The sequence below is a fragment of the Lepisma saccharinum genome, chromosome 23 (assembly GCF_977018435.1).
Source record: "Lepisma saccharinum chromosome 23, izLepSacc3.1, whole genome shotgun sequence".
Taxonomy (NCBI): domain Eukaryota; kingdom Metazoa; phylum Arthropoda; class Insecta; order Zygentoma; family Lepismatidae; genus Lepisma; species Lepisma saccharinum.
Genome location: NC_139251.1, coordinates 52,594,138 through 52,738,316, shown reverse-complemented (window position 1 = coordinate 52,738,316; position 144,179 = coordinate 52,594,138). Strand labels below are relative to the sequence as shown.

At 38.0% G+C, this 144,179-nt stretch overlaps 1 protein-coding gene across 1 annotated transcript; it reads right to left on the bottom strand.

Annotated features, from left to right (window-relative positions):
- Positions 1-33,284: 33,284 nt before the first annotated feature.
- LOC146005508 (uncharacterized) lies at positions 33,285-142,104 on the bottom strand. The gene is made up of 4 exons (XM_083144753.1): positions 142,056-142,104; positions 136,527-136,948; positions 37,779-38,203; positions 33,285-33,457 (listed from the first exon to the last, which is right to left on the bottom strand). The coding sequence occupies exons 2-4, from the start codon at positions 136,916-136,918 to the stop codon at positions 33,285-33,287; spliced, it is 990 nt and encodes a 329-aa protein (XP_083000879.1). The 5' UTR covers positions 136,919-136,948; positions 142,056-142,104.
- Positions 142,105-144,179: the final 2,075 nt, after the last annotated feature.

Genomic DNA, 144,179 nt, shown 5'->3' with positions numbered 1-144,179 from the left:
TGTTATTTTATATAGAATTTCTTGAGGTGATTACAAAACTCAAAAAAATCAATCTACTGTGAATATAATTTTCAGGTATGTTATTTTATATAGAATTTTCTCAGGGCGAATACAAAACTCAAAAATCCGAGACAGTTCAGTTTTAACGTGTTCATATTTGAAAAAAAAATGCAAAATACGCCTTGGAGATTTCAACCAATCCACTTTACTAGATTGGGGAAACTCTAACTATTGTTATTTGGAACCTTTAACCTTTTTTGGTGACGTAGAGTACGCGTAGAGAGGTTGGGTTTAGTGTGTCGGTCGAGTCTCGGTGTCCTCTGTCCTCCCATACCAAAATAAACATAGGTCGTCATGGAACAAAAAAAAATGTACCGAAAATTTTCTAAGTCCAGCGTTAAAAAAATCTTAAATTGCAAATATCTCGAAAATGGTAAGTTATCGAAAAAATATATCGAAAAACACCCCCATACGGCATCGTTAGAAAGATGCCCCCTGTCGATTTTGGAGGTGTACAATACGTATACCAAGTTTTGGTGGTCCTGGGGTCAAGGGGTAAGAAGTTAGCCCACCCCATCCCAAAAACTTTGATCACTCGTAACTTTTGAACGAATAGTCGTAGAGAGGTCGGGTTTAGTGCGTCGGTCGAGTCTCGGTGTCCTTTTTGATCTTCTAACAAAAAAACATAGGTTGTCATGGAACCAAATTTGACCCCTCTGTCGAAAAATTTTCCAAGTCCAGCGTTAAATTGCTAATGTCTCGAAAAACAGTGAGAGAGAGAGATAGTGCAAAAATCCTCCCCGTTGACCCTTTTGTCGATATTGGTGATGCAGAGTACGTGTACAAAGTTTTTAGGGGTCCTGGGTCAAGGGTGGGCCAATTGCCAAAATATTTTTTTCATCGCTCGTAACTTTCGAAAGGATGATCATAGAGAGCTGGGATTTCTTGCGTTAGCATCGTCTAGGTGTCCTCTGTCCTCCCATACCAAAATAAACATAAGTCGTCACGGAACCAAAAATTTTCCGAATTTTTTTTTCCAAGTCCACAGCGTTAAAAAAATCTTAAATTGCAAATATCTCGAAAATGGTAAGAGTTATCGAAAAACACCCCCATACGGCATCGTTAGATGCCCCCTGTCGATTATGGAGGTGTAGAATACGTGTACCAAGTTTTGGTGGTCCTGGGGTCAAGGGGTAAGAAGTTAGCCCATCCCCTTTCAAAAACTTTGATCACTTGTAACTTTTGAACGAATAGTCGTAGAGAGGTCGGGTTTAGTGTGTCGGTCGAGTCTTGGTGTCCTCTGTCCACCCATACCAAAATAAACATAGGTCGTCATGGTACCAATTTTTTTCATCAATCGAAAATTTTCTAAGTCCAGCGTTAAAAAAAAATCTTAGGACAAAAAAAAACCTACAAAGACAGAGACATGGACATTACATATAGACATAGACATAGACATTAGACAACTTAACCTAACTTAACCGGGAACACGAGCCCGTGGACAGGGATAGGACCCCGGGGACAGGGTGGGGACCCCCGGGGACAGGGGGTGGTCACTCCACTCACACTCCACAGTGGTTGAACGCAGCTAATGATCGAATATTGTTTCCAATGTGCTTTGGATACATACATGAACATCATATATATATATATATATCAAGAACAACATATACATTAAACAACCCGTTCAGAATCCGTAGACTCAACACAGAGAAGTAAATATACACACTGTTAAAGACTCCTAGACACGCTGAAAAACTTTCGACCACGACCGGGTTCGAACCTATAGGCCACACGTAGAACGAACAATGACAAGAACGAGTGAACGCCTTAACACGCACGGCTACGGAGGAGAACCGAAATAGGTTGTGTATAATTGTTCTTATATACCCAACAAAACTCAGAAACTGTCATACGCGAGAGATATATTTTGCAACAACTATAATTACCCAACACTAGCAACAAGAACAAAAAAAATATATCAATTACCTGTATAATATTAATTAGTAACTTTAGATAATATTAATTATTCGTTTTCAGTTGTAATTAATTTTTAAAAAACAATTAATAACATGTTAGGTGATGATAACCAAGTGCAAAAAGCATTGCATTTTTTTTTACACACAAACAAAGCACCACTTAGTTCACAAAACCTCTAACAGATGGCAGATAGTTACATGGTTCTAGTTAGGATGATGATTTTTGGGTTGTTGGATTGGGGTTGAAGAAGACTATTTGTTGTAATGACCACAGTATTGTTTTTTTTTGTTTTCTGTTCTCTTACGAGAATTAATATAGGTTTTCATAGACCCTCCAATTCATGACTTAGGAAAAATCTGTTTGGTGATTCATCATGTACACCTATATGTGAGAAAAAGTATGAATAGAACCTATGATCGGAAATCCAAAATAGCGACCGGAAGTGGGGTTATCTTGGAAAAGGTAAGACTTAGGAAAAATCTGTTTGCAGATTCATCATGTACACCTATACGTGAGAAAAAGTATGAATAGAACCTATGTTCGGAAATCCAAAATGGCGACCGGAAGTGGGGTTATCTTGGAAACGGTAAGACTTAGGAAAAATCTGTTTGGGGATTCATCATTTACACCTATATGTGAGAAAAGTATGAATAGAACCTATGATCGGAAATCCAAAATGGGATCCGGAAGTGGGGTTATCTTGGAAACGGTAAGACTTAGGAAAAATCTGTTTGCGGATTCATCACGTACGCCTATATGTAAGTAAAATATGAATAGAACCTATGCTCCGAAATCCAAAATGGCGACCGTTAGTGGGGTTATCTTGGAAACGGTAAGACTTAGGAAAAATCTGTTTGCGGATTCATCACGTACGCCTATACGTGAGAAAAGTATGAATAGAACCTATGCTCGGAAATCCAAAATGGCGACCGGAAGTGGGGTTATCTTGGAAACGGTAAGACTTAGGAAAAATCTGTTTGCGAATTCGACGACTCCAAGATCAAAAATGTTTATCTCAAGAATGGGAGGAACGAAGTGTTCCCGCGCGAGAATTACAACCTCGACATGACCAGAGATGATTATCTAAAACTTTACGAAGCTTACACCGCTTACAAGCGCGTGACCGAGGGAAACGTCGACATGTACTACACGCCCAGCGAATTCAAAACCCACAGGCCGATGTTCGTCATCAATACCACGAAACGGAAGCAGGTGGTGGTCAACGATCGAACCAACATCAAGATCGTTTGCGAGTTCCACGACGCGCTGCCTGCCGATACTCTGTGCAGCGTCATCCTGGTCGCCGAGAAGTCCTTCATCCATGACGTGAAGAACGAGAGGGTCACGGAGCAGTTTTTAAAAAAATTCCTAAAAAAATTGCCACATACTAAAAAAATCAATACATTTTTTTAGGATATATAAAATATAATGTAAGTTAGTTCGGTGTGTAAATAAAAAAATAAATGATAGGCTAAGTTATAACACTGAAGATCGTAAAAAAAATCGTAAGATAGGTTAAGTTATATCACGTAAGATCGTGATCGAGTGAGGTGTTGGCAACACTGCGAGAAAATGAGGCTTATGCCTTACAAGAGAAAACCATTAAGTCGAGCCCCACACCGAGCCCCATTTTCGGTTTCAGAACCGGGCTTCTACCACTACTAAAAATAGGTCAAAGCACGTAGAGGCTCTCGTGTAGTTTAGCACGTAATAAAATAAATAGGTTAAGTTATATCACGTAAGATCGTGATATACCTACCAAGTGTGAGTGGGGAAAAAAAGGGAAATTTTACTAAAACATCGCTAAACGCTAAAACATCGACAAAAAAATTGTCAAAATATGTCAAAAACTGATATTCAATTGATAAAAAAAAGGCTACAAATGCATACCTACCAAGTGCGAGTGGGAAAAAAGGGAAATTGTACTAAAACATCGCTAAACGCTAAAACATCGACAAAAAATTGTCAAAATATGTCAAAAACAGATATTCAATTGATAAAAAAAAGAGGCTACAAATGCATACCTACTAAGTACTACTTAGAAACAACCAACTTACACTACTCATGTAGATACTAATTTCCCATTAAAGTGACTTTTGAATGAGTTTTGGGGACATCTACCATTTAGCATAAGTGATAGAAAGTAATTACACCTACAAGATGATGTCTTAATAATTGTATATCTTCATATTAGGAAACATAAAAAAATGAATTCAAGTTTACAACTCATGTAGTTTAGATTACTAATACATTTTTTGAATGATACATAATTTGAGTAACATGCAGGCTTCAATTAATCTGCTCTATTTGTGTTTGCATTATACTTCAATACATCCAATCAGTAAATGATTAAACATTGCTTTTCCACTTGTTTGTTTTGTTCACTTGGCTAAGGTCTTATATCTATAAAAAATGATCATGATCTACAATCTTCCTATTTCCTGTGTACCTACTATACCTTTCTATGCAGTATGTTTGTACACGTTTTGTAGACTGATTAAAACTATGAGTTCACTAGACAATAGGCCAACCTTTGCTATGTTCGTGAATGCATAAAATTATGTTAAACATGCATAACTGGAGGCAACTTATCCCAGGCGTAACTCCTGAGACTCAGATTGCAAGACTGAGGTAAACTCTAAGTAAACATATTTAGAACATATTAATGGTCCTGAAAACTGACTGGAAACTTAGGAATTTAAAATAAATTAAATTGGAATCTGTTTAAGTGGGAATGAGCCTTTCTGTGGAAATCTCTATTTTCTTTAGGCATATGATGTAGATGTTTTCAGTTTACGTAGGATTCTATTCATTCCAAATTACATCCAAATCGAAGAAAATGTAGTTTTATATTAAACTTGAAGTTTCTGAGAAGCCATATAATGTTATTAAGTTTATTTTCACCCCCAGGCTTCATTTTTCGAAGGAGAAGAAAACTTGGGAAGTCGTCTCTTTGTTCTCTGTTTATGACATAGCATCTGTATTAACTGTCACACTCTAATTTTCCACACAATAACTTTTAATGAAAAACAGCTGATTCTTCCATGGTGAGTATATGACCTTTACTCCAAACTAATTTATGAAAAAAAAGCAACTATTTTGTTTGCAAATATATGAATTACTGTCAGATTTTTCCCACAAAATCACACCTGTCACTATGGAATCTCCCTTATATATAAACTGTTCATCTCTGTACATCCAGATTTTGACCAAATTTTATATACATTCTTTTAGAAAGAATTCTTAATAATTTTCATGATTAATTTGAATACTTGAGTGAAATTCACTTGCTTGTGATCACATGTTTCAGATGTTTTTCTCTGGCCCAACACCTGCCTGGTTCACTATACTACCTATGTAAATCGTTGTTTATTGCACAACGCGTTAGCAATACGTTCTTTCTTGCACAAAGCGCAGGAAAGCACATATGGAACAGCCAGTTGCCATAACATCTTTGACACATTATACTCGTGCAACTTTTGTAAAGCACCATGGAATGCACCATTTTGTAAAGACTGTATTTTTTTAATCCCAATGGTACCTCTTTTTTTTTTTTTTTTAAAAAAAAATCACTTTTGGTATTAAACTTCTCAATCAAATAATTAAGGTAGGCATGCAAAGAAAGCATATTTTGGAAAGAAGTGCAGAAATTTTGGAAAATTTGTTCCAACCACAAAGCTTTTCTTTATTCATTGCTGCCCCGTTATTATTTAAGTGTTGGTTAAATTTTGGTGAATTGAATTTGCACATTCCTACTATGAGACAGGATCACTATTTTTTGTGTCAATTAGGAGACAGAGTCATGTACCCAATTTCCAAAATTCCAAAGTTTTTTAAAAGTATCTTCCAAAATGTGGGGACATAAGTGAAATGTCATCGGATACTAGTATTTTGTCTTGATTACCTCACAAATTGCATCCTTAAGTCCCATGCCTCAGCCCAATTTAAATTACATTTAAGACCTTCCCTTGAAAATAAATATATATACTCTTTTATAAATACTGCAGTAGCTGTATTCTCATTCGAGTACACACACACACACACACACACACACATATATATATATATATTTATTTATCCGACAACCAATGTGACTACCGTCAATTTGAAAATTCCATTTAAAGTGATGACCGGGTGTTTAGGACGACCGTATACGGTTGCCATGAAGGCAACCCTGCTTATCGTTTTCCTGATACTCGAGAGAGAGTAATGAACTGTCGTTGGAAATACGTCATTGATGCCACAATGATAGTAGAATGTCAAAATTGTGAAATTTTGAAGTAATAGTACAATAAACTGTCATCGAAAATTCGACCATGTTGCCACATTGGTAGCAGAATGTCTGGATTGTATATTTTTTTAGTTCACGGTTCCTCCGCTTGGAGCGCGACAGTCGGTCGCTGTATATGTTGATTTTATACACTTTGTTCATAGTTTCATTAAAGTGGCAACCGAAAACGAAGTTGGTAGCATTGGATAAACCACGTGAGCGTTTGTTTACATTTCTTTCAGACTACCGAGCACACGGTCCACCAACGCGAAGAAGCAGGAGTGATATTTAATGTGAATGCTTTGTCTTGCTTGCAGCGTTCCGACATGGGCTAGCTGCAAAAGGAAAACGAAGAAGTACAAACTCAAATAAAACTATGGTAAGTTGAAGTTTCAGTAACTTTATTTAAATAGCATACTATTGCACGTACGTAAGTAACTAGAATATTCTCAATTCAGACAAAATATGAGGTTATCAAGCCAAAATCGGTGTTACTTTGTGTGTATGTGTGTGGGGAGGAGGGGGAGGCCGAAATTATTAGCATAAGATTGTGGAGATTTTAATTTAAATCTACTGCAGTGAGATCGGACTTTTGTATGTTCCACGTTTAAAATTAAATCAAATCAATGATTTCATGCGCAGATTGCAAACATAGTTTTTTTTTTTTTGTTTTTTTTTTAAAAAAAAAGGAAACGAACAAATACATCAGAAAGCCAAGGTACATGTTCTGTTCCTACAAATCTGTCACTCATTGTTTGATAAGCCTTTGTTCTCATATTTTTAGGGCTGCTTTTTCTTGTCCTATTTTGTCAGCGGCTGGAAAGCTTTATTTCTGCATAAAAAATAAGAAATAGAAGAGCCGTCCATTAGTAGCCTGAATGCTCATGAAATTAATTTATTTCATGATCTGTGTACGAAGTAATCTCTAAGACCAGAGTTTGAGATACATAGTATTAGGATGGCGAAGCACTGTAAAAATAGAAGTGGCAATGATTTACATTAAATTTGTCATAAATGTTTTTAATTCAATTTTTTATTATCTTGTAACATGTTATATTTGCGATATGAATCTCTCCCATGCCGTTACAATATATTTCCAATCAATGTAAATGAGTTTTTGTACCATTTCAAAACTTTTGACTAATCGCGACGATGAGAATGAGTGACGGAGTGATGACATTTATGAAGGGACATTCACAGAGAACACTCATGCCCAGGCCAGAATTCGAACCAGGGATCCCTAATAAATTATTGAATAGCGTGTTACAGTAGAAGCATGCACACCTTTAACAACATACCATTAAAAACTTTATTATTATTTCCAGGCGTCGAGAGCGAAAAAGATCTTACAAATGGTTCGGAAGAGTAGAGGTGGTGGAAAAGACACCCTAACTGGATGGAAACCAAAATATGAAAGCACAAAAGGACTGTCAGAAGAGGAAAGAAGCTGCATTTTGCAAAATTGTAAGTTTCTTTGTTTCTGTAGGCTTTGTTTATACGATTGTTTACATGGACGTAACTTGGGACCTAATTTTAAAGGGGCAGAATCTTACTTTAAGCTTAACTTTGGGGGCCAGAATCGAAAAAAAAAATGCCATCCCATAAATATAGAGTTCACGATTATTTGCTAAATAACTGACATTTGTGAAATCACAATAAGGACTCTGTATTACTTTGCTATCCAGGTCCAAGAAGGCTAAAGAAGTTAATTTTTTACCAAGTCTGAAAATTTTGGATTTGCATAATATTTTGATTACATGCTACTATATGATATGCACTTTCGAGGATTACATTGCTATAATTGTTAGCACATTGCCTGTCAGGCTGAAACTTAAACTAAGCTGCTCCTATGTGCGAAATGGTCCTGAGATTTGGATTCTGTGTTAAACTGTAGGTTCAGTCCAAAATTACTTCTGTATGGCAGACTAAAATTTAAGTGATCAGACTAATTCATTTTCTTGTATATATGAAACCCAAACTACTCACGAAAATATGCTGTTGATGTTGAATTGCATTCTTGCCTAGTGAACAGGCGCTTGAATGTGTGTACATACAAAAAACGTTATGATGTAGTTCAAAACATGAACATTTATTTGTTTATTTTTTAAAAAAAACAGCTCTCTTTCTGTATACTTGCATTTGGTATTTCATGAAGTAATCAATGCAGACAAATCAGATGGTTGTTCCTAGAAATTGTAATTCATTGTGAGTTCATGTGTAATTTGTGTGTTTTGAAATAAAGAACACCAGTACAAATCTTCATGGCACTCTCAGAAGTTTCATTACTGCTGCCATTACTATTATTTTCAAATGAGAACCTTGAGGAAAGGAGAGTGAGGAGCCGAAAACAACATTTTGTGGATAATATTCGAATGTTGCTATGAAAAAATATTATAATGTCCTCTTTAAAAAAAATCCAGATAAGATGATATGTACTACCTCAAACAAATTGTTATGTATTATTCGATTGCTACTTTAACTACACTTGTACAAGCCAACTGGGAGGGAGGGAGGAATGGGATTGAGTCTTTAGGTCTTCATAATGGTACAATGTCTCAGTACGTAATATAATGCAAATTCAATAGTTATTGCCAACACTGTACTTACGTAGTAGTGTCAAAATATATTTATTAAGATATACATTTGAATAAAAAATAAAATGAATTATGTGGTTTCGAAATACTGTACGTCCACAGTTCTGGATATTGCAACAAAACTATTTCTGACTCCAAAACTTTATATTATAAATTGACACAATATCAGTTAAATTATTTGTACCATTTCATTAATTCTGAGAAATTTCTAATGTTCGACAATATTAATATTCTAAATTGTGAGAACCACTGAGCAATGTTTCTCTCTTGCATTAGCAATACTTTTTGTAATGCATTTTGCTTGGTTGTTAATGCTCCACCCGACCATCATCTTGCAAACATTGTGAGATGTAGGTTATATGCATTTGCTCTCAAACATACATATAATAATGGCAATAGAAGTATTCAAGCATGTGTACAATTTCTCTGGAGTTAAAAAAAATACAAGATTTTACCATCAGATATTTTAAGCACAGATGAACTCCCCCCAAATCAGCTATTATGTATGTCACACCAATTATTCATTTAAGAGAAGCTATTGTGCTTCAGCCCTGCCTGAAATGCACTGGACTTAAAATTATTATTATTTATGGCAATTAGTACATCACAAACTGAAATTTAGATTTCTTTCCTCAATGTATAGCAAAATGTGAATAGTTCATTCACATCGTTAATTAATGTATATGACAAAGTGATTGCAATCTGATTGCCTTTGAAAAACAAGCAGTGAATATAAACATGTACAAAACATGAGATATGAATTATATGTTTTTATTCATAAACAAAATAACAAAGGGTCTGTTCCGAAAGTCACACGAGTTTAACACATTAAATGAGTTATGGTAACTGGCTGTCACATAAGTGTTTCCGTGAGTTTCATTATGCTGTTCCAAAAGTCTCATTCCGTGTGTTTCATGCAAGAATGAGATTCACCAAATGCATGGATCAGGAGGCTCGTTTGTTCGGTGAGAATAGTTGCTGCTTCCAGACAACGTACGTGCTGTTGGATTCAAATTGCACTAGTTCGGAAAATGTATTATAATTTTAACAGACAGCGATATGAAGCAACATGCACAAAATGAGTATGACTATAACAGTTCTTAGAATGTGAGTAAAGTGAGTAACAGTGCCCACAGTAGAGTTTATTTTTGCAATAAGGATATTCCTTCCCCTAGACGCCATGTGGAAACTTTTTCTAAACAAAACGCTGCACCTGCGCTTTTGCCTAGAGTGTCCCATAAGTCTGTAAAATAACAGGTTTCAACAGATTCACAAGCCCAGTTATTTTCTTTGGATGCGTTTGTTTCGTTAAGACTTTCGGAATGCACCCAAAATAGTGCCTATTAATAAATCTGCTTAAATTTCATGAATACAGTTTTATGATAACTGTAATGGTCATTCACTGTAGTTCACTTAAAGATATTTAAGATAGTATTTACTATTTTTTTCTCATGTATTTATTTTTAGTTTACCAAATGCTGGATGTGAGCAACAGTGAAACAAGGTCCTGTGAAAATAAACCTCATACGGTTTCCGAACCCATGTCATGGAGTGTAAATAGTAACGTAACATGTTCAGAGACGATATGCCAAGTTTTAGAAGATGCTGGAGGTTATGGACTATTATTACACAGTGATCCAAAAGTGAAAATTGAAGAAGTTGTTCCACCTTCACCTTCCTCGACAGTGTACAGTGGTGACGAATGCAAGCAATATTTGCTTCATGATCCATTCACAGATTCCCATTCCATGCAAAGCAATTTCCTCATGTGTGTGAAAGGACTTAATTTGAGTGATAACATGATGACAGTGCAGCAATATGATTTGGGTGATGTGTGTAACACAGCAGATTCATGCATAAATAATGTCGCAGGGGATCATTTCACAAATTTTCAACCACAGAGTTTAGGTTGTTTGAAAACTCAAACTGATGATGATTTTGAATCTTCATCTTGTTCAACTGTTCATGATAGTGTAAAAGATCCAGATTACGTGCCTCAGAGTAGCACAGACTCAGAGAACCCAACTTTGGACAAAAATCTTCATGGACTACAAGACGAAGTATCACCATGTTCACTTCCATCACCTCAGACAGGCAGTGAGGACAACAACATCCATGAAAATTCTATCACTACAGTTCATGAAAATTCAGGTACAATTGAAATGCATAATACCTTTGTAGAAAAGAAAACCCGAAAGAGAGAGAGAGATTTTTGCTTCTCTTGCGAAACATTAGTCACACAATTTGCCAGACACATTGCAAGAAATCACAAATGTGAAATTGAAGTTCAAAGAATTTTGTCAAAACCATTAAAAAGTAAAGAACGGAAATATCTAATCACTGTTTTAAGAAAAAAAGGCAACTACCTTAACTGCAACCTAGGAAATATCAAACCAGTAAGGAAATCAATACTGAATGATTCTCCAAGTAATGTATTACCATGTTCTTACTGTCTTGGGTTTTATTCTCGAAAACAGGTATGGAAACATCGAAAACACTGCCTACAGAAACCTGACAATGCAAAAAAGACATCTGCACAACTGGATGCACAAGATTACCTCATTAAGGGTACACATGTTGACCTACAGCTGAAAGAAAGTGTTTTCCCAAGAATGCGGGCAGACAGTGTTTCACTTGCTGCTAAAAAGGATGCATTAATATGCTCTTTTGGTGCACGTTTCCTCAAAATACACCGGCAAAGACATCAAATAAATGTAACGTCAAGGAAAATAAGAGAGCTGGGTAAACTTTTAATAGAAATCAAGAATAGAAATCCCACAATAGAAAGCTTATTGCAGGCTCTAAAACCAAAACATTTTGATCTAATAGTTGAAGCTGTGAAATCTGTAGCAGGATATGACAGAGATGAAGACAGATATAATGCCCCTACTTATGCTATGAATATAAGTACTTCCTTAAAAGAATGTTGTGAGATAGCGATTTCTCACATTTACAAACGACAAAACAAATTCAATCAACACATGCGAAGTGAAGTCGAGGCTGACCTTCGAACAATGATTTTGCTCATAAAATCAAACTGGAAATATGAAGTGTCGCACCAGGCTGCAAACAACCTGCGCACAAGAGAAATGAATACAATTACAACAATTCCTTTGGCGAGTGATCTGAAAAAATTTAGAGACTTTCTAATAGATCAAGGGAGAACTGCATTTTCCCACTTGGAAATGAACAACGATGATGAGACTGCTTACAAAGACTTGCTTGAAACTGTGTATTGCAGAGTCATGCTGCTATGTCGAAAAAGACCTGGGGAACTTGCTAGGCTTACAGTTGACCTTTATCAAAATACTGGAAACAGTAGGGGTATGAAGAATTTTCAGATGCTGTGAAACAAACCGAAAAGATATTGATTAAGAAGTTTAAGCGAGTTGTGATAGAAGGTAAACGGAAAACGACGCCAGTCTTGTTCAGCTTGGACGTTCAGCAACATATTGACCTTCTGATCAAGTTAAGGAGCAAATTCGTTAGAGAAGATAATCCTTATCTCTTTTGCAATACCAAATCAACCAATCCGTTTGCTGGATACAAGGTATTAACCAATCATGCCAAACGAGCAGGACTCCAAAATCCTGATGCTATAACTACACGAAGATTAAGGAAACACCTTGCAACAATCAGCCAGTTGCTAGCGATGTCAGAACAAGACATTGAACAGTTGTCTACATTTATGGGACATACAGGTGGCATTCACCGGAGTGAATACAGACTACCTGATCATATCTTTCAAACAGCCAAAATTAGTAAGTTACTTCTGATGATGGAAAGTGGTGCAGCTTCTAAGTTTAGAGGTAAAAGTCTAGATGAAATAGATGTCAACATTGAAGAAAATTTGTTAGCATCAGAAGAAACCAACTTGAGTGAGAATGCGATTGCTAGTTCAGGAGATGAAAATGAAGACAATCATGAACAAGTAGCCACAGAAATGGATGAGAATGTTAGGACACTAAAAACTTATGAAAAATCTGAGGGAACTTTGATTTCAGTCAAACGGAAGGAAAGAGCTCCAGGATATGTAGAAGGCACAAAGCGAGAGGTTGTACCTTGGACCGATGAACAAAAGAAGGTGGTTTTGAAGTTTTTCAAAAACCATATTTCCAAAAAGAAGCCACCAAGGAGACTCGAATGTGAGATGTTGATTGAAGCAAATCCTGAAATACTGAACAATAAAAATTGGCTTAAAATAAAAGTGTTTGTACAGAACTGTTACACTAAAAAGTTATCCAAGAAACTTCAAACACTTATAAAGTAAACTACAATACCAGCAAAATAATCATGTACAGTGCACACAGCCTCTCTCACTTCGATTAACAAATTACTCAATTATCACTTATCTAAAGATGTAAGACTTCATTGATATTAGCCAAAGTTTAAAATATGGGAAGGCACGTTGGTTTAAAAGGTCAACATTGAAGTTATTAGATGGCAGATTGCCTTAGCAGAGTGCCCTGTCACTGCTGTTCTTCACCATCAACTTTAATCTTTTAAATGTACTTACGTTCCCAAGTTTTATTATTTGACCATTCTTGTCTTACCCCTGAAAAAGGCATGTGGTATGGTAAAAACTTGTGTAAAAAAAGTACATGGCAAAACTGGAATTCAGTTATGTGGTGTAAGTTATCCTTTATATAATTCTTTGTACGGAATGTTGTAAACATGATATCCTGGAATATCATTGAAATAAAAATTTTGTTGATCAGTTCTAATTAGAACTGTAGCAAGTAAGGGACAAATTATAGAAAATATCTGTGCAAATATGCATTATATCATTTTCATAGTACATATTGTATTGAAGAATGTGATTTTCTTGCAGAAACTATGATTAAAATTTCTACTGTGTAAGCCATTATGTATGTTGTCGACACTTGTAATGTCACCTGTTCCAATTTAAATATTTTCTGTTAATTTTGCATAATGATTGATGTTTTCCACTTGTAACAAAATTAAGAATGTTCTGAAACAAACACTGGATATGCATTCTAGCAACATTTCTCAAGTCAAGAATTGATAATTTATGTACACACAACAGTTCCTTATTTTCTCTGTAAGCAATGTTTCAACAACAATAATGTAACTGAAAATTATTACGGCCTATTGAAAATCGTTAATATATCTAAGAGAAAATATTATACTTACAAAAAAACGTTAAACATTGCAAATTTTATGCTTCGGATGCCGTGTTTGTTTAAGGATAAAATGCAATTTTATTTTACACTGAAATTGTGCTAGCTGTGCTAAAAAAGGGGGTTGCTTCTAATCCGACTTGTTTCTGGGAATAAAGGTTCTGGAACTTTTGAAGTTGTTTTCTTCTTGTGTTCATCATAAGAAATTCACAAAATATTGTGGTATCCCAACTAGCGAAAAGTAGTTGGCTCGACATTCGACCAACCATACTAAAAATGGTTTACCAAATATACGAACATAAAGCACTGGTAATTTTGGCTGTTTCCAAGGTTTGGCCAACATTTTTTTTGTTTTGTTTTTTTCACGTTGTGGTGTCGTAGTGTAAACTTAAGTATAGATAGGTTTGTGTTGTGATACATAAACTTTATTGTGAGTCAAAATATAAACTTCAATACAAATTATTTGTGTAAAATGAAAATGTTCACAACACTTTTTCACTCATATGGTATCGTTGTTTTCAAGGTAGCTCAAGGTGGTAGAACAACACACTTTGTAGAGTTTACTAAGTTTTACACATTGCAGGGAATTTAGTCTGTACATATAGTTGTTTATTATGTATATAGTTAATGAATCACTTTCACAAGAATACTTGCAAAAATGTTCTTGTTCTGATACAGGTTAACAGACAACCATAAGGAATCCCCAATGCTGAAATATCTCTCATCCATGGTGGCTGACAAAGAAGTGTTGAGTGACTGCAAGTTATGAATAGCTTCTACTTTCATTAACAAAATATTATGTTTTCAGCATGTGCTGTGGCTGAAATTTTCTGAAACAATGTACATTTATAATTTACATCATTCTTATGAAATTTGTCTTAGCAGGAGAAAGTAGTTTTTAAATCAAGGCACAGCTGTTAAGATTTTTTCAAATATTAGCGATATAATCACTATTTGTGAAATACACAAGAAGTAACAAATGCCCATCAGCAATTTAATAATTACAGGTAGGACAGAGTGACATATTTTTATGTAACTCAATGTTTTCAATAAGTGCTAAAGTTGTTTGATACCTGGCGGAGGCACAAGTGGTTTGGATCCCACCTTGGACTGTAGGTCCAGTCCCAATTAGCTGTACTATACATAGACTAGACTTAAAAACTCCAAGTGGAAAAGTTAACAAAAATTGTCATTTTTAAGTCAAGAATACCAGATAATTGCAGCTATAAAAGCAGGGTTCGCATTTTTTAATGAAGAAACAACTTTCCTTGTTTTCTTAAATTATTTTAAACCACGAAGATTGGTTGGTTGGTTGGTTGATTTGGTGCTTTAAGTCCACTTTATGCACAGTAAGGCTAATCGGGACTGGACCTACAGTTTAAAGTGGGATCTGAACCACTATGTGCTTCTAATGGGTATCGAACCCGGTACTCCTTGATTACAAGGCAATGACGCTACCACTGCGCCATCGGGGAGGCCGTTTGACCATGAAGAAAATAATGTTTAAAACATAATGCCAAGAAAACATATTCAGATAATTATCTGTTAACCCAAAGAGATAAAGCTTTATCAAAATGAAGACTAGTAAATACAAAAAGGTATCCCCCCTTCCAACTTTTCTTACCACATGATATACTTGGCACCCTCGATACTTTCAACTGACCTTAAACTCTGAAAGAGGGAGTGATACTGTCTGGGTTCAATTTCTGTCTAGTTGACAAATTATTTGATATTATTTTATGTGGGTAGTCATTGTGACGAAGCATTGGCTTTAATGTAACCAAATTTGCCATATCTATTTTTTGTTTCAACAAGGTAAAAAAAAAATTGTTTTTCAGAACAAAACTAAAAATATGTGTTTTGTTGCTTTAGACAACTCACACCACAGCATCAATGTATCAAACTTCCAAATAACCTGTGATAACCATCAAAGGAAAAGAGGGTACAACAAAAATGTATTGCAGTCTTTGTTCCAAAGCAATATGTGGAAAATACCAAACCAATTGCTGTTTTTAATGCAACTATGAACGTTAAATCATGTCAAAACTTTTTTGTTTGTTACTATCGGAAATAAATTATGTTGGTAGCCAATAAAGCCAAAGAATAAGGTCGTCAAGATGAGAATGCCTTAGCTTTAGCGTTACTGTTACTGATTTTCCACTTTAGCTGTTTAGGGTTAATCATCCAAAGAAAGACTGTGTTTCTAGTTATAATGTAAACACCCGAGTACCTTCTTAAAATACTTGCGTTATACTTTTAAGTCTTCCATGTTGGCTGTTGAGAATGTTCAACTAATCCACAGTTACCAGGATCCACTCTATCCCTGTACTAGCCACTCTGTTGCCGGAAATACCACACATTTTATTGTGAATGCAAAAAAAAAACATTAACAATAATGTACATTCCAGTTCAGATAAAGTGACACATTCATTAACTGTACAACCCTACAAAGTTTGTGTCATTTTACAGGAAGGGGAATGTACATTGAGTGCAGAACAAAACTGTTCATCCATGTATCAGTCCCACAAATGTGTTTTAAACTTTGGTAAAAGAAAAAATAGCTATGTGTTTTAAACAGAGTGCCAAGAATACATTTCTGATAAGTAATATGTTCATCATGCAAGGAAGGACTGCATTTCTAGTTACACGGAAAACATTTGAAGAACTTCTTAAAATATCTATTTACATTACTTTTAAATCTTACATGTAGGCTCAAGGTTTAGTTAATCCACGGTTGTCAGTCCCCACTCTAACTCTAGTGGCCGACACGTGTGTTGAAGTGATTAGCACATCGTGCTACGACACCAGGGGTCCCGGGTTAGAATCCCAGCTTAGGCATGGATGTTTGTGAGTGTCCCTTCATCATATCGTCACTCACCCTCATCTTCTCAAATTAGCCAGAAGTGGCATGAAAGCAATTAGAATAAAGCAAATCAATCTCTGTAGTTGTTTTACTGTTTTCCCAAATATCACATTTTATTGTGGATGCAAACAAATCACATTAACAACAATAAACAATGAGTGCGGAACAACACTATTCACGTGTTTTAAATGTAACCTACAGGTAGTCATAATGGCATGTTTCTTTGTGAAATGGATACATATTTGGCCAATGTCTGTGCACAGTAAACTAAATAACAGAGATTAAGGATAAGTAAAACAACAAAATTTCAAATATCAAGTTTCAAAATATGTTTTAAACAAGACAAAGTTGAAAAAACATGCTTACAGCAGTGTGCTTGAAATGTTTAAAGTATTTTAAAAGAAAACAAAGTTTTGTGTTTTAAATGTTTAGAACAAGTAGTTTTAAACATGCCAACCTGTATGGAAATTGATGCATGTGTCACCAACAAGAATCTGCTTGGCAGGCATACTCTGACCCTTAAAGGTGTCGCAGCATGAAGTCAAATTTGCAACCATTGTTCTAGTAACCCTGTATTGCTGACTAAATTAGTAATTGAAAGGTCGCAGAGGGGAAAAAGTCAACACTCGTCAAACTATAGAAAATTATATTTTAAATGCAAAACAGTACTGGATGTACAAATGAAAAGGTTAGGTTAGGTTTCTTTTGTTTCATTCACTGAACATTTTCATTGATCAAAGCATATGTAAGGGTTTCGTCAGTGGCATACTGGTAACACCGTCACTTTGTAATCAAGGGCTTGATATCCGTTTGAGTCTTAAATGGTTCAGATCCCACTCCCAATTAGTTTAACTGAACATAAAAGTGGACTTAAATCTCAAATTCAAAGCATATGTGTTTGGTACACTCCTGTTCACATAATGTCGCACATTTTATATAGTTCAGCAGTGGAAATGTGTGCCACTTTATGAAACAAAAGAAAGCATTTGTAAAGTACAGCACAACATGCACGTAGCATCAAATAACACTTTAACTTTACAGGTGGGGCAACATTTTTGCCTAAAATTGTTTGCATATGATGATAAATCTAATAATTATGCATTTACCAATACTCGCAAAAGTGTGGAACATTATATTGATAAAAAATATACACATAATAAATCGTTAGGCATAGACTAACAAGCTAGAGCATGGTTTCACGGCACCCTTAGTGTTTCAAGATTTTTCCGTAGCGCTCAAGTCAGAATGCATCCCTATCTAATACTTACAATGCTCATTTAGTGTGGTTAGGTTGCTTGCCTGAAGTTAAAAATAAACACACGTTTCAATTTCAGAAGCATTTTATGTGTAAAAATTACTAAAGAAGCATATATATAATGTTATAATGTTATAAACAAAGGCCTCGAATATTTTCGCCAAGTGCTGAGAAAATCATATGTGGCTATTTTCACCAGCAAAATTAATTACCTGAATCATAACAGTACATTGTATTTTACCTTATTTCATTATATTCATTAGCAATGTTGTAGAACTTACTGCTAACAAGTCACCAAGTAGCGACAGTAGCAGAAAGTACTGAAACCAGAAATTGCATCAATGGTGTTGGGAATATTTAACGAAGTAATTTTAATGCTAATAGCCCTAAACCTGACCGGCCTAACCTAACAACGAAAACATTTAAGAATGTAATGCCCCTTTATACTAATGCCTTGTGACATATTAGGAGCACCAGTATTTATCAGAACACCCTGCAGTATTTTTCCAACTCCATGGCATGCAGAAAAAAAATATTGCCAACATGAAAATAAATGCACACTGAGAACTGAAGAATACACACATGTATATAGCATGCCAGACCACAGTGTAGATCATGCACGTGCATACTTTAAAATCTGGTGAAAATAGTTCAAATTCTAGCTTCACCACCTGGTTAGGTTAGGCAGGACATGTTTGATTCTCTTTAGCATCAATATAAATTCCGTAAATGGATTCTACTGAGGTTTTAATTTACTTCTACATTATTTACCACTTGTGTACGATACTTAGTCACTTGTCAACGGAAAATACATTTTCCATGGGAAGCGTGCATACTTGCATACGGTAATTTATAAGTTGTTTTTTTTAAAACATAAATAACATATTAAAACTGTTGATGACGGCGAGCACGTTTCCCACGTTAGTTTTCTATTTTTTTCCATCGGAATTCACCTATTATGCATTGCGAAACATTCTTTAACGTGGGAATCACGTTTAATCGCGAAACAAGAATCGATTTTGTAGCCCCACAAACCACCCACGGGTAGCCCCATGCACCATTCACGGAGACGAGGTATGCTTACGAGGTTAGGTTAGGCCTGTTAGGTTTCATTAGCATAAATAGAAAGCAAATATACCGATTTTCATGTTAAACACAATACACTCTACAGGAATAACATCAAGAAACATCACAAATGGTACAGAAACTTGCTAAGTAATTTCTTCTGTAGAAATAGTGTTTGCCGTCATCAAGAATTTTACCAATAACATTTTTCGGTAAAATTATCGCAGAGTTAAAACAGTTTTCTTACGTTTTACACAAGAAACTACTTACCTTAACACATTTCTGTGGACTCTCCTATGTTTATGGAAGTGTATTCTTTTCGAATGCAAACTTTCAGAAGCAAAATAACTTAATTTAAGAGGAAAATCATGTATTTTAATGCTAATGGAACCTAACCTAACCTCGTAGGCATGCCTCGTCTCCGTGAATGGTGCGTGGGGCTATTCGTGGATGGTTTGTGGCGTTAGAAACACATCGTAATGTATTTTTATGCTGATGGAACCTAACCCAACAGGCCTAACCTAACCTCGTAGGCATACCTCGTCTCTGTGAATGGTGTGTGGGGCTATCCGTAGATGGTTTCTGGCGTTAGAAACACATCGTAATTAACTGGGAATGTGTTTCTTTCACAAGAAGAAATAGCAATGACCATTAAAAACTGTACAGAAATGTCTTTGAAAAGTGTTTTAACTTTGCGATAATTTTACCCATTTTTCGAAATCCAAACAGTGCTCACTACTTTGATGAAGGTTCAAATTTTGTGTAACAATGATTGCCAAAATTCTACAAAAATTAGTCTTCCTGCTAAGAGAATTGGTAAAAAATTTATCATGTTGGGGGAGAGAAGAGAAGGGAAAGTGGTATAAGTCCAGTGTTGGCTAAATTGAGTTCAAAGCCTTGCTTGAAAGTGCTAATACAGATAAAAGTTAATTCCAATGCTGGTCCAGTGTGCAGTTACTGGTAAAAAGGATATATCTCATCTTTTTGGGCATTTGTGTTCACACATACTATTTACATAAGCCAGCTGAGTAGTGTTGAGCATTCTTCTAGTATTTACAGAATGTAAAACTTTGAAATTGTTTACCAAAGGAATATTTTAAAATAAAAGGGTGTTGTGACATGTGCCCTTCTAAAATAAACACACAACAAAACAGGTCAACAGTATAAAATATCAAAACACCTTCATTCCATCTAATTCCATTTAAAAAAAAATCTTCCAGTTTTTCACAAATGATTTCGGTAAAATTCTGCTCCATAGGAGATGCCTGGAAATCATCGAATTTCATGTATGTTACATTTGTACTTACTTATTATGCATTGCTGAACATAGTCTGTGTGTTTTTTTCTGATTAACACGAAAATCTGTAAATTTGTTTTGTATTTATGCTAATGGAACCTAACCTAACCTCGTAGGCATACCTCGATCCCGTGAATGGTGCGTGGGGCTACCCGTGGATCATCTGTGGGGCTAACGCCAATGGTGTGTGGGGCTAGTGCCAATGTTTTTTTTTGGGGGGGGGGGGTTACGGGAATTTTTTTGTTTTGTATTTATGCTAATAGAACCTAACCTAACAGGCCTAACCTAACCTCATAGGCATACCTCATTCCTGCGAATGGTGCGTGGGGCTACCTCTAGATGATTTGTGGGGCTAATGCCAATGGTATGTGGGGTTATTGCCAATGCTGTGTGGGGCTAGTGCCAATGGTGTGTGGAGCTAGCGCCAATGGTTTGTGGTCCATCACAGACAACGGTCGTCAAAATTTGGTCGCTATGTTCTGCGTAACGTAAGTGAAAACGCATCGAAGAATACTGTCAGAAATCGAAGTTTTTGAAGTGAAAACAGCAAAAAAAAAACATGCAGACGACGTTTAGCAATGCATAATAAGTAAGTACAAATGTAACATACGCGAAATTCGATGATTTCCAGGCGTCTCCTATGGGACAGAATTTTACCATGATTTCAAAATTAAAACATCCTTGAAAGGGCACATTTCCCTTAAACGTTCAGCTACATACATGACATGAAATATAATGTTACATTTTCCCACTTGATTCCCACTTTTTTAGTGTATAATTGTCATACTTTTTGCATGAAGAAGAACTAATTACAAGAGAAAATAATGCAACTGTGGACATAATTTAATAAAACTTCATGAACAAGAGATCTTCAATAACACCGAGTACAAATACCGTTCATGAAAACCACAAGAATGAATCAACCATGATAACGAAAACTGTATAGTAGAATTATAATTGCTGCGCATAATTGTTTGCAATTAACATGCTTATCTTGTGCAAATTACTACATACCTTCTCAATTCTATAATAAATGTAAATGGTGCACTTCACTTTATTTTTCACTCGGAATATTTATTTTTCCAATTATATTGCACTTTTTCACTTTCGTGGTGCACTTCACCGTATTTTTCACTCGGAATATTTATTTCTGCAAATATATGGCACTTTTTCAGTTTCGTGGGTTGCAAACATAAGTAATTTGTAGGAACATTACAGTCTCTACATACCACACAATTACCTTTTAAGTATTGAATATGTTTGATATTGATTTCGTTGAGGTACAGTCATGTTCAAAAAATCTGTCGCATGGATTTTTTCAAAGTCCAACGTCTTACGAAATTATGTTGGTAGCTCTGAAACAAGGAAGTGTTGTGAAATATGCGATCCTCCAATCAGAGTGAAGTTCGATTCGGAGGAGCAGGAGGCGTGACTCACGGTCTTGTCCACAGGAAGTTCAACCAATGCAGCATTTCCAAATATGAGATAACGTCCCCATTGGTTAAATATTGTTTCAATAATGCGAATCGGCATAAAGATTGCGCAAAAGTTTACGCCAATAATAATGAGTGGTGACGGAAAGTAGAAAATAAATAGTATTTTTGGGGGGTATTTAATGTTATATTTATACACATACAAACCTAAGAAAATATTTATTTTGATACATGTGTGTGTGGGGGTGGGGAAGGGGGAAAAGAAAGGTACAGAAAGATATTGGGAGAAATGGGACGAAGAGGTGATTGTGGAAAATGTTTTAATTGACGTTCAGTAATAAAAACAATCAAATCAATGATAATTATCTTATAAATACCATATTTAATGTAAATTTGTTTTAAAAATGGGGGCGGGGAGCTGTTTGTTTTACGTTCAATGCAGGATAACAAGTGGAGACACATAGTGGTTCGTATCTCACTTTAAACTGTAGGTCCAGGACCCATTAGCCTATCTATGTATAACGTGGATTTAGAATTCAGTAGAAAATAACGTCGATCTAGTATTTTGGATTTTAGATGCGTTGAGACCACTAAAATTTCCAATTCTTATAATAAGAAACCTGTCCTCATATTACCATTTTGAAAGAGAGAGAGTTAATTGTATAATCTTTCGTTGTTAGTTTCAAATAATACTAATTCAAATAGTAACAATGGGAACGAATAAAGCTTACGAAAAGTTTTTGCCACCGTGGGGATTTGAACCTACGACCATTAGAGTGACAACCCAGTGCGATAACCACTGCCCCACGAGTTCGTTCCTTCTTACGGCATGATTACGAGTTAAGACCAATTCGTTCAATATGCATTAGAAATATAATCCCCACCCGCCTCTTTATAAACAACACACCCAAACGCTCCTTTGTAGCAAATGAAATAAAGGTGGTATGAATGTCACAAAACATTTAAGCAAAATCTACTATATTTACAACGCAATCGTTTTACATGGAGAGGCTACAGCTTCGAAAATTGAGGTTGTGACGTGGCTTCTTGTAGTGGTAGGGTAGATATTCGTATGGCAAGGTTCCAGCGTGCACTAGCCAGTAATTTCCGAGAAAAAAACTTCAATTTTTTTTATGATGGTAAATTGGTTCGCTGATAGGCTATCAGCATTACACGCCGAAGATTATAGGTTTGACTTCTGTTCGATTACCCCTATTATTATTATACACTATGTGGAAGAAAGTCATTGGACACCACATGTCAGCGGATACCATCAGTTTTCTTGCAATCAATAGGTCGGTCAGCCTTTTGGCAGCTATAATAGCAGCCACTCGTCGTGGTAAACTGGCCACAAGGTCATGTAGTACACCGAGTGGGATATTCCGCCATTCCTCCTGCAGTACAGTCACTAACCCTGGAAGTGTAGAAGGGCGAGGCGATCGCGACCTCAATCGGCACTCCAGTTCGACCCATAGATGTTCAGTAGGGTTGAAGTCAGGGCTCTGAGCAGGCCAATCCAGTCGGGTGACATATTTTCTGCATACCACTCCATGGTAGCCCTGGAAACATAACAAGTCGCATTATCGTCCTGGAACACACATTCTTGGTTTCCATAGAAACGCCACAACGTGGAGAGCATGGAGTTGTCGAGAATATCTCGGTAGGACGCAGACGTCATGTGGCCATACACCGGTACCAGTGGACCCACGCCAAGCCAGCTGAAACAACCCCAGAACATGATGCCGCCACCACCATATTTCACTGTGGGCACTACACACTCGGCCAACAGACATTCTTCGGGTAATCGCCATACCCACACTCTCCCATCTGATCGAAACAATGCGAAGCGTGATTCATCGCTCCATAGGACCTTCCACCTTTGCTCCACCGTCCAGTTTCTCCGCTCTTTACACCAGCGTAGTCTCTGCCGTTTATTGTTCCTTCTTATCAGGGGTTTGTGGGCAGCGGCTCGACCCTGATAACCGAGTGCATGGGCCTCCTTGCGAAGTGTCTTGGTCGAAACAGTTAAATTGGTCGCACTTTGAAACTCTTCTGCAATCGAATGCATCGGACGGGTCCTGTTTTTCCGAATCTCCCTCTTCAGCACTCTCCTCTCCCGGTCGTCCAATTTCGTGGGTCTTCCACTTCGTCATGCATTGCTGCAGTGTCCCTTTTCCTTCCACTTCTTGATGGCAAAGGCTACAGTTGATTTAGGAACCTGTCGGGCATCAGCTATGCTACGTATACTCAGGCCTCCTATGGAGCAGCCTACTATGATCCCTCTTTCAAACACGCTGAGCTCTTTCCTGTCCGTCATGTTATCAGCGAATGATCTGAGAAGCCTCCTGCTGCCGTATATATACCCGTCTGTACTCTCTTTTCCATGAGGAGTTCGTTTCAGAGTTGACACCGGGGTGTCCAATGACTTTCTTCCACGTAGTGTATATAGCAACTAAGTATTGTATTTAATTAATAATTTAAAGAAATAAAAATGTTATATATTTTTTTAAAAAAATAACACTCCTTTCTAATCATTTTTCAATGTTATTTTTGAAAATAATTTTTCAGAATATGTTTTTGAATTTCTCATCATTTTACTAGGATTTGCATAAAAATGATCCATGTGTCATATTCGACGAAATGTCATGTACAGCGAAAGTTATACATTTTTATTTTAGGGAAAATTATCAAGAAGCAAAACAAATAAATACTATTGACATCCTTTTGTGAATAGTATTTATTTTACATTATTTTTTGTTCACCATGCATAGTTGTATTCTTGTAAAAAGCATGAAAAACAATATATTTTCTACATTTCGCAAAGCAAATAATATACGAATTTTCGTAATAAGTAAAATGCAATAAATAATTTTTCGGTTTAATAAGAAATAAAAATCGCAGAGTTAACCGAACGGTGAATCGAACACAGAATTTTACAACCCATAAAATGCCTTGTAACGTTTGCAATGAAGTGATGTAGATTCAAGTAATAAAATTTCATGCAAAATCGCACGTTATAAGATTGTTCAAATATATTAAATCAATGTGTCCATCCGGTGGAGGCACATAGTGGTTCGGATCCCACTTTAAACTGTAGGTCCAGTCCCAATTAGCCTTACTGTGCATAAAGTGGACTTAAAACACCAAATCAATCCAATCCAAAATCAATGTGTCCATAAGTTATTATACTGTCAGCCATTTGGCACATCTCGTTACAAAATCTCAGCACATCACCATTCACTAATTAATCGAATTGAATGTTGATTCACTTCACAGTTCAATGTTCAACAATAGTTTCGACTCATATCACGTGAGATGTAAACTCAATTCAATTCTCTCATTGTATGTAACTTGTATGTTGAGCTCATGTAGAAATATCAATTATGAGCTCTAAGCTAAATTTGACGCTACAATCGTTTGATCAACTCTTGCGTCTCGCTGCCAGACATTCTACGTTCCTGTTTGCTCCAGGTCGCTTCTGCATTTCATTATCATTGTTTTTACCTCTGTTTCATTCTCATCGTCGTTATAAACCTACGTAATTTCTACTGTTTACAGTAGACAGAATCTACTGTTATCAATTGTAGTACTCTACTGTGTCTCTCGGAAATCTACTCAAAATCAATGATTTCCCACTGAACACTTTCAGTAGGCCTAATGTGTAATTACAGTTGAGGAACTACAAGTGAAATATTCTCTTCCGTACTACATGTAATATTGCATGTAGTGTGTTTGAATTTGAATTTGAATTCAAAATTTTGGGTGCGTCAGCACTTAGGCTATTTTGCACCTGTCACTTTATACGGGGTCCAGCCCCTTACCAGAACTAAAATAACATAACTGTAACGTCGTGTTGTAACTAACATATTAAAATATTCTGAATTCGGGTAAAAGCTGAGGCTGTAAAGAGGCACTCAGCACCCACAAGGACCAAACACAGGACAACCCTTCGAGAAGCACCCAAACTGTAAAGTGCCTTTATATGGCATACTTTGATGCTTTACTAAGATACGGGATTATAGTTTGGGGTAACAAGGACCACTCCAATGTTATTTTTATGCTTCAAAAAAGAGCTATAAGAATCATAGCTGGAGTAAAGAAAATTTAATTCATGTAGAACTCTTTTCCGTAAACTTAATGTGTTAACTCTCCCCTGCATATACATTTATGAATGCTTAATTTATGGTAAGCAAAATATTTCCAACTTTGCCACAAATGAGGAATACATGGCCTAAACACAAGAAATAAAGACAAACTTCACATAAAACACTGCCGCCTTAACTTATGTAAGAAAGGTCCCTTAAACTCTTCCATAGATCTCAACAATAAAATACCACAAGATGTGAGGAAAGAACCAAAATTGATGATATTCAAGCACAAGATAAAATCAATGCTTCTGAAGCATGTTTTTTATTCTATAGCTGAATACATGGAAGCGACTTTTACATAAGACAAATGTACATAATGTAGTATAATCACATATTATTCTTGTAAAATTAAATGTCAAATGAAAGTGGATAATTAGTATCACCTAGAAGTAGGCTGCAATGTTCTATATCTTCTCATGTTATATTTTTTTGTGATTTTGATATAATACCAGAGTAAGACCCAATTTTTTACAATTTTTGGCTATATATTTTGTATTTGTAAAATCTATTAATGTAGTTTTGTATTGTAATGTAAGTATTGACATGTCCTATATTACCATGTACTGTAATTTGTACACACTGGTAGTCCTTGGACGCAAATAAACTAAACTAAACTAAACATGCTGAAGCCAACTGCAGTGCCATTGCTAAAATTACACCCAATTACTTCAGTACCAAATAATCAAGGAAATGGTGTAGTTCTCCTATAGTTACAATTTTTTTTCAAGTATGTCATCTGTTTTATCGTCGTAAGAACAACATCGGATTTTTTTTAGTTTGTCAAACTATAGCTCTCTTTTAAATTCTATAAATTAAAAAACTGGTGTTTTTTTATTTATAGCTTATATATTTTATTTATTTATTATCCAAACTATAATATCCATAATTTATAATCCGATAGCACTCCTGTGACGTTCTGTGAGGCCCGTAGTACCTTGGAGGGCTCTTTCGACCTCTGTGGAGTTACTGTTTGCAAGCCACGTTCTACGATGCCAGGGGGTCTCGGGTTCAAATCCAATCGAGTAAGACATTGATTTGTCTGTCCATAATGAGAAAACTGAGAATTAAGTAAATGTGATATATGTGTATGTGGAAACAAAGATTGATTGATTTACTTTATTTTCCTTCACTTCTTGTTCCACTTTTGGCTAATTTGAGAAGATGAAACTGATGAATGAACACTCACAAACATCCATGCCCAGGCCAGGATTCGAACCCAGACCCTTGGCGTTGAAGCGTGATGTGATAACCACTATGCCACAAAGGCTGGCTTGTGGAAACAAAGAAATAGAACGACGGGTGCACCTTTTGTGCAAACACAAAAAGAGCAGATTAATTGAAGCCTGCATTTTACTCAAATTATGCATCATTCACAAAATGTATTATTTTATTAATCTAAACTACATGAGTTGTAAACTTGAATTCATTTTTTTATGTTTCCTAATATGAAGATATACAATTATTAAGACATCATCTTGTAGGTGTAATTAGGTTCTTTCACTTATGCTAGATGTTAGATGTCCCCAAAACTCATTCAAAAGTCACTTTAATGGGAAATTAGTATCTACATGCTGAAGTATCAATGAGGAGAGCAAATGAATTAGGGGTTCCATGCTTGAGGTGGTACAGTAGCTGTTGATCCTGGAGTGGCCCCAGCAAAACAAGGTAAGTTGCAGTCTGAGGAAAGGACCTCTTGATCAGGTGAAAGAACAAAATTTTGTGACACAAACTTCTTCACACCACATAAAAAAATCTAATTATTCATTGCACATCAAATACATGACACAACACAAAAGGTTACACAATCTATTAAATGTTGAATAGAAAATAGGCTTTAACCTGTATGAATTTTTGAATGTCGTGTAAGATCCTGTTTCCATGCAAATGACTTTTCACATGTTGAACACACATAGGCTTCTCTCTAGTATGAATTCTGAAATGTTCTCTACGATGTTCCTTCCATGCAAAAGATCTTTTGCATGTTGAACAAACATGGGTCACTCTCCAGCATGAATTATTAAATGTTTTCCAAAATTTTCCTTTCATGCAAACACACATAGAGCTTCTCTCCAGCATGAATTATTAAATGTTTTCCAAGATCTTCCTTCCATGCAAACACACACAGAGCTTCTCAACAGTATGAATTCTCAAATGTCTTTTAAGAATTTCCTTCGTGTAACCGATTTCTTACATGTTGAACACAAACAAGGTTTATCTAAAGTATGAATTACTGAATGTCGTCTGAGAACTTCTTTCTGTGTAAATGATTTGTTACATGTTGAACACACATGGGACTTATTTCCAGTATGAATTCTTAAATGTTTTTCAAGTCCTTCCTTCCGTGTAAATGATTTATTACGAGGGGCGATCAGGTTGCTCCGACCCTAACATAGAAGGAATGACGTCACGATTGATTTTTTATTTCGTTATTGTTTAGTGATCCTTTATATGCTTTCAATCTGAATTGCAAGTCTGAGTAGCGTACAGTTTTCTTTTTACAGGGGTTTAACTGAGTGAACTTGTGTCAATGTGCCAGAATGGAGAAAACTGAGGTGAGAGCGGTGATCAAATATTTTGTGAAGAAGAAGTGGACGGTATCGAAAATTCATGAGGACTTGGTGGATACACTAGGGGACACTGCTCCTTCATACAGTATGGTGAAGAGATGGTGTCGTGAGTTTCATTGTGGGAGAGAGTCGTATGAGGAGGAACATGCAGGTGGAGCACCAAAAACTGTCATGACGACCGAAAACATTAACAAAGTCCACAATATCGTGCTGAAGGATCGTCGAGTCACTGTCCTTCATGTTGCTGAGATGTGTGGCCTGTCATATGGCACTGTGCAAAACATAATTACCCAGGAATTGCAAATGAAAAAAATTGATGCAAGATGGGTCCCTCGAAACCTCGCCCCAGATCAGAAGCGCACCCGAGTGCTCATCAGTCAAGAACTTCCTGACAAGTTTCGTGCTGATATAGACGATTTCTTTGTCCGATTTGTAACTATGGATGAAACATGGATCCATCACTTCGACCCAGAAACAAAATCACAAAGCATGGAGTGGAAACACCCACATTCTCCACCAACGAAGAATTTCTAGGTGCAAACGTCAGCCTAGAAGGTAATGGCCTCAATTTTCTCGGACTGCAAGTGTGTCCTTCTTCTGAACTAGCTACAAAGAGGCCAAACCATCACTGGCACATAATACAGTGACCTAATCAAGAAATTACGTGATTCAATCACGAAAAAGAGGCGTGGGATGTTGACTCGCGGTGTGCTTCTTCACCAGGACAATGCACCTGTCCACACCTCACGCATTGCGAGGGCCGCTATCGCAGATGCATCGTTCGAATTGCTGCCCAACCCACCCTATTCCCCAGATTTGGCCCCCAGTGATTTCCATTTGTTCAAACATTTGAAGAATGACATTCGTGGGCAAAAATTTTCTGATGATTCTGACGTGATAAGGGCTGTGGACTCATGGTTGGAGGACCAGTCGGAAGAATTTTTTTTGCAAGGTATCCACGCGTTGGAGCACTGATCGGAGAAGTGCATTGGAGTTGCAGGGGAGTATGTTGAAAAATAAAATAAAAATTGAAACCCTACTGCTGCTCTTTCTATGTAAGGGTCAGAGCAACCTGATCGCCCCTCGTACATGTTGAGCACAGTTTCCAAAGATTTGACTTTAGTTTAAATGAATCATTACTAGAGTTGGAAGAGGTCGGAAAAAGCAACCCTTTTTGGAAAAAAAGAACTGAGTTCTTTCCACTGCTTTTACGGCTACTTTTCCCAAAGTGTTTCAAATCAATGGAAATTTATTGCTTGGCTGCATTTATTTTATTTCACCACTTTTATTTATCTCTCTACTGTGAAAAGATCACCATATGTAAATTTAAAGTACAACTTTCAACATGGAATTCATAGCAGACAAAAGCATTTCGCAAAAATGAAGGCTTGTTTCAATGGATAGTTTTCCCCCAATGTTATCTTCAAATGTCAGTGTTTTTTTTTAAATATATCTAAATAGTATATACACACACATAATTTGAGTAGTTTTACATATATTGTAAATAGAATCTAATAGTATAATTTTCAATGTGTGACTTGTTTGTTAAGTCCACTTTATGCACAGATAGGATCATCGGGACTGGACCTACAGTTTAAGTGGGATTCAAACTACTGTGCAATGTGGCTCCACTCGGTATCGAACCTGGTTATCGATTTTCAATATTTGGATTTGCACAAAAAGCAAAAGAAGAAGAAATGTTGCTACATATTTTAACTCACTTAATCAAATGTAACCTTGATGATACAGTTTCTTCTTGAATTATGTCTATAAACAAAAATCTACTATCAAACTCCATTACAATTGTATTTGGCATAACATATTTGTATTCTGGCTCTCATGTGTATCACATATAATTTGTCTTAATGGCCACTAAACTTGGTCATGGTACAGATGTGGTGTATTTTGGCAACCTAGTGTAGTGGTTCTCAACCATTGTGGCACCACAGCATAGTAAAATCGCCCTGCTCAAAAAATTCAAATTTCCATTTTTTTTTAACTTTATACTTTAATATGCACCCTTGAAATTAAGTATTAATAAATAATGGAATATGATATATGTCTAGGCTTGTTGACAAATATAAAATTTTGTTTAAAGTACTTGGCAACCATTCGATTTAATGAACTCTCATGGCTTAGTATATTCATGCCAAGGCCCGGTACCGGGCCACAGCCTGCCAGTTGAGAGGCACTGCCCTAGTGCATTGTGGTCCCGAAACTGAAATAGATTTGCCACGAATGATATTTTTTTTAAAAATCTGGCCTTCTAAAAGTAACGCTTTGTTTGTTTAAGCCCACTTTAAGATCATACACGTTAATTGGTGTTCGACCTACAGTTTAAAATGGGACTTGAACCACTGTGCTTTCATTGGGGATTGAACCTGGAACAAGGTGACAACATTACTTTATGCCTACCTGTACTCAGGGGAGGTGCCATACCCCTCCCCCTTCTCCTCGAGCTATGAAATATTTAAATGTGAACCTATAAAAAGCCACAAAAAAAATAACACCCATGATTTTTCAAGATTTAAAAATAAAAATATTTTGTCCTTGCATAACTTAATATGTTTTTGTGTAGAGAGACAGGTTGGAAAAGTCTGCAAAATTGGTAGCTTTAGTTTGTACAGCCATTAATGCAAGGCTACCAAACAGTCCATTCATTTTAATCCCTGACCTGGCTTTTTCAAAGCAGTCAAGAAAGAATATATTTTTCTTTCTTAATTCAAATTTAGACATGTTCTTTATTATAATAATAATTGCTAAAACATATGATTTAATTTTTTTATATATATTAGCTGATTGCCCAGTATTGCCAGGTATTTATTTGTCCCCATCTTCTATTAGACAGGAATATAATGAATTCTAACAATAGTGTAAAATGAACTTGGAGTTGAACGGCATTGGGAGTGTCATTATTAATCTCAGCAGGCCGGAAAACTATGGATTCCACACTAATATCCGTCGTTTTGCATGTCACCCCTTCCCACCACCACTCGGTTGCCAGGGGTGTTTTTGAGTTGAATGGCATTGTGAGTGTCACTATTCTGTGCATCTTAGTGAACCCGAAAACTATGGATTTCACACTAATATCTGTCATTTTACATGTCACCCTGTTCCACCCCCACCCCTAGGGGTACCAAAGGTGTCTTGGAGTTGAACGGCATTGGGAGTGTCACTATTCATATTAGAGACCCTGAAAACTATGGATTCCACACTAATATCAGATGTTTATGATCATTTTTACATGTCACCCCTTCCCACATCCACCCCCAGGGGTGCCAGGGGTGTCTTACCCCACAGTATTTATTTTGAGGTTGGAAATTATATGCACATTGAGTTTGGTTGAAATTGCTCCAGGCGTTCGAGAGTAATGCCGGAAAACACCCCCCCCACACACACACACACATATTTTTATATATTAGATCAGTGTTCTGCAACCTTTTTTTGCTCACGGCACACCCCAGATGGGCCTAGACCCAACACGGCACACCAAAATGTCTGTCCCCTCAAAATCATATGAATCTTAATATAATTACAAAATATTACGTTGTTATGTAATCAATTATTATTATTACCATTGTTGTTGTTGTTGTTATTATTATTATAAAACATTAATAGACTTATGCATTTATTAAAAATTTATTAACTATAATTCACTGTAGAAAATATACATTTCTAATACGAATCTTAAAGTAAATAACTTTACTCATACCTTCAATGTGATACTTGAGCCTGCTTAGCTGCACACAGACGACTGATTCGTGGCGGAATCGTTGACAAAGCAAGCCTCATTTCTTCATCAATTGATTTGAGTCTCTCTCTCTTTGATGTTTTAATTGCAGTCAACATCGAGAAGCCCAGTTCACACAAATAAGTAGTTGAAAATTGTAATAACATATTAACTGCCATCTCGGAGATAGCCGGGTATTCACTGCTTATTGACAACAAAAATGTATCCAAAGGCACTTCGAAAAATTTTAATTGCAACGTTCTGTCTGCTTTCAAATCTGCCAGTTCCTCTTGTAAGCGTAAATTCTTCGGAAGATATTTCGAATCCATACTGAATGGATCACGAACCCAGTCCAAATCTTCAACGCTCTCTCCAAAATATTTTTTGAAAGCCTGCCGCAAGAGTAATTAATGTTCTTTAATTAAGTCCATCAACACCTTGTTATCGTCAGCAAGGGGCCATACAGTTTGGAACATCTCACACATCCATTTTCAATTGTCTGTATCCACAAGTTCAACTTATTAATAAATCCTTGAATCTTATCCATACTAGTCAGAATATTTTCGTTTCTACCTTGCATTTTTCTGTTTAGTTCATTCAAGTGTACGAAAATATCAGAAAGATATGCCAACCTAGATACCCATTCATCATCTGCAAATAAATCTGCATACTCATGTCCCTCAATAGTCAAAAATGAAAGTACCTCCTCTTTAAGTTCAAACATTCGCGTTAACACTTTACCTCGAGATAACCACCGTACTTCTGTATGTAGCAGAAGTGTAGTGTGCTCTGACAAAACGTTAAGAAGCCGCATATTTAGGGCCCGCGATTTGATGAAGTTCACGACTTTTACTACTTCGTCCATCACAATTTTCAGATGAGATGGCAAAGACTTAGCAACGATGGCTTCGCGGTGAATGAGACAATGGTCAGTCAGTTCGTCAGTTAGGATTTACTTCGCGTACTTTACCCACAAATCCTTTCACTCGGCCTGTCATAGAAACAGCTCCGTCTGTACAAACACTAACGCAGTCCTCCCATGTTAATTCATTACGGACCACATATTCATTAGTCGTGCGAAATATTTCTTTACTGGTTGCTCGCTCGGGTAGTTCTTTGCAAAAAAAAAGAAATTACTTGCAATTACATCCCCATCAATATACCTTATGTAGGCAAGAAGTTGTGCGTGACCACCAATATCGGTGGACTAGTCGATCTGAAGTGAGAACTTTCGACTGCTCTTTATTTTCTCCTACATAATGTCTTCGATGTCACTGGACATGTCACTAACTCGGTGGCTGATTGTGTCAGCAGAGAGAGGAATTTTTGAAATTTCAGTAGCAGCTTCTGAACCCAGGACTATTTTTACCAATTCTTTACATGCAGGTATTAACAACATTTCTGCTATTGTGTGTGTTTTTTTGGCCTTTACGATAAGTTCGGCTACCTTATAGCTAGCATCCTGTACTTTTTGCGAAACACGTACCGACGTAGTCATGAGCGTCACTTGTTTTTTCATTTTGTTCCAACAACCGATGAAAATAATTCACATCTTTACTTAACAGAGAGGAATGTTTTGTTGACAAATGTCGTTTTAATTTACTGGGAACCATAGCAGCATTACTGAGTTTTTCACCACACACAACACACTCAGGGATTGGGCATGTTTTGTCACCACACCAAAAAAACCCGTAAGATGAATAGTTATCACTATATTGCCGGTGAACTACTTTCTGTTTCTTTCTTTCGGGCTCGATGGTTTCACTACTTGCACTCAAGGAAGGACCACTCCGTACAAGGAACTTATCCATATCGAAAAAAGTTAATAGTAAGACTGGTGTAGCAATCCAATATTCGCACTACTGCGAACCACAGCTATGATAGAACTGAACTGAAATACTGTAATTGTTGTCTGACAATGTGTGGGTCCTTCGGCGAAAGAAAAAAGCAATAAAGTTTTAGAAGCGCCGACAAACAGGCACAAAACAGCCAGCCGTACACAAAAGATGCAGTGTTACAAACAATGAACTCGCTTGAATAGCTCTATTGTATGATTGCTGCGGGCAGCTAAGAGGCTTGCTAAAAGTCTTATGCGGCTTTCTTTGTGGTGAACACAAAGCTTGCTGCCCGTAACCCATCAAACCAGCCCAATATTACAGGCGAGAATACATATAAGATGAGCAAACTATAACAATATTGAGTAAATAAATTACATTTAATTTCTATGAAAATATAACAGTTATCAGCAAGAATAAACAAGCACCTTCTTAATTAAAATCGACAATTAATTTCTTACAATATTACAATAGTATGTAAAAGTTCGCGTCACACCTTTCACCTTGTGGTAAAAAAAAATTAAAGGAAATTTGAAACCACTGTAAATTTGTGGAACGCAGTACTATTTGAAAATTTATGAGAATTGAATGTAAACGATAAGAACAATAAGCAGCAAACTGTACCCTGTGTGACACCCTTTGCCTGTAAGTGACCATGTGTTTCTGATTGTAGGGTCGGGAGGGGTGGACAATAATACTGCAACTCTACAATTGCATGTTTAGCTCTAGTACCTACTCCAACATCATTTTGCTGACCACTGTGGTTGCGTGGTTAGCAAAGAATGCTACGATGCCAGGGGTTCTGGGTTTGAATCCCATCCTGGGTATGGACTTTGTTTGTGAATATGTTCTTTCATCAATTTCATCATATCGTCACACTTAGCAGAAAAGTGACATAAAATAACCTAATCAATCAGCCCTACAGAATTTTGGATATTCTCTTTGTTCCACATATGTGGACCTATTCATGTAATAACAGCAATACACAATTGATTGAATTTATGCATTATGAATAGACCTATGAACTATATTAATATATTAATTTTATTTGTATAAAACATTCAATCAAAAATGTGACTATTTTCCAACAACAGTACTTACATTTATAAGTAACTTTGGGCTCTAAATCTCCCTTGTAGTAGCATACTGGTCTTAAGTATTACATGGGGTATATATGCATGTAGTTCTGCATATGTATTGTGAATTGTAAAGTTTTTAATTGCCATGAAACATCTAATAGTTTAATATTAGAATTTGTGACTTCACAGGAACACAACTCGAGTGTAACCAAATCATTTCGTTTCTAAAAGTTCAATGATAAGATGACATAAACACATGAAAGTTTGTATTAAGTTCATTTTAAGCTCAGATAAGCTAATCAGGACTGGGCCTACAGATTTAAAATGGAATCCAAATCACTAAGCAATATGTCACCACTAAGAATAAAACCTTGTATCCCCTGATTATAAGACAGTTTTACCACAATGCCATTGCATAGGTAATACACAGACTCACATACGACAAAAACAAATTAGTAGCTAGTGTCTCTTGGATGTAAGATTATTTAGGTAGTTCAAAAATATGACTTCATGAACCATTAAAACTCTTAAATGACACTGCAAGTGAAACAGGTTAGCTGTAATTAGTAAAAAGCCAAAAAAAAAAAAAAAAATTCAGTTTTCTTTCCAAAAAAGCCACGTTTTATTTGGAAAAAAAGGTCTGTTCAAAAAAGCTGGCATTTGCAACTCGAATCATTACACACTGAGCATGCAAAGTGTTTCTCTCCAGTATGAACTACTAAATGTTCTCTATGGTCATCCTTCCATGCAAATAATTTGTTACATGTTGAACACACATGGGGCTTCTCTCTAGCATGAATTCTTAAATGTATTTCAAGACCTTCCTTTCCTGCAGATGATTTGTTACACGTTGAACAAAGGAAGGGTTTCCCTGCAGTATTTACTATTAAATGTTTCCTAAGATATGACTTCAGTGTAAAGGCATTATTACACTCAACATGCAAAGGGTATCTCTCCAGTATGAATTATTAAATGTTTCCTAAGATAATTCTTATGTGCAAATGATTTGTTACAAGTTGAACACACATGGGGCTTCTCTCCAGTATGAATTATTAAATGTTTTTCAAGGCTATCCTTCCGGGCAAATGATTTGTTACATGTTGAACACACATGGGGCTTCTCTCCAGTATGAATTATTAAATGTTTTTCAAGGCAATCCTTCGTGCAAATGATTTGTTGCATGTTGAACACACATGGGGCTTCTCTCCAGTATGATTTCTTAAATGTTTCATAAGATTTGACTTTACTGTAAATGTATTGTTACACACTGAACATACAAAGGGCTTGTTTCCAGTATGAATTATTAAATGTTTTCTAAGATCTTCCTTCCATCCAAATGATTTGTTACATGTTGAACACACATAGGGCTTCTCTCCAGTATGAAATATAAGATGTTTTTCAAGGCTATCCTTCCATGCAAATGATTTGTTACATGTTGAACAAAGGTAGGGTTTATCTCCAGTATGAATTATTAAATGTTTTTCAAGGCTATCCATCCATGCAAATGATTTGTTACATGTTGAACATACATGGGGCTTCTCTCCAGTATGAATTATTAAATGTTTTTCAAGGCTATCCTTCCGTGCAAATGATTCGTTACATGTTGAACATACATGGGGCTTCTCTCCAGTATGAATTATTAAATATTTCCTAAGATAATTCTTTCCTGCAAATGATTTGTTACACGTTGAACAAAGGTAGGGTTTCTCTACAGTATGAATTATTAAATGTCTCCTAAGATCATTCTTTCGTGCAAATGATTTGTTACATGTTGAACATACATGGGGCTTCTCTCCAGTATGAATTATTAAATGTTTCCTAAGATCATTCTTTCGTGCAAATGATTTGTTACATGTTGAACACACATGGGGCTTCTCTCTAGCATGAATTCTTAACAAATGTTTTTCAAGACCTTCCTTCCGTGCAAATGATTTGTTACACGTTGAACAAAGGTAGGGTTTCTCTCCAGTATGAATTATTAAATGTTTCGTAAGATCATTCTTTCGTGCAAATGATTTGTTACATGATGAACACTCATGGGGCTTCTCTCCAGTATGAATTATTAAATGTCTTCTAAGATCTGCATTCCCTACAAATGATTTGTTACATGTTGAACACACATTAGACTTCTCTCCAGTATGAATTATTAAATGTTTTTCAAGTCTATCCTTCCATGCAATTGATTTTTTACATATTGAACACACATGGGGCTTCTCTCCAGTATGAATTATTAAATGTTTTTGAAGGCTATACTTCCGTGCAAATGATTTGTTACATGTTAAACACACATGGGGCTTCTCTCCAGTATGAATTATTAAGTGTTTTTCAAGGCTATCCTTCCGTGCAAATGATTTGTTACATGTTGAACACAGATGGGGTTTCTCTCCAGTATGAATTATTAGATGATTTCTAAGATTTGACTTCAGTTTAAATGCAATTTTACACACTGAGCATGCAAAGGGTTTCTCTCCAGTATGAATTCTTAAATGTTTCCTAAGACTTGACATCACTGTAAACGTACTGTTACACACTGAACATATAAAGGGCTTGTCTCCAATACGAGTTCTGGAATGATTTCGAAGATCTTCCTTGTTTGCAACAGTATGAGTTTTCCAATGCTTTCTAAAACTGTGTTTTAATGCTAGAGATTTGCTACAGGTTGAACACAAAAAAGAATTTTCACCACTATGACCTCCTGTATATTCCATGTGACATTTTATCCCCTTAAATGATTCCTTGCACATTGAGCACTCAAACGATTTTGTTCTATTATGATTTTGCATGTGAACAGCAAGTTCACATTTATCATTAAACAAATTAATTCCATCATTCCAAATGGCAAAACCTTCAGAGTTTGAAGATTTTGTAGATTCTCCTTCTCTTGCAGATTCCAGAGTAGTTCCACTATTCTTAGTCGCAGAGCAGAATGCTGTCTCTAGTGTAGAGCTGCAAGAAAGAAATCCAATTAGAAGTGATTTTGGTCTCAAGTTTTAAGTTGAAACATAAGTCTCTCTAAGATATGAATGTATATCATTGTTTGAAAATTTTCATTGAAGAGCACATTTAATCAATGTATATAACAGTAATAACCTGGAAGGATATATACTAGGTTGACCACTCTCACTTCCTCTTACCACCTATCCACACAATTATATTAACAATATAAAGGGTCTATGAGATTTCAATTTATCAAAAATTTTATTTCAATTCAATTAAACAGTGTGTTTTTATATATATACAATAATATTAATGCTGACTTTTGCCCGATATTAATTTATGTTGGCCTCTGTGTGTGACGGAGTAATTAGCACAATGCACTATTATGACAAGTGTGTGTGTGTGTGTGTGTGTGTAAGTGGGGGGTGTGTGCGTGTGTGGGGTGTGTGTGGGGGGTACTTGTGTGTGGGGGGTGCTTGTGTGTGTGTGTACGATTTATATTGGTTTTGGAAAATAATGATTTTCAAAGTTATTACAATTCACAAGCTAGGGAGGGCCTTTTACAGGGTTTTTCTCATTTGCAAGCAGGCTTAAATAAAATATTTGATTATTTTTAATGTTATGACTAAATGAGATTAGAGTAAATTGTTGTTTTAATGAATAAATTTTGTAATTTCTCATTATTAAATGTTGATATTTTGCCTGCCGCTTGCAAGAATCATGACTGCAAACTTAATTTCAAAGCATTAACGCTTGTATCCTACATCTCTTTTCTATATAAAATAATCAAACAACTTAATCCATGTACACAAGATTGAGATATTGGTATGGTGAATTAGTGGCTTGTTTGATGTGAACATGGGAACACATGGCATCCGCTTGGCACCCAAAACCCTAACATATCATAAAGTTGCTTCTCGGGACTAAACGTTCTGAAAGTGAAGCAATGGAATTGTACAAAACAAAGTGTCATATTACCTTACATTATCAATGTTACTTCTCTTTACACTTCTCTTAACACTGTTACATATATTGCCGGCAACATATTGTGATGAAGTTTTTAGTGAACAAATACAGAAAATCTGTTGAAATTTACAGAAGACTTCAGGTTCAGTACGGTGATGAGACACACTGTTGCAGTAAGGCATTTGAATGGTGTAAGCGCTTCGAAGATGGCCGTATCTCTATTACTGACGATCCCGGTCGTGGTGGATCACAGCCCACGGCAGTCATTCCTGGGAACATTCAGCACATGGAATGTGTCTTTTGGGATAAACAGGGGATTATTCACGTTGATTTTTTTACCCCATGGTGTCACTATCAACAGTAAGTATTACTGCTGTGTTCTGCATGATGTGCATAAGCGTTTAAGGAAGAAACGTCCAGGTTTCATCACAAAGGGTGTTCTCTTTTTGCAAGACAATGCACGACCGCATGCACGACCGCATACCGCTCAACGAACATTCCAGGAAATCAGCTAGGAGATATTACCACACACCCCTATAGTCCTGACTTAGCACCAAGTGATTTTCACCTGTTTGGACCTATGAAGGAATTCCTTGGAGGAAAATATTTCAACACTGATGATGAAGTGAAGAATGCTGTCCTACAATGGTTCCGCCGTAATGATAAATCTTTCTAAGCCGAAGCATTCCAGGCGTTAGTTAAATGCTGGGATAAGTGTATAACTGTAGCAGGAGGTTATGTGGAAAAATAAATCCAGTTACCACACTTTGAAATTTGTTCTTCTATTTTTTTTAAAAAAAAAGTCCCCGATTGACTTGAACGACCCTCGTAGTAGGGGAATCTACTCCACTGCACAGGCATCTGATTTTGCTAAGCAGACAGGATAAGATAGCGAAATGCGGTTAATAACAGCATCCAGTAAGTTTATATGAGGCACGTCCAGTAAGTAACTTCTGATATCATTGGAATGCTGCACTAGTTGTTGGAGCACCATGCGCACATACAAATAGGAAGAGGTGGTATGTGTCTGTAATGTGGTGGTCGCATTGTTGTGAAGGGAGTGGATTTAAGAACAGTGTTATTCCAGGGCCAAGGTATCTCCTGGCTGTATTCACAGTGCAGAATGGTTATTTTTGCAAAAACCTGTTTTCCTACTGGCCATAGCATGGAGGAGGGATTCTAAGGTTGCCCATTGTTGCTCAAAGAGAGGTGGGGGGGGGGGGTAGTGGTGGGATTAATTGGCTGTTTGACCGCAAGATTCTTCATAGGTAAAAGTGGCAACAGCAGGTTAATGCCATAAAGATGGGTCCCATGCCAGGAGTTAGCTTGGTTAATTGATTTGCTTTATTTTACTTCGCTTTTTGTGCCACTTTTGGCTATTTTGCGAAGATGGAGATGAGTGATGATATGATGAAATTGATGAATGGGCACTCACAAACATCCATACCCAGGCCACGATTCGAACATGGAACCCCTGGCATCGTATCCGCCACAGAGGCTGGCTTCATCAAACGTGTCTGTCTCACTGGAAATTTCTCCTTACTTTCCTCACAATTCATGGAAGGGAGATCCATCATGCAAGACCCAAAACACACCTGATCGCGAGTGGGCTCTTTTGCATCATTTTAAGTGGTAGCCCCGACATCACGCACTATGACTTTCATCTCTTCCTTCAGCTGAACCAGTTTGGCAGGACACATTTAGACAGTAACGCTGCTGTACAGACAGTTCCACTTTTTGGAGGCAGGCTAATAACATGGGCATACAAAATCTTGTGCCACACTAACATAAATACCTGAAGAACGGTGGTGAATATGTCGAAAAGTAAGCTATGGGTCACTATACCTAAGACAATAAAATGTCAATTACTACCGAAGATTGTGTTTTAATTTATGGTTAATTGGAACGTACTTTCTGGACTGTCCTCATATGAAAATTCAGTAGAGCTGGCAGAGGAGGATTGATTACTGAAGAAAATGTTCTTATAATCGAGAGCCTGAAATTATGTTCGACCAAATGACGTACTACTCAAGACAAAAAAAAAAGGAAAGCATAAATGTGCCATGCATGTGTTTTTATGCTGGAGTGATGTTTTTTGGCAATTCAACATTAGTCAGATTTAAGTAAGTCTTGAAGTTTACCTGGCGAAGAATGATGAAATGATTCTCTCAGGCTATCAACCAGGTGAGTTGTGGAAAACATGTCAAGCCCGAGAGAATCTTTTCATTAGTCAGATTTTCCTGACAAAAATCACTTGCATCAATGGAACATAAATATTCAATAGAACAAATGTAGTTCCACAGCATACAAAAAAAAATTCAGGTTGGATAAAAGTCCTCATTCCTTTCAATGTTCCTTCATAATGTCCACACAATGCCGTACTACAGTTTTTGGACATCTGTCGGACGGTGCCAGAGAAGGTGAACCCTTCTGGTCGACAGGTCCGACCCCTTATAGCTCCCATAGACAAGAAAAAAAAAAGTCAATACATTTGAAATGTGTCATTTAGAGGTTCATCTACTCTTGATTGATTTGTTTATTTTACTTCACTTTTGTGCCAAGTTTGGCTAATTTGCAATGATGGGGATGAGTGATGATATGATGAAATTGATGAATGGAAGCTCAGAAACATCCATGCCCAGGCCAGGATTCGAACCCGGGACCACCGGCGTCATAGCGTGATGTGCTAAACACTCCGCCGCGGAGGCCAGCTTCATGAAATGTCTCTGCCTCACTGGAAATTTCTCCTCCCCCACCTCCTCATCTTACATCACTTGTTTCTGGCACCGTGTTTGTGTCCAATGCATAACAGAGACCTAAACCTTTACGCCAAAGGCTGGCAAGATGATTTCCCATTTAAATGCAGTGCTTATTACAACTTCTTCAAAATCAAATGCCTGGCAGGTTCACTGCATTGAGTAACATCTACAGTTCAACAAAGAAACATTTGTCAATCAAGACAAAATTCCCTGACTTTTTTTGACCTCTGTAATTCCCTGATTTTCCAGGTCTGTTGCCATCCTGATATATACTATATATACCGGGTGAGTTTTTTAGCTTGACACAATGAAATATCTCGAAAAGTACGCATCTGATCAAAAAAAAGTTCTCAATGAAATTTGTTCATCTCAAAGGGGCTCATCAAATGATGCCAAACTCCACCCTCACCCCACCTGCTGGGAGTGGGGCGAGGAGCAACTTTCAAATCTCAAATTCAAATCTTTTTTTTTTTTTTTTTTTTTTTTTTTTGTTTTTGCAGATTTGGATTCTCCAGACAAAAATACTTAGGTTTTGTTTGAAACTTCTTTTTTTTTATGACGTGAGGAATGTTGAATTTTGATAAGAAACTTCATATAGCATAACCCAGGAACAATGACGTGGACGTAGCAGTATTTTATTCCTATTGGGGTGCTTTTGTAAGGTGAGTCCCATCGCCTCTCACGATCAAGGTGCTTGTTTTAGGTGAGTCCCCTTGCCTCTCACCATCGGGGCGCTTGTTTGTAATAATCATTTTACAATAAGTGCTCGAAAATGTCACCACCCACTTCAATACACTGATTTATCCGCACTTGGAATGATTGGACAAAACTGAGGAGCATGCCCGGTGTAATCTTTCGACATGCATTGGTGATTCGCTCAATCATGTTCTCACGCATTGTTGGCAGTTCATGATAAACTTCACTCTTCACATAGCACCACAAACAAAAGTCAGGCGAAGTAAGATCTGGCAATCTTGCAGGCCAAGACACTGGACCACCTCTTCGGATCCACCGACGGTTGTACATGTGATCTAATACTTCCCGTGCTGCAACGGAATAATGTGCTGGACAACCGTCATGTTGCAAACATATTGTTTGTCGCATGTCTAAGGGAAGGTCTGCAAGCAATACTGGAAGTTCATTCTGCAAGAAGTTTTGATATTTCTCACCATTTAAGTTCCCATCGATAAATTATGGACCAATAAGTTTATCGCTAATTATTCCACGGGTGCTGATGTTCAACTTGGCATAACCTATGCAGGTTTTCCACACTCCAATAATGCATGTTGTGTCAATTAATCGTACCGTGGTTTGTAAAAGTTGACTCGTCAGAGAACAAAACTCGAGTAAAGAAATTGTCTCCTTGTATTTGCTGAAGCGCCTATTGACAGAATGTCACTCGGTTCTGAAAATCATCGCCATGAAGTTCTTGATGCAACAAAACATGAAACTGATCATATTCTCTACGCTTCAGTATTTGGCACACAGTAGTCTGCAAAATTCCCGATTCACGACTTATTTGTAGGGTACTAACGTGGGGGTTATGAGCCACTACAGCTAATACCACAATTTCATTATTTTCTCCAGCAATTGTTCTTCGCCAATTCCTTTTTTATTTTTATTTTTGGTTGTACAGTTCCCTCGGTGGAGAACTGTTGAACAACTCTGCGAAAAGAAGCGTGCGGTCACACCCAGTCTGGAAAACGTTGAACATAAAGAATCATAGCATCAATGATATTCCTGCCACTTTCTCCTTAAATGTACACCATTTCAATTTTCTCTTGTACCATTATAACCTGCATTATAAAGACTAATGGAATAAACGAAGAAAAACACTACTTCCGTCTTCTTCAGGCTTCGTGGCAGATTATGCTGTGTCTGTTTGACTAGAAAACAAGGTCAAATGGTCTTTAGGAGAAAACATGCTCGGCAATCTGTTCAAAACGTTGTTAACCACTTATAAAACTGTAAAACGTTGAAGATTTCAAACCTCCGTAAAAACCTTTTACCATGTGAAAATAAACAATCTCACTTCCACGGAATGGATCGTCGAGTTAGTCGTCTTCACAGCTAATGTTGTGCTGCTGATGTGCTGCGGATGTCTGGTACTGGCCCCGCCCACTCACTTCCTCCCTCCCCCTCCTTTTACCCGCTACTCCTGCATTATTACATCATCCCTCTGCCTTGGAACTCCTCTATCATCATGAACGCTCGTGTCATTTCTTTCGTTACATTAAAGCCTATTTGTTTTTATGTTCTTCCATTTTGTTTAACATCTTTACCCATGTTTGCTCTACATTCCCTTTCTTCAACGTTTTACAGTTTTATAATTGGTTAACCTCACTTTTAACAGATTGCCGAGCATGTTTCAGGACCGCAAGTTTTATCTTACAAACCACTACACCGTGTATCCTGGGCAAACAGACACGGCATAATCTGCCATGAAGCCTGACGAAGAGGACAGTGTATGTCTCGAGAATTGCGCAAACTTTTTGCAATTACAGTGCCATCTATCACAAATCCAACAAGTTTCAGACAAAACCTACGTATTTTTGTCTGGAAAATCCGAATCTGCAATAAAAAATGGGGGTTTCCATTTGAGATTTGCCCCTCACCCCACCCCTAGGAGGTGGGTGGGGTGGAGTTTGGCATCATTGGATGAGCCCCTTAGAGACGAATAACTTTCATTCAGAACTTTTTTTGATCAGATGCATACTTTTCGAGATATTTCGTTGTGTCAAGCTAAAAAACTCACCCAGTATATACAAGGTGGACACAAAGTTGCTTTCCAAAAACAAGTAAGGAAAGACAGAAATAAGGGAGGTATCAGCAAGTATTTTTCTTGTACTAAGACTGGCATTTCTGTGTCTCTAGTACTGGTAACCATGTTTTCGTATTTGTTTCGTCTACTGTTTGTTGATGAGAGTTGTTTACTGAGTGAAGTTGTTATTTTGCATTGCAGGTCTTTAGATGAATCGCAAATTAACAAAGGACCAATGTGTTTTCATGCTACAAGCTTGGTGGAAACAACAAAAACACAAATGTGGTGACAGCAGAATTCAGGAGAAGATTTCCAGATGTGGAACCACCATCACGTCAAGCCATGAGGAACCTGAACCAACGATTCGAGGCTACAGGTTCTGTGCATGATCTACAGTGAAGCAAATGACCCCTAAATGTACGAAATGAAGAAAACACTGCACATGTTACTCAGAGTTGTGTATCCAGCCCGAAGATGTATACCAGAAGGCGTGCAGGGGACTTGGGAATTTCACATACCTCTGTAAGGAACATGTTAAAGGATTTGAAGATGAAACCTTTCCGGCCAAAATCTTCTGCACGCATCACACGAATGTGATCCTGACCGACGTGTTGAGTTCTGTGAGTAGTGTCTCATTCGGAATGAAGCTGACAGAGACTTCTGGAAACGAATTTTGTGGGCAGATGAGGCCTCATTCAAGATGAACGGTCATGTAAACAGTCACAATTGTGTTTATTCGAGTGATACCAATTCACACGAAATTATGATGGAAGAGTTAAACATCCCTGGTGTCACTGTTTGGGGTGGTATTTGGAGTGGTGGTGTCATAGGACCATTCTTTTTTGAAGGAACTGTAACCGGTGACACATACCTTAAGATGTTGCAGGATGTTGTGATTACAGAACTTGTCAGGATTTTTTGGTTCACTTGCAACAGCTAATTGAACAATCATTCAAGAGATTGGATGACAATCCTTAATTGTGCCATGATATTCGCAAATCAGTGCTGAAGAGATGTACCTTGCGCATTGAACATGGTGGGGGACAGTTTGAACAGTATTTGAAGTACAATAAAAATTGTCAAGTCACCTAGGTTCTTTTACTTGATTTCATCATTTATTGGGGAAAGCGACTTTGTGCCCACCCTGTGTATATATATATATATATATATATATATATATATATATTATGTACTCAAATGAGAATACAGTTACTGCAGTGTTTATAAAAATGTATATAAGTAATAATGCAAACTGACACAGTTGAAAGAAACAGAAGCAAAAAACTCTCAGTAAACATGAGTATGCAAATGGGCAGCTATTGAGGTAATCGCGAATGTGTGATTACACTGATTTCATTGTTTGTAAACTTTATCCTACTTGGTAAAATGCTAATAATACACCAAGAAAAGTCATTGGAAATCTCATTGCTTTTATTGAACATTCTACTTACTGATTGTATCCATTCTGTTTGATTACAACGCCACCTCTCGGAAATGTTATCTTTTGTAAACAATTAGCAAACATCGGAACGCGCAAGGAGTAAAGCTCCCAGTGTTTACAAAATTCAGTCAGTGACAGCTCCTAACCACAAATTCACACACATTATTAGCATTTTAATTTTAAGTTCTTGTAAAACATTTCAAACCAGTCTGTCATCTACTATCACTAAACATGATGACCAATTTTTCTCATATACAATGTGAGACCACTCCAAGTTATTTTGCAACTATAAAAATTGCAACTCAAAAGCTTTGAATTTATGGCAGTTATCAAAAATAGAACGTGCGTGATCTTACCTTTTATTACCTTAAACTTATTCGCACACCCCTGCTATGAAACCTTTTGAAAATTTGTGGAAACTGAAATTTGTCACGACTTCAGTGAACCCCCAGGAAAATAATGCACGAGCCACACACGGCCAGAGTTCTGAACCATTTTTCACCACAGATCAAAGAAATGGTGCAACGTACAGAATAGCCCAGTATTGTGCAATATATCTTTACTGATATCTCACCTACAATTGTAACAAATGTGCCTCTTTACATTCAAATGTGATGACAATTCATTCTAGGTAGAAGAGATCCTGTTCAGTGTTTCAAACTGAGCACATTTTTGTACTCTTTATTTTATGTTTGTAAAGCAGGTAACATACAGCAAAGTGACTGATAGACTGACATTATTTGGTAACATTCATAATGTGACTGAATAATTCTACACCAGCCAGTCAGATTAAATTGAGCATGAAATAATATTGTATTGAGCATGGAAATAATAATAATAAACCCTACAATATAGCTACCAAACAATCACAACCTTTCCTTCCTCATATTAACATACAATACACAGTTTGTAATGTCAATGTATTTTCTTGCATTTAGAATAAAATGTATGGTTTAGACACTGTGGGAAACGAGTGGAAATGACGTAGCATATCCCATAGGTACAGGTATCTTGTCTAAAAGTGTCAGATCATGCTCCTAGATTTTGTTTGGGAAGGTGTTTTCTTAACACGGGAAGCTGTGTGTCTCTCCTTGAGCCAGGTAAGCCAAGGTCGCAGCGAGAGGTACAAAACATAGTAATCTAGGAGCAGGGGGATCTTTTGATTGTGGTTCATCGAGGAAGTAACACTGCTAAGACAGAACTAATCGTATCGAATGGGGTAAGTCATCCCTTATCCGTAATGCCACCATTCTCAGTCAGAAGTGTTGTGTGTGTTCAGTAGCTAGATTGTGAAACATCTATGATGATATTATATCTTTGAATATAGATGTTCAATTGTTTTGTTGATTTGGATTGTCAAGCATGGAGTTAGCCATGTTGTATGTTCCTAGTTATGGATTAAATGATTATTTTGTATAAAATCGAACCCACCTGATTTATTATATCATATTACCATGGTTTGGTAATACAACAATTTGGCAACTATGTATGGATTCAAGGACAGATTCTGGAACCTTTCGATGTGGATAAAGGTAACATTGATTCGTATTTGGAGCGGTTTGAACAGATTTGTGTTGCTAATGGCATTCCAAAGGAAAAGCAAATTAGTCATTTTATTGCATTCTGTGGAGGAAATTTACATGATGTTTTAAAGGATTTAGTTACTCCAGATTCTGTTGCTAGTAAAACATACGAAGTAATAAAAGATGTATTGTTGAATCATTTTCAACCGAAGCATAATGTAGTTGCAGAAAGATACCGTTTTCATCTTCTGAAGCAAGAGTTAGATCAACCTGTGTCTGAATATATAGTTTCTCTTAAACATGCAGCTACTAAGTGTAACTTTGGAGCATTCTTAAATGATATGCTAAGAGATCAGCTGGTGTTTGGAGTTAGCAGTGAAGTTACAAGAAACAAATTGTTATCAGAAGGTGACGTTTAATTTCTTAAAGCTTGAGACATTGCCGTGAATATGGAAATGGTTTAGAAAGATGTACGGCTATTCCATCATAAAGAAGGTTTTGCTACTGATTATAATGTACATAAGCTTCATGAAAGCAAGTCTAAACCTTTCCAAGCTTTCTGCAATAGGAAAACTAACTTTAATAATCAGTCTGAAAAGAGAAGAGTTAATGAGAAACCTGGAACGTCAAGACAATGGATTTGTTATAAGTGTGGAAAGACGCATGAAAAAGGTAAATGTTATTTAAAGCAAATTAGATGTAATTATTGTGGATTCTTTGGACATACTCAGAAATTTTATAGATTTCATAATAAACTGACAGATAAAAACTTATCAAGTTTACAATTTAAATCCACCGAATCTAACAGTTGCTTAAGTAATGTGCCTCTTGATGTAATCTCGAAAGAATGTAAAGATTATATTGAGTCTAATGCAGAAAAGGAACATCAAGAATTGTTAATTTCACACGAGCCCTTGCACACTTTTCAGTTACCGTCCTACAAGTATGATTCTGCTAAAGAAAGACGATTTAGAAGGAGGAAACCACCTGACAGGCTGCTGCTGTCATTTGGAAGAAGGGGAAAGTTGCAGTAGCTAGATTGTGAAACATCTATGATGTTATTATATCTTTGAATATAGATGTTCAATTGTTTTAAGTTCCACAGGGTGAAACGTTACGATGATGTAGTCTATGCCAAATAGCCTACATGAGAGATTTTCAAATAACATTAATAAGTAATTCAACATATGGATGATAGAACTACAGGGTGGATGAGAAGTAACTAGGCATTGAAAATTTTCTGTAGTTTTTGTAATATTTCAGCAATATGAATAAAACTTTCTGTACATATACATTCTGGAATAGAATTACATATGTGCATACAAATTTCACAATATGATGTTTTCTTATCTTTTCAGTAAGATGACCAACCACTTGACCGCTCAGGGGCAAGTTTAGATTGTGGCAAGCTACAAGGCATGGAATTCAGTAATTGCTGTGCAACCGAGTCTGTGGTCATAAGACAGATCTTGTCTCTGGCCAGATAGTTGCATTTCTACCCTTCACTGCATGCCACAACTTCTGCATAGCAATTACTGAATTCCAGGTCTTGTAGCATTCTGCAAACTGCACTTACTCTTGGGCAGTCAAGTGGTTAGTCATCTTACTGAAAATATAACTCCATAATGCATGTGTGCAGAAAGTTTCATTGACATTGCAGAAACTACAGCAAAATTTTCAGTGCCTAATTACTTCTCGACCAAACTGTACAACTACAAAGAGTCCTTAATTTCGTGATAACAAGATTCTTCATGAAACAAAATACGTTTTCTCGTGAGTAGTGTATATTGATTGTTTCTATGCAATACTTTGTAGGTATGCATTTGTAGCCTCTTTTTTTATCAATTGAATATCACTTTTTGACATATTTTGACAATTTTTTGTCGATGATTTAGCGTTTAGCGATGTTTTAGTGAAATTTCCCTTTTTTCCCACTCATACTTGGTAGGTATATCACGATCTTACGTGATATAACTTAACCTATCTTTTTTTTCTTACGATTTTTTAATTTTTTTACGATCCTAAGTGATATAACTTAACCTATCATTTTTTTTTTATTTGCGCACCGAACTAACTTACATTGGACTCTGTTTGTTTTAATATTTCAGTATTTGAATGATTTCACAAATTTTATATAACCTAAAAAATGTGTTGATTTTTTTAGTATGTGGCAATTTTTTTTTTTACGAATTATTTTTTAAAACTGTTCCGTCACTCTCTCGTTCTTCACGTCGTGGACGAAGGACTTCTCGGCGATCAGGATGACGCTACATACGGTGTTCTCGGGCAACGGACTGTTGAACTCGCAGACGACCTTGATGTTGGTGCGATCGTTGACCACCACCTGCTCCCTCTTCGTCGTGTTGATGACGAACATCGGCCTGCGGATTTTGAATTCGCTGGGAGTGTAGTACATGTCCACGCTTCCCTCGGTCACGCGCTTGTAAGCGGTGTAAGCTTCGTAAAGTTTTAGGTAATCATCTTTGGTCATGTCGAGGTTGTAATTTTCACGCGGGAACACTTCATTCCTACCGTTCTTGAGATAAACGTTCTTGATCTTGCAGTCGTCGAATTTGCTGGAATCTTTTTCCTGATTCTTATCGCGCCCGGTCTGAAAGAGCACTACGACGAAGTCTGGCATGTCGAACTGTATGTTGTTGAACTGCGTCGTGACGTCGAATTCCATGTGACTTCCCGACGCCATCTTCTGCACGCACTGGTAACCGTGAAAGTGAATCGGCACCTGCGGACTTTTCAAGATCTCCGCTTTGTACTTGAGGGCGTAGTTCGTTTCGTATTCCACGATCGGCATTCTCAACTCCATGCTCCGGATGACGCATTTCGCCGCTTCGGGTAAAGTGTTGGCTATCGGCGTGCCGTCGGCGTTCAAGTTGGTGTATCGCATCAGTGCGTCGTTGTCGTTGGCCGCTCTTCGAAAGGTGACGCGCAGTCCTCCCTTCCACATGATCTCCTTGTAGTCCGAGAAGAATCCCGGCAGCAGACGCATGGGAAAGAGCACCGTGTGACTTCTCGTCGATATTTTCGTTCCCGCTTCGAAACCTCCCGCCTGGTAGTACGCCGCGTCCGTTTTGGATAATTTCAATGTTCCCACTGCCGTCGACGTGATGCCTGGATAATCTATTCTGTCGATGATGGTGTTGTGTTTCCTCACCTCCACCTGCGAGAACAGGTGAGGCACGAAGTTGTCCACGAGTTTCAAATTTGCATTGGGCGGAAACGCTTCTCCGCTTTCCTTCTTCACCACGTCGAATTGAAGGTAGAGGTCCGCTCTGTGAGGATGAACGAACCCATCGCCTACGTCCACGTCGTATTCGATCTCCCTGTTCGCTTCGTTCAAATTTGCGAACGTGCGACGGTTCGGAGGGAAAGATTGCAATTCGTAACTTTCGATTTGTTCCATGATGTATGGTTATTTATTATACGTTGATGTCCACGATGGCAGTGGTCGTTGCACCTGCGAAATCCACCACCTCGCCTTTCTCGTTCGTCACCACCAACTCTATGTCGTCTATGCGGTTGCGACATACTGGAAAATAGATCGGCGAAGAGGGTGTGTAGATGATCGGTTCCATGAACTCGGAACTGGGTTTGAAAGTGGCGATGATTCCCGTCTGCTTGTGACTTCCCAGCAACCCCCCGTCCGAAGATTTCGTGATCATGCCTTCCGTCACGTTGCAGTGTACGTTCAGAGTCTCGATGGCCAAGAATTTAGGAATGTTTGCTGCCGTGTGCTTGATGCCAGCTTCGAGTTTTGTGTCGTTCTCGAAACCTAAAAGTTCGCCCATGGTGCCCAGGTCCACGGTCTCCGACGCCGACACGATTTCCACTCTGTGCGTGACCGAATTTTGAGAAAGGTACGTGCCTTTGGGTAATTGAGCTTGCAAAGTAGAAAGATTGTATTGGCCTGGCGTGACGACGATGTGTTCGCTTCCGACACTAATTTTGTTGTTGTGATGCGTGACGTTAGGTATGAGGTACATGCTGTAGAATGCACGCAGAGCTACGGATTTAGGATAGACGATGTCGTCGTGCAGCGTGAGTTTCAAGATCGAAGATTCGCTCGTGAGATGGAACACGCCCATCATGTTTAAGATTCCACAATGCTTTCTGGAAATCTTCGATCGTAGGCTTATTTATTTTAGAGAGAAACGCGAGCATGGAGAGACAGAGATGACCGCAGTTCACGTCTCCGAAATTTTGAATGCGTTCGTCGTTGTAGTATATAGAGGTTTTGTTTGTTTTCAGATAACGAACTAAATTTGTAGGTGGAACGCCTCCGAAAGAATCGAAAACGAATGCTTTATCATCATCATTTTTGTGGTAACATATCCAATGCGTGCCTGGATTTTCTTGACTGTCCAAGTTGACTACGCCGCATTCTCTTCTTTTAACGGTTGAAGGTAACGAGTCGGACATGAAAACTCCTCTGAAGTGTTTGATTCGTAACGGTTCGATCAGAGATTCAATGTCTCGGTTGGTGAGTGCTGCTGTTTCTTTTTTTTAAACTTTTTCATCACGCCCTTCCCCCCTTTCTTCTCCATGGCCAGGTTGTGACGTTTCTGTTCTTCCAACTCGGCCTTGTTCTTCTTCGAGTCGATGACGGTTTTCGCGATGGCGGCGCTTCCGCCGGCCAAACTTCCAACGGCCCCCAATGCTGCCAGGATGGCCGGGATGCTGAATATGAAACCTCCGATCTTTTGCTGTTTCCGCGAACGCTGCAAGCGTCTCAATTGAGGTGTGCTGAGAAGTAATTTCATTCCGTGTCCTTTCGTCAAGCAAGAACGTTTCTTCTCGCGTTGTTTCTTGGTGAGTAACCCATCCAGGGCACCTAGATTTTTTAGATTGGAGTATGGTATCTGGTACACGACACCCTTGGGCTTCATGTTGATGCTCTATATATTTTTTTTTCACGGTATGTTATTTATATATATAAATGTTCTGAGATTTTTTTTTTGTTTCGTGTAATTTTTTTTTTCACGGTATGTTATTTATATATATGTATGTTCCGAGATTTTTTTTTGTTTCGTGTAATTTTTTTTTCAAGGTATGTTATATATACTCCGCGCAGCGTCGTTAAACAAATTCTATTACGTGCTTTGTTTTCTTACCAAGAAGTTCCTTTGTACCCTTGTACACGATTCGAGTTTTGTTCTCGATTAAAATAGATAGCTTCTCGTCGGATAACATGTTAGCGTATCGATCTGGTAAAAGTAGACTGTATTGTGCGTTGAGCAACAGACGCACCTTGGGACCATACTGGGTAGAAACGATTGAACCGGAAGTTATCGTGTAAGGTTTGTCGACTTCCAATTCCTGAATTTTTACATATTCGACTGACAAATTTAGCATTTGTTTTAATGCTTGGAGATCACTCATTTTTTTTCAGTCATATCGAAGAGAAATTTCAGGGTGTGTGTTAGAGAATTTTAATTTTTCACAATGTGTGTTATTTATGTATACACCGAATATTATTTTTTTTTTACGATGTGTGTGTTATTTATATATCAAGTTTTGACACGTATATATATTATTATTTTTTTTTAACAGAGGAAGAAAGTTCGTGCTTCGGAAAACGCGATGATGTGCGTAATAATATCTTCCGTCTCTTGTTTAGATCTACGCCAATCATCCGTGTATCGTCTTCTTCCCTGCCTCGCCTCGTGCAGTTCATCTAACCTATCGTTTAATTTTTCCCCTGCAGCCGAAAGAAGAGTGTCGAGATCACCGCACCTCATGCCACTGATCTCCCGAAGACGGTCCTTGACAGCCATTTCACAAGGGATGCGAAATTCCGGCGTTGATCTCGCTATGATCAAAAGTTTCCCTACATCTCCGTTTACTGCCTGCTTAAAAATTTTACACAGCAGTTCGTGTGGCAAATTAGTTATACAAGACATGATGTTTTTTTACTGTATGTTATTTATTTACACACCCCACCCAAATTTTTGTTTCGTGTTCATGGCGATGGTGGTGCCCAGTGCCGCAACTCTTTCTCCCAGCGAAGCGTCTCTGCTGACGAATCTTTCGAAAGCTGCGTGCTCTAACTTTCTGTCTGCTTCGTGACGTGCATCCAGATCGGTGCGAGTGGTGTTGTAGGCGATGTCGTGATCTTTGCATGCGGCGTCCAACGGATTCACACCCTTGTCTCCTCTCTCCAATCTTTTCTCGAGTTTCGTACCCGGTCCGCAGTACTGGTAGCCAGGTAAATGCATCTCGAAAGGTAACTTGATGATGTCGTTCACGAGTCCCTTTCCTTCGGCCACGTTCCAGAATCTCGGAGGCAGCGTGTTGATGATTTTGATGAGGTAACCTATGCCCTTGTCGTCGTTCACGATGAAGTTGGAAAGTTTCGTGCTGATCATGTCCACGATGCCAACCTTCTCGTTGTAGAAATTACGATTGCCTGCATTCTCCTCTCCTGCAATAACCAACAACCTGTCTATGAGCTTGCGCACGTCGTCCACCCACACAAACTCTTTGGGCAGGGTGTTGTAGAGTTTGACGCCGCTGCCTGTTTTGACCTGGTTCCATATCGGCTTGATGAGGTTCTTGTATTTTTCGCCGCTGCTGGATTTGACGCGATTCTGCGTAGCGTCGTTGTTTTGGTACAAGGCATCCGTCATGATCAAAATTTCCTTGTAACTTTGATAATCTTCGTCGGTGTAATCTTTCGGCTGCTTTTTGGCAACGAGTTCCCACAGTCCCACCGTACCCGGATGCCTGGTCCAACTATCCTTATCGCCTAAATTAACTTTAATGTCGTTGCCTTCGAAGGTCACCTTCGATTTTCCAATCTTCCAAACCACACCGCCTCCTTCGTTGCTCTCCGTGCTCGGATACAATCCGAACACTTCGTCCTTGTCGAATTTTCCCGTGCTCAGGTAGTCTCGTGCCAAAGGTCCCAACTCGATTTTATCCGAAGACGTGCTACCTATGGCTCGACGTCGTGCCGGTACGTCCTTCAGTTCGAACGGCGTCGAAGGAATGCTCGAAATGGGCGTGGGTACGGTGTAACTTTTAGCTGCGAGCGGTACGAGTTCGTTGATCAAATTTTTATTTTGTTCCGTGACGCCTTTAATTTCTTTACCTAGATCGCTGATGGCGTCGATCACAGGTTGATCTTGACGTTTCTTCTCTTCGTAGAATCCGCGATTCTCGGATTTCCAACCTTTGAAGCGTTTCGCGAGGTAATCGCGAAGCTTAAGATTTTCGTCTTCGATTTTTCGTTTCGTCATAACGTTATTTATACACGTCGTTTCTCACAACGTTGCAACGTTTAGAAAGTCGTTGATTTTGTTTCTGTATTTTCCGTCGTTGGGTTTCCTCGTCATGTCGATCGTCGCGAATCCGAAATCGTCACTGTTCCAACAGTGGGAGCAGCGTTCCGAAAATTGATTGTAGTTCATGTCTCCGCCTACGTAGTCATCGTACGCGTGCTTGAGGTTGGTGTGATCTTGACGAAACAAACATATGAAATTAGCGTTGTCGCGTAGTAACTGTTTTGGAATTTTGGAAAACGTTTGAGCTAGGTAGAAGCAATCCATTCCTTTGTGACGACCTTGCGTGAAAAAGTTGCGAATTTCATTTTGATTTTCCAGGATGACGTCGTCGAACACAACGACCGAATTTTCACGACAATCGTCGAGTGGTTTTATTTCCGAAGCGAACGTTGCAATGTCCAGACCATCGTACAGTTTTATCAGTTGCTGGTATTTGGATTGCTCCAAACTTTTCGAGAACACGTACAGGTGCCTGTTCTTCCAATCTAACCAATTAGGTGCGAGGAGAAAATTGTCCACGAGCAGTGTCGTTTTCCCACACCCCGAAGGACCTACGATTAGACAGCGGATGCTGTCGGGAAGCAACTCGCCGTTCTTCTTTTTCGTTTGACTTTCCGAACCCGGTAGACGCTTCACCACGTTCCACGTACTCACAAGATCACTTCGTTCGCGTCGATCCAACTCTTTTCTGGAAGTCCCAGCCATTTGACAAACAGTTTGTCACCTTTCCTACGCAATACTTTCTCGATGAGGTACGTGTCGGGGTGTTTCGTTTTAGAGAGTTCCTCTTCGTAAAATCTTCCTTTCAAAATCTCGCCGCTACTATCTTTTATTATATACGTGTGTCGGTTTCCGGGTAAAACTCGAACCACCGTAAAAAGTTCCGTGCTCCAATTTTTTGTGAATCCCTTCTCGAAGGTGCGTTTGAATTTGCTGATTCTCACCTGGTCTCCAATTTTGAATTTTGATTTCTTGGTAGTCGGAGTGTACTTTAGACAGTAAACTGTAGAAATTAAATGCCGCTCGTCAGATTTCGTAACGTCAGCTGGCTTCATGCCTATCGTTCTGTGTACCGTATCATTATAGGTGTCGACGAGTTCCGGCAGGATGTCGACCCATTTGTAATTTCCCCGAAGCGTGAATCGTTTCCACATGTGTGTTTTCAAGGTTCGATTAAATCTTTCCACGATGCTGGCTTTGATGTGACTGAAGGTCGAATAATGTCGAATGTCATGTTTTTGAATAAACTTTTGGAATACGGCGTTGTAAAATTCTTTACCGGTGTCTGTTTGCAGAAACCGTGGTCGTCTGTCGCTTTCGCGAAAAATTGTCTTGAATGCTTCCGTGACGCACGTTCCTGTTTTCGTATTCAAAGGTAGAGCCCATGCGAATTTCGAAAATGTGTCTATGACGGTGAGGAGGTACTTGTTGCCCTTGTTCAATTTATGTACATTTTTTAGATTGCCGCTGCTCATCTCCACGAGGTCACTTTGCCAGAGGTCATCGATGCCCTTGGTTACCACCGCCAAACGTTCGTAGTTGCGGCGTGCAGGTTTATGCAATTCTTGGACAATGGCTTGCCTAGACATTTTTTTTTTTTTAGAGATTACGTTTGAAGAGAAGCACCAGCGTGATGGGATTCAAAGAGGGTGGCACCTCGCTCGTGTTTTGAATGATCAGCTTATCGCCGGCACTCACGTCGAAAACGGTAAGATCTTCGTCTTCGTGTATTTCATATATGTTGCGCGTTTCGTTCCAACGTGCCAGAGGAATGTTTCCTGCTTTCTGGACACCACGATTCGATATCAAGGTCATGGTGGGAACGCTAGCTTTTCTGCCGTGAGACCAGTACGAAAATTCGTTTATCTGAATCGTGCCATCGAGGAGAAACTTGTAGTACGGATGATAAGGATGCAACATGTACAGTTTTTTACCTTCGACGAACGTGGAGATTCTCTGCTGATTGGGTACGCTGTTGATTTCGATGGCTTGCAGAGAATGCAGTTTGGCGAATTTAGTATCGACGCTAACGAGGTTGCTGTGAAGCTGTCCCAGTGTATTTTGTACGGGCAACAAATATTCGACTATGGTATCCGTTACGGTAGAAAATGACGGTTTGATTTTCACTTCCACGTTCAACTGCTTGTAGTTTTCGTTGAGTTTTTGCAGCTTGGCACCGAAAGAGGCCAGCGTCGATTCCTGCGTGGATTCCAGCACTCCAACTTGATCTCTGATGTTGACGACAATACTCTGAAGGTTCTCGACTTGATTCAATTTCGAGCTCTTCTCGGTGAGATCGTTCACGATGCTTCGCATCTCGATAAACTGCGTGTGAAGATCCGCGACGCTCTGCGAAGTGGGCAACGTCGACACCAGCGAAGTAATTTCGTCTCGAATCTGTTCCACGTTCGCCGTTTCCGTTTCCAGTCGTTTTAGCATACGTGATATGTTCCTTTTCAAAGCGTGCAATTCTTTGGAGGTGGGGAGATTGGCCACCCTACTCTCGAGATCGCTCAACGAACTTTTGATGTCGCTCGATTCGGATAGTGCCGTCACCGCCGTTTTCAATTTTTCCAAATCTTCGCTCGAAGGCACGCTCGTCCGTAACGATTCCAAGTCACCCTGTATGTTGTCCAGTACGTGATGAAAATGAGCAAGATTCGTTTCGACGTTCAAATTTTCTAAATATTCGATCTTCTGCTGAACCGTGCTTAACGTGTCTTGAATGCTCGTCAACGCGCTTGCTTCAGCGTGAATATTTTTAATTTCTTCGTTGATCAACTCCAGAGACGCCTGAAGCGTAGCGATGGTGGTTTGAATGTGTTCGAAATCTTGATAAGCCTCCAATTGAATTTTTATGTTCGCGACGCTTTTACCGATGACCTGCAGTTCGTCTGACGATGGTAGGTTCGTCATGGTATCTTCCAAAGTCTGTAACTTGGATTTAATTTCTTCCAACGTGCCGGTGAATTCTTCTTGTAATTTGGAAACGACGACATGCAAGCGTTCTACATCAATATCGTTCACGACGGTTTGAAGTTCAGAGAAATTCTTTTCTATTGCGGAAGTTCGTTCTTCGATTTCGAGTTTCAATTTTTCCAAATCTTCATTTTTCGATTGAAATTGCTGTAATTTGGCCAAATCATTTTGAAGCGAATCCACGCTCAACTGTATATTTTGAACGTTGTCGTAAGAAGGTACGTCAACATAATTTTTTATTAGCGTTTTCAGTTCGGAATCGATTTTCAGAATGGGGTCGAGACATTGCGTTTGGAGCGTAGCGATCTCGGACTCTAAACTTTTGTTTAAGATCTCCTGCAAAGCGATCAAATCGCTCCTCAACTTTTTAATTCGGACATCCAACATGAGAATCTCTTCTGCGTGATCTACACGCTTCGTGTTGCCGAAAATGTCGTTAGGCATTTTTGGTTAACGGTTATTTATAATAGGATAGACGATTCGTAATTCTACGAAGAGAGGAACGAGTTTGTCGTAATCTCCGAGGAGTTCCACGTAAAGACAATCTCCTGCTGAAACATCGTACGACATGTTAGAAAGCACCTTGTCGTGCTTGATTCGAAAAATGTTCTTGCCGGTAGATATTTTGATTTCGCCTACGTTTTCCGGATTCACGGTGATTTGAAGTTTTCCACCGATCGGAATTTCGTAAAAATGTAAATTGTTGTTGAAGACCAAAAAAGTTTTGCCGACGTCTTCATCCAATTTCGTCCAAATGCTGTTGAGGTGAATGATCAACAGACCGTTGAGTTTAGGTAACACGGAAGGTAAGACTTCATGATCTGTCGTCGCGCGGTGTACAGTCTCCATTGTTTGCTTTCGGAAACCAAAAAGATTCATTGTCCTTGCTAGTTACTTATTGTGTATGTGAGACAGTTTAAGTTTATTTTTTTTTCATTTGCATTGCCTACAATTTTTACTAATTTCTAAACGATAGTGTCCCCAAGGCAACGTGTGGATTCCACAAGACAAAATACATCTTTTATCGTCATGCGGATCTAATGCTACTTTCCTAACTTTGTTTGTTGTAATCACGTGGTCTACACTTTGGATTCTTTGTTCTATACTTAGTATCGCCGATTGTGAGTAAAGGCAATCGATGTAATCGTGGAAGGTGAGTTTGTTCTCCACCGTATTCTTGCCCACACCTTTTGCTTTCTTCGTGACGCTACTCTCTGTTCTCATGGCATACATCTTCGAACGCAAACCCGCGAACTCGACAATAATATCACCGTTACATTCATGTTTCAGTTTACCTAGGACTTTTTTGTTGAGGGAAGGAATCCCAAATCTGTTGGGTTGAGGATACGCAGAAGTATCAAAATACTCAAGCATGGAAGGATTTTTTATGCCTTCATAGAGGTTAGGTGTTTGTATGCTGTAAATGAAGCTGTCGGTGTCCGTGTACAAAAGTGATATTTTATCATTGTAGAAGGGTTTCATCACGTCATAATGAAATTCGAACATGTAAAGTTTCGACAAGTCGAGAACCGTTGCGCCAACGTAAATTGGTTTTCTGAATTTCATCAATTTTATATCTAGATTGAAAAGTGCCAAATTCTCGTTGTAAATTTTTCTCGACTTGAATCTAGGATCGGCTATCCACTTCCGACATTTATTCTTATCGGAAATTAATTTCACGTCTACGTGCTTTCTAACATTCTCCATGGTCTTTCCGTACACCGCATTGTTCATTAATTTAAAGAAGTCCTTGTCTAAATCGGAAGTGGCAGCTGTTCTATGTTGTGTGTTAGTTTCTATGTAAGGTCTTAACCACGTGGAATGTTTAAACTTTAGTATTCTTCTAACATTTACTATCTGAACACTGTTCCCAATCAAAAACCGGAGATTCTTGTAGTGGACGACGTATCTCTGTTTAGGGTCCAATGTTAACAAAAGCTTGTCTTGAACCGAGTCGGGTGGACATTTGATTTCGAGAGTCGGAGGCAAATCCGAAAACGTGTCGTGCAGGTGGTCGGAGAATTGGAGATCTACCTCTGCGAAGAAACCACACTCGCTATCGTCGAAATGAATAATGTCTATCGTGGTGGGATCTAACCATTCGAATCCTCCGTAAGGAAGTTTCTGAACCATGGCATGTCCGTAGAGATTATTAACGTCGGCGTAGAAGATGTAATTCGATGCTCGATTTGAATCGTAATCTTCTTTCATGTGTACGTTATTAGCTTTTGCATGTCTCTGTACGCATTGCACCATTCCACCTCGTATCCCTCTTTCGATAAATAGCAACATGTCAACGTCCGATATCAGTTCCAGCTTGACCTTTGTCTGGAATAACATTGCCGACCACGCTAATCCCGGTAGACTGTAGAAATACGCTGGATCTAATTTATAAATATTCGTTGCCGTTTTCCTGAACGCTTGAAAAACATCCGCGAGTATCGTCACGTCTAATTTTAAGTATGCATCGTGGTAGTCTCCGAGTGTCCTACATTCTAATTTCTCCCACATGATTTGCGCGTGTTGGTATTCTTCGTCCGTGATTCCTTTCTCTCTGAGTCTGCTGTAAAATTCTCTTGGAAGTGGAAGAGCGTCGTCGTTAAATTTAGAACCATCACTAACATATTCGTAAGGATAAACCCCTTTACGTCTAACGAGTTCTATGTCTACGTTGGGAAAACTAGCTCTAGTTATTTTAAATTGATCGTCGGTGAGTTTGTTCGCTAAAGCATCCAGACTTGCAGAGACAAATCTATACGAATCCAGGAAGCGCATCTCGATTGTATTTTTCGTTCCCGGAATCGACACTTGCTTGCTGAGACTAATGTAGCGTTCCTCATTCTCGGCCAAGACACCTATACGTTTCGGATCGTAGCCAAGATGTCTCACCAGGTGGTGAAAATTATATCCGCTTCCGTTGTGAAAGAATATGGGGATGAATTTAGGTTTCTGGATTTTAAGATTGCACGTGTTGCAAATTCCACCTATGTAGTTTCCGCTGAAATGATCGTGGTGGAATATTTTTTTGTTCTCATCAGTGAAACTTTGATCACATACCGGACACACCTCAGTGGAATTGTAATTTTGAAGTTCATTTTCAGTTAAAGGTGCCATCGGTTTTGATGTAAGCAGTACGCTACCAATTACCTCAACCTCCTCCACCATTTTTTCCAGGAAGTGTTCGATTACATTTGGTCCGCGGTATATATATGCTTCATTTATTTTATCACGTCGCACAACAACATAGCCGAAACTATTAGGTTGATGAAGCTGGTACGGCGTTGTGGAGGAAATTTCAGGATCCGGTTCGCAGTATGAGAGTGGTTTGAGGAACGCCTCAAAATCAGCGACGATGATGGCCGGATGTTCCAACAACGCTTTGTGCATTTTGAATTCTTCCACTTCGTTCGTTTCGGGCATCAACATTCTAGCCGGTCTGTTGTTGCCGCAATAAATTTTATGTTCTACAAGTTTATCGATAGCAATTTGACGTCCGCTGTATTTTCGATAATTGAGTTGTTTTTGATCGTCGAACGTGGTTAGGCATCTCGGACAAACTTCGATGCAATGTTCATACTTGGTAGTTTGGCTTCGTAGTAATCGAGACATTGAACGAATTAGCGTGTAATGATAGACATCCTCGTTTGAAATTAGAAGAAGATTAATCACACGAGCATCGTCATCGTCGATATCGCTTATCCTGACGGGATGCACGAGATATTTATCTGACGTGAAGGAATATCCATTAATAGCGATGCGTTTTCCTGCACGATTTTCGAACTTTGTTATATCCGACAATGTCACCGGGTATTCGATGCCAGACATTACACTTTCAAACTCGGACTCGTATTGCTTGTAATGATAAATCCGTTCTGGATGATTTGACCAATGAACAGGATGCAGTGCAGCCAATATACACCAAAGGAAACACTTTTTATTGCTGTTCTGTATATTTAACACAGCCCTCTTGTGTTGAATGTTCGGTGGAAGAGGAACGTAGCTGGAAGCGCGAAGAGGCGAGAATTGGTTCACGTAAACAGTTAACGTGTGAGGACTTCCACACAGAGACCATCCCGACCCTTTAGCCTCGAAATCGTCGTGTTTCTTAACCAGCTCGTTGGAAACTTTAGAATAAAATTCGTCCAAATTTTCGACGTCAGCAAAATAAAGTGTCTGGTTTTTTGTACGATGATAAAAAATACTCGTTGTGCCATCAACTTTCTCGTATTCAGAAAACAGAACAACGTATACTTTTATAGAGTTGTTTTCAAGTTTATTTTTCAAAATATTTAGTACAGATGTTTTTGTTTCGTCCAAGAAACTTAGAATGTCACGGCCTGGTTCTGACTTAATTGAAAAATCCTGGAGTTGGTCGTTGAATGCAGATCTAATTGGTTTGCGTTCATTAGATAATTTAATTTGCTTGGAAGTGGAAGCTTCCGTATCTGCATTATCGATTTTCCTTTTCGATGCTTGTCCGGTCGATGGTTTGCAAATTTTGAGGTGTTTACTTAAATTTGCAATGCTGATCATCTATCCGCATCGAGCACAAGACTTAGAAGGTAAGAAACGATTAATTCTCGAATCTGTTTCGCTACATCTTGCCCTGTGTACCGATAAATTGTTCCTTGAGATTAGCTTCCCACAAGTGACACATTCAGTTTTATCATTTTTACGATTGAAACTGCTGGTGGATGCCATTGCTTTTTCGAAAATCACAGAAATCAAAAAGTCTAGTATATAGCGATACAATTTTCAGGTATGTTATTTATATAGAATTTCTTGGGTGCGAATACAAAAACTCAAAAATTCAATGTACTGTGAATACAATTTTCAAGTGTGTTATTTATATAGAATTTCTTGGGGTGAATACAAAACTCAAAAAATTCAATCTACTGTGAATACAATTTTCAAGTATGTTATTTATATAGAATTTCTCGGGGTGATTACAAAAATCAAAATTCAACTTAACGTGAATATAATTTCCAGGTATGTTATTTTATATAGAATTTCTCGGGGTGATTGCAAAAAAAATCAAAATTCAACTTAACGTGAATATAATTTCAAGTATGTTATTTTATATAGAATTTCTCGGGGTGAATACAAAACTCAAAATCCGAGACAGTTCAGTTTTAACATGTTCATATTTGAAAAAAAAAATGCAAAATACGCCTTGGAAATTTCAACCAATCCACTTTACTAGATTGGAGAAACCTCTAACTATTGTCATTTCGAACTTTTAATTGCCCCCCTCCCCCTCCCCCTTGTTATTTTTGGATCAATTACCTTAACCAAATTAACAACAGGACTTAGGCGGTTCCTAAATGACAATAGTAAAAGACATATTTTAGCGAATTACGCCGGCATAAGCTAAGTACGTGTTGCTAGAAGGCCTTCGTCGTTGCAAGTCACCTAACCCATTCACTAAGAAATGAGAGAGAAAAATGTTGACGTACTGAAAAAAGTTGACTTGTTCACCGAGTTCAGATGTTTACTCATACATGGCTCTGTCGTTGTCGTCTATCAAAAACCTAAAATCACAAGTGGAAACAGTGAGAGATATCGAAAAATCTCTCCAAACACCACCTCCCCTTGTCGATTTTTTTTTTTTGGTGACGTAGAGTACGCGTAGAGAGGTCGGGTTTAGTGTGTCGGTCAAGTCTCGGTGTCCTCTGTCCTCCCATACCAAAATAAACATAGGTTGTCATGGAACCAATTTTTCATCAATCGAAAATTTTCCAAGTCCTGTGTTAAAAAATCTTAAATTTGCAAATATCTCGAAAATGGTAAGAGTTATCGAAAAAATATATCGAAAAACACCCCCATACTGGTAGCGAAGCTACCCCCCCTGTCGATTTTGGAGGTGGAGAATACGTGTACCAAGTTTTGATGGTCCTGGGGCCAAGGGGTAAGAAGTTAGCCCACCTCCCAAAACTTTGATCACTCGTAACTTTCGAACGAATAGTCGTAGAAAGGTCGGGTTTAGTGCGTCGGTCGAGTCTCGGTGTCCTCTGTCCACCCATACCAAAATAAACATAGGTCGTCATGGAACCATTTTTTTTTTTCAGCAATCGAAAATTTTCTAAGTCCAGCGTTAAAAAAAAATCTTAGGACAAAAAAAACAACCTACAAAGACAGAGACATGGACATAGACATTACATATAGACATAGACATTACACATAGACATAGACATTAGACAACTTAACCTAACTTAACCGGGAACACGAGCCCGGGGACAGGGATAGGACCCCGGGAACACGAGCCCAGGGACAAGGGGAAAGGGACCCCGGGAACACGAGCCCAGGGACAGGGGGGGGACCCCCGGGGACAGGGGGTGGTTACTCCTCCGAAGCAGTGGTTGAACGCAGCTAATGATCGAATATTGTTTCCAATGTGCTTTGGATACATACATGAACATCATATATCAAGTTCAACATATACATTACACAACCCCGATCAGAATCCGAAGATTCAACACTTGAGAAGTAAATATACACGCTGATCAAGACTCCTAGACACGCTGAAAAACTTTCGACCACGACCGGGTTCGAACCTATAGGCCACACGTAGAACGAACAATGACAAGAACGAGTGAACGCCTTAACACGCACGGCTACGGAGGAGAACCGAAAAAGGTCGTGTATAATTGTTCTTTTATGCATCCACGCAGTGTTGCCACATGACCGAGATTTTTAGCCAAAAGAGAAATTTCGATTAAAAATACCACAATACCGCAACTGCACCACCGCTAATAATGCTGCTTTTACTGCCACAACTAATTATTATTCTATTATGTCATTTGCTTAGGTGAAAGGGAAAAGAATGGTCCAGAAAGGGAAATTTTGCCCCTTGGGAAGACCCTCATAGTGTGGCAACACTGCATCCAAGTCGCCGGTGGCGACATCTAGTAGCAAACACTAGAACTATTTCCACAGGTATCGTCTTCATGTTCTCGACTGAAATATTAAAACAAACAGAGTCCCTTGTAGGTTAGTTCGGTGCGTAAAAGATCGTAAATAAAAAAAAATGATAGGTTAAGTTATATCACTTAGGATCGTAAAAAAAATTAAAAAATCGTAAGAAAAAAAGATAGGTTAAGTTGTATCACGTAAGATCGTGATATACCTACCAAGTATGAGTGGGGAAAAAATAATGCATTGAAAATTGTACTAAAAACATCGCTGAACGCTAAAACATCGACAAAAAATTGTCAAAATATGTCAAAAACTGATATTCAATTGATAAAAAAAAGGGATACCTACAAAGTATGGCGTTGAACCGCTTAATATACACTACTCTCGTGTTTTATTAATTCAAAACAATTTTGCTGTTGATTAAAACACTGTTTGACATGTTTAGAACATAAATAATATTTATTTATATTAATTAACAAAAGTAAAATTAACGAAATTGAAACAAACAGAAAAAAAAATATATCAGACATTTATATAAAGGTGTAAATAAATTTAGAAATGGGTGGCAACCTAATGTAAGCTTGATAGAAGATAAAAACGACATTTTTTTGGCTGACCCAGGCGATATTTTAAATAGATGGAAGATCTACTTTAATGACCTTTTAAATGTCCATGTAGGAGTTAAATCAGAAGTAAATGAAGTACACACAGCAGAACTTTTAGTTCTTGACTGAAGTTAAAGATGATATTAAAAGGCTAAAGAATAACAAAGCACCTGGAATTGTTTTAATATCAGTCGAGTTAATTAAGTATGATGGGAATTCGTTAATATATCAAATTCATCAATTAATTTGTTTAATATGGAATTAAGAAGAAATACCTCAACAGTGGAAAGAATCCATAGTTGTTCCTGTGTTTAAAAAAGGTTATAAAATGAACTGCAATAATTACCGTGGAATTTCTCTACTCTCAACAACATATAAAATATTATCTAACATTCTTTTAACAAGACTAACCCCTTATGCTAATGAAATTATAGGCGATTATCAATGTGGATTTAAACGTAACAGATCAACTACAGATCAAATTTTTCACATTAGACAGACACTTGAAAAAAAGTAGGAATATAATCGAAATGTCAATCAGCTATTCATTGATATCAAAAAAGCATATGATTCAGCCAAGAGATAAATTATATAATATATTAGTAGAGTTTGGAATACCTAAGAAGCTTGTTAATATGACAAAAGTATGCACCAGTGAAACAGAAAGTAAAATTTGGGCAGATGTTAATGTGTCTGACAAATTTACAATTCATGATGGGTTAAAACTAGGAGATTCATTATCTCCATTGTTCTTTAATTTTGCCTTAGGGGATGATATAAATACAATTAACAATAATGATAAAATATTTTTCAAAACAGCTAAAAAGATAGGTTTGGAAGTTAGCAAAGAGAAAACTAAATATATGACTACAGGCCGAAACCAAGTGTTAGGTAATAACCAAAATCTAATTATTGATAACAACTCGTTTGAACCAGTTTCCAAATTCCAAGGAGTAATACCACAGAGTAAGTAATTTTATATCCAGAGCAATCCCGCTTATGGCCGTCACCCTTCACCACGTTTGACTGAGCACCGGTAGTTTTCTGAGCACTCTTGGTAGTTCTGATACTCCTCGTTAGGGAGAGCGCACAGCGCCTTACCTTCAGTTTCTCTCCAGGAGGTCCGCAAGTCCCTACCAGGAGATGGCGTTGAAAAATTTTAAGGGTTTTCTTCGAATTAACGCGAGCTAAGATCACAGCAGATGGCTAATGTAAAGAAAATTAAAATAAAATAACCAAAAATACAAGACAAATGGGGACTCAAGTTTAACTAGAATGTAGGGTGTCTAACTTATTTTATGGTTTAACAAGGTTGCATCGTATGGTGCAGTGGTTGCATCGTAACCTTGTAATCAAGGGGTCCCGGGTTCGATACCCGGTGGATGCAAATAGTGGTTCAGATCCCACTTTAAACTCTAGGTCCAGTCCCGATTAGCCTTACTCTGCATAAAGTGGACTTAAAACAATTCAATGAATCAAGCATGGTTTATATATAGTTGTTGGTTCCATTCACAGGCATCATTTGCTGTCTAACTCACAGGAAATTCTGATCTCCGATAATTTCAGTTAATAATTTCCCTCGACAGATGAGAATAATTTAGCCATCTCGTCAGACTAGAATCAGGATATGATTAGATGAAAATTCCCGGTATCGCTACCGTTATCAATCGGATGAATTATGCTTCAGTGACTTATAGCACACAGCTCTGTGCTTATAGTAAGTTTCTGTGTCCCCCCCCCCCCCCCATCCATTCCGCGCAAGTAAAATATTGTGAAGCCCCTTAGAGAAAAGAAGAAATTTATTGAGAATCCCACATTGTACATATCATTGTTGATAGTAGATAGGACAAACGGACGCACAATAGTTAGACTCCGACCCCAACACACACAAACTTGCACAAGAATTAAAATACATATCGAAATAACTGTATGAGGACATTCGGGATATTTTATTTTGCTTCACGCAGTGGCGAAGTCATGGTTCTTTCTTGGGGAAGGGAGGATTCTTCATGCAGAAAAATATATAATACACAATCTTTTGTATTTTTGTGCTTCATACAATTCTAAACAAAAACAATTAGCCTACACATTCATGCATTGAAAAAAAATACAATTTTGGAGGATTATTTAAATGATATTAAAGACTACTATTTTGAGCTTCCAGGTGCGAAGCGATTCAGCACCAAAAACCTTCCCATCGCTTAGAAAGTCAAATATTCAAAGAAGAAGCAACATTCGTCAACTAATACTAATAGTAACAAATATACGACAGCAATCTTGTGACTTCAATGCTTGAGATTGGATTGCCCGTGCTGTCTCAGCATCACAACGTCAATTATAATCTACAGAAGGAAATAGAATGGCGATGGGACTCGATTCGCTGTTCACGTGTCACCCAACAAGGAAGTCTACTGGAAAGACCTGAACCTCGAAAGTTGTCACAGGAGTGCGGAATTATGTTGGTGCACGTCGATACTCTTAAACATAATTTTAACGATGATATTTTTTCCCCCATATATATCACTGTGTAATCAAGGTGTCCCGGGTTCGATACCCGGTGGAGGCACATAGTGGTTCGGATCCTACTTTAAACTCTAGGTCCAGTCCCGATTAGCCTTACTCTGCATAAAGTGGATTTAAAACACCAAATCAACCAATTGACCAACCTGTAAGACAGAAGGGGGGGCATACAACTTATTATTGGTTTCTAGGGCATTGGGCTTCATCTCCTACTTGAGTTTTGGAGCCCCTTTCAAGTATTTAACACTTAAAAGAATAATCAGCTACCTTAACACAGTACAGGTAAGAGTTGAGAATCACGTGTAATGCATAACAGATGTGCAGAATGTTGGCCTTCTTGGCGTCGGCTGTTCTGTAAAAAGTTCATAAATTATCAAGTTTGATTATCGTGTGGCAATACGAGACAGACCGGCTCAACAACAGAATATTCCTAACTCTATGCAATTTACACTTTACCAGTTTATAACGAATGGTGTATAAAGGTACAGTCGCGGACACTTCTAGATTGTAACAATCCCATTAACTTTCCATGGAATTGTTACAACGTAGAAATGTTGCTAGTGCCACTTGGCTACCTTTGATCAATCCAATTATTTGTTCTGAGGGTAGGTCACAAATGTATGAGATAACGATAATATGATGATAATATAATAAATGCAACTAACCGTCAGACATAATTTAGCCTAAAAGTTGCAAAGGAAATTTTAAATAGGTGTGACTGGATCGATGGCTGAGCCATTCAGTGGGTGACATTTAATTTCCTTACTAACGTTCCTCCGTTCGAGACCCGACCTGGAATTGTTTTTCTTTCGTTCATCAATTTGAACACATCTTCACTCATCCATACCGTTACAATTAGCCAAAAGCATCAGAAAAGTAACGCTATATGACAAAAATATAAATGCTCCACATATATGAACGGGGTAACAAGATATTGTTGCCCTAGGCCTTAACGTATAATATGAATCTGTTTTGTATGCGAAGCACATTTTCCTTTGCAAAACAGAATGCAAGAAGGATTTCCTGTTCCTTGGTGAAGGGAAAGGAAAAGTGAAAGTTGTCAGAAATACCTCCCCTGGTGTGACCTTCGACTGAAGGGTGAAGAGCTTGCAAAGAAAGGTAGCGGGGGCCTGTATGAACCCAATTGCCAAGAGCTTTAGGACAAGGGTTTGAGGAACACCCGTCCCTTTTGGAAAATCCTTGGCAATGGCAGGCCACTGACTGCTTCCCTTCATAAGGTAGATCCACAGATATATATATATCTTTATCTGTGGTAGAACTACATTGTACATTGGGGGTGGTAGATTGTTATTTATTACAGTTTTTTTCTTTGCGTTTTAGCCTTAAACCTCACATAGGAAGATAAACCCCAATTGCTATTTGTTTCCTTCTACTTTTTTTAAAAAAATATTACTACTTCCATAAAGAGGACAATTACACATGTTTGCTTTCGAAATGCATTTATTTTGTTGTAATAAAACATATAATCTTCAGTCAGATATTTTCACTAATTACATACCAGTACGAGAGTTACAATTGTGTTCATTGCTGACATATAGTCAATGTGTTTATCTTCTATAGCGGAAGTGTCTTTCTAGTGAAAATATGCTTCTTCTTTGGATGTCACCTCTTCCTTTCTTCATAAATTGTACTGTATGGGACGGTTGGATCCTCCCCATTTTCTAGCCAAAATACCTTAATTCCAGTCGCTGAAGAAGGCAAGGAAGATACTTCATCTTAGCAGAGAATAATGAATCAATAACAACAGGCTCCTGTTTAAGAGTGGTATTGTTTAATTGATGCGTACTTTATTTAGTGGTTGCAAACTATGAGCTCGCAATTTGCAGCAACACAGTCTCATTTTCTGCGTCTTATAAGAATGTGCATTATTGATATGTAAGCTCGTAATGAAATGGTTACACATGTGAGAGAGCTCACTGGTTTGGTTCTAACTTATCGTCGTCGAAATAGAAGATGAAAGATCTCAAGATAAATCAGATCATCTTATGAGAAAAGTAAGTTTTGTATACATCACTAATTAATTATTTCTCCACATCTTTATTCTTCTGTTTATGTATGTGTTTGGGGAGAGGTGGTGATTTGGTATTTAGCGTCACATTTTTTCAGCTTTTGGCAAATTTGCGAAGATGAGGATGAGTCATTATGTGATGAAATTAACTTAGAGACTCTCAGAAGGAGTACATATACCAGGTAGGGATTCAAACCCGGGACCTTTGACGTTAACCACTTCCCCTGCCACGGAGGTAGGCAGGGAGTGCTGTGACTAAGTAGAGATGGACAAGTAAAATTTGTGGCTAGGGTCTGCTCTTACCTATTCCTCTTTTCATAAGAAAAAATAAGACAGGAAGAAAACTTAAGTTATGAATTTAGTAGGAGCTAATTTAGGCACGTGTTTACAAATTAATTTAGGGGGGTCAAAACCAAGTTTCTCAGAAATAATAATAATAATAATATAAACACTTAAATTAATTATATTATACTAATATTAAATTAAAATAATATCAATAAATATTAAAACACATTACTAGGTAAAACAATATAAGAATACGTATAATAAAAGCATGTATTCATTATCTAGTATACAGTTAAGATCACTGAAACTTGTATGAAATCAACTGCCCTGGCAAGGAAATCAGTGCCAAATATATCAAGAATTGAATATTTATTAAAAGTCAAGAAAAAATGTTAGATCCAGTTCAGGAAAATTAAAGTTTGAGATTAATATCTTTGGTAGTGTCACTCAAGGTTAGATGGAATAAATAACTATCGATTATACAGCAAATGCTAAACAACTATACATTTTCATTCTTTAATGTAGTACTTTTAAAGTCTATCGGGGAGGAGGGGGTAAAGATCCTTTGGCCTCACCCCTACATACGTTCTTTACAGTGAGGAAGGATAGTTTAGTCTCAAGCTTCTCCCAATAAAATCATTTTGTTTTTGTTATGCAACAATGGAGTCATTGTACGTTAGCTTTTACTTAGATACACACACACATCAATTTAACGTTAAATAAAGCAATTATAGAAAAACTCAATATTTACTGCCTTCAAATTAGTTGAAATAAAAAATCCTCGATTACACAACAAATGTTAAACAACGCATATTTTCATTATTTAATATATGTGCTTGGTAAGTCTTTCGGGGAGGGTCCTCAATACATCCTTGGGAGTTATGTGTTTTAAGAATGGGGAAACTGATGTATGCTGCTTCATAATACCTGGGTGTACACGAGGATTTAGAATACTTCCGAAATATTTATTATTGTTATTAGTATTATTATTACAATTGTATTAATAAGGTTGCAATAAATCCATACAATATCTTATCTAATGCAAATAATGGACAAACCCCAAGTTGCATTGGTAAGAGTGTTGTGGCCTTTTAATCAAGGAGTCCCGGGTTCAATTCCCGGTGGAGGCACATAGTGGTTTGGATCCAACTTTAAAACTGTAGGTTCAGTCCCGATTAGAATTTCTGGGCATGAACTGAACTTAAATCAAGTAAGTCAATACAAATAATGGCTGGATGTGCTATATATAATGCTCTAGATCTCGTTCTGGGTTTAATTCGAAAGTAATGGAATGAAAAATCTGAAGTCTTGTCATGTGGAAGTAGCGAATAAACATATATCTTTTAATGCAGGGTGGAATTTGAAGGGTTGGGGGATAGGAGGGATATCTATTACCCCCTCTGCACTTGCCACTTTGTCATTTGATATTTAATTTTTTCTGAAAATATCCGGGGGGGGGGGCTGTAACCTCTTAAGCCTTCTGCGTATGCCAGTACATAACATAATAAGTATATTGCAAAATAATGAAGTAATTTATGAGATTATTGTTATTTTCATGTCATTATGTCGGTATTAAATAAACGCGTTCAGTAACACTATCATTTATTAAAAATGGCTCTTAACCCGCCACATATCAATGAGCTGTTTGTTCACAGCACTGAGTACGCTTATGTCTGTCACTGTATTCATCACTTTTGACCTTCCACAGACAAGGCATAGACAAATACGTCTCATTTTCAACCAGGTAAATAAACACGCGATATGGCCAGTCTGGTGCAAAACTTCCAAATATTTGAAATGCCTGAATGGGCTTGGTCAGAGCAAACTATTGTAGGTGGCAGTACCCCTGTTGTGTCCCCACACTTTTGATGGGCAATTGTTCTCCCATTTAAATACATGAGGAATTTCATGCCGAAGGTGCTGTTATTGCAAGTTTTATTTAATCTTAATCTCCGAAATTATGTCGGAGCATGACAGATAAATAATCAGTGCTGTGAAACTAACAATTTAAATAAGACGATCGTCAACAACAGAAAATATATCGGAACTCGAAAAAGCCTTAAAATTTGTGCAGCATTTGTTTACGTCACTTGCAATTTTCATAATTTACGTGCTTCATTCTTGTGAATCTGGTAAAGAATAATACATAACAATTCCACTCAACCACGAAAATACGAGAGGAAAATGTTTGCTCAATACAAAGAAAGCACATGTTAATAAGTTATCGGAAAGGGCATAGTGTATTATAATAAATACCATGCGCTTTCTCACTTAATACATTTTTTCTTTGTAATATGGTGAGTTTCTCTGTTGAATTTTACATATTCGCAAGTCGCAAGAAGAGGAAACATAAAAGCGTAGTGTAAAAATTTTAAAATTTTGTATTATAGACCCATGGCAGCTAGGGACTACCAAAATTACGTCAAGTTTAGCGCTCTTTGTGATAAACATACCATTTTTAGGCCCGTCTGAGCTACCCTGCGTGGCGCTTTAATATATTAATTCTTAGGTTCAGGAAAATGTAATTTTCGGAAAACAATGTTAAAGGTTCGCTAAGCGCATTTTTGATATCGATTTTCACGAGAAATTCTTACCATCGTTGAAAAAAAACGTTTGAATTGCCATCCTATCGCTCTCCAATGCAAAGCTTAGGGCAGCCAGATGACGAACGAAATTCTTTTGGAACCTGACCCCACCCCCATCCACTTTCACATCTGGTTGGGGCAGCAATGAACCGTTTTCATGCTCTGTGCGAGGGCCAACAACCTTGAGCGGCAGAAAAGAGCACATGTTTGCTTGCAAATGGATGGCCCGCAGTCGGACACACGCAGGCACCGCCAAGCTTTCTCTGCAAGTCTTCCATCCCCAATATCCGCCGACAGCTATTTTACCCCGCGGGTGGCAAGCTGGTCAAGGGACTTCGGTCGACAAGGACAGGGCAGATTGTTTTGTATCTTGGGAGTCTAGTCAGTCCGGAGAGGGGAGGGGAATTTCTCACAACTCAAAGGAAGCAGGAAATCCTTTTTTGTATAAACCCATTTAACCCTCCCAAAACAATGTATGTGAAAGGCTGGGGCGCACAATATCTTTTAACCATCTTCACGTACTGCATTTACAAGTTTGCCATTTAGTGTCAATTTCTGCTCATTTTGGCTAATTGTAATGGTGGGGATGATTGGAGATGAGTTCAAAATAGATGAACCAAAGAAAAATAATTCCCAGATCGAGACTCAAACCCGGGAACATTGGTGAGGAGATCGAAAGTCAACCACTGAATAGCTTGGCCACCAATCTGGTTCCCTAATTTACAATCTCCATTGCAACTTTTAAGTTATGTCTGACGATTAGTTACATTTATTATATTATCACCATATATTCGATATCTCATTAATTTGTGACTTACTTCTTTCGTCTCAGCCTAATCATCACATCAGTGGCGTGCCCAGGATTTTCAAAAGGGAGGTGTTACGTACACTCTTTCTGGTAGTCAGCTCTCATTTTGCCATATTTTCCATTTGACGATCTTTTCTTTAGGAATATTTGGCTAAAGGGAGTATATAACCCCCCCCCCTCCTTGGGTATGCCACTGGGTGTAGAGGATGCCCCCTCAATGCAATAGGAGGTGTATGTAAGGGCTCAACAATGTTCTCTCCGGTATCCTGAAATTTTGTGTGAAACCAGTATTCATATAGCGTTGTTTATACGGATTAAAAATCAAGAGATGTGTACCAACATTGAAAAAATTCGAACTGGAATCTCTTTGACACGAGCTCTGAATTAAGAAAACACTCTTAATTTTTTTTTAATGTCGATGAGCTGTGAATGAATGGACAAACGAGTTGAAATTTTGGGTGCGCCAGCAATTAGCCTATCTTGCAACCGTCACATTATTCGGGATCCAGCGGCTTACCATATCTATAGACATAATTGTAATGTCGAACGACTAAAATATTCTTACTTGGGTTAAAACCTGAGTCTGTAAAGGGGCTATCAGAACACACAAGGACTACACACACACACAGCCCTACAAGGATTATACGGCCACAGGTTCAGATGCCAGAGCCTCGTTTGTCTGCCAAATATAGTCCAGGGCACAGACTAGAAATGTGTACTGTGGTGTGTGAGTTAAGAATACCGAAAATAAATTCCCGACTCGGTGTTGATTACTATTATTTTATTATGTAGGAGGTGCTAGAGTGATTTCCCAGTGACATGTCAAGACGACGTATTCAATAATAAGCAGGCTTTGGCAAATTGCCAATCAATAGGATGGGAAAGCCTTTTATGAACTTTTTACAGAAAGCCGACGCCAAGAAAGTCCCTTTCCTTTTCATATTCAAATAAGAGCCAAGATAAAGGATGGTTGATTGATTTATTTGCTGTTATAAGTCCACTTTATGCAGAGTAAGGCTAATCGGGACTGGACCTAGAGTTTAAAGTGGGATCCGAACCACTATAATAATAATAATAATAATAATAAATTTTCTTTATTCAGCGGGCGAGGTTCAGCCAAGATCTGCTCTGCCACCTAACCCTTGTCAATATGAGAATACATATGAGATGATATAACTTATGGAGCAGTAAGTTAAACGTAAAAATAATAATAATAATAAATTAAAAAATGAAGAAAGATAAAAAAATACATAGGAATTAGTTGCATACAAAAAAAATATGTGTGTAAATAGAAATACAAAAGACAATAGTAATAATAATACAATTCCTTATAGTGAGTGACATGATACCTTCAGTATGTGCCCCGACTCTGCCATTGTTCCATTAACAGCAGATCTTTTATTTTACCTTTGAAATATAATTGGTTGTTTACACTAGCGATATTTGCAGGCAATGCATTCCATGCTTTGGGAGCCGAAAAGGAGAAAGATGATTTGTAGGCCGTGGTAGAGTGATGGGGTAAATCGAAGTTGTTCCGCTTACGGGTAGCATACTGATGGATTTCCCTACGGGAATGCATCTTCTCAAACAGGTACTGCGGTTTACCTTCTGTCAGTATGCGGCGTATGAAACAGAGATAGTGCAACTTCCTTCTGTTTGCCATGGTAAGAACCTGATTACTATTTAAGAATGGAAGAATATGATCGGATCTTTTGGCTTGAAAAATGTATCGGAAGCACGCATTTTGCACCATTTGTATTTTTTTACTGAGTTTTTGCGAGAGTTGAGGGCCATAAACATTATCACAATAGTCGAACAATGGGTAGATTAATGCTTGGATGAGTCTTAGCTTGCATTCCGCAGGGAGGAAGTCACGGAAAAGATTCAGATTCCTAAGTGTTCCATAAGCTTTCCTACATTGTGTCTTTACATGTTCTGTCAAATCAAAAATTTCGTCAAAAATCAGACCAAAATTTTTAGCAGTGTTATTCCTGACAATTGTTTATTTTGAGCTCGATCTTAATATTTTTAATTAACGACCTTGAATAATTAGAACCAATGATCATGAAAGTGGATTTTTCTGGATTTATTTTAAGACCGTTAGATACACACCAGTTACTGACGATGTTCAAGTCAGAATTTAGTGACCGAAGATTATGTTCCAACGAAGCGTAATGATCTGAGAAATATAACTGGGTATCGTCTGCGTAAAAATGTGGAGTGAAAAATCTTATGACTTGCTGCAAATCTGCAGTGTAAAGGGTGAAGAGGAGGGGGCCTAATATCGATCCTTGCGGCACGCCTGCTTTCAGCGTTATAGGTTGAGACACGTGAGATGGTGAATTATGTAATATGACCCTTTGACGTCGGTTAAATAGATATGTTTCAAACCAGTTTAATGTTGAAGGAGAAAACTTGTAATATTTAAGTTTGGCTAATAATAAATCATGCTGCACAGTGTCAAAAGCCTTACTGAGATCCAGAAGTACTAAAATAGTGACTTGCTGTTTATCAATGGCATAGAGAATATCACCGGGTATCGAACCCGGGACCCCTTGATTACAAGGTTATGATGCAACCACTGCACCATACGATGCAACCTTGTTAAACCATAAAATAAGTTAGACACCCTACATTCTAGTTAAACTTGAGTCCCCATTTGTCTTGTATTTTTGGTTATTTTATTTTAATTTTCTTTACATTAGCCATCTGCTGTGATCTTAGCTCGCGTTAATTCGAAGAAAACCCTTAAAAATTTTCAACGCCATCTCCTGGTGGGGACTTGCGGACCTCCTGGAGAGAAACTGAAGGTAAGGCGCTGTGCGCTCTCCCTAACGAGGAGTATCAGAACTACCAAGAGTGCTCAGAAAACTACCGGTGCTCAGTCAAGCGTGGTGAAGGGTGACGGCCATAAGCGGGATTGCTCTGGATATAAAATTACTTACTCTGTGGTAATACTAACAAATGAAAATGATATTAAAGAGGAAATAAAAAGCAGGCTTAATTCAGGAAATGTATGTTACTTTTCTCTTCATAAACTTTTGTCATCTCGTGTAATATCTAAGAAACTAAAAGTTAAAATAGACAAAACAGTAATTTTGCCTGCAGTATTACATGGATGTGAAACTTGGTCTCTTACATTGAAAGAGGAACATAAATTGAGAGTATTTGAAAATAAGATCCTTAGGAAAATATTTGGACCTAAAAGGGATGAGGAGACAGGTGAGTGGAGAAGGTTACAAAATTTAGAACTACATAATTTGTATTCATGTCCAGATATTATTAGAATAATTAAATCAAGAAGACTTAGGTGAGCAGGCCATGTGGCACGAACGGGAGAGGAAAGAGGAGTTTACAGGATTGTTGTTGGGAAACCTGATGGTAAAGTACCTGTAGGAAGGCCAAGACGAAGATGGAGGGACAACGTTGAGATGGACCTAAAGGAAATCTGTAAGGATGGAAAAGAGTATACATAGATTTTGCTCAAGATAGGGACAGATGGAAGGCCTGTGTTGCTGCAGCCATGAACCTTCAGGTTTAAGAAGGCTTGAGAGTTAGTTAGTTATTCATTAGGAACAAATGTAAAATTTTGCCAACACTAACTTTGAGTTATAGCTACAGAACATTAGCTTAGAAACTAATATGAGGGGCATGTAAAAAAAAGGGCCGATTGGTTATTACAAAGAATAAAATCAAGCCAGAAAATTTTTAATTTGATACTATACAAGTGCATAGCCTGGCTATTTTTCTACATAGTCACCATGACGCTCCAAGCATTTTTGGTACCATGGAACAAGCTTACGTAGACCCTCTGCATAGAAATCTGACACCTGGGATCTCAGCCAGTCGAGAACTGATGTCTTCAGAACTTCACTATCATTGAAACGTTGAGAAGCAAGCCACTTTTTCAGGTGAAGGAACAGAAAAAAATCACTTAGGGCAAGATTGGGACCAGAGAGCTGCACATTGGCCAGATTCGCTTACTAGGCCTGCCTGGCTGGCGAGCAGGCGAGTAAAACTAGGGACCGTTTTTTTTATGTTCATTTTTAAAGAATCTCGTGAAAAATATATAAAATATCATGTTCATAGTTAAAAATATGGCAGTAATCTCGTGAAAATTTAGTGGTATTTTTTGATGCCATGCACTGATACATAATGTTACTAAATCAATGAATGATTTTATACAAGGCATAATATTTGCAACATTTATGGCACAATATGCTTAAAAATAGTAAATAATAATTTTCACCTTCTGAAAATCAGCCTTACTCAGTTATATATGTATTTTAGAAAAAGTGTAGTGTACAAAACAATCTCTCTCTCATTTATTTTCATTCATGAAACAACATAAAAAATAATAGACTTTCGGGTTACTGTGCCTTTCCAAATTATTTCTCATTCCTTTGCAGCCAACATCTTCAAAGCGAATATATTTCTTAAAAAGAAATTAGTAACAAATGCCATTTTTTCGTTTTTATCGTAAAAATGAAAATGTATGCAGAAACGGTCAATTTTCGTGAAAAATTGACGACAAAATTACAGCCGTAAATCAATCACATTTGTGATAAATCAACCTGATTTAAATCAAACCACTTTGCTTGACAGAAGAAAGCTGGCTTCTCGCCAGCAAATGACACTTTTACATTAGATCTTGCCTTTCTTGTTCAAAAGTGAGATTACTGGGTCTGCTAAATTTGGACTCTACACTACCTTCCAGAAGTTGTTTCTAAGTTTCAATTTTGAGAAAGATAGTTCTTTTTACATGGTTGTTACTTGAAGAGTAGGAAACAAACGGAAGGCGGTACATGATACAGAGAAAACTGGAAGATAGTGTAGAGCTATCAAGGAGAAGAAACTTTGCCAAAGCACTTGATTTCAGATTTAAGCACATTCCTGAAACTTAGAACTTTATCAGGAAATTCGGAAGATAAATTATCTTCATGCCCCTTACAGAAGGTAATAGCTGCATTTAAAGTTGTAGGAAGGAAGAACTGCTAATATTATCCATGCCCTTCTTCAGCTTAAAACAACAGAACCATTTAAATGCCCCATACTTTGCTCCGTGGCAGTTTGAGGTGTTTTATTATTTACATATTAAAAATCTGATAGACTATGCAAGATCAGGAGACAGAAGAAAAGCCAAGACAAAGCACTGTTTATTCAAGAAAATATTAAATGGATAAAAATGTCCAAGCAATTTTTGTGTTAATGTCTAACATGAGAAATGAGAATTATTTTGACTTTTTCGGGGCCCCTTAGGCTTAGAGCTCCCATCCACCCTGATTTGACGTATTCATTCAAATTATAACGTTAAACTAGAATATAAAGCAAGATAAAAAAAAAGGTTTTAATTTTATTGCCCACAAAAATTAGCCTTTCTATTTTTCTCACTTCCATTTATTAAGTTTTTCATATCAACCTCATGGGACGCGAGGCCCCTACATGCAAGAGGCCAGGGTGGTTACCCATTCCGGGTGGCTACTCTAGGACCATGATAAAATTCAAGTATAATTCCCGATTTTCAAGGCAAATTTTCAAAAATTTCAAGGTCAAAGCAGATGTTTTCTATTTCAACCTTGCATATTACCGCCTCTCAACACCCACTCACATGAACCAAAGGTGCAACTGCGAACTTTTGTCTGGGGGGTGGGGGGGAAGTACCAGGATAAACGTAGTAGTAGTAATAATAATAATAATAATAATAATAATAATAATAATAATAATAATAATAATAATAATAATCTTACTATTATAACGATTATTAGTAGTGGTAGTGTCAAAGACTTTATCATCCTTGTAAATTACACAACAAGGGGGGTAGAAGTCGGTGTTAAAGCATTTGTGTTGGAACTACAGTGCCTTGAATAACGTAGTGTGGAAAACGACCCAAGAAACTGGTTCCCCGAGATGATAAGTAGATGACAGTGCGATCGACCCAGGTGCTAATTTTGTTATGAAAGTAATGCGGCTTAGTTAGTTTTGGGAATATATTGTGTAGATTTGTTTCTCTAGAAAGGCGGTAAGTGGATTGATGGAAACAGTTATATTTGTGGAGTGATTTGCAGTCACGAAATGGCATTAATTTGGAAAGAAAAGTAAAATAAAATTAATAAATAAATAGCATGCGTAACACAAGAAGAAACATCACAATGTGATTCCGGACGTCAGGTTTTGGACTGTGTATTAGAGTTTATTTTTCTATGTTATTAGAATATAAATAGTATCCTGAGAGATATTTCATACCGAGGTGACAAACCACAAATGTCGCTTGAAAGCGAGCAGTCTGAAATCAATGCAGCCTTTCTAACCGTAGGGACACAAGCTCTGACTGCACAGTTTCCTCAAGGAGATTTTACACCAAAGCGACATGCGACAAACGATACGAGGATTTCACACCAAAGCGACATGGGTCTTTCGGTCCAAGGCAACTTTCACACCGAAGGGACACATGTTGCTTGGAAACGAGCGAATCAAGAGCAACATTTCACATTGTAGCGGCATGACGGGAAGCACAGGCCAGCCTTAGGTTGGTGAAATACTCAAGCGATAAGTGTCGCGTGCCGCTTGTCGCTTTGGTGCGCAATATCCCTAAAGCAAGACACTCATTGCATCGCGTATGTGCGAACAACAAACCACGGCAACATATTGCAAGCTATTGAGGAAATGACCCAGTTTGAGCGACGCAGAAGCGACGCGTGTTGCTTATCGTGTCGCCTAGATCAGTAGTTGTAATGTGCGGTTTATCGTGTCGCCTATCTGTTGTTCGCAAGCAACGCTTGCTAATAGACTGAAGGCACCATGTCGCTTGTCACTTAGTTGGGAACTCCCCCTGTAGCGCGTCGCTTTGGTCTCAGCACCCTTCCTTTAAGGAGCTTTCCGACCCAAGTAACAAGTAGCAGGAGAATACGCCATATGAACGTGTCGTTTGCTGTTTGGACCCTCATGTGCAATGAATGCTATTTTAGTCTGGAAGTGTGTGTCACTTGTGTGACAGTGTGAACATCCCGTGTCGCTTGTCCCATTGGTTTGAAAGTTGCCTACACTCATGTCGATGGCACTAAGAACGTTTTGTGGGGTTCCCCTTGTCGTTTCATGGAATCATCATTATCACCATCGCCGCGATTAGTTTAAAGTGGAAGAAAAGAGATAGTAAATATCCAAAATACAAATGCTTCAGTGTGTATATCTTTAAAAGAAATGATGATAACACAATGTAACAAAAAAATATTTTTTTTCTGTTCCTGGGTAATAATTGTTATTTCCTAATTCCTTGTGTTCCAAAAGTGTAGCAAATGGCAATTATTCCTCATAAACTTTGTTTTTGTAGCCAGGACAATGATGTTTTGAGATTTGCCCTTTTCCAGTACACTTTTTTTCTCATTACGAATAAAGAAGATAAATAACGTGTCATATTGCACGCTGTAGCAATATACTGGTCTCCCCTATAACTGAAATGGATAGGTCTTGGCATTCTGCCAGCAACAATAGTGCAAATCGTGCAGTTTGAAGCGGTTCGTTGTCGTCCTAGCTGCCTAATTAGATACACGTTTACAATGGTATCAAGAGGCTGCAAGTATATGGCAGACGAATTTTGTTATGTCTGTGGCCATTTTATCAAGAAAAGAGAAAATAAGTACTTTGTGAAAGCATCTGCTAAAATGTGTGAAGCATACAGAGCATATTTCGGCATGTCTGTAGGGGAACAAGACAAAACCTAGGCACCTCATTTCACCTGCGAGAACTGCAAAAAAACTCTGGAAGGTAAGACGGAAAATTAAAATGTAAAATTTTAATAATTTCAATTATATATTAAATATTTAGGGTTTTCTTGAAGAGGCCTAGAATTTTTTGTTTATTTTAAATGTATTTTGAAAAATTACTTTTACTAACACCTTACATGTTTAACATTTAATAAACTGCTTTATACTTTATTTTTACCCACATTAATGTTGAATGGTACATCCTGTTTTGTAAGTTACTTGTGCACCTAATCAATAGTAATGCACCTAAATCACAAGGTTTGGGTGCAGTTGTGCACCTGATTGACAAAGTTAATAAAAGTATATAATTTTGCGCATATTAAATATATATCTACATATCTCATATGTGAAATATGTTGTGAAAATACACATTAGTTTATTTTTGTCTTTTGTCTCTTGCAGGATGGTACAGAGGAGAAAAGAGAGCCATGAAGTTCGCTATCCCAAGAATTTGGCGGGAACCCACTGACCACTCAAGTAATTGCTACTTTTGCATGGTGGATCCTTCCAAACGTCGGGCTGGAAAGAATGCGCAAGCTATTATATATCCGGATATACCTTCGTCCATCGCCCCTGTGCCACATTGCCCTGAGTTTCCCGTGCCCACTCCTCTGGAGAAAAAGCTGCCCTCTTCAGACAAGAGTAGTAAGTCAGAGAGCGAGGAAGACATTGATCTTGATACAATTTTCGGGCTGAGGAGAGAGACCCGTACTACACCAATCAAAAAGATCTTAACGACTTAATAAGAGATCTTGGTCTCACCAAGTCCCATGCAGAACTCTTGACGTCCAGGCTTAAGCAGTGGAATTTATTAGATGAAAGTGTGCAAATAACAGATCAGAGGAAGCGTCATCAAAGTTTTTCCAGTTTTTTCATAAGTCAAGATGGACTATGCTTCTGCCACAATGTCACCGGTCTGTTTGAAGCAATTGGAATTGACTTCAGTCCAAATGAGTGGCGCCTCTTTATTGACAGTTCGTCCAGAAGTCTTAAAGCCGTGCTTCTTCATAATGGAAATACATACCCGTCTCTTCCACTAGCTCACTCAGTCCACCTCAAAGAGGATTACAACAGCATAAAGCGATTGCTAGATACCTTGAAATATGATGAGTATGGGTGGGAAGTCATCGGAGACTGGTAGACCCCCACAAGGTGCTAATGCCTCCACTCCATATTAAATTGGGCCTGATCAAACAATTTGTCAAAGCTTTAGATAAGGAGTCAGCAGCCTTCAAGTACCTTCAAGACTTCTTTCCTAAGCTGTCTGATGCAAAGATCAAAGCCGGTGTCTTCGTCGGCCCACAGATAAAGAAGCTTTTGGCGTGCGAAGAATTTTCCAAGAAGCTCAGTGAGAATGAAAAAGCGGCTTGGAACAGCTTTGTCTTAGTGGTTAAGGGCTTTTTGGGCAATCATAAGTCCGAGAGCTATGTGGAACTGGTTGAGACTCTGGTGAAGAACTACGGCAAAATGGGCTGCAGGATGTCCCTGAAAGTTCATGTCCTCGATGTTCACCTTCATACATTTAAGGATAACATGGGAGCGTACTCGGAGGAGCAAGGCGAACGTTTCCATCAAGATATATTGGACTTCGATCGTCGCTACCAAGGCCAGTATAACGAGAACATGATGACAGACTATATTTGGGGGCTGATTCGTGAAAGTAATGTACAGTATAATCGTAAATCCCGGAAAACTACTCATTTTTAAATCTTTGCAATAATTTTGTTCACAACTAGAGTGCAAATATATGTCACTTTTGATGTATATGTGTTTGTTTTTTTCTTTATGTAAATGAAAAACACGAATTCGTATATTTTCTCATTGAAAACAGGTAAAATTCAAAAATAACACTGTCTTGGTCACAAAAACAAAGTTTGAGGGGAATAATAGGCATTTTCTATGGTTTCCAGTCAGAAGCCTTTAGGAAATAAAACTCACTACACAGGAACAAAAATCGTGTTACAGGGTGTAATAATAACGAACCAAATTCATACAAAAAATTTAGTTGCCAAGAGCATTCCACGCGTATTTTTTCTCCCGTATTATTAACGAAAGTATGACGATAACAGGACGTGGTCGACTGTCTAGAATGTTCGTTAATACCTTCGCGACCAATGTACCAAATATCATAGCAATTATCACATTCATAGAAATGCTTCATGTAAAAGAATCAGACGTTGCAGCGAAAACTCCATTTACTTCCATTATAAGCAGTCAAACACCAAGCACCGGGGTCATCACCAGCGCCTCTAGCGGATCATTTTCGAGTGGAACCATCCAGAGAGCGCAGAAGCATGCCGTTTTCCACACTACGTTATTCTAGGCACTGTAATTGGAACAAACGATTTCAAACATTCTTTTTTTTTTAAAAAAAACGTTCAATTTCACATTAATTAATAATGGAAAACAAGAACACAAACTGTATTTTTAAATGGCTGAAAATGCATCATAAATGCATTCCGAATATTATTCTTTTGTACATAAAACATGTATAACTTTCATGTACAACATATGTTTTACACATATTCAAAATGGAGTAATGTAAAATAAGAAAATAGATGCCAACACTAAATTGTGTATGTATTCGAAGTTTCTTTAACACATACACACACACACGCAGAGATATCTATATACTCGTACTCGAATGAGAGTACAGTTACTGCAGTGTTTATAAAAACGTATATATATTTATTTTCAAGGGAAGGTCTTAAATGTTATTTAAATTGGGCTGAGGCATGGGACTTAAGGATGTAATTTGCGAGGTAATCAAGACAAAATACTAGTATCTGACAACATGTCACTTATGTCCCCACATTTTGGAAGATACTTTTAAAAAACTTTGGAAATTGGGTACATGACCCTGTCTCCTAATTGACACAAAAAATAGTGATAGTAGGAATGTGCAAATTCAATTTACCGAATTTAACCAAAACTTAAATAATAAGGGGGGAGCAATGAATGAAGGAAAGCATTGTGGTTGGAACAAATTTTCTGAGATTTCTGCATTTCTTTCCAAAATATGCTTTCTTTGCATGCCTACCTTAATTATTTGATTGAGATGTTTAATGCCAAAACTGAATTTTAAAAAAAAAATGAAGGAGGCACCCATTGGGATTAAAAGGAATACAATCTTTACAAAATGGTACGTCAGGTAGCTGCATGATCTTTTTTGCATTCCATGGTGCTTTACAAAAGTTGCACGAGTATAATGTGTCAAAGGTGTTATGGCAACTGGCTGTTCCATATGTGCTTTCCTGCGCTTTGTGCAAGAAAGAACCTATTGCTAACACATTGTGCAATAAACAACGATTTACATAGGTAGTATAGTGAACCAGGCAGGTGTTGGGCCAGAGCAAAACATCTGAAACATGTGATCACAAGTATTCAAGTTAATGATGAAAATTATTAAGAATTCTTTCTAAAAGAATGTATATAAAATTTGGTCAAAATCTGGATATACAGAGATGAACAGTTTATATATAACGGAGATTCCATAGTGACAGGTGTGATTTTGTAGGAAAAATCTGACAGTAATTCATATATTTGCAAACAAAACGGTTGCTTCTTTTCCTAAATTAGTTTGGAGTAAAGGTCATATACTCACCATGGAAGAACCAGCTGTTTTTCATTAAAAGTTTTTGTGTGGAAAATTAGAGTGTGACAGTTAATACAGATGCTATGTCATAAACAGACAACAAAGAGACGACTTCACAAGTTTTCTTCTCCTTCGAAAAATGAAGCCTGGGGGTGAAAATAAACCTAAATAACATTATATGGCTTCTCAGAAACTTATACTTTAATATAAAACTACATTTTCTTCGATTTGGATGTAATTTGGAACTAATAGAATCCTACGTAAACTGAAAACATATACATCATATGCGTAAAAAAAATAAAGATTTCCACAGAAAGGCTCATTCCCACTTGAACAGAGTCCAATTTAATTTATTTTAAATTCGTAAGTTTCCAGTCAGTTTTCAGGTCCATTAATATGTTCTAAATATGTTTACTTAGAGTTTAGCTCAGTCTTGCAATCTGAGTCTCAGGAGTTACCCCTGGAATAAGTTGCTTCCAGTTATGCATGCTTAACATAATTTTATGCATTCACGAACATAGCAAAGGTTGGCCTATTGTCTAGTGAACTCATAGTTTTAATCAGTCTACAAAACATGTACAAACATACTGCATAGGAAGGTATAGTAGGTACACAGGAAATAGGAAGATTGCAGATCATGATCATTTTTTATAAATATAAGACCTTAGCCAAGTCAACAAAACAAACGAGTGGAAAACCAATGTTTAATCATTTACTGATTGGATTTATTGAAGTATAATGCAAACACAAATAGAGCAGATTAATTGAAGCCTGCATGTTACTCAAATTATGTATCATTCAAAAAATGTATTAGTAATCTAAACTACATGAGTTGTAAACTTCAATTCATTTTTTTATGTTTCCAAATATGAAGATATACAATTATTAAGACATCATCTTGTAGGTGTAATTAGATTCTATCACATATTCTAGATGGTAGATGTCCCCAAAACTCATTCAAAAGTCACTTTAATGGGAAATTAGTATCTACATGCAGAAGTATCAATGAGGAGAGCCAATGAATTAGGGGTTCCATGCTTAAGATGGTATAGTAGTTTACTGATAATGTGCTGATTGCTCACAATTAAAAACAAACTAAAGGTTAAAAGATTAAAAATCAGTAACTTACGGGTGTGAGCATGAGATTTATCAAACTACTTTTCGAAGGTTATACTACCTCCTTCTTCAGGTTGAAACGATGTTTTCAGACACCTGACATGGTGCCTCGTCGAGAAAGTGATGGTTGAGGATTTAGGTTAAAATGGTATAGGAAGGACACTTTCTAAAAAAGAATGTAAAATACACATACTAAAACCGGGCAATACTCTATAAAAACAAAAGAACGTTCAAAGCTGATGACGGCGAACTGCCAATCGTTGCTCGGGGTAGGCGAATGCACGGTGTCAGCTCATACCTGGAGAGCTTTGAACGTTCTTTTGTTTTTATAGAGTATTGCGTGGTTTTAGTATGTGTATTTTACATTCTTTTTTAGAAAGTGTCTTTCCTATACCATTTTAACCTAAATCCTCAACAATCACTTTCTCGACGAGGCACCATGTCAGGTGTCTGAAAAATCTCATGCTCACACACGTAAGTTAATGATTTTTAATCTTTTAACCTTTAGTTGGTATAGTAGTTGTTGATCCCAGAGTGGCCCTAGCAAAACAAGATAGTCTGATGAAAGGACCTCTCGATCAGGTGAAAGAACAAACGTTTGTGACACAAACTCCTTTACACCACATAAAAAATTCAATTTTTCTAATTATTTATCGTAAATCAAATATATGACAACACCAAAGGTTACAGAAGTATTAAACCTTGAATATCTTGAATAAAATGGATTCTTTCAAAATAATTTATTAAATGTTGAATAGAAAGTACGCTTTAACCTGTATGAATTTCTCAATATCGTGTAAGATCCAGCTTCCATGCAAATGACTTCTTACATGTTGAATACACATAGCGCCTCCTCCAGTATGAATTCTCGAATGTCTTTTAAGAATTTCCTTCCGTGAAACAAATTTCTTGCATGTTGAACACAAACAAGGTTTATCTAAAGTATGAATCACTGAAAGTCGTCCGAGAACTTATTTCTGTGTAAATGATTTGTAACATGTTGAGAACAGGTAGGGTTTCTCTCCAGTAGAATTGTTAAATGATTCCAAAGATTTGACTTTAGTTTAAATGAATCATTACTAGAGTTGGAAGAGGTCGGACCTTTTTAGAAACAAAAACTGAGTTTTTTCCACAGCTTTAATCGGCTACTTTTCCCGAACTGTTCCAAATCAATTAAAATACATTACTTGGCTGCATTTATTTTATTTCACCATATTTATTTATCTCTCGACTGTAAAAAGATGACCATATGTAAATTTAAAGTAAAACTTCCAACATGTAATTCATAGGAGACAAAGCATTTTGCAAAAATGATGGCTTTTTTTAATGGATAGTTTTACCCCATTGTTATCTTCAAATTTTAGTGTTTTCTTAAATATATCTAAATAGTATATACACTCACATAACTTGAGTAGTTTTACATATATTGTAAATAGAATCTAATAGTATAATTAGACTTAATGGCCACTAAACATGGTCATGGTACAGATGTGGTGCATTTTGGCAACCTAGTGTAGTGGTTCTCAACCATTGTGGCACCACAGCATGGTAAATTCGCCCTGCTTCAAAAATTCAAATTTCTATTTTTTTTTAAATTTATACTTTAATATGCACCCTTGAAATTAAGTATTAATAAATAATGGAATATGATATACGTCTAGGCTTGTTGACAAATGTAAAATTATGTTTAAAATACTTGGCAACCATTTGATTTAATGAACTCTCATGGCTTAGTATATTCATGCCAAGGCCCGGTACCCGGCCACAGCCTGCCAGTTGAGAGGCATAGCCCTAGTGCATTGTGGCCCCAAAACTGAAATAGATTTGCACGAATGACATTTTTTAAAAAATCTGGCTTTCTAGAAGTAACATTTTGTTTGTTTAAGCCCACTTTATGCTCATACACATTAATTGGTGTTCGACCTACAGCTTAAAATCGGACTTGAACCACTGTGCTTTCATTGGGGATTGAACCTTGAACCCCTTGATTGCAAGGTGACAACATTACTTTATGCTGACCTGTACTCAGGGGAGGGGCCATACAACCCCCCTTCTAATCGAGTTATGACATATTTAAATGTAAATCTATAAAAAGCCACAAAAAATAACATCCATGATTTTTCAAGATTTAAAAAAAAGAAGAAATTTTGTCCTTGCATAACTTAATATGTTTTTGTGTAGAGAGGCAGGTCTGCAAAATTGGTAGCTTTAGTTTGTACAGCCATTGATGCAAGGCTACCAAACAGTCCATTCATTTCAATCCCTGACCTGGCTTTTTCAAAGCAGTCAAGAAAGAATATATTTTTCTTTCACAATTCAAATTTAGACATGTTCTTTATTATAATCATAATTGCTAAAACACATTATTTAAATATTTTATATATATATATTAGCTGATTGCCCAGTATTGCCAGGTATTTATTTGTCCCCATCTTCTATTAGACAGGAATATAATGAATTCTAACAATAGTGTAAAAAGAACTTGGAAGTTGAACAGCATTGGGAGTGTCATTATTAATCTCAGCAGGCCGGAAAACTATGGATTCCACACTAATATCTGTCATTTTACATGTCACCCTGTTCCACCCTAACCCCAAGGGGTAGCAAAGGTGTCTTGAAGTTGGACAGCATTGGTAGTGTCACTATTGATATTAACGATTCCGAAAACTATGGATTCCACACTCATATCGGTAGTTTTCGATTATTTTTACATGCCACACCTTTCCCACCCCCACCCTTAAATGTGCCATGGGTGTCTTGTTGTTGAACGGCATTGGGAGTGTCACAATTCATATTAGGGACCCTGAAAACTATGGATTCCACACTAATATCAGACGTTTATGATCATTTTTACATGTCACCCCTTCCCACCTCCAGCTCCGGGGGTACCAGGGGTGTCTTACCCCACAGTATTTATTTTCAGGCTGGAAATTATATGCGTATTGAATTTGGTTGAAATTGCCCCAGGCGTTCGAGAGTAATGCCGGAAAACACCCCCCCCCCCCACACACACACACATATTTTTATATATTAGATTATTTACTAAACATAGAATTTCAAGGCTATTCAATCGTAAAGGTAAAAAAAATAAAGGAAATTTGAAACCACTGTAAATTTGTGGAACACTACTATTTGAAAATTTATGAGAATTGAATGTAAACGATAAGAACAATAAGCACCAAGCTGTACCCTGTGTGACACCCTTTGCCTGTAAGTGACCATGTGTTTCTGATTGTAGGGTCGGGAGGGGTGGACAATAATACTGCAACTCTACAATTGCATGTTTAGCTCTAGTACCTAATACAACATCATTTTGCTGACCACTGTTGTTGCGTGGTTAGCAAAGCATGCTACGATGCCAGGGGTTCTGGGTTTGAATCCCATCCTGGGTATGGACTTTGTTTGTGAATATGTTCTTTCATCAATTTCATCATATCGTCACACTTAGCAGAAAAGTGACATAAAATAACTTAATCAATCAGCCCTACAGAATTTTGGACATTCTCTTCATTCCACATATGTGGACCTATTCATGTAATAACAACAATACACAATTAATTGAATGTATGCATTATGAAGAGACCTATGAACTATATTAATATATTAATCTTATTTGTATAAAACATTCAATCCAAAAAGGTGGCCATTTTCCAACAACAGTACTTACATTTATAAGTAACTTTGGGCTCTAAATCTCCCTTGTAGTAGCATACTGATCTTAAGTATTACGTGGGGTATATATGCATGTAGTTCTGCATACGTATTGTGAATTGTTTCTAAAAGGTCAATGATATGATGACATAAACACATCAAAGTTTGTATTAAGTTCATTTTATGCTCAGATAAGCTAATCAGGACTGGACCTACAGATTTAAAATGGAATCCAAATCGCTAAGAAATATGTTTCCACTAAGAATAAAACCTTGTATCCCCTGATTATAAGACAGTTTTACCACTATGCCATTGCATAGGTAATACACAGACTCACATACGACAAAAACAAACTAGTAGCTAGTGTCTCTTGGATGTAAGATTAGGTAACATTATCGTATGAGGGAAACGGATACCTTCAAATTTCCTTCAAATTTACAAAATTCCCTCATACGATAATAGTACCCAAAATATGACTTCATGAACCATTAAAACTTTTAAATGACACTGCAAGTGAAACAGGTTAGCTGTAATTAGTAAAAAGCCAAAAAAGCAAAAAAAAAACGAGCAAAATAAAAAGCCACTTTTTATTTGGAAAAAAAGGTCTGTTGGAAAAAAAGGTCTGTCCAAAAAAGCTGGCATTTTGCAACTCTAATCATTACACACTGAGCATGCAAAGTGTTTCTCTCCACTATGTACCACTAAATGTTCTATATGATCATTCTTTCGTGCAAATGATTTGTTACATGTTGAACACACATGGAGCTTCTCTCCAGTATGAATTATTAAATGATTTTCAAGGTCATCCTTCCATGCAAATAATTTTTTAAATGTTGAACACACATAGGGTTTCTCTCTAGTATGAATTCTTAAATGTATTTCAAGACCTTCCTTCCCTGCAAATGATTTGTTACACATTGAACAAAGGAAGGGTTTCTCTGCAGTATTTACTATTAAATGTTTCCTAAGATATGACTTCAGTGTAAAGGCATTATTACACTCAACATGCAAAGGGTATCTCTCCAGTATGAATTATTAAATGTTTCCTAAGATCGTTCTTACATGCAAATGATTTGTTACAAGTTGAACACACATGGTGCTTCTCTCCAGTATGAATTATTATATGTCTTCTAAGATTTCCCTTCCTTCCAAATGATTTGTTACATGTTGAACACACATGGGGCTTCTCTCCAGTATGAATTATTAAATGTTTTTCAAGGCAGCCCTTCCATGCAAATGATTTGTTACATGTTGAACACACATGGGGCTTCTCTCCAGTATGAATTATTAAATGTTTCTCAAGACCTTGCTTCCGTGCAAATGATTTGTTACATGTTGAACACATATGGGGCTTCTCTCCAGTATGAATTAGTAAATGTTTTTCAAGGCTATCCTTCCATGCAAATGATTTGTTACATGTTGAACACACATGGGGCTTCTCTCCAGTATGAATTCTTAAATGTCTCTCAAGGCTATCCTTCAATGCAAATGATTTGTTACACATTGAACACACATGGGGCTTCTCTCCAGTATGAATTGTTAAATGTTTTTCAAGGCTACACTTCCATGCAAATGATTTGTTACACGTTGAACAAAGGTAGGGTCTCTCTCCAGTATGAATTATTAAATGTTTTTCAAGGCTTTCCTTCCATGCAAATGATTTGTTACATGTTGAACAAAGGTAGGGTTTCTTTCCAGTATGAATTATTAAATATTTCCTAAGTGCTCTTTTCCTTCCAAATGATTTGTTACATTTTGAACACACATAGGGCTTCTCTCCACTATGAATTAATAAATGTTTTCTAAGACTAGACCTCACTGTAAAGGTATTGTTACACATTGAACATACAAAGGGCTTTTCGCCAGTATGAGTTCTGGAATGTTTTCGAAGATCATCCTTGCTTTCAACACTACGAGTTTTCCAATGCTTTCTAAAACTGTGTTTTAATGCTAGAGATTTGCTACAGGTTGAACACAAGAAAGATTTTTCACCACTATGACCCCCTGTATATTTCACAAGACATTTTACCCCCTTAAATGATTCCTTGCACATTGAGCACTCAAACGATTTTGTTCTACTATGATTTTGCATGTGAACAGCAAGTTCACATTTATCATTAAACAAATTAATTCCATCATTCCAAATGGCAAAACCTTCAGAGTTTGAAGATTTTGTAGATTCTCCTTCTCTTGTAGATTCCAGAGTCGCTCTACTATTCTTAGTTGCAGAGCAGAATGCTGTCTCTAGTGTCAAGCTGGAAGAAAGAAATCCTATTAGAAGTGATTTTGGTCTGAAGTTTCGAGTTGAAACATAAGTCTCTCTAAGATATGAATGTATATCGTTGTTTGAAAATTTTCATTGAAGAGCACATTTAACCTTTTGCCGCCCAAGCATCTCGAACGAGATACCCAAATGTAACCCTCACTGTCCCAAGCATCTCCATCGAGATGCTGTGTCAAGGTCGTAGTTTTTACGTTATAACTTTTCTATTTTTGGCTAGAATTTCGATTTTATTTTTTTATATTGTTCCTAACACATGTATTTAACAGAAATGGTTTTTTGCATTTTTTCTTGTCTTCATGAAAATGGAGGGGAAAAGGCGGGAAAAGGTACTTCTCTTTTGCGGCTCTTTTCAATGTCAAATTTTTGCCGATAAAGGAAGATGGGCTTTGTTGTTCTAAAGCAAAGCTTTTCACTCCCGTCTGTTAACTGCTTTCGAAGGAAACTTGTTTATCAGTATCCAATGTCAAAATGAAAGTTTTCCGTGAGGGTGCATGCAGGGGGTGTGGGGTGGGGGAGGAGGAAGACTGGTTGTTGAATCTGCGTTGTGAGAATGGAATTTCGAAGCACGCTGAAGGAAACCTTTTTTTTAAGCAAAAGTGTCCACAAGTTGCCACAGGGGTTACCCTGCATTGTCTAAAAATAGAATTTCAAGCAGCTGCAAGAATCGCCGCTCATTTTTCACTGCGTTCTAGCTTTTCGTCCATGAATGTTGTGCGTAGGTGTCGTTTTGTGCCCAAGTGCGAGGACATTTTTTGGGTGAAGTGACAATTTTTTAAAATAATTTTTGGGGTTTTTCTCCCTTCCTCCTCCATATATACGCCAAATTTGCATAAATCTTGCATTTTGTGCATTTTGACCTGTTTTCTGGGGGGCGGGGGGAAACACCATTTTTTTAAGAAAAGTATTTTTGAGGGGATTTCCCCCCTTTCCCCCTCCATATGTACGCCGAATGTGCATAAATTATATATCGTCTGAATCTCTGGTTCATTCCGCATACAACGGTATATCACTCATCTCTCTAGGGCAATTAGTCTCCGATCTACACACATTTAACTGAAACTCTGCATCTTGCTCAAAATCGGCTCTGTACCGAGAGGTTTACATGTGAAAATGGCCTTGGGCGCCAAAAGGTTAATCCATGTATATAACAGTAATAACCTGGAAGGAGATATACTAGGGTGACCACTCTCAACCCCTCTCACCACCCACACACACAAATATATTAACAATATAAAGGGTCTATGCGATTTCAATTTATCAAAAATTTTATTTCAATTCAATTAAACTGTGTGTTTTCGTGTGTGTATATATACAATAATATTAATGCTGACTTCTGTCTGTTATTAATTTATGTTGGCCTCTGTGTGTGACGGAGTGGTTAGCACAATGCACTACTATGACAAGAGTGAGTGAGTGAGAGAGAGAGAGAGAGAGAGAAAGAGAGAGAGAGAGAGAGAGAGAGAGAGAGAGAGAGAAAGAGAGAGTGAGAGAGAGAGAGAGAGAAAGAGAGAGTGAGAGAGAGAGTGTGTGTGTGTGTGTAGTAGTAGTAGTAGTGCATTGTGCTAACCACTCCATCACACACAGAGGCCAGCATAAATTAATAACAGGCAGAAGTCAGCATTAATATTATCCAGAAAAAACACTTTACTTTTCAGTGAGATGATTGTACAATAAATATTCAAAGGCCCATAATTAGACGTCTCATGAGATGTTACTATATAATTTGTGACCACCATCAATCATGACCTATTAGCACAAATCCCCATGGGATATCCACAAGATATAGATCATTCCAAATGAGTTGTGGAATTTTGGACATAGAAAGGGTTTCTGTCGAGTATGATATCCAGGATGGGAGACCTGTCTGGATAGCCAGATAGTATCGTGTCATTTATATCCAGAGGATCTCTCATTCATAAACGTATATATATATATGAGACATATATATATATATATATATATATATATATATATATATATATATATATATATATATATATATATATATATATGGGAGACTACAGACAAGCAGAAATGAATTTCCCTGACTATTCCAGGACAAATTTTGCATTTTATCCTTGACAATTTCAATTTTGAACTAAATCCACGTCTTTGCACATGGAAAATAAACTCATACAGCTTTCAGGTATGGACTGTATTAAGTATCTTTATTAGCTTACAAGAAATTGACTTAATTTCTCTACGATTTATATTTGTTTTGGAAAATAGTGATTTTCAATGTTATTATAATTCACAAGCTAGGGAGGGACTTTTACAGGGTTTTTCTCATTTGCAAGGAGGCTTAAATAAAATATTTGATTATTTTTAATGTTATGACTAATTAAGATTAGAGTAAATTAGTTGTTTTAATGAATAAATTTTGTAATTTATCATTATTAAATGTTGATATTTTGCGTGCCGCTTGCAAGAATCATGACTGCATACTTATTTTCAAAGCATTAACACTTGTATCCTCCTTCCCTTTTTTATAGAAAGCAATCAAATAACTTAATTCATGTACACAATATTGAGATATTAGTATGGTGAATTAGCGGCTTGTTTGATGTGAACATGGGAACACATGGTATCCGCTTGACACTCAAAACCATAACATATCATAAAGCTGCTTCTCGAGACTAAACGTTCTGAAAGTGAAGCAATGGAATTGTACAAAACAAAGTGTCATATTACCTTACATAGGGCTACCATATTTTGAAATGCTAAAAAGAGGACATTTCTTCGAAACCCACACACACCATCAATTTATTCACAAACACGAAAATATTACATAAATTATTCTCCATGATAGTATACTGCCACTAACCTAACCTGACTTTATAGTATTGACGTCTACCCTATCATATTGAACTAACCTATTCTTATCACTGTGTATTCTGGATTAGTCTTTTTATATATAGAAACACAGTACCTCGTTATTTGTTTCCTTCCAACTGCTCCTTGTTCACAGTAGCCAAAGCATACTTTTCTGTAGAACTTATCTTTTTCAACAATTCTTTTTCATTCATCAGGTAGGCATGGAATTCTTTACAGCTGATGTCCTTCTAATTGTACCGCACTTGCAAAATTCCTCAATATTTCTCACCATTTAAGTTCCCATCGATAAAATATGGACCAATAAGTTTATCGCCAATTATTCCATGGGCGCTCATGTTCAACTTGGCATAACCTATGCAGGTTTTCGACACTCCAATAATGCATGTTGTGTCGATTAATAGTAAAGTGGTTTGTAAAAGTAGACTCGTCAGAGAACAAAACTCCAGTAAAGAAATTGGAGTCTCCTTGTATTTGCTGAAGCGAACATTGACAGAATGTCACTCTGTTCTGAAAATCATCACCATGAACTTCTTGATGCAACGAAACATGAAACGGATGATATTTTCTATGCTTCAGTATTTGGCACACAGTAGTCTGCAAAATTCCCGATTCACGACTTATTTGTAGAGTACTAACGTGGGGGTTATGAGCCACTACAGCTAATACCACAATTTCATTATTTTCTCCACCAATTGTTCTTCGCCGATTCCTTTTTTTTTTTTTTTTTTTTTTTTTTTTTTTGTTGTACATTTCCCTCAGTGGAGAACTGTTGAACAACTTTGTGAAAAGAAGCGTGCGATCACACCCGGTCTGGAAAACGTTGAGCATAAAGAATCACAGCATCATTGATATTCTTGCCACTTTCTCCATAAATGTGCACCATTTCAATTTTCTCTTGCACCATTATAGCCTGCATTATAACCACTAATGGAGTCCAGGAAGAAAAACACTACTTCCGTCTTCTTCAGGCTTCGTGGCACATTATGCCGTGTCTGTTTGACTAGAAAACAAGGAAACATGCTTGGCAATCTGTTCAAAACGTTGTTAACCACTTATAAAACTGTAAAACGTTGAAGATTTCAAAGCTCTGGCAAAACCTTTGATCATGTGAAAATAAACAATCTTACTTACGCAGAATGGATTGTCGAGTTAGTAGTCTTCACAGCTAATGTTGTGAGGCTGATATGCTGCCGATGGCTGGTACTGGCCCCGCCCATTTGCTTCTTCTCTCCCCCCTCCTTTCCCCCGCTACTCCTGAATTATTACGTCATCCCTCCACCTTGGAACTCCTATATCATCATGAACGCGCGTGTCATTTCTTTCGTTACATTAAAGCCTATTTGTTTTTATGTTCTTCCATTTTGTTTAACATCTTTACCAATCTTTCCTCTACATTCCCTTTTTTCAACGTTTTACAGTTTTATAATTGGTTAAAGTAGTATAATTGGCTATAGGATAAGGACCACTTATAAGTGTAGAAAAGGAGAGGCTATTTGATTGAACAATCTGATTTGCCCACACTTAAAAACACTTAAAACAATGGCAAGAGGGGCTTATACCCCAATTCTTCAGGTGTGATATGCTCTGAATTTTTAAGAATTTTGAATTCTAGTGTAGAAAAGGTGAAGCCTCTCAGACAGATTTGCCCATACTTAAAACAATGGCAAGAGGGGCTTATACCCCAATTCTTCAGGTGTGATATGCTCTGAATTTTAAGGATTTTGAATTCAAGTGTAGAAAAGGTGAAGCCTCTCAGACAGATTTGCCTACACTTAAAATTATGTCAAGTACCCATATCATCTTATTGTTTATAGTGTGTTTTTCTGTCAAAATCCCAGGAGACCCAGTAGAGTGTGGTGCATAGCCCCATGGTTTTTATTGCCTTGCAATCAGGAGGCCTCTGGGTTTGAGTCCTCATAAAATATGAAGCCTCCCCTGATTGCAAAATGTTAATATTGTTGCCTTGTAAACAAAAGGCTCGGGTTTGAGTCCTGATAAAATGTGTAAGATTGAAATACATGTGGCAAAATAATATCTCCATACGTGAGATTTTGAGAATAATTATTGCTAGTTGATATACAACTGATAGCCCCCAGATCTGAAACCTGGTAAAGAGTGTTTTACAACAATATATTGTACAAAACTGAATTTCTCAGTTTCCTTATTTTCTCATGTTTTATAACCACCAGCTCAATACAATAGGAGAAGAGCGGGTAAGCATAATTAATTGCCTGCATGTCTTGCCGGCACGCAAGAGATATAATCTACACAGCTAGAAGGGGCCATTAATAATATTTCTGTTGATTCACTGAAGGGGCCATTAATCTTTCTGTGCGACAGGGGAAAAAGTGTAACAAAGATCATTGAGATAAAGATACAAATTTTCTGACACAGTGGCAATAAACTGCCTTGCATGGTGAAACCAATTCTTATTCTGATAATACGAGCATAGGCAAGACTTAGAGAATATTATGACAGTTCAAAATCCAATTTTGTCTGTATTAGGGTCTCAGAACCCAGTAAAATGTGGATATATTCCATATGGAGAAGTGTTAATATTGCTGCCTTGTAATCAGAAGCTCTGGGTTTGAGTCCTGATAAAATGTATAAGATTGAAATACATACAACAAAAATAATATGCCCACATATGAGATATTCACTGCTAGCTGATATACAGTTGAGATTTGAAACCTGGCAAGCATAATAGAACAAATATCTTCTAGAATTGCTCCGTGACTCTCTCATTTCTTACATCATAAACATATGATTTTTCACCTATGAGAATAACACTACATATGGTGTCATCAGGTAATGCCTCAAGGAATTCACAGATAATTTTAATGTTTGTCCTGTCATTAACCACAACTTGTTTTCTTTTTGAAGTGTTGATTACAAACATGGGTCTCTGTGCTTTGAATTCATCTGGTGTGTAATACATGTCAGTATTGCCAGTAGTGACCCGTTTGAATGCCGAAAATGCCTCATATAATTTGAGGAAATCATCCTTGGACATGTCTAAATTATAATTTTCTCTAGGAAATACCTCATTTCTGCCATTTTTAAGATATATGTTCTTGATGTTGCAGTTATCAAATTTACTTGAATTTTTTTCCTGATTGTTGTGTCTTCCAGTCTGAAACAATACCACCACAAAATCAGGCATGTCGTATTGTATACTGGAGAATGAATTTGTAGCATCAAACTCATAATAGGTACCAGATGCGGGCTTCTGTACACATTGATATGTATAAAATTGTAGAGGAATCTGTGGATTTTTTATTATATCAGCTTTGTATTTAAGAGCATAACTGGCCTCATATTCAACAACTGGGATTCTTAGCTCCATAGTCTGAATAATGCATTTGCCTTCATCAGGTAGGGTATTGGGCAGAGCTTCCCCTGTAGAGTTTAATGTGCTGTACCTCATCAAAGCATTGTTATCATTTGCAGCTCTTCTAAATGTAATTCTTAAACCACCCTTCCACATAATATCTTTGTAATCTGAGAAGAATCCTGGCAACAGGCGCATGGGGAACAGCACTGTGTGGTTCTTAGATAATATCTTATCACCAGCCTCAAATCCACCTATTTTGTAGTAAGAAGCCTCGGTTTTGGATAATTTTAGTGTGGCCAAAGCTGTGGAGGTAATACCCGGATAATCCACTCTGTTTATAACAACACCATGTTTTCTGACCTCAATTTCAGAGAATAGATGTGGCACAAAATTGTCCACCAATCTTATATTTGAATTTGCCGGATAATGTGTACCATCGAGCTTTACAACATCAAATTTGATGTATAGATCTGCTCTGTGAGGGTGTATAAATCCATCCCCTACATCAAGATCAACCTAAATCTCTGTGTTGGGTTGATTTAAATTTGCAAATGTCCTCCTGTTTGGGGGGAATGATTGTAGCTCATAACTCTCAGTATTTTCCATTTTTTCTTGTATGTATTTTTATTTAAATATTAATCTCTATGATTGCAGTTGTTGTGGCTCCAGCAAAATCAACTAATTCTTCTTTTTCATTAGTGACCATCAATTCAATATAATCTATTCTATTATGGCACACAGGAAAATATAATGTTGGGGATGGATTGTAGATGATGGGCTCCATAAATTCAGAGTTAGGTTTGAATGTTGCAATAATGCCAGTTTGTTTGTGAGTGCCTATGCCATTTGATTGGGTGATCATACCCTCTGCCACATTACAGTGAATATTTAGAGTGTCTATGGCTAAGAATTTAGGTATATTAATAGCAGTGTGTTTGATGCCTGCTTCAAGTTTTGTGTTGTTCTCAAAGCCCAACAGCTCTCCTATAGTACCCAGATCCACTGTTTCTGTGGCAGATACAATCTCTACTCTGTGAGTGACAGAATTTTGACTTAACACCACACCTCTGGGTAATTGAGCATTTAGAGTGGACAGATTATACTGCCCTGGAGTGATGACAATCTTTTCATCACCAACTGCAATTGTGTTGTTGTGGTGTGTAATATTAGGGATCAAGTACATGCCATAAAATGCTCTGAGAGCTATTGTTTTGGGATACACTATGTCATCATGTAATTTGAGTTTGAATATTGAATTTTGGCTGGTGAGATGGAATACCCCCATGATGTTTTAAATACCACAAGGCTTTTTGAAAATCTTCAATTGATGGTTTATTTATTTGAGACATATATCTAAGAACAGATAAACACAAATGTCCACAATTAACATCTTTGAAGTTTTGAACACGAGCATTATTGTAATAAAGATTAGCTGAATTTAGATATTTTATTAAATTTTCAGGTGGAACACCTCGAAATGAATCAAACACAAATGCCTCATCTTTTAAATATTTAAGATAACAGATCCAGTGAGTGCCCTGATTTTTGTACTTATCCAAATTAACAATGCCACACTCTTTGTTGAGTGGTTGTTCTGGTAAAGAATCAGACATGTACACACCTCTAAAATGTTTGATGCCCAGTGGCTTGATTAAAGCTTCAATATCTTGGTTTGTAAGCGGCTCTTGTTTTTTTTAAACTTATTCATGGCTCTCTTAACACCTTTGCCTTGTTTCTCAATGGCCAGGTTATGGCGCCTCTGCTCATCTAATTCTGCCCTATTCTTCTTGGCATCTATTACTGTTTTTGCTATTGCGGCTGATCCCCCGGCCAAGCTCCCAACAGCCCCGAGAGCAGCTAAGATGGCAGGGATGGTAAATATAAATCCCCCCACATGTGATTTTTTTCTTGATTGCTGTAATTTTTTTAATTGAGGGGTACTAAGCAACAATTTCATACCATGGCCCTTGGCAATACAAGAATTTTTTTTCTTGCGCTGCTTTTTGGTCAAAAGGCTATCAATAGGCCCAAGAGATTTGAGACCTGCATAAGGTATTTGATACATAACATCCTTGGCCTTCATTGTAGGTTTATTATATACATATTCACAACCCCCACCCCAATTTTTGTTTGGTGTTCATAGCTATGGTGGTTCCCAATGCTGCTATTTTTTCACTTAAAGAAGCATCTTTGCTTACAAATCTACCAAATGCAGCCTCTTCTAATTTCTTGTCTGCAACATGTCTCTTGTCAAGATCAGAATGTGTGTTGTATGCTATGTCATGGTCTCTACAAGCAGCATCTAGGGGATTAACACCAGGGTCCCCTCTGTTTAATCTATGATCCAGTTTTGTGCCTGGACCACAATACTGATAACCTGGAATATGTAATTCAAATGGCAGCTTGTTTATAATGTCATTAACCAAGCCCCGACCCTCAGAAATATTCCAAAATTTAGGTGGTAGAGTATTAATAATTTTTATGAGATATCCAATCCCCTTAGTGTCATTCACTATAAAATTAGACAATTTTGTGCTTATCATGTCCATAATTCCAACCTTTTCATTGTAAAAATTGTGGTTGCCAGCATTTTCCTCCCCAGCTATAACCAATAACCTATCTACAAGTTTCCTGACATCATCAACCCACACAAATTCTTTGGGCAGGGTGTTGTATTGTTTGATTCCACTGCCAGTCTTGATCTGTGACCATATGGGCTTGATTAAATTATTGTATTTTGCCCCACTGCTCGACTTGACTCTTTTTTGTGTGGGATCATTGTTCTGGTATAGAGCATCTGATTTTATTAATATTTCTTTGTAATATTCATAATCTTGATCTGTATAGCTGCCAGGTCTCTTCCTAGTCATCAGATCCCACAATCCAGGTGTGCCGGGGTACTTAACAAAAGCACCTTTTTCACCGAGACGAGATTCTGAATATACAATTATATCATCTCCCATAAATGTTACTCTAAAATTGCCAATTCTATGTATGATGCTACCATCACGCTCTGTGTCAGCATATAAGCCAAATACCTCATCTTTATTGTCTTTAGGTGTGGTTAAATATTTTTGAGCAAGAAGACCCAATTCAATAGGATCCTGAGTAGCTTCAATTCTTCTAGGAGCAATAGGACTAGGTGTATGAATACTGGAAAGTGGGGTGAATGGATAATCTAATATGTTCCTTGCAGCTACAGGTACAAGCTCTGTGATCAAATTTTGATTTTGCTCTGTAACAGTTTTGATATTTTTACCTAATTCACTAATAGCATCAATTACAGGCTGTTCTGTTTGTTTGTATTTTTCATAAATTCCTCGGTTCTCTGATTTCCATCCCTTAAATCTTTTTACAAGATAATCTCTTAATTTAAGATCATCAATAATTGGCCTTTTCATGTTTATTTATATATGTTTTAATGTCTAGAAAATTGTTGATTTTATTTCTGTATTTGCCACTATTGGGTGTTCTTGTCATATCAATTGTAACAAACCCATAACTGTCCTGGTTCCAGCACCTGCTGCAAAACTTAGAAAAATCATTGTAGCTCAAGTCCCCACCTACATATTCATCATGTATGTGTTTGAGGTTGGTATGGTCTTGATGAAACACACATATAAAATTGCTGTTGTCTCGGATCAGCTGCTTGGGTATTTTTGAAAAAGTCTGTGCCAGGTAGAAGCAATCAATGTTTTTGTGTCAGCCCTGTGTAAAAAAATTTCTAACCTTGTTTTGATTATCCAGTATAATGTCATCAAACACAACAACAGAATTATCGAGACAGTCATGAAGTGGCTTAACATCTGGTTCAAAAGTGGCAATATCCAATCCATCATATAGCTTCATCAGCTGCTGATATTTTAATTGTTCCAAGCTCTTAGAGAAGACATACAAGTGCCTGTTTTTCCAGTCTAACCAGTTGGGTGCCAATAAAAAATTATCAACTATTAGTGTAGTTTTACCACAAGCAGATGGCCCAACAATAAGACACCTAATATTATCAGGTAGCAACTTGCCATTTCTCTTATTCTGCTGTTCAGGTTCTGGCAGCCTCTTTATAACATCCCAGGTGTTCATATTATTATTTTGTTTGCATCGATCCAGCTGTGTTCTGGGAGTCCTAGCCATTTGACAAATAACTTGTTGCCTTTTCTGCGGATGATTTTTTCTATGAGATAAGTGTCAGGCTGTTTAGTTTTGCTGAGCTCTTCTTCATAAAACCTGCCTTTGAGAATTTCTCCTCGGTGGTCTTTTATTATATATGTGTTAAGGGTCCCAGGTTTAACTTGAACCACTGTAAATAATTCAGTGCTCCAGTTTCTTGTAAAGCCTCTTTTGAATAAGTGCTTATATTTGCTGATTCTTACTTGATCACCCACCCTGTATTTGGCCTTTCTTGTTGTTGGCTGATATTTAGGATAATAAACAGTGCTGATCAATTTTTGCTCATCAGATGAAGTTACTTCAGAGGGTTTCATGTTGATTGTGGAATGGACCGAGTTGTTATATTTTTGTAGAAGTTCTGGAAGAATATTAATCCATTTATAATTACCTTGAAGTGTAAATTGTTTATACATAAGATTTTTTAGGGTTTTGTTGAATCTCTCTACAATTGAGGCCTTGAGATCACTGTAACTCGAATAATGTTGTATTGACTGGCTTTTAATAAATTGTTGAAACACTGAATTATAAAATTCTTTGCCATTATCTGTTTGCAAATAGCGCGGTGATCTTCCACTCTGATTGATGATTGTCCTAAAAGCTTCTGTAACACATTTTCCAGTCTTGGATTTGAGTCGCACAGCCCAGGCAAATTTTGAAAATGTGTCTATTACAGTGAGTAGATACTTGAAGCTCTTGTTGATTTTGTCTAAGTTTTTCAGCTGTCCACTTGCCATTTCAATCAAGTCGCTCTGCCATAAATCATCTATGCCCTTTGTGACTACTGGCAGTCTCTTAAAATTATGTCTGGCTTGTCTGTGTAATTCATCAACAATAATTTGTCTAGACATAATATGTAAACAAGAATATTGCAACTATGGGGTGTTCAGCAGCTGATACTACAGGATTTTCTAAATATAATTTGTCCCCTATTTGTATTTTAAATTCCAGAGAGCCATCATCTTCAACATCAGATGTTTCTAATGTATTGGGATCTGTAAAATCCTCTAATTCTACACTGGTGATTTTCACTTTGTTATCAGCATTTGTTATTGATAAGGTGGGGTAGTGGTGTGCCTGTGGTTGAAGCCAATATTTGATCTTGATTGGTCTCAATGTGCCCCCAACAAAAAATTGGTAATAAAATTGTGCAGGGGACAGCATATATATTTTGCCACCTGGTGTAAATGGAGAATCATATTCTCTGTTGGGGATGCTGTACAATTCAAGAATTACTGTATGTTTTGGATTCTCGATTATGCCTGTTATTTCTTTTTCTGCTGTGAGCAATCTACTTGTTACAGATTCAAGATGCTCATTGATGGTCCTAACAACATCATCATGGCCTGGCTTGATTTTTATGTCCACAACTAGTTTCTTGTATTGTTGCACAATTTCTTGTAGCTGGGTGGCAAAAACAGACAGAGCATTTGCTTGATTGGATTCCATGGTCCCTAGCTGTTGCTTGATATTAGCTACAATTTGTTGCAAATTTTCAACAACTGCCAATTTTGAATTTTGAGCAGTAAGATCATGGACTTGTCTTCTGATATCCTCAAACAGGGCATGCAGTTCATTAATATGTTGATTAGTTGGAAGAGTGGCCACTCTCTGAGTGAGTTGTTTGATCTCTGTCTGGATATTCTTGATATCTTCTGATTTCAATATGAGATTCACTGCCCTTTTTATATTTTTAAGTTCCTGTGATGTAGGCAAATTTGATACAGTATTTTGCAAAGATTCAAGTGCCAATTTCACATTGTTTAATTCAGAAGCATCAGCCACATTTTGCATAGCATTTTGGAGCAGGGCTATATCTGCCTGAGAGGGTGTTGATTGTTGTAAAATTTCAAGCTTTGTTTGGATATCATCAATCAAGTGATGAAAATGAGATAGCTCAGATTCAGTGTTGAGGTTTTCAAGTTTTGTGATTTGTTGCTGGACACTAACAAGAGTGTCTACAATGCCAGGCAGGCGAGATTCTAGAGTTTCTTGTACATTTGTCAAATCACTTTGCACTGCTGCTATTGTACCTTCAAGATGGGTTATGGTACTTTGAATTTTTCCAAAATCTTCATATGTTTCAAGTTGCAGCTTAATATTTGCTACACTCCGAGTTATTGCACTCAAAGCATCAGAAGATGGCAAGTTGTTCATAAAATTTTCAAGTGTCTCAATTTTTTCTTTAACCTCGGCTATGGCATTGTTCAGAGGGCCCAGATTAGGTATTTGGAGTGACTGAATGTGTTCTTTTAGAGTGGAAATCACTAGATCAAAATCTTCTTGTGATTTTATGCTTTTGACAATTGTTTGGAGCTGTGTCTGGACATTATTTATCTGCTCTTCTAATTGTTGTTTCAATTGCTCAGAGTTGTTAGCCTGGGTCTTAAATTTGGCTTGAAGAGCTGCTACAGCTTCTTCTAAATTTTGAAAATTATCCAATGTGGCCAAATCAGTATATTTCTGAAGCAGCAATTTGAGTTCAGAATCAATTTTAAGAAGAGGGTCCATGCATTGTGATTGCAAATTTGTAATTTCTAATTGAAGACTGGCATTGAGTGTGGTTTGTAAAGCTTGTAAATCACTTCTTAATTTCTTGACTCTGACATCAAGCATCAGAATCTCATCACTGTGATCTTCATGTCTTGTATGGCCAAAAATATCATTAGGCATTTTTGTTTTAGTGTTTATTTATTATAGAATATCTAATTCTTAATTCTATAAAAAAAGGTATAAGCTTGTCATATGATCCAGGGACCTCAATATATAAGCAGTCACCAGCAGAAACAGTATAAACAGTGCCAGAAATCATGTTTGAGTGCTTAATTCTGTAGATATTTCTCCCTATTGAAATCTTAACATCACCCTCAGGAGTTGTAATAAATTGCAATTGCCCACCTACAGGTAATCGGTAATGATTTAAATTATTGTTAAATATGTACAATATTTTGCCTGTTTCATCATCAACATCTGTAAGTATGCTGTTCAGATGAATAATTAACAAAGCACTTAGTTTAGATATTATATCAGAAGAGGCTTGTGGTGTTGGCAGCTCCATAATAGCCCGTTTTTTGAACCCAAATAAGTTCATAGGCATGTTTATTTATTTCAAATCATGCTCTGTGTTTGGGCATTGATTCCCACTTTTCAAATCACAATGACCCCATGGTAGAGTATGTATGCCACATGATAAAATGCATCTCTTATCATCATGTGGGTCCAGAGCCACTTTTCTTACAATATTGCTAGTCAATAAGTGATCCACACTCTGAATTCTGGATTCTGATGTTCTGATTGTGCTACATGATTTGAGGCAATTTTTGTAATCTTCTAATTCAAGCTCTTTGTCAACAGTCACTCTGCCAATGCCCTTGGCTTTTTTGGCAACAGCACCACTACATGTTTCAAAACTGTACATCTTGGCCCTTAACCCAGCAAATGCCACAATAACATCAGCAAGTGTCTCATCTTTTAACTTGCCAGGCATTTTTTTGTTGTGGTGTTGAATCTTTGTATGTTCACTGGTATCAAAGTATTTAAACAATTCAGGCTGGGACATATCTTGATAAACATCTTCTGTGTGAATATCAAGAACAAAACTATCCGTGTCCATGTACATCAATTTTACACGATCCTTATAAAAAGGCTTCAACACATCATAATACAATTTTAACATATGTAATTTGGCCAATTCCAATATTACAGCCCCTACATAAATAGGTTTATCAAACTTAATCTTTGTTTTTTTCATGTTGAAAAGTGCCATATTTTCATCATAAATTCTTCTATAATTGAAATTAGGCTTTGCAACCAATTTTTTGCTCAGGCTGGGGTCAGTAATTATTTTAACATCGGTATGTTTTCTGACATTTTCAATAGTTTTGCCATATACAGAATTGACCATCAGTTTAAACAAGGCCCTATCAAATTGGCTTTTTGCAGATGTTCGAAGCTCTGTGTTTGTATTAATATATGGCTTCAACCATTCTGAGTGCCTGAACCTCAAAACTTTGCCAAGTTTGGTCACTTGGACACCATGATGCATCAGGAACTGGAGGTTTTTGTAATATATGACATAACCCTGTTTTGGCTCTAGAGTCATCATCAATTTCTTCTGTTTAGAGCCAGGTGAGCACTGAACCTCGGGAATTGGGGGCAGATCAGAAAATGTGTTGTGTAAATCATCAGGAATTGTCAGATCAACCTCTAAGAAGAGGCCACAGTCACTATCATCAAAATCCTGAAGATCTTCAATATTAAAATCTTCGACCCATTCAAGCCCTGCATGTGGCAGTTTATCCATCATGGCATAACCATACAGGCTGTTTGCATCCACATACAATATATAATTTGATTGCCGTGCTGGATCATAATCAGGAATATATTTGTTATTAGCTCTGGCATATCTCTGAGAGCATTGCACCATGCCTCCTCTTATACATTGCTCCATAAACAGATACATATCTTGATCTTGGATCAGATCCAATTGCATTTTAGTGTTGAAAAACATTGCAGACCATGCTAGGCCCGGGGCACTGTAAAAATATATTGGATCTAGTTCATAATTTTGCATAGAAGATTTTCTGAATGCCTGCAATATATCAGCTAAGAGGGTCACATCAAGTTTTAAATATGCCATGTGATAATCACCAAATGTCTGGCATTTTAAATTGTTCCACATCAATTGGGCATGGTGATAATCTTCATCAGTGATTCCAGATCCTCTGATTTTGCTGTAAAACTCTTGTTGTGGTGGCAGAGAACACTCATCAAATTTAGAAAAATCTGTAACATAGTCATATGGATATACACCCTTCCGCCTAATTAATTTCAGGTCCTGATTTGGAAACAAAGCACATGTGATTTTGAATTGATCATCAGATAATTGAGTGGCCAGTGTAGCCAGGCTAGCCGATAAAATTCTGTATGAATCAAGAAATCTTATGTGAATAGGAACACCATTAACTTTAATTATTTTGCTAATAGCAATATATTTCTCATCATTTTCAGCTAAAATATTTAAATTCTGCTTGTCAAACCCCTCATATCTGATCAAATGATGAAAATCATAATTGGATGCGCCATGGCAAAATATAGGGACAAATTTTGGTCTCTTGATCTTAATATTACACCTATTACACAGGGCCATTTTGAATTTACCATCTGTATGAGAATGGTGTTTCACCTTGATTTTTGTATCTGAAAATTCAGAATCACATACCGGGCATTTTTCTGCATTGTTGAAATCTTCAATCTGTTTCTCTGTTAAAGGCAACATAGGTTTTGATTTTAATAAGATATTAGATGCTATGTCACGGCACTCATTTTCTATTCTATCTGCAAATTTTTTGATGGCATCTGGTCCCATGTATGAATATTTTTTACTAACAACACCATCCTGTACAACAACATAATAAAAACTAGAAGGTTCATGTAGCTGGTATGGTGTAATTGAAGATTCTTCAGGATCTGGATTGCAGAATGCAAGAGGTTTGAGATTTGATTCAAAATCACAAACTATATATGCTGGGTGTTCCGACAAGGCTTCAAACTTTTTGAATTCTGCATTTTCACTTGGCATTGGCATCACCATATGAACAGGTTTATAGTTGCCACAGTATTTCAGATGCTCAATTAACTTGTTTTTGGCAATTTCTGCATTCACTTCCCGAACCCCATTCACCATTTTCCTGCCATCAAATACACTTAAACATCTTCTGCACAACTTGAATATTGTATTGGATTTGTCTATTTGCTTTCTCACTAAAGCTTCAAGATTATGTATCAGAGTGTAATGATATGTGCCATCCTCTTCAATTAAGAGCAGATCAATCGGAACAGCAGATTCATCATCAAATGTACTGATTCTGAGAGGTTCTATCAAGCAATTGCCACGGCCAGTGCAACAAATAAATACATTAATAGATAATTGTTTGCCATTGATATTCCTGGCCTTTTTTTCAAATTTATCAATATTCTGAACAGACATTGGATATTCTAAACCCTCCATTGCCTCATCAAAATTCTGTTCATATTGTTTATAATAACTTATTCTCTCAGAATGCCTTGAAACTGGAAATAAAGCAGCTAAAATACACCACAAAAAGCATTTCTCATCATTATTTTCTATATTAACCACGGCTCTTTTGTTTTTAATATTGGCAGGTAATGGCAGATATGTAGATCCTTGTAATGGGCTGAATTCAGAAATATTAACATATAACTTGTGTGGAGAACCGCATAGGCTCCATCCAGACTCTTTTGCTGCAAATTCAGAGTGTTTAATATTCAATTGTTCTATCAAACTGCTTATTATTCTGTCTGAATTTGCATTTGAATATACAGGTACAGTTTCTGTTATGTGGGGCTGTGTAAATTTTGTGCCACTTGGTTTCTTATATTGTGTAAACAATTTGAGGGACAGCTTATAAGAGCCATTTTGTGCATTTAGAATTGCCTGCACATCAGGATTTACACTGTTCAAAAAATTCTTAATGTCACATCTTGGCTCTGATACAAACCGGTAATCTCTTAATTGGCCATTAAAACTGCTATGGATGGGTTCATAGCGTGGCTGCTTTGCAGGTCCAGCATTAACAGGTGCTTCATGCTTTCTTTTCAAACCAGATGTAGATGGTTGTGGGGGCAATATTGATGACTGTACATAAGAATTACACTTATGCCATTTGTAATATGCCTTGCTTAATATTTTATGGCATCTTGGACACATTTTTGTGGCCTTTCTGCATTTCTTACGATCACAATTATGCCGGTGCCTGGCCCAATGAGAACTAGATATATTTTTATTACACTGATTGCAATATTTTTGTTTTGGCATTTTTGTTGTTTATTTATATAAAATTTCTTGGTCCAAAAAAACAGAACTATGCCAAAACAAAAACTAGGCTCTGGTGATCCCCAATATAAAATAATTTCGTTTTTTTATGCTGTTGTAAAACACTTTTTACCAGGTTTCAGATCTGGGGGCTATCAGTTGTATATCAACTAGCAATAATTATTCTCAAAATCTCACGTATGGAGATATTATTTTGCCACATGTATTTCAATCTTACACATTTTATCAGGACTCAAACCCGAGCCTTTTGTTTACAAGGCAACAATATTAACATTTTGCAATCAGGGGAGGCTTCATATTTTATGAGGACTCAAACCCAGAGGCCTCCTGATTGCAAGGCAATAAAAACCATGGGGCTATGCACCACACTCTACTGGGTCTCCTGGGATTTTGACAGAAAAACACACTATAAACAATAAGATGATATGGGTACTTGACATAATTTTAAGTGTAGGCAAATCTGTCTGAGAGGCTTCACCTTTTCTACACTTGAATTCAAAATCCTTAAAATTCAGAGCATATCACACCTGAAGAATTGGGGTATAAGCCCCTCTTGCCATTGTTTTAAGTATGGGCAAATCTGTCTGAGAGGCTTCACCTTTTCTACACTAGAATTCAAAATTCTTAAAAATTCAGAGCATATCACACCTGAAGAATTGGGGTATAAGCCCCTCTTGCCATTGTTTTAAGTGTTTTTAAGTGTGGGCAAATCAGATTGTTCAATCAAATAGCCTCTCCTTTTCTACACTTATAAGTGGTCCTTATCCTATAGCCAATTATACTACTGGTTAACCTCACTTTTAACAGATTGCCGAGCATGTTTCAGGACCGCATGTTTTATCTTACAAACCATTACACCTTGTAGAGTGCATCACACATAAATTTGCTGTTGCGTAGAAACGAATTTTCGTTTCGTCTCCCTCTCTCTTAGCATCACGTGTTCTACCCTGCTCGAAAACCTTCGCTATTGTTGCCATATTGTCATTCCATTCCTGGACACACTCGCGCAAACATCATTGAAAACAATTGAATAGCCCTCCAGCTCGCGGTTCCCACCGTTCGGCAGGGACGGTAATGTGGCAATATAGCATGGCGTTGTGGTTGCTTCTTTTATGCAGTGCATGTTCATTGGCTAGCTAGTAACTAGTGTTGCCAACTGTAACAATGAAGCACTATTTCTGTCACAGAAGGGGAAAGGCAGGTAAAGTGGCGGTGAGTTTTGTTGGATTGGAAGCACCATATTTTTATTTTATACTAAGTATTTGACCGGTTTGACGTTGTGTGCGTGTATTGCATGTGTGTATGTAAAAGTGTGTGTTTGCTACTGAATGTTAAATTCCATAATGCCTCCAGTTCTGTCGAAGTTGAAATCAAAAACCTTGCATAGCCAAGCTCGGGAAATTCTAAGCAACGTGCACGAGTTCATGAAGGAGGAAGCCAGTCATGGTGTTAGCATCCCAATAAAGCATTTTGGCAAGAGAGCAGCGAACAGCAGCAACAAATTGTTCATATTTCATAATTTTGGAATTATTCAAAATAAATAAATTATGTGGCTCCAACATCATTTCAACTCTGGCTCCGACATGTGTTATTGTAGAAATTGCATAGAGGAGGCTGTCATTTTTGCTGCTTAATGCGATACATATTGTTTTCTGTGTTAAAATTGCCATTCTTTGATGGGTGACCAAGTTCATAGCAGGGCCGGCGGAAGGGGAGGGCGAACCGTGCCATCGCCCAGAGCAGCGGCAAAATTTGAAGAGAAGAAAAAATAAGGCCGAGTCTGCTGCCACGCACGTGTCAGCAGTAAGAATAAGCGTCAAATTTGCTGCTGCCACGTAATTCGTCTGCTAAGATGATGTTACAAATCTTAAGAAGAGATTAAGACGAGAGAAATGCAAGTTTATGATTAGTGGGAATGAATGTACAAGTAATTTAGAACCTTTATCTTTAGAAAACATTTAGCGATATTATTTTAATGCTAACAGAACTTAACCTAACTACGAGAGCATTTAGGTTTATTATTAGAAGAATGCTGAGGGACCTAATCTTAAAACATTTTTGAGAAAGTAATCGCTACAACTTCACAGTATGTGTTACAGACGTAATTGCATACATAGCATGATGAAATCACGATAAAACAAAGACCGAGTCTACTGCCACGCGCATCTTTTTTGAGGTTCTAGCAGAAAAAGAACGTGGCAGCAGACACTGCCAAAAAATAAGCCTATTGAAAACTGTGATCGAGCGAGATATTCTTTTGCGCTGAATAGTATTGAAATAGCATAAGAAGTCTCATTATTTATTTTATATTTTGATGTTTTAGTTAGGAATATATTTATTTTCAATTTTCCGTTGCTGCGTAATGACCGGGGGGGGGGGGGGGGGTCGAAATAGAGCGGCATCTGCCGCCACCTCCCAGGGAGGCAAAATGACTAGCGCCGGCCCTGGTTCATAACAAAAGAAAAAGCCGCGCAGCTTATCGTCTAGTGGCAGTATATGTACTTGTTATTGTTGTTGAAGCCGGCATCCTTTGTAAATGTACAACAAAGGCAACCGACTGTCGCCGATCTCAGAGAGGAAATAATAATACTGCTTGAGGAGGTAGCGGTTTAGCACGTTGGCATGTTATTATCTGCCGTTGCAGTTCAATACCAGTGTATACGGGTTTTGGGAGTGAAAAGTTAGAACGCCACCAGTGCATTAATGCAATGAAAAATAATATATATATATTTTTTATTTTGTTTGAAATCACTCAAATAAGGAATCGTATGAAGAAGTCTTCTTTGCAGCATTTTTGGTAATTTTACTTATGTGTTAGTTCATATTTTGCGAATTTTTAGTCCATATGTATGTAGCTACATACAAAGCCACTTGTTAGTACATATTAATCCTAGTCCTGGTATAATGCATGACGTTTAAAACTCAACGTTAGATAGACCTGAATTCTCTAATTTTATTGTTGTACGTAACAGCTGTGCATCGGCGCACTGCAGCGATTTTTCTATCTGCTCCATTAGCAACACTGCTTCTTTAGTTGTTTCGCGCATCGCACGGCAGAAATATCTGCGCTGGACTCTATCCTGGTCAAACAGACAAGGCATAATCTGCTACAAAGCCTGAAGAAGAGGGCAGTGTATTTCTCGAGAATTGCGCAAAATCTTACTTTTTGCGATGACAGCACCATCTATCATTAATTCAACAACAAGTTTCAGCAGGGTGGCTACAAACAAGCAGAAATGAAATTTCCTGACTTTACCAGGTTTTCCAGGACATTTACATTTTTCCCTGACAATTACAAACTAAACTAAATCGATGTTTTTGCAAATGGAAATAATAAACTCATACAGATCCAGGTATGGATTTGTTAAGTACCAATATTATCTTCTATTCTCTATGATTTGAATTCAAACAGCAAAATAGTGAATTTGGAAAATTATTACAATTCACAAGCTAGAGAAGAATTACGGAATTTTATCATATTTTTAAAGTTACGACTAAATGAGATAAGAGTGAAGAGTGATTGATTAACACATACAATTTTTAATTTATCAGTCTCCTTATACATTCTCGGTATTATATGTTGATATTTCCACTGAGGTTTGGAACCCTCTGCTTGCAAGAACCATGAGTGCAGACTCATTTTTCAATGCATAAAGCTACTTCTCTCTTCTCTGTAAAGCAAACAACTTAGCTCTTGCATATAAGTGAAACAATTGAATTGTACAAAAGAAAGTGTCATATTTCCTTACATTATCAATGGGATTTCTGCTTCAGTATCAGTACATCCAAGTGAAGTACTGTGAAACTCACAACATGCAATTATACCATTATTGCTGATGAAAAGGGTATGTACAGGGTGGCACACGAAAAGATACCCCATTTACTTTTTGAATGAAATTAATATTTATGTATTAATTTTAAATTATTTTTTTCCTAGGAAACCTTAATCCATGGAAATTTACTGCCAGAGGCTGTAGTTCACTGAATCTTCACCGTTACGCTAGCAGTCCAGTGGAGCGGCATGGCTGACAAAGGAAGGCTCACGCCAGAACATCGTTCAGCAATAGCGTTGTTGTTCGCGGAAACCAAAAGCATTGTTGGTGCACAGGGACGTTTCCGTGCCCAATTCAACACACGTTGGGCTCCAAGCAAGAGAACATTTCACTAACTCCATGAACAATTACGGGTTCAAGGGACATTACTGGAACCGAAATGGTCGCGAGTGAATAGTGTCCGTACGCCGGAAAACATCGAAAGTGTACGGGGTCGCTATTCAAAGAAGCCCCAGTAAGTCCTATAGAAATTTCCAACTGGGTATATCGAGACGCTCTTTGCAAAGAATTCTCAACAGTGATCTTCACCTGTACCCCTATAAAATAACAGTTGTGCAGAAACTGACACCAGAAAAGATTCAGCAGAGACTCGTATTCGCTGAATGGGCTGAGAGACATATGGATGTTATCAACAATACTTGGTTTTCGGATGAGGCTCACTTTCACTTGGACGGAGTGGTGAATAGACAAAATATGTGATATTGGGCTACCGACAATCCGCAAGTGCTCCATCAAAAGGTAGGCCATTTTCCCAGGATTACAGTGTGGGCCGCTATTTCAACGCATAGACTCATTGGACCATTCTTTTTCGATGAAAATGTTAACAGTGAGCGTTACCTGGACATGCTTCGTAATCAATTTATTCCTCAGCTTCTTGAGAAGGATTTGCCATTTAACACACAATGGTTTATGCAGGATGGTGCAAGACCGCATACACAGCCAATGTGGTCTTGGATTTCTTGCACGAGATCTTCAACTTCTGAGTCATTTCAAACAGGTTTCCAGAACGCTATAATGGTGGTCAGTATTAATCCCTGTAACTAATTCTTATGGGGATTCCTGAAGGAAAGGATTTTTCCAAAACATCCAGAAAATCTCATGGATTTGAGAACATTAATTACGCTAGCTTTCACTGAAAAATCAGAAGACATGTGTCGGAGGGTGATCAATAACCTAACTGTTCGTTTGACTACAGTTGTGCAGTGCAATGGAGGTCATATTGAGCATGTTTTGCATTGAAACATTTTTCCACATTGCTATGTTCACGGCATTGCATGTTTTTTGAAAAATGTTGCTTACTAAAGCTTTTACACTAAAAACAAATGGGGTATCATTTCATGCGCCACCCTGTAGGTTGCCTATTAGAAATTTAATGCAAGGAATTTATAGAATTGTATTGCATAGGTACCTCATTTAGCTAGCCACACATTTAAAACAGGAACACACTGTTAATAACATCTTCTGAAAGTTTATATACGAGGGACGTCCTGAAAAATCCTCCAATCTCAGCACTAGTGGTCTGAGAGCTACACACACACGCACGCAGGCAGGAATAAGTGGCATGTAGCTGTAATCTGGTAAAGTTGCAATGCAGCCGTTTTAGGACAGTTTTAGGTTAAAGATTGCAGCTCTCATAAAGTCTCCCACTGACTGCAATGTAGCCTATGTGTAGTAATCAGATTTTTGCATGCTCAGAACTTGGCACAGAGTCACCAGTAATCGTGTGAGGTGTGCAGACCGGACGTCGTGAAGTATGGTCAGACGATGGTGCAGACAATTCACGGAAGGCCAATCGAATGTGCACAACCCCATACAGCTGAGTACACTTGGGCCCTTTGCATCACTTCAGGTGAGAGATCTTGGACCACTCCCTGTACAGCCCTGGTCTTGCATGTACCAACTTTCATCTCTTTGTTCAACTGAACAGGTTTCTGGCAGGACAAGGATTTGACAGCTACACTGCCGTAGAGATAGTTCCAGTCTTTGCTGTCAGACACATATGCCATGGGCATACAAAATTTAGTGCCATGCTATGACAAATGAAAGAACGGTGGTGATTATGCCAAAAATTAGGTTAGGACTCTCACTGTTACTAATGCAATAAATTACTACTGATATTCTTGATTTATTTATGCCTAATCGGTAGGGACCTTGATTATTTGTTATTTTTTTCAAATTGGTGTATTTTTTTATTTTTTCCTATTTGGTGTTATTTTTTCCAAAATTCACATTTTCATTTTCGCGCATTTTCTGGATAATATCTGAAATTATGCCTTCATAGTGTTTTTAAACTACTGTTTCAAATTGTAAGTCACATGGCCTACGCCTCTTTGTGAGAGTTTGATATCTTGAAAGTTATTTTCCATACCCCCTTTTTAATTTTAAGGTAAGGGTTCTAGATAATGGATTTTTTCCCTGTATATACTGAAGGGTGCAAAATGGTCATAAGTGGTGGCGCACCCAAAAAATTTAAATCAATCAATCTCATGTGACAAATACCGATATATTATGGCACCAAAAATTGGCATTTTTTTTTTTGACTTGTTAGTGTAACATTTCCCAAAATTCGCATTTTTGTTTTAGAACATTTTTCTGCCAAATATACCAAAACTTAATACTCTATTGTGCTTTCAAACTATTATTTTAAATTGTATGCCACATGGTCTACGTATTTTCGTGACAGTTTGATATGTTGGAACAAATTTTTGAGGAAGTAAAAGCAAAGTGCTCCCCTGCACTTTGCCAAGAAGGTGTATAGGGGTGTGGAGTTAGGGAACTACACTTTCTTGATCACGGCTGTAAGTGGGAATGATGTGATTGGCACCACACTCCTGTCTACCTTTATCCCTCAAAGTTTCCTCTAGGTACCCGCTTCATATGACGCTGGGTGGGAACCGGAGCACTTTGAATAGGTGGAAAAGATCTCGGTTCTCCCCTCCAGGGGATCGACCTTAGGTCTCTCACATGGTAGTCAGATGCTCTAATGACTGAGCTCCATTATTTCTCGCTTGACAAATGCTGATGGTGCACACTTAGCTTGGTAGTCCTAAACACATCTCGCGTGACAAATACTGAAGATGTGGCTACCGTGTGATGGTAGATAAGCACTCAATCTCCTGTTAGAACCCTGTCACTTTGCTCTGTGATGCAAATGGTTTTGATAGAAGTTGAAAAAATCATGGGAAATACATGATTTAATTTGGCTGTCGGAATTATTCCATGTATAACAAGCATTATAGTTTACTCTTGAATAAAACGTTGGAAAACTTGCACATTCTATGTACACAAACATGGCCTAAGAGTACAAAAGACAAGAATTTTGGATTTCATGGAATTTTTCGTTGTTTTAGGACATTTTTTTTTTTAAAAAAAGCTAAAAACCCGAAAAATTCGCATTTTATGCCAAATTTGCATTATTTCGATATTTCGAACCGGTGAAAAATGTGTCATCACTGCACATTCATAAACACAACTTCGCAGCAATTACCATTTTTCACAATTTTTCGTGTTTGCGAAAAATCAATGTCCCTACTAATTGGAAATTACTTTCTGGGCACCTCTTGTATAAATCAGTAGATGGAAATTGAAAATTTAGCAGGGCTGGCAGAGAAAAGTCAATTCTTGAAGAAAGTGATTTGCTTTTATGATTGAATGATTCGAGTAAATATGATAAAATATTTACGTATATTCTATTAGTATTTTATTTCATAATATCTGACATTAACTTCACTCAGTGAGATATTAATGACCATATCTCACGAGTTTAAACAGACAGGATAGAGAGTGGCATTAATTTCATTGCAATACTAGTGTTGCAGTAAATTTGAGGTTGGGAGCATGCACTTGCCAATTTTTATAACGTTCACCAATGCAGATTTGTGTTTCACTTTTTCGTGATAGTATTCAATATATATCCAGTTTTGTTGGATTCCTCTTGATATCTAACAATAGTGCAATGTCATTGTAAAAGTATGTTAACTTGTGAGAAACTAGTAATACGTCAGGATGTTGAAAGAAAACCTTCGTAAGCATTGCTATATTAAATAAGGTGAAGTGAGCCAGAAGAGTAATAAAATTCCAGCAGCATATTTGCAATCTAAAGCTCTTCATGTTTATGCATGTGATTTTTGTTGGATGTTGCAGTTCGAAGACATCCAACAAAAATCAGTTCCATACAAGTGCCATGCATGCAATTTCTTTCGCATGTTGTAGTGAGATACTTTGACGGGTGGCGATATTCGACCAAAATCGTATGTATCAATGGAGCCTATTTGTTTCCATGTTCCTTCAGTTTATCCAACAAAATGCCTTACTATGATGTCCGACAACTATCAGATGGCACCACCCACTCCCATTCCCTCCATCTGTTGACAGTTCTGTCCCCTTACTACTCCCATATGGACAAGAAAAAATGATAATTCAATGCATTTTCCACGTAATATTTAGAGGATTAACACACTTTTCTGCCCCTCCAGAAATTTATCTCTCTCTCTCTCTCTCTCTCCCTCCCTTCCCCCCTACTCCTGCCATCACTGTTTAAGGTCTTGAGATGAATCGCAAATTACCAAAGGAACGTGTTTTCGTGCTACAAGCTTGGTGGAAACACAACAAAAACACAAATGTGGAGGCAGCAGAATTCAGGAGAAGATTTCCAGGTGTGGAACCACCATCACGTCAAGCCATGAGAAACCTGAACCAACGATTCGAGGCTACAGGTTCTGTGCATGATCTACAGTGAAGCAGACGACCGCGAAATGTACGAACTGAAGAAAATACTGCACATGTTGCTAAGAGTTGTGTATCCAGCCCGAAGAAGTCTACCACAAGGCATGCAGGGGACCTGGGAATGTCACATGCCTCTGTAAGGAACATGTTAAAGGATTTGAAGATGAAACCTTAACGGGCAAAGCTTCTGCACATGTTACACGAATGTGATCCAGACCGACGTGTTGAGTTCTGTGAGTGGTGTCTCATTCGGAATTAAGCTGACAGAGACTTCTGGAAACAAATTTTGTGGGCAGATGAGGCCTCATTCAAGATGAACGGTCGTGTAAACAGTCACAATTGTGTTTATTGGAGTGATACCAATTCACAGGAAATTATGACGAAAGAGTTAAAGTGTCACTGTTTGGGGTGGTATTTGGAGTGGTGGTGTCATAGGACAATTCCTTTTTAAAGGAACTGTAACCGGTGACACATACATTCAGATGGTGCAGGATGTTGTGATTACAGAACTTGTCAATAACCCTTGTTACGAAAACATTCCATTCACGTGGCAACACGATGGAGCACCAACTCATTTTAGTTTTGTTGTGAGGGAGTTCTTGGATCAACATTTATATGAATGGGATAATCATCATAGTATCACAGATTGGCCACCCTGTTCATGTGACCTCACACCATGCAACTTCTCCATGTGGGGTATTGTCAAAGACGAAGTATTTTCCGAGAAACCACACGACTTGGTTCACTTGCAACAGTGAATCGAATAATCATTCCAGAGATTGGATGACAATCCTCAATTGTGCCATGATATTTGCAAATCAGTGCTGAAGAGGTATTCTGTTGTGCATTGAACATGGTGGGGGACAGTTTGAACAGTATTTGAAGTACAATAAAGAATGCCAAGTCACCTAGGTTCTTCTATTTGATTTCTTCATCTATTGGTGAAAGCGACTTTGTGCGCACCCTGTGTGTGTGTGTATATATATATAACACAGGAATAGGATCAGAAAAGGTGCCAGAAGGGCGGATAAACACTAATGATGAAGGAGACAGTAAACACTTACCACACGAAGAGAAATTATTCTATATTTCGCGATCTATGTCGCATTTTCAAGTTGAAGAAGAAAGATCGGCGTTACGAAGAGTAGAGGCACAGAATACTGACCGTAGCGTCTCTACGATCAGTGTTGCCAGAAACAGTTGATAGATGACGAGAAGTACTTTCACCAGTGTTTACTGTAAGGTGGGTGGGTAATTTTGGGGAGGAGAGGAAAGGGTTACTGGTTGGCTAGGTTGAGTCCGGGGGGTATAGTGGCATGCGTGCCTGTTATGTAGGCCCTTTCCCAGCGCCTGCAGAAAGATGTGTCAGAGCGGGGGGGGGTAAAAGATGGATGATGGCAACACGGAAGCAGTTATTGAAGGTGGTGTTATGGCTGTTGGTGTGGATGGCAACAGTGAAATTGGAGTTTTGGGTGGAGGAACGGTGATTATTAATCCTTAGGTTCAAGGGGGTGGAGGTTTCGCCTATGTAGAAGTTGCCGCAGATTTGGCAGATGAGGGTGTAAATTAGGTTGGATGAGTGGCAGGTGCCCTTAGGGTGAAGGGTGAACTCACCTGCCACTGTGGGGATCAGGAGGGTGGGGGAGGTGATGAGTATGGGGCAGGTCTTGCATCTGGGTTTGTTGCACCTGTGAGCTGGGGGGAGTGGTGTGGATGGGGTGGGAGTGTTTCAGACCAAAATGTTTTGGAGGTTGGGGGGGGCGACGGAAGACGACCCTGGGTTTATCCCGAAAGATGTCCCTCGTATCAGGATCACTGTGCAGGATGGGGAGGAGGGAGTGGAGGGTATGTCTGATTTTCGTAATATGGGGGTGGTATTGGGTGATCAGGGTTGGAGGGTTGGTTTTAGGTTGATTGGTGCGGTTGTGGGAGTTGGCTCTGGTGATTTGTTTGTTGATGAGGGTGGAGGGATAGCCACGGTTGGTTAGGGCTTGGTGCAGGCGTAGGTTGTAGTTTTGGTGGGATGAGGGGGATGAGTTGAGGCGCTGGCCTCTGAGGGCAAGGGAGAATGGGATGGCTTTTTTGGTGTGGTAGGGGTGTGAGCTGGAGTAGTGGAGATACTGGAGGTGGTTGGTCGGTTTAATATGTATGGAGGTTTCCAAGTGGTCTCCCGCAATATTTATATAAAGGTGTAAATGAATTTAGAAATGGGTGGGAACTTAAAGTAAGCTTGATAGAAGATAAAAACTGCAATTTTTTGGCTGACCCAGGCGATATTTTAAATAGATGGAAGATCTACTCTAATGACCTTTTAAATGTTCATGTAGGAGATAAAATGAAGTACACACAGCAGAACCTTTAGTTCCAGAACCTAACTTGACTGAAGTTCAAGATGCTATTAAAAGGCTAAAGAATAACAAAGCAACAGGCATTGATTTAATACCAGCTGAGTTAATTAAGTATGGTGGGAATTCGTTAATATATCAAATTCATAAATTAATTTGTTTAATATGGAATAAAGAAGAATACCTCAACAGTGGAAAGAATCCATAATGGTTCCTGTGTTTAAAAAAGGTGACAAAATGAACTGCAATAATTACCCTGGAATTTCTCTACTCTTGACAACATATAAAATATTACTCCCTCTGTCCCATAATTATAGTCCGGTATGCCAAAATGGTAGTACAGGAATTACAGACGAAGAGGCAGATGGAAAGCACACGCATGAGAAGAGGCACAGTAGATCAGTCTTCAAGATGGTGAAGGGGAACAACGTGACCTTATTGCAACGAGCAACAAATACCGCACAGATGATTACCAAAAGGGGGTGTTGGGTTGTAACACACCGGTGTGGCACTGTATGCAAACTGGTCTAGCAAGGCACGCTGCAAATCATTAGTAGAGCACTCCTTCAGTGAGTACGTGTGAGAAGAACAGCCATTAACACACAACCCATGATAGGAAGCGACAGGGGTAGCAAGAAACTCACGGACAGTGAACAACAGGCAGTGTACGAGTTTCTGTTGGAAAACAGGATGGCTGGCATAGTGAAGAAAGGTGCCATGACAAGTGTGGCCGAGAAATTCCATGTAAGTACAAGATGAGCATGTCGCATTTGGCAACAGGGGCGGCAATCGTTGAAAAATGGGGCCATTTGTGCTGAGGTTGCATCTCGGATGAAAGGCAAAGTCGGACCAAAGAAGAAGGATCTCACCCTACAACGACTACAGCACCTACCGCTGCGAACGTGGCATAATATTCGTTCAATGGCAGTGGCGCTAAACATTGCTAAGAGTACCCTACACAGGCGTGTGAAGGCAGGAGAGATCAGAGTGCATACAAATGCGCTGAAGCCATTATTGACTGATAGCAACAAGATGGAACATCTAAAATTTTCCTTGTCAATGCTGGATCCTACCACAGTCGCTTGTCCTGAAAGCGGAAATCAGAAGTTCAACTTGATGATGGAGACAGTTCATGTGGATGAAAAATGGTTCTACCTGATGAAGGACGTCAGAAATTGTACTTACTGACCAATGAACCAGCCCCGCAGCGAACATGTAAAAGCAAATCGTTTATTCCCAAGATCATGTTTCTGGCTGCCATCGCCCAGCCTCGTTGGGATCCTGGTCCCAAGCAGTGGTTTAATGGTAAGTTAGGCATTTGGCCGTTCGTCAGCAAGGAACCTGTCAAGAGGAACAGCAGGAATCGTCCTGCTGGTACAATGGTCACCAAACCATTAACTGTTACCAAAGATGTTTACTGGCACATGCTCATCAACAAGTTAATCCCAGCAATAGATGCACAATGGCCTCGTGGACTGCACACAGGGAGAATCCAGGTATCCGTTCAGCAGGACAATGCACGTCCGCATATCGTTCCCAATGACCGTGCCTGGATGGATGCTGCAGCGGCCAGTAGAATCACTTTGGATCTCGTATGTCAACCGCCAAACACTCCGGACATTAATGTTTTATATCTGGAGTACTTCCAGGCAATTCAGTCTATCCAGCATCAGGCAGCTCCACAAACTATTGATGAGTTGAAACATCTTTCTCTGATCTGACACGCGACAAGCTCAACGTCATCTTTCTCACTTTCCAGTCCTGTCTCATTGAAATTATGCGTGTCCAAGGTGGGAACAACTACAGGATTCCCCATATACAAAATGCACACTTGAACCACCGCAACATCCTGCCATCTCGCTTGGAATGTCCTCGGAACATTTACGACGAGGCTACAGCAGCACTAGATATAGCTCGTTGATGGAATGACAACCTTCCTGGACCAACAATCTCTTTCGTCTTGATGTTTTATTTTGTCGAACTTCTTGGTCACTTTGTATTTATTCTGGATTGATAATTTTTATTTATGTGCTTTTGGATACTTGATCGGCCAATGTGCACTGATCCTTGAGTAATAAAGTTTTGTGACTCATTCCCATGTTTCATTTTCTTCTTCTGCTTACACCAATGTCACAGTTTGAATATCAGACAATTATTATGGGACAACAAAAAAAGGTGTACCGGACAATAATTATGGGACAGAGGGAGTACCTAACATTCTTTTAACAAGACTAACCCCATATGCTAATGAAATTATAGGTGATTATCAATGTGGATTTAAACGTAACAGATCAACTACAGATCAAATTTTTCACATCAGACAGATACTTGAGAAAAAAGAGAATATAATCAAAATGTCCATCAGCTATTCATTGATTTGAAAAAAGTATATGATTCGGTCAAAAGAGATGAATTATATAATACAAGGGGCGTATCATAAAGAATTACACTTTATTGTATTCGATACATACAGACATAGATACATTTAATCGGCTATATGCACTTTCTCAACATAGTCCCCCTGGAGCTGTAGACACTTACGCCAGCAGTGTGGAAGTCGTTCGAGACCATTTTGAAACCAGTTCTTTGGAGTTGTGTGCACCCATCGCTGGACAGCCTCATGGAGTTCCTCACAATTATTGAAATGGTGACCACGCAGGGGCTTCTTCATGGTGCCAAACAAGTGAAAATCGGACGGTGCCAAATCGGGAGAGTGTGCTGGATGTGGTAACACCTTGAAACCCAGTCGGTCAATAGCAGCTGTTGTTTCACGACTGGTGTGCGGCTGGGCATTGTCATGTTGGACAAGCACACCTTTGCCCCATTTGCCTTGCCTCTTCTTTTGAATTGCACGATGCAACCACGTCAGTGTTGCCACGTAGACTGCACTGTTAACGGTGGTTCGCCTCGGTAGCCAATTAATGAGGATGATGCCATCACTTTCCCAAAACACAGTGGCCATTTGTCTCCCAGCTGTGGGCGCTGTTTTGAATTTCTTGAGTGGTGGGCTACCCTTATGTTTCCACTGCATGGATTGGGATTTGGTTTCCGGTTCGTGGTAATGCAGTCACACTTCATCACCTGTCACAAGCTTCCCCATGAAATCAGCTGGATTCTGGTCGTAAAGTTCCAAAAGCTCCGTGGAAATGTCTACGCGTTGTTGTTTGTGGCATGCGTTAAGACATTTCGGTACCCACCGAGCTGACACTTTACCCATTTTCAAGTCACTGTGCACAATGCATTGCGGGGTTCGTCTGCTTAATCCCGTAATCCTCTCCAGTTCCGTAAACGTCACACGCCTGTTCTCCAGTATGACATTTTCCACACGCACGATGTTTGCGTCTGTTTTCACACTCACATGTCGCCCTGGACTCTTTCCCTTCTCCGTCGACGTTTGACCGTTTTTCCAGCCAGTTACCCAATTATACACCGTTTTCCGTGACACTGCATACTCACCACACACAGCCACTAACCGTCTATGGATACGTGCCCTTGTTTCCCCTTCCTTCCACAAAAACCAACTCGTCCATCGTTGACCACGTTCATCTTGTTCCATGTTGTCCGCAACAGCACTCGTGACATTGTGCTTCGACGGCTGCACAGGCCACAGACTACGCACTGTCACACGGTGCTGCCACCTTGCGGTAGACAAGGTACCTATGCGACCATCCTGTGCAGTGCGTGGAATTACGCCATTTCATTTTGCATTAAAAGAATAAAGTGTAATTCTTTATGATACGCCCCACGTATATAAGTTGAGTTTAGAATAGCTAAGAAGCTTGTTAATATGATAAAAGTATGCACCAGTGAAACAGAAAGTAAAATTTGGGGGGGGGGTGTTAATGTGTCTGACAAATTTACAATTCATGATGGATTAAAACAAGGAGATTCATTATCTCCATTGTTCTTTAATTTTGCCTTAGGATATTCTGTTAGGAAGGTAAAAGAAACTAACGAAGGACTACAATTAAATGATGTGACTCAGTTGTTAGCATATGCAAATGATGTAGACTTATTAGGGGATGATATAAATACAATTAACAATAATGCTAGAATAATTTTCAAAACAGGTAAGAGATAGTTTTGGTAGTTAGCAAAGAGAAAACTAAATATATGCTTACAGGCCAAACCAAGTGTTAGGTAATAACCAAAATCTAATTATTGATAACTCATTTGAACCAGTTTCCAAATTCAAAGGAGTAATACTAACAAATGAAAATGATATTAAAGAGGAAATAAAAAGCAGGCTTAATTCATGAAATGCATGTTACTTTTCTCTTCAAAAACTTTTGTCTTCTCGTGTAATATCTAAGAAAGTAAAAGTTAAAATATACATAACAGTAATTTTGCCTGTAGTATTGTAAGGATGTGAAACTTGGTCCCTTACATTGAAAGAAGAACATACATTTAGAGTATTTGAAAATAAGATCCTTAGGAAAATATTTGGACCTAAAAGGGATGAGGAGACAGGTGAGTGGAGAAGGTTACATAATTTAGAACTACATAACTTGTATTCATGTCCAGATATTATTACAATAATTAAATCAAGAAGACTTAGGTGGGCACGCCATGTGGCACGAATGGGAAAGGAAAGAAGGGTTTACAGCAGGGCATGAAATTTCAAGCTTGAAGTCAGTTGCCAGACTAAAATCTTTGGTCGCCACTATTTTATATTGATAAGCAATAAAAATATGAGCAAGTATTAAAAAGAATTAATGTTTGTGTAGCGCTGTCGTTCTGCACTGAGGTACCACTTATCAATCGCAGCTGCTGGGTCAAACTCTGACAGGGGGGGTCCATTTACAGAAACTCGGAGCAAATCATCCAATGTCTCAATCTTCAGAGAGTTCCTGTAAGTAGTCTTCAGTCTGTTGTGACAGCTGAAACCTCTCTCACATGAAACTGTGCTCACTGGTAGAACAGCACAAAATGTCAAAATCTAGAGCAAATTGGGGAATCTTGTTGAACACTCCTCACTGAATTTTCTCCAGCATCTGATTCAAAGTCAGAGAAGGAAACAAAAGTTTGTATTCTGTCCACTCTGCTAACAGAACATCCATTATCTCATTATGAAGGCTTGGGTTCAAGTACATGTAGAGCTTCTTTAATTCTTCTATCCCAAACTGAAGAATATTTTCTTTGGGAGGCCGACCCAAAGTGTCGAAAACATGCAGAGATGCAATCACATCTGTTGATATAGATTGCAATCTTTCTGTGATGTACACCTTCGCATTGTTAATTAAGTTTCCTCTAACAGTCTGAAACTCTTGCTCTCCATTTTGAATGTTTGTGAGCTGCACATCCCTGATCTTCCCTGAAATCGATACATGGTCCAAGAAATCTTGTTTGCTTGGTCCAACATGAGATTCTAGGTCATCCAGTGTTCAATTCTTATTTTCAGAGATGCAATCAAAAGATTCTTATTTTATAGTGCCACGCTTAAAAGGGTTCAATTTCCTGTAGAAATCCAAAAGGACGTACAGAAGCTTAAGAAATTTAAATTACTTCAAACTTTTCAGCAAACCCTTAGCTTTAGCGCCATAATTGTCTTTTCCATGAGCCACCTATTCAAGCTTTCATGATTGCAAGAGAGCTCTTACAGCACTTCTTGCTGGCTAGCCACCTAATAGTGTGGATATCACTCAGTTTTAGAATTTCTTCTATAACTTCTGCCGTTTCTCTCAAGACTTCACTTTTAGGAGAGCCATGATAACACTGAAAAATATTCCTAATCACGGAATAAAATGCTCTAAGATATTCAACTTCACGACACGCATCCAGCACAGCTAACTGCAAACGGTGTGCAAGGCAGTGAATATTTATCATTTTATTACAAATAGCTTTAATTTGCACAGCCTATCCTGATTTGTGCCCGACCATATTTGCTGCAGTACCCAAGCCTACAATGTAACACTTGTTTCTGTATTTATTTGAACCTATTGCCTTATCTAAATAATCAGTTATGGCTGTGAAGTAGCCAGCAGAAGTAGAGTTTGGAAGCTCTATTACTCCTATAATGTCCTCCTTGATGTGACCAATAATTTGCATCCACTATCGAACATACACATCCATCAATCAGAAGGCTGACGTACGTATTTCTCTGGAACCACTTCACTCACAGGCAACTACCACCGAACCAAAAAAAAATTAGGTAAACATAACGAATTTACTACCACGTCAACCAACCTTCACGAGTGCATTTATCACATTATTTTGTCAACAAAGACTGGACACTGGCACGTGCGAGAGCAGTTCATAACTGTGAAAACAGGGTTGTTCCGTGCACAAGCAAGGAGTCTCGGTTGGGCCACGGTCTGCTCCACTCTACCCCCCCCCCCTCCCCACCTCAAGTCCGAGTGGAGGAAAAGCAAAGCAGGGAAAATGGGTTGGGTTTGGTTTAATGTGCATCCAAAGTGGTAGCATCCCAACAGTTGCAGAACTGTTGTGCCGATTAGATGGTATAGGCATTGAGTGGACGTGGGGTTTTCAATCGGCTCGCTTTCCAAAACCATGTACGAACGTTGGAATGAGATGTTCGGGCGTGTTTGACACATATTTGAAACAACGAAATTTTAGTCGCCAGCCCCACACTTTTGGTCGCCAGTGGCGACCTGGCGACCGGAAATTTCGCGCCCTGGTTTACAGGATTCTTGTTGGGAAACCTGATGGTAAGAGACCTGTAGGAAGGCCAAGCCGAAGATGGAGGGATAACGTTGAGATGGACCTAAAGGAAATCGGTAAGGATGGAAAAGGGTATATAGATCTTGCTCCGGATAGGGACAGATGGAAGGCATGTGTTGCTGCAGCCATGAACCTTCGAGTTTAAGAAGGCTAGAGAGTTAGTTATTCATTTGGAACAAATGTAAAATTTTGCCAACACTAACTTTGAGTTATAGCTACAGAACTATGGCTTACAAACTAAAAGGAGGGATATGTAAAAAAAAAAAAGGGTTGACTTTTTATTACGAAGAATAAAATCAAGCAAGAAAATTTTATTTTGATACTATACAAGTGCATACCCTGGCTATTTTTCTACATAGTCACCATGACGCTCCAAGCATTTTTGGTACCGTGGAACAAGCTTACGTAGACCTTCTATGCCAGTCGAGAACTTATGTCTTGAGAACTTCACTACCATTTAAACGTTGCCAAGCAAGTCACTTTTTGAGGTGAAGGAACAGGATATAATCATTTAGGGCAAGATCGAGACCAGAGAGCTGCACATTGGCCAGATTCGCTTACTAGGCCCACCTGGCTGGCGAGCGGGTGAGTAAAACTAGGGCCCGTTTTTTTTATGTTCATTTTTAAAGAATTTCTTGAAAAATATATAAAATATCATGTTTAGAGTTAAAGATATGGCAGTAATCTCGTGAAAATTTCATGGTAATTTTTAATGCCATGCACTCACACATAATGTTACTAAATCAATTAATGATTTTATACAAGGCATAATATTTGAAATATTTATGGGAAAATAAGTATAATTCCCGGTTTTCAAGGCGAATTTTCAAAAAATTCAAGGCCACAAGCAGAGGTTTTCTATTTCAACCTTGCGTATTACCGCCTCTCAACACCCACTCACATGCACCAGAGGTGCAACCATGAACTTTTGTCTGAGGGAGGAGGGGGCAAGTACCAGGATAAACATACCAATAATAATAATAAGAAGAATAATGACACTACTATAATGATTATTAGTAGTGGTAGTGTCAAAGTCATTATCATCCTCGTAAATTACACAAAAAGGGGGTAGAAGCCTGTGTTAAAGCATTTGTGTTGAAACAAACGATTTTAAACACTTTTTTTTTTAAAAAAAACGTTCAATTTCACATTAATTAATAATGGAAAACTAGCACACAAACTGTATTTTTGAATGGCAGAAAATGCATCATAAATGCATTCCAAATATTATTCTTCTGTACATAAAACATGTATAACTTTCATGTACAACATATGTTTTACACATATTCAAAATGGAGTAATGTAACATAAGAAAATAGATGCCAACACTAAATTGTGTACGCATTCAAAGTTTATTTAACACACACACACACACACACAGATATACAGGGTGACTGGTAATTAGATTATCCCCTGAAAGGGGTTAAAGTAGAGACAATTAGCAAAAAATTTGACCATATGATACCCCATCCGAAAATTAGTAGTTTTCGAGATAATCGAATTTCTATTGTTTTTTTTAAAAAAATGACAATTTTCCACATAAAAAGATGAATTGAGAAAAAACTGCTCTTTGTATGGAACTTATTTCAGCATTTCCTGATAGCTAACAAATAAGTGGTTCATTGAAAAAAAAAAGTTTTTCCCAAATAACAATCACATGTAAGTAACGGGTGGGTCTAAACTAACTTAATCTTTGTGAGTGTTTGTCAACATTTTTGGCACCCACCTCGCACACAGTTTGCCGTAATCCAGATTGTCCGTTACAATTCGGTGCAATGTTTTATCAGACACTTCAGGAAACTCCTTGCCTAGATCAGTAATGGTGAATCGGCGATTGAATCCCAATTTCTCATCAACACGTTGCACAAGGTCGTCCGTCTAAACACTACGCCTACCACTCCGCTCGTCATCATGAACATTTGAACGTCCTTCCCGAAAAGCAAGACACCATTGTCTTACCTTTCCTTCACTCATTACTGTTGGTCCATAAATGGTACACAATTGCCGATGAATGTCAGCTGCACTCAGTTCTTTTGCGTTGAGAAATCTAATAAAACGACATCACCTCGCATTTCGCGGGATTTTCTATTACAGCAGCCATTTCAACTTCCTGCTACTTGCACATACGCACCTCCACACTGAGAAATATACCTCTGTTGCAGGCACAGAATACTAAAGCATGCTTCCATGCACACGCAGCTTCATCAGTGTTGCCAGTCCCAAGTAAAATATTATAGGCCCTTTTTATTTTACATGTGCCTCATATAAGTATCATTCCCAAGGTGGTTGTTAACAAATTGAGATGTTTGTATTAGAAGTTAAAATAGAATGATGAATCTCTGCACAATTTTGATTTTATTTGCTATGCCCTAGTAGCAGTTGACACTTGCCTTTAATACAATGTTGGAAAACAACTTAGGACCAGTGACAAAGTGAATCCCCCAGAATATAATGTTGAATACCTTAAGACCAATACCTAACATTTGCTTCAAGGTACGCAAAACACAATCAACAGAAGCATTTGATCCAAAATGTGAGCCACATAGGAGAAATGTATTCCCGAATATTTTCACCATTTTTCCCCCCAATCCTGAATCTACACACTCAAAAGTGAAAAAGTAGTGGCACAAAACCAAATATTACTAACCTAACAAAAATGTAAAATGAATCAAACCTAACACACCTAATCCAGCATAAAGCAAAATTATGGTTGGTATCAAACATAACAACATGAATTTCTTAACTCCATTTAATCTAACACTCCCAAACAGGAAAAAACAATAATCTGTAAGAAGGGTATCTTTCAGTGATATGCTGAAGGATATTCAAGAATATGTGGCAACATCCATGTTGCCCAATTTGCCCAATTCAGTGTATTCTAGAGCACTTACACATTTCTTTTAAACAAAATATCGTTACATGTGCATGCATGAAACCAAAAAATTCATGGAACTTCTAACAGAATTGAATCTAACATTCCTAAGTAACATGAGATTACAGGATGTCACATATTGTATGTACAAATATCATTTGGAAAACCTGTCGAAATGCAGGTACGCATGCGGAGAAGTATCCCACGATTACGCAGATGCAATCAGTCTGCCATGAAACGTTGGCCAGTTCAGACACAAATCATGGCAGTGGAGGCATTCATCCAAACGGGTTCCATCCAGTAGACACAGCAGGCACCACAATGATGGTCCAATGAGGGTTGCCGACAACCTGTGCCAGGGCATCGCAACATGATATGATGAATCAGTGAATGCCTTCATCAATGTCATTCTATCATCACACACCTTCATGAAGTAGCGGACGTGCAGCAAGAGCTCCCGATTTTTCCTGCAGTCTTGCTGGCGCAAACTCATCTCATACATTACTACCAAAACAAACTAGAGCCAGCAAAGGAAAGCGTCACTTCCAGCACCTCGGTGGTGATCTAACAGTCCACGAACTTACTAAATCGCATAATTATGCCAAAAGCTTAGATCAACGTAGTTGCTAACCACGTTGAAAGCATGGAGAAGAGGCTTTGTGCCTTTGAGAGCTGGCTTCGAGATGTCGCCAGACAGCAACGACCACTGGAAGCATGGACAGCGGATCCCAGGCTGCGATGCAGGATCTCAGCATGGTCTTCCTGGTATTTAAATGGGATGCAAAGGACATGCTGAATTCTGTCAGGCTGGAAATTCAGGAACTCCAGAAATCAACAGATAGAAACTTGAAAATGATTGACGACATGAAAATGTATTCCAAGAGAACTGCCTGTTGCTACACGGCATTCCAGAGATGGGCAACGAGTACACGGGATGAATTTGTCCTCCAGAGGATCCACAAAAAACTCCACCTGCAGCACGTAACCCTGGGCCACTTCGAGCACTCTCACTGCATCAGCCCATGGAGGAGAACAGTGGCAGAAGAGGTCCATCATCTTCCAGCTTTGCAGCTATTGAACCAGGGACACCATCTAGAAAAATAAGAAGGTGCTGAAGGGAACAAGATTCCTCATCACGGAATTCCTCACTGCAGCCTGACAGCAAGTTCTGCAGAAGGCCAAGGAACAGCATGGCCCCAGCAATGTGTGGACTTAGGATGGCAGAATCGTCATACTGAAGAACAATCACAAGATCTCCGTTACCATGTTGGAGGAACTGGACAAAGTGGAGTGAACGTGAAAGGAAAAAGACGATGTGTACGGAATAAGCAGCTGCTCAGAACATTTACTTTGCTTACTGAGGGTGCAGCAAATTACGCTACGATATTTCGTAAACTTAGCTATTTTTGTGTATTAGTGTTTGTGACTGTATTGTGTTAGTTATTGGTGTTTACATTACTACACAAACTGTTATGCTTGTGTCTGTCTGTGTTTGCATGTGTGTAAGTGTATAGAATTCAGTTTTTGGTGTCCTGCAGGTCCTAAATACATCACTTCTGCTGGCTTGGTAAGTGAATCTCCAAAAATTTATGTTCGATGTATGTAGTGACAAATGTTAATTTTCTTTTTTTATTATTTTCTCATCTCCAATGGCTCAAACTGACATCCTGGTGGATGTAAATCTGGCAACAACCCCACCCGATGGCAACACACCCACCCGATGCTCCTGGAGAACATCAAATACTGCCCCCTCCTCAGTTGCCATTAACCTCCCTCCCTACCCACTCCTAGTGGCAGACTGTACAACTCACTTTCTAACCCCTCAAACTGTTTGTCCGCCGACACAACCTTTGCTTTTTCCCTTATGTCGACTCCACCATGTGAAAATCCTGCAAGTAATAGTTTCCTCCCTCCTGCTCATCGCTTCCCAAGGCCACCCTTCCTGACCCTCGCTCAAGCGAATGTCAGATCCTTGTAGTCGCCAAAACTAGACGAGTTGGTGACCACGGTGTGCAAGTTGGCTTTCGATATCTTCCTGGTCACCGAGAGCTGGTCTTTCCGTGAAGCCCTTGCCTCGACCTTCCCCATTCCTGGTTACGCAACAATTTTAAAAACCCACAAAGGGTGGAGATGGCCTAATCCTGTATCACCTTAAAGACCTAAATGTCAAGATCATTCCCTCTTGCAACAATCACGAAAATGACGATGAAGTCAAAATTATTAGCGTAACGGTGAAGCTCCAACATTTATCTCTAGGAATAATTGGTGTGTACAAAGCCCCAAACATATTGTATATAAAATTATTGCACCTAGACACAACGATCTCTGAAGTTTTCCCGCTTGTTCACGAATAACTTATCCTACATGACGAAAACACAGATTTCTATTCTCCTCATAAACCAGAAACAGTATATTTACAATCAATAATCGACTCTTTCGGTATGGTCACATCATTAACCGACCAATCACTTCTCGATGTAGTAATAATGGATGACCCGGATCTTGTACGCTCATTAATGTAACCGCTCCCGTCGGAACATCTGACCACTGTCTAGTAAACGCGACACTTGCCATTGAAGAACAAATTAATTAAACAGTTTATCAAATACCCAAACTTCTCTACCCTCGACAAAAAAATATTTCTGTTGCACAAAAACGCAGCCAAACTGGGACTATTACAAGGAACTGTGGAACTTTACCAACTCGGTCCAACGGCAGAAAAAGAAAACCTATTTTAATCACCACCTCCGCTGCAACAATAACAGCAAAGAGTTGTGGAAAAAATTAAAAATGTGGGGTGTACACAGTAAAAATATTAACAACGAGATACCATCAAACTTGAGAAACATGGATTCAATTAACTAACATATTTCTAGTGTATGCAGCAAAACAGATGTTTCAGAAGATGCCGTTAACAAAACTCAAGAGTTCTTTGATCGTAACACTTTTAACGAAAGCACTCAAACTTTCCAAACTGCAGGAAACAAATGTAACCGAAACAATGAAAGCGTTAAACGAAATATCATCAAATGACTCTGGTAATGATGAAATATCCATAGAAATGATTAAACTACTATTACCGTACATTAGGGTGGTCCATTTCTTATGGGTAAAAGAAAAAGTTTTAGCACACACCTTCCACAAGCTTCTTTTTGTTCCTTTATCAAAAAGAAGCGTGTATGCCAAAAACTAGCCCATTCGAAGCATATTTAGAGGTCTCTAGGATTTGTAAGTAAAATAAACTATGATATCGCCATGCGGAGCAAGTGGGGGACCAGATGTGAATTTTTTTGAACGTTTTCAGAACCAATGGTCGGGTTTTGACAAAAAGAATTTTACTATAGGATGTGACAACTTGTTTAATACAGAGAACCTCCTTAAACTCAGTCATGAAATGCATAACTACTACACTGATGCTATGAAAATGCAACAGCCTAGAGACGACTACCTCGAACTGCTAAGCCTGTGTCAGATATGTCTCGGAAAGCCAGTTACAACTGAAGTTAAGTTTCTTGTGCCAGGTGCATTTCATCAAGCTCCTTGGATGGTGAAGGCAATCTATTGCCTTAAAATTTACATGTTCCAAGAACAGTTTATTCCTACCACGGCAGAGAAAAATGGTGTCACAGAAGTATGCCTATTTGTAAGTCTCGTGTGTTGTTGTTACTGGAACGAAGCTTCCATAGATGAAAATGCCCCCTTGAATGACACCAATTTCCTTGAACAGATTAAAGATACCCTAATCGTAAGATTAGAACTGCTGCATCAGCAGCATTTCGTCCCCACTTCTAGTATTTTTCTGAACATTTAATTGCACTTTCTTTTTTTGAATTGCGACTTAGTGATGAGTGTAAAACAAACATGCTGAAAAATCTTCAGCGACCATCAAAAGTAGCTTTGAACAGACTTAACGGAAAAACTTTCAATCATCAGCATCCACTCTAGTCTTTCATTACAGTGCGCTCAACTGGTCTTCTTGATTTGTTACTCAATGATGGACGGGAAAAGGCAGCATCATTTTTAGTAAAGGATCCCACAGAGTGGCCTACGGATGCAGTTTATATTGAAATGCAAGAACAGATTCGTCAACTGAAGGTTGTTAAGGATTGTGGAGAGCGTTGAATTGCTCCCATTCAAAAATTCATTCAACTCTAGTGTTACAAAGGATGAGAAACAAAAACAATATCTCCTCCGGCTCATTGATTTACATAAAAAACAATTTTATGTTGCTTCGAAATCTAATGTGATGACAATGACTTTGGGAGATTAAAACCCAGTGAATAATGCAGAATATAGATAATTTCAGATCATACATTGTGATTTGTTTTACTCTCTTTCATACATTAACACCAAAAGCAGCTATTTTCTTACTTTTCACCTTACTCCTAAAAGTGACCAATCCTAGCAACCCCTAAATATTCTTCAATTTGGTAGAAATTTTACAGACTGGTAACTTATGTGATCTCAAACAGGGGCAACCTTGTGGAGAACCAAAATTCCAAACTTGAAAAATTGGACTACCCTACCATACATCATAAATTTCTAATTCCAGACTGGACAATACCAGGCCAGCTGGAAAACAGCATGTATTTTTCAGATACCAAAGAAAAAAGTATTAACGTCTCTGAATGACCTTCGACCAATAAGTCTCTTACCTATATTATCCAAAATCACTGAAAAAGTTATTTACAAGCAAACTCACAAGCACATTAATGACCTATATCTGCTTCCGAAATTTAAATCCGGTTTCCGTCCTTCACACAGCATGGCAACGGCGTTACTTAAAATCACTGACGGTTTATTACGATCAATAGACAAGAGAATGGCAGTAGTGTTAGTATTACTGGATCTCTTTAAAGCCTTTGACAGTGTTCATCATGACCTGCTCTTAAACAAATTAAAATACACTACGGTCCAGTTTAACCGAATCACTAAAAACAGCAGTTATTCGTGCACGACCGTGTTTTACACGGGAGCACCAATGAAGCACTTTTATCTTTATTTTGGTCTAACAGTTAGTTATCAAAGAGCAAGTTCATTGTTACGATGCATTACCATCTATTTTTAGCATGCGTACTGTGCTGTACGTTCAAGGACAAGAGACAACTGCCAGTTGAGGTTTGTAATTCAGTTCGGTGCACCTGAAATCTTACTGTTAGTGAGTGCTGTACGTAGTTTCGTGGCGTGACATGTTCAGTGAATGAAACTTTTTTGGTGATCAACAGTGATTATGGGAGGCCTTGTAGTCTAGTGGCTAGAGTGATGGACTCATGTTCTCGTGGTCCCAGGTTCGATTCCCAGTCAGGGCACTCCAATTTACGGCATCCACCCAGCATCGTGAGGCCACTTGGGGAGCCACATGAATAAATATGTGACGACAAACCGGCTGTGAAGACGCCAGTCTGTAATTGTGGCTAAAGCAACACACCAGTCCTGCCTTCTCCAGCACGCTCAGACCCCACGTCGTTGGAGCAAATGCTCACAGATAGCGTCGGTGTAAGCCAAAAGCCCAGAACAGGCCTCTGAAGCGGAAGGTTTGGTTTGGTTTGACAATAATTATGGCGGAAAAGAGAAAGAGAGTTGTGATAAAAAAAAAAAAAACAGGAGGCAATTTATCGTATGGACAAGCGTGAGTTAGTGAAAAACACTTCCATTGAATATGGAGTAGGCACTGAAACAGTTTGTGAATGGGGAAAAAAATTGGAGTCAAATTGAAGATTTTTTCGAGAAAATGGTATCTAAAGACTCTTTAGGTATTCGGTCCAATGTTAAAAAAAAATTAAATGAATCCTTAGATGAGGCCTTTTTTATGTAGTTTGAACAGGAACGGGAGCATGGTGTGACTATTTCCGGACACATACTTAAGGAAAAGGCATAGAGTTTAAACCAAAAGTTGGGTGGGGATCCTACTTTCTCTGTCAGTATTGGATGGCTAAGTAAGTGGAAAGATGGACACAGGGTGTGTTAGCTGTCTGTAACTGGGGGAAGTCTCTCAGGTGCTTTGGATGATTCGGAAGAGTTTAAGAAGAAGTTCGAAAAACTTACTAATGAAGAAAAGTTAATCCCAGCTAAGATATACAATGCAGATGAAACTGGGATAAATTACAAAATGTTGCCTACAAAAACATTGGCATCAAAATTAGATGAGGCAGCTCGAAGCTATAAGAAAAATAAAGAAAGAGTTACGTTACTGGTGTGTAGCAACGCTTCAGGCACCCATAAATTGCAGCTTGTTCAGCCAACCCAAGGGCTTTAAAAAATGTTAAGCGTAGTGCATTGAATCTACATTATGCGTCACAAAAATCTGCATGGATGTCTTCAAATATTTTTAAGGACGGTTTCTTTTTATCATAATTTGTTATTAAGAACATTTATATGTTTTTACATAATATTAATTTGTGTATCCTTTGTGTATTTGTTTTCAATCCCTTTCTTTTTTGAGCCATTGTTCTCAATTTTGGATTTGTTATTTTTGTGTATTCTTTGCTTGTTTGTTTCTTATTGTACAAATATTTAGTATGTGTATGTATCCATTGCGGTTAGGTGGTAGAACAGCCGCAGGCTGACCCTCGCCCTTTAATAAAGGAAATTGAAATTCAAAATGATAAGCCAAAAGTGGCAGAAAAGTGACGTAAAATAAATAAATAAAAAAACAACACTAAGTGTTCACCCCATGCCTCTGCCCATACACAAGAAGCAATTCTGATAATGACTAAATATTCAAGTTGAGGAAATTTTGAAGTAGTATGAGCAAAGTATTATAGTACTCGGTTTTATTAATGTGAAAACATTTCATGCACTCACCTTTCTGTCTCTGCAGATGGACATTCATCTTCAATTGCAAGTTCACTCTTGACATCTTCAGGCTCTACATTAACATTGTCACTCTCATCACTTTTGCATGCAACAGCACCAAACTGTGCAATGTCATCACTTGTATCGAAATATTTACTATCCTCCTGTAAAAATTCATTCATCCCAGCACCAGAGTTCAAATATATGTGAAAGGCAACATCCCCTTTCTCTTCGACTTTCATTTGTTCCAACTTTGATTCAGATTTAATAACTGATGACGATGATGCTGACTGCCAAATGTTTTCGGTTGATTCTTCATTTGCTTCACTCTTGATTGAACAACTCATGAGGTCAGGTTCAATCTTCAGGAGGTTGGACAAAGAGTGATCATGAAACTCCATGTGTGTTGATGAGGGTGAGGCACTTGCAATCTGAAAAGACATATTACACACAAACATCAGATGGTGCTCAAATAGAATACAAAATACAAGATACATATATACATATGTGTGTGTGTGTGTAACAAGTAAAAAAGGAAAAGGAAATGCTCAACAGACAATGGAAAAAATCAAATTTTCGCAGCCATGAGCCGCATCTCCAGTGGTAGAAGAAAATGGTGGAAACTGAAGCTGTGTAAAGTTGTAAAGTGACAGACGGGGTTGGTTGGGAAAGTGATTGGGTGGCATTTTTCAGGCCAGGGGTTGTGGCTGCACCATTGGCTGATAAAAAGGTTATTAAAATTGCAAAAGATACGTGTAAGATTAATGTGTGGTCTTCCAAGCCATGGCCACTGTAAGTTAAGTTTTGTTAGACTAGGTATTATGACAGCTCCTGCTATCTTTGTATTCTAATGTCTGCTTTATATAAAAGAAAACATTCACATTTATGAGGAGTTAGGGTGTTCACATTAGGGATGGCCAGATCCGGATCCTAGCGGATCCCAAATCCGGACCCAGTTGGTTCCGGATCCTAAGGATCCAGATCCAAATTTTTTTTGGATCCGGATCCAGAACTTTTGGATCCGGATCCAGAATGTGTTTATATATTATTGTTACCTGCTGATATACATATATATATAATATACATACATACACACACATATATATAGTGTGTGTGTGTGTGTGCATACATGCATGTGCGATTTGTAATTAATTAATAAACTTACAACGGAGGTCTAAGTCTCTCCCTCCGATTTCCATGAAACTTGGCAGGTGTACAGAGCCCACCTCAAATGTCAAGATGAGGAGAAATTAAAGTGGGGATCTGACCCCGAAACCATGTAAATATTGCATAGGAAGAAACAGGGGGTATAGGGCCTCTCTATACACCTCCCAAATTTCATGGAAATCGGAGAGGGACACAGGGATGATATGATCCCCACTTCAATTTGTCCTCATCTTGACATTTGACGTGGGTTTGGCCCCCTAAAACAGTTTTTTAGCCTAAACAAAAAAAACACGTATTTCTTCCTTTGGGCCCCTCTATACACCTGTGAAGTTTCATGAAAATCGGAGGGGCACACAGGGGTCATATCCTAACTTCAATTTGTCCTCATCTTGATATTTGAAGGGATTTTGCCCCCAAAAACAGTTTTTAGCTGAAACAAAAAAAACACATATTTCTTCCTTTGGGCCCCTCTATACACCTGCCACGTTTCATGGAAATCGAAGGGGAACACAGGGGTCAGATCCCCACTTCAATTTGTCCTCATATTGACATTTGAGGGGGGTTGCCCCCTAAATCAGTTTTTTAGCCGAAACAAAAAAACACGTATTTCTTCCTTTGGGCCCCACTATACACCTGCCAAGTTTCATGGAAATCGGAGGGCGATACTTAGATAACCTCCCTTCTTAGTCTTACACTTTGTGATTACATAACACTGCATATATTATAATGTTTTATTTTAATTTGTAAAACTGTAACTGTAGAACAATTGTATAATTTTTGTATAACATTTCTATCTTGTTATATGTGTTAAAGGTTTCATCCTGGAATGGAATGTCTCACATTTATGTGTGTTTTCATTTCCAATACATTCGAATGAATACATATTCATTCAATGGCATTTACAAAATCACCTCTGACATTTTATGTTAAAAAAGTAAGATTATTTTTTGCGCGAGTGTGTTAACCGATGCGTAGCAAAGTATTTTAGGAACAACACAACTACAAAAAATTCTTGTAGGACTAACTAATGAAAAATTTCTTTGTAATCGAAGATCATAATACCTTTTAAGGTGTGGTAATATTATAATGGGATTGAGATACGAAACTCTCGGATCCAGATCCGAACCTTTCGTACCCCGATCCGGAACTTTCGGATCCAGATTCAGATCCGAAACTTTCGGACCTGGATCCAGATCCAAAACTTTCAGACCCGGATCTGGAATTTTTGGATCCGGATCCAGGTCCGTAACTTTTGGATCCGGATTTTTTGGATCAGTATCCGTTTGGCCATCCCTAGTTCACATACCTATCAAACGATAAATAGGGATTGTTTAGATGTAATTACAACAAGACACAAAAAACCTTTAACTACATGTCGGTTAAGTTTCACAATGCTATCCCTTTGTCTTTAATGCAACTGCCCTTTTTAAAATTCAAAAGAGAACTGCAAAAAGTATTGACTGATAATTGTATATATAAGGCAGAAGAATTCTTTGAAATTAATTTTGTTAGGTAAAATAGTTATGCTTGTAAGATAATAATGTTAACTATTAAATTTATGTAAGTTGTGTTCTTAAGATGCTGTTGGGATGTTTGTTTGTAAGATTTATATATACTTTATTTGTACAAGGGTAAGTTATATTTCTGACAATTGTAATACATGTGATGTTCTCATATATTTCTACAATAAAAATTATTATTATTATTATTATGTAGGCCCTCTCCCATCTTTCCCCGGTACATGGGTACCCGGGGGAAACCCTGGGGGGTAAAGGCGGTTAGGGGCGTGATGCTGATCACATCACCCCCACTCACGACCGGATCAAGAAAGTGTGGGGCGTTACCCCCACACACCCTATACGCCTTCATGGCGTGGTGCACTGCATAGGGGAACACTTTACTTTTTTTTTTTTTTTACCTCTCCCCTCTTTTTCATATTGAGGTGTTGATCCTGAGGTTGAGGGTCTTAGATGATTCCCTCCTGCTATAGCTTTTGCCTCATTCTGAATTTTTCAAGCATATTTCTCTTATTGTCTGAAGTTGTGAAATATATTTATTATTGGTAGATTACTCCAGGACACACGAGTCAGAAGACCCATGCTGGGTTATGTTAAAATCAGGAAATACTTTTCTCACACAAATTCAGCTACTGAAATTTGGTAACAATGCGATCTAGCACAAACTCATTTTTACAGGAGAAAGTACTTATGGAATTCAGTTTCTATAGATTGTTTAAAGGTTGTGGATGTATTTTTTTTCCATCGTGCAATCAATTTGACCAGAAATTCATGTATCTTTCAAGAAAAGTATCTTTCCGACGCACAATTTCCGTTGATGTTATTAGCTTCCTCTACGTGAACCAGATGTTGCACCTGTCAGTGTTTCCAACCACGACGTTGTTTTGCAAGAAGATGAAAAAATGAAATACGACCCCAAATTTTAACTGTTTGCCTAACGTAACCTAACCTTACCGTGAATGGTTTCTGGGGCTATGCGTGAATGTTTTTTTTGGGGCATTTTTCAGTTAAGAAGGTTGGAAACACTGAATACCCACTGATGATCCACGACGCGTCAAGCTGTGCCCGCCATATTGTGTCTCACGGAAGCGAAAAAAGGATGAACAATAAATACTCGTAATGTGAAAAATTGAAGTTATTGGTAAAAATTTAGGTACTACTTTACTATACCGGAGACACCTATCAATGATTTATTTCACATTTTTTTACATTGCTAATGTACTATTCTGCATTGCGGAACATTTCTTTAGGTGAAATAATGGATTTCTAACGAAAATAATGTCTATTACTTACATACGATAGCCCCACGAACCATCACGGGGACGAGGTATGCCTACTAGGTTAGGTTAGGCCTGTTAGGTTAGGTTCCATTAGCACTCCTTTCGTTGAATTTAGCATATACGGACAACATCGGAATTACAAATTCCATGGCATCTTCACACCCGGCAACAATTTTACGACGCATCCTCGACACGTCACCTTGTAGCAGCAGCAATAGCGCGTCGGAAATAGATTTTCGTAGAAAACCACATGCATTCGCATTAAAATGGATCAAAACTACATTCCGAACATCAACAATGCTACAGAAAATGATTTGCGTAAGTACTTTTTCCTGTAAATTTCAAGAAATCCATCTCCGGTATAGTAAATTACTATCCTTCGGACACCTCTAATTTTTTCGTTTCGTCAATTTTTGACATTCATACTTACGTTATCTGCTTCGCGGAACATTCCTGAAGGTGTATCAACGTTGTTTTGATGAAATTAATTGCAATTTTTCACATTACCAGTACGACTTTCTGATAGGCTAGGCCTTTTCGCTTGCCTGAGACGAACTAACCTAACCACGCGCCAATGGTTCACAATTATTTCCAATTTCTAGATCCTGATACTAACACGACACCAATTTTTAACTATGTTTCCGAACCTAACAGAACTAAGCTATCCACGTGCCAATGGTTCGTGGGGCTAGCTATTCTCCATCGGAGAATTAATTTTCAATAAACAACATGAATTTCAGCTATGAAACATTCCCACATCACACAAAACACCTTCCCTATGTTCGACAATGCTACAGGAACTTATTACGGTAAGTAGTTTCTTCTGTAAAAATAAAGAAATGTGTCCGAAGGATAGTAAACAAGTACCGAAATGATTATTACCCTCTATTTTGGAATACATACTAATATTACTTACATTACTATTTTAGGAGCGAATTTACAATATAGAGAAAGTCTCCAATTTTGTTAATTTTCGGTATACTAACTAATTTTGACCTCCTAATCACGAATCTGTTGAAAAAAACCGGGGGTTACGTCTGAAAATTTGTAAAAAAGCCGATTGATTTTTTTTATATAGCGTATAGGTGTATAAGCGTAGTTTTACGAACAAAAATGTAATCTCCTGTCATTGTGTCCAACCACGCCGTGTTTTACAAGAAAATGATTTATGATGTTCAATTCTAGTACGATCCCTATTTTTTCGATGAATTTAGGGGTGAAATTAGTGCTAATGAAACCTAACCTCATGTGAATGGTTCGTGGGGCTACCCGTGGATGGTTTTTGAGGCTAACGTCAATGGTTTGTGGGGCTACCCGTGGATGGTTTTTGGGGCTAACGTCAATGGTTTGTGGGGCTACCCGTGGATAGTTTTTGGCGCTAACGAACGATTTTTCATCAAAATGTACAATTTCCAGACGTGACCCCCGGTTTTTTACAACAGATTCGTGATTAGGAGGCCAAAATTAGTTAGTATACTGAAAATTAACGAAATTGGAGACTTTCTCTATATTGTAAATTCTTACCCTATTTTATTTATTTATTTACATTTTACTTGGGATTAAAGCTTACTTACATTACAATTGGAGACAGTTAAGTATTTTTCTTCAAATATCTTTGTCACAGATTAACCCTCGAGTACTCGCGTGACATCCCGTAACACGGATACTCGCGCGGGTGACAGTTGTCACCCATAAGGTATTTTATTTATTTCGAAAAGACTAATTATAGTATGGTGGATTTTTTTGTTTTGTTATATTTACAATCTATTCTAGTGACACTTAAAAGTGGCTTTTGTATTATTTTTGTATCAAACAGGTGTTGTAAGAAAATAATTACCAAATCGTTCTTTAACAAAATTTTGCATGGAAAAAATATCTTAAACTTTAGGCTACCATAACTTTTTTTTAATGCAGGGTAACATTGTAAAATTCCTTGCTCATCTGAAAGACAGCTTTATTGGGAATCTATAAACATATATATTAACATATTTTTGGCTAATGTTAGAAGGCAAAGAAATCGCTAAAGCGTACCCTGCATTTTACATATGGAAAAAAGTATAGTCACAACAATGTTTGTTGCTCGTAATATTTTTTTACGCATATTGTAGGTTGAAAATGTCAATGTAATAACTAGGCCTATAATGTCCTTATTTTGTTTCACATTTTGGATATCCAGATTGAAATGAATGTTTAACTACAGAAATACATTTGTACATAAGAATACTAAGAAGTCAGCAATATTTTACAGTTGCAATGTTTGTATTACCTTAGTCCCATTCCAAGCATTGAGTACAAACAATTGATGAATGATCATTACAGATATGACCAAGGACATGACGGTCACATTTTTCACAATGTTTTCTGGTCATTTTGTCTCTCGCCCTCCCACACAGATAGCAGTGACCTCTACTGTTACCTTGTTGTCTGCGCTCAGGCTGAAGAGTTTCTTCGATTACAAGAAGGGCCTTTCCTCTTCTCTTCAGATGTACAGGGATGAAAGAAAACTGGATTAGACTCTCAGTAAGAGGTTTTATGAGTTCCAAAGCCAAACTTTTCAGGAATTCTCGTCTTGCAGGTGGTTTAGCTGCATCATTGTTGAACTTGTAAATGATTGAGGCCTTGACCACAAGTTTTGCCCTACAAGTTCTAGGACTTCTCTGATAGGCGCAAGCCGATCAATTTCTCTTCGCTGCTGACGATCTCTGATGTCATCAAAACGAAGACATCGCATGACAAAATGAAATCTATTCTCACTCATGGCAAGATAACAGACTTCCACACCAGTCCCTGCAGAGTTGTCCCGCACCTGCTTAGTTTTTTTCCTGTTACTCCCCAAACAGCCGGTTAGTAGCAAATTGCCTATGAAAGCACGAATTTCAGTAAACATTCGTGTGTTTGGCGTCCCTGTCTCGGCTAAAATGCTCCTTTATATGGTCAATATAAATGTTGGTTGATGTAGCTATAGTTCCAATAACGTTAAAAAGTACATAGCAATCAAGTGCACTGCGTGCTTCCCTACCCTTTCCAGTTGGTCCTGGGAACCGCAAAATAATGTTGTCAGCTCTGGTTCGTACATTTCTGGGCTGAGGCGATAGTTCTTCCACTTCATTACATTTTTAAACTGGTCTCTTACCATGCATAAATTTGCAAATGGGATGTCCTCTTCATCACTGGATTCTTCTTCCTCATTTGGCGCCCGGTCATTTTCGACATTTTTCACTTGGTCCTTTTGTGGCTCACCTTCTTCTTCGGTGTCAAATAGATCGTCCTGGACATCTAAATGGTCATCTCCACCATCGTCACTATCATTTTCCACAACATCGTCCTCATCGGAACTCTCACCAAGCAATACGTCCAAAATAAGAGAGTTATTACAGAGTCGTGGACGCTTGGTGAATTCATAACGCCGTTAATCGCGCGGGGGACAAGTGTCACCCAACTGACTTTCAAGCGCAATAACACGGGCCAATCCTCACTACAACATACAAACGCACACTAGTCAGGTAGCTGGAAATGTAGACGGAAGGTACTGAAGCCCCTACCACTCCCCTCCTCCACACTACTTGGCGGTAACGAAAACAAAGGGGCTGGGTGACAATGGTCACCCGCGCGAGTACTGGAGGGTTAATGACTTTGTAGTGATGGACCGTTCCGGAACGAATCCAGCTGGAATCGATTCCGGTTGTGCGCAGAGCTAC

Excerpts from the sequence above, each read along its gene's own strand:
- LOC146005508 (XM_083144753.1), bottom strand. The coding sequence starts at position 136,918 with ATGGAGTTTCATGATCACTCTTTGTCCAACCTCCTGAAGATTGAACCT. Across the intron at positions 38,204-136,526 it reads CCATCTGCAGAGACAGAAAG|CTCTACACTAGAGACAGCAT; the intron begins GTGAGTGCATGA and ends TCTTTCTTGCAG. Across the intron at positions 33,458-37,778 it reads TATATGTTCAGTGTGTAACA|AACTACCCGAGCGAGCAACC; the intron begins GTACGTTTACAG and ends TTTTTTGCAAAG.